The sequence below is a fragment of the Phalacrocorax aristotelis genome, chromosome 1 (assembly GCF_949628215.1).
Source record: "Phalacrocorax aristotelis chromosome 1, bGulAri2.1, whole genome shotgun sequence".
NCBI classification, from domain to species: domain Eukaryota; kingdom Metazoa; phylum Chordata; class Aves; order Suliformes; family Phalacrocoracidae; genus Phalacrocorax; species Phalacrocorax aristotelis.
The window spans coordinates 75,187,143-75,309,038 of NC_134276.1; the positions used below are offsets into that span (position 1 = coordinate 75,187,143).

Genomic DNA, 121,896 nt, shown 5'->3' on the forward strand with positions numbered 1-121,896 from the left:
TAGAAAACATGAAAATGAGCTTTTAGAAAGAGGTAGTATTTTGTTTCTTCTTCTTGACTTCTGTGTCTTAGAGGTGATGTTTTCAAGGTCTTCTCCATAACGAAGAGGATTAAAAACCTGCTTTAAACAAGACACCCTTCAGATTTTGTCACAAGGATATGATCTCAAGAGCTTTAAGAGACACGCACACAGAATACAATGAATCTCGTTAAGAAGAATGTTGTGAAAGCCTGTCTGTGTGCATTTTGGCAATCTTCCAGCAGTATGGAGCCGACCTGATTCTGCCCGGTCTTAGGGGAAGTGCAGATGTGCACACAGTGAGCTCTCGCTTCCTTACGCTACCTGTTCAAGACCCGGGCAGATTTCCAGGTCCTGATGTTTACTGAGAACAGCTCCCTCCCCGTGCCTTTGGGGCGATGCACAAGCATCAAAAAAGAGAAGGAGGAAAGGGTGTTAGGATCCTCTGACCTGTAGGTAAGCAGGCACCACAGAGCTTTGTGGGGATAAAAGCCAGCCCGTACAGAGGCACAGCCCATGAATGTGCTTTGCCCATCTGCCCAAGAGGGACTTCTCTCTCACTGGAACAGAATCACTGCCCTCCTGGGAAGGACAGTGGAGGTCTGAAAGGCTCCTTGCAAGCTGCATGTGCCCAGAAGGTATGGATATGGCAAGTCGCTTTCACCAAATCCTTTATAATATAACCTTTACAATGAAAAAATTTTATTTTTCTGGTACCTGGAAGCTACTATCTGGGGATCACACAGCTCTGTATTAGACTGTAATTAGATATATTTCACAACATCCCCACAAGGGAAATCACTAATTACAGCAGTTTGTTGAAATTAAAGTAAGGATAATAATGGTTGGTAATGACTATGATATTATTGCAATCTTGTATTACTACACTTCTGGCTATGATTGTATCAAATCTCAGAAGCCAAGAGGGTTGGGTCTGGCTGGCATATGAATAGACAATGAAGAACTGAACAAGGCATTTGCAATTTCTTAAGAAGTCATGTGCTCATAAATCACAAGTTATATTAATTTGGTCTGGAATAAATATTCTGCTGCTTTGGTGTTGGGAAACACCCTGGAGCTTGGGAGGTTGTCTCGTGACAGAGAGATAAAACCTATGGCCTGTCCTGATCAGCTATAACCATACAAAAATCCTGTATTTTAATGGGACTGATGATTTTGCAAGACAAGAATATTGGCCATGGCAGCACGGAAATATCCCAGCTCAGAAACTTGCATTTGCCTTGCATGTGATCATTAGAAATGTAAAACTTACTTTCTTCTCTTGCATTTAAATACTTTTGTGAAGCATTATGGACATCAGTGATGAGGTATTTCCATTGTAGAGTTGGCTGCATCTTAGTAGGGGGAAAGAAGTCTCTTTACCCACACGGACGATGAAGTCATCTCTTACAACAGATAATCCATTCACCTGAGGTAACAATGTCCTGGTAATGTAGTTTTAGATTTTGCATAGACTAATTAGATGGTATTTGAGCTTTTTACAAAAATGTATCAAAGGCTATTTTTATTCCCTCTGTAAAAAATGATTATAATTTTTTAAATGGATGTACAGAAGAAGTTGCCAAAAGACTGCAGAACTTTGTTAATCTCCATAAATTACACAGTGGACTGGAGGGCTGTTAGACTTCAAGAGAGTGAGGTAGAAGAGGTGAGGGAGTATCAGCGTCCCTGCAGTTGCAAACTGTCTCCAGCTGGCCTAGCTGGACACACTGTGGAAAGAGCAGATGCACGGGAGACTCAGGGAAAGACCAGGATCCATGCAGCCAGTGCCCAAGAAACCCAGACGGGTGGCTCATAGAGTAAATCTGTGTTGTAGCTGAGATGTAAAACTGTACTTTGTGTTGGCATTGGTAGTGCTGGCTGAGCTGCTGACTTGGGCTGCAGCATCAAAAGCTCAGAGCACGCTTCACACCTGCCCAGGCATAAGATTTCACAGTACAGCTGATGCCAAAAAGGGTGTCAGTCACTCCCTTCCTTAGCAACCATTTCTGGCCAATTGGTCTTGCTTCCTCCTTTCTGCTGTCCCCAGGGGCTTGATCTGGGAGGGCCTTTCAGCTTGCTCAGGTGGCAGAGCACTTCTCTGCTGCCTTTCCAGGGCTTCTCCTCACTTCTTCCTCTTCTGCTCCTACAGCAGGAATGCCATCCTTTATTTTACATAAAATGGCTCTAAAGTTTTGTAAGTGGGTATGTACTGGTTGTAGGTGGCCAGGTTTTGGTAGCAGAGTCTGCAGGGGTGGCCCCTGTGAGGAGAGGCCAGGCGCTGCCCCGTGCCGGACACAGCCACTTCTAGACATCTCCACTGGATCCACCACAGGGCATGGCTGAGCCCTCAGCAGCACCGGTGCCAACTCTGGGAAAACACATTTAAGAAAGGGCAAGGACACTGTGTAGCAGTGTGAGAGAGAGGAAAGAGAAACAGCAGTGTGAACGCCAAGGTGAGAGAAGAAAAAAAGGGATGGAGGTACTACAGGTGCTAGAGCTGGGATTTCCCTGCAGCCCACAGAAGGGTCCCTGCAGGAGCAGACAGCCACACTGCAACCCATGGAAGACCCCACAATGGATGGACATTCCCTGGAAGAACTGTGACCTGTGGAGAGCCTGTGCCAGAGTAGTTCTTGAAGGACTGCAGCCCATGGAAGGACCACACCAGAGCAAAGCGTGAGGAGGAACAAGCAGCAAAGAGGAGCTCTCATGGCCTGACTGCAACACCCATTCCCCAACTCCTTTGCGCTGCTTGGGATGTGGTGGTGGAGGTAGAGGATCTGGGAATGGAGGGGTGAAGTTGATCCAGGGAAGGGGCGGAGGAGGTGTTGTTTTCATTTTGTCTTTGTTTCACACCATTCAACTCTATTTTTAATTAGCAAAAATTTAATTTTCCCCAAGTTGAGCCTGTTTAACCTGTGACAGTAATAGGTAAGTGATCTCCCTGGCTTTATCTTGACCCACAAGCTTCTCCATCTTTTCTCCCCGTCCTGTTGAGGAGGGGCAGTGGGCGAGCAGCTGGGTGGGCAGCTGGCAGCTGGCCATGGTCAACCCACCGCTGGGTAACAAAGCGTCAGAGACAATTCTGAAGTCTTCCCCCTCTACCCCCAGGAATCAAATCCGTGAAATCTTGGGGGGAAATGACTTTGAATGGTTGGGCAGTCTGATAAAAATTGTTATATTTTTGTCCTCTGGGGAACAGAAAACCCCAAACAGCAAACCACAACCCACAAGAAAAAGCCACGCTGTTTGCAAAGGAAGGCACAGGGCGGCAGGACAGCGCGGGTTCTCATGCTGCCGCTTGCTGCTGGTGCTCTGGGACACTCGCGGGAAGCCAGGGGAGCCGCCTGGGTGTTCGGCTGCGGTCCTCCCGGGGGTGCGAGCGCGAGGGGCTGCTCAGCAGGCGCGTGCCTACAGCGCGGGCTGCATCGACAGACACCCCTCCCTCAACCCCGGGGGTGCGGGGCCTCCCCCACCCGCCGCCGGTGGGGCCTCTTCGCCAGTCAGGCGCGGCCCGGTGACCGCCGGGGCGGGGCGGGAAGTGTCGCCGTCGCTACGGGAGACCGGGGGAAACCGGAAGCGCGAGGCGGGGCGGGGCGGGGCGGGGCGGAGCGGAGCAGTGAGGCGCTGCGCTGGCGCCCGCTCCCAGCCTCTTCCCGCGGGCCGGCCGGGTGGCGGCGGCAACGGCGCAATGGGCTGCTTCTTCTCCCGCCGCAGGAAGCCGGCCCAGGGCGGCCAGCAGCAGCAGCAGCAGCAGGAGGAGGAGGCGGGGGCCGGGCAAGATGCGGCGGCCGGTGAGGAGAAGGCGCCGCAGTACAGCTGGGACCAGCGAGCCAAGGTACCCCCGTCCCGTCCCGGCGGCGGGTCTCGCGGCTGCCGCCGGCGCCAGCAGCGGTCCCCGGTGAGGCCGCTCCGGGAGGCGCCTGCGGCCGCCCCACGGCGGGACAGCGAGCCGTGGGCGGGTCACGCCGCGCGCCCAGGCCGGCGGTGGTGGCGGCGGCCGTCCGCTTGGCCGTGACGACCCCCGCGGGTGAGGAGTGTCCGTCTGTCCGCAGCCGGGGTGGCCGCTGGAGCCGGGAGTCCCGCGGGTGAGGGTTCAGCGGGGCAGACCCGCGTGGGGGCGGCCGGTGGGCTGACGGGCGACTCCTCGTGCCGGCGGGAGCCCGGGTCCCCGCGCCCGGGATTTCCGTGGAGGCATGCAACTTGTGTCCTCTTCGGGTTGTTGGGGGTTTTTTGCTTAGGTTATGGCTTTTGGGTGGTGTGGGTTTTTTTTGTTTGGTTTTGGTTTTTTTTTTTTAAGCTAGAGAAACTAGAACCAGCCTACCAGTCCCTGAAGTGACAGCTGAAGACAGGTCCTTCCCAGCGCTGTTTCCCGACCTGTTGAAGGCAATCACAGAGTCTCAAGCAGGGAAGCACTTAAGCTCTGGATTAAATATATTTCTTCCCACCCTTGTTTAAAGTTTCACTTCCAAAATACATCGTGACATCACAGCCTCGCTAGGTCTCCCCTCTTCTCCAGCCGCCTTTGGGTGGGGGAAGGAGAAAATGGGGCAGGCTGTAAACTTAATTGGTGTTGTTTTAACAAACAAAATTCCCAAACCTTTAGGCCATATTTTACAAGTATAGAAAAGAAAACGCATGAATTTATTTGAATGCTTAGCTTGCTTGTTTTCTAAACTTGGCCAGGTGCTTTATGGTGTCCTTTAAGTCTTCCAAGCAGCTTAAGTCAAGCTCAGATGGAAATGAGCTAGAGATCGTGCGCATGGCCTGGAGCAATCGGTTCCTTGAGGATAGAGGCGACTTGCTAGTGGATATTTGCTTTCCAGCGTTGGAGAGAAAAGGGAGGGTGGCAGCCTGTTACTTGTACGGAGACTATTTGTACGGGGAGAGGGCCGTACCGGAACCTCATTTTAGAGTAGCTGAACAAATCTTAGCTCTGTGCAAAAGTATGTTACTGAAAGAGCATTTGAAACCATATGACTTAATTTTAGAGAAAATTAATCAGCTACAGCTCAACTATGTGAGACTTTTTACTCCATCTGCTTATATGGTACTAACTCCTAAAACTAACAGGAGGAAAGTCAGGATGTAGAAACACTCGATGCAGGGAGCAGCCAGCCTTGTTGCTAAGGAGATGGCTGTTGTTAACATGCTGGAAGTAGGCTCAAGCTAACGGACAAGGCTATTACAGCACCAACAGTCTACCTCTGTAGAGAAGAAAAAGCATGTAATGTATTGCATGTGCAACAACTTCCTCCTTTTCTATAAAAGCCTCTTAGAAACCAGAAGAATCAGTAAGTTTGGGCTGTGCTACTGAGCTGCGGAAGCTATCAAATTAGCTGCTTAATTTTGTACTGTACAGCTTAAGAACAGCTGTTTAATGTTTAAACCCATTTCTCTTGCTTTTTGCAGCCTTATCTTTCATTGGGCTGTTGGGCGTACGGTTGGCACATTAAAGCAGAAAAGCAGTACTGAGACACCTGGTCTTAGGTAGAGGTCAGTGCACTGAGCCCTTAGTGTACTCAACTTGTTGATCCCAGTTTGCATTAAGTGATACTAAGTCAGCATTAATGTAGTAGCTTTAAGCATTGCCTCTGATACATGATCCTGTTGCCTATTGCTTTATCATTTCTGATGTATCACATGTATTATACATCCTCATTTCACAGTTTGTGTTTGTACACAAAGTTAGGCTGGAGTCAGTCAGAAAACTTGTGGCATCAAGACTCCGTTTTGTTTTCTGAACCCAGAAAACCTCAACTTTGTTGGCAAATGCGCTAGTGGTCTTTTATGTTCATTTCCTGTTACTTTTAATAATGCGTCAATGCACTATTTGGGTGTTTCTGATTTTAGCTCACCTACTCGGTGATGCAGTTTTGGTTATATAGTGCAGTTCTGCAAACAGGTTTGGCAATTGTCTGCAGTTCTTGTGAGCCATCCTCTGTATGCTCTTACAGGTGGGTAAGTCTTGCTGCTCAAAGACTCCAGCTGTCTTCCTGTAAACCAGTGCCATGCTGACACTCTTACTGCAGGCAGAAAAATGTTGCTTATGTGCATGCTCGTCTGATAAGGGATGTGAGGAGGTGACTGCTATCTGGCAGCTGTGCTGGAAGAAGCTCTGAGCCTGAGGAGTTCCTCCAGCGAAACTATTTCTTCTGCTTCTGAAGGACAGCATTGCTAGTGTAGTTTATTTTAATTGTATTCTGGCAGCAAAAGATGATTGGTATCAGTACAGTCTGCTAGTGTAGACCTCGTTAAAGAGTAATATGACAGTATCTTAGTGACCATGAAACTCTTGTATAATAGTCCTGAAAATGGACTGTGTGGTGGAAAACTCCAAACACAAAATATTTTAAGATGCTGATAGTTGAATTGAAATTAAGAGAAGTATATGAATTTGAGGGGCCTTTTCAGATTTCTGTGTCACCTCATTTAAGTGAGGATAGAAGTCTCTGTTTTTAAGGTATGCAAAAATTAATGAAATTTAGATTGTGTCATAAGTCTGCTGGGATCTCTGTAACGCTTGCTGACCCGTGGGTTCGGAGAACTATGTGAAGATTACTTAGGGTGCAACAGAAGAATCAAAGGATCAGCTTATCTTGAAAACAGAAGGGAAAAGGATGAGTGTTCAGTTTCTTGCTGCTGTGCGATTCTGAGTCCAGGAGAATAAGTTTATTACAGAGTCTCTTATTGCTGCACCGCATCCTGCAGATTTGTCATGTGTTGCTGTCATCAGAGTCCCTTTCTGACCAAGTGTGAGAGAAAAATTTGGTAGTGCTCAGCCCTCCTTGCCCCTTCTTCAGCTAGGTTTCTGCCTGGGATGAGAGATTGTATTTCTGCTCCTGGTGTCCCTTTTCCTTTCCTACCTTACTGCCATCTGTGTGACTAATGTTTGCATGCATGACCATAACTACAGCAGTAACTGAATATCGGTACATATAGACAGAAGCTGGGTTTTTGTGTATTGTGACGGCAGATATACCCACCTGCTGTGGCCACCTCTGCAGGAGAAGAAACGCAAAAATCTGCATTATCTTTTTTTGCTGTTGTCTCATGTTTAGAGAAGTAGAATTAGATTAATTATGATCGCAATAGCATTTAAAGCTTAGAGGGACTTCCCTTCCCAGCTGATTTTTCCTTTTAGAAGGAACAAGTAAGGTTTTGTTTTATGTCAGTTGACTTGCAGTTTAACTGCTTTAGTTGATAGGAAACACGTGGCCTTCACTGCTCTATTGGGCTGTGATGGCTGCATTCAAACAGTTTAAAAAAAGCTCAGAGGTGTAAGTTTCTACATAAATCATAGATAGTCCTTTTTTAGTTACCTTACATTTGAGGATTCTGGTAGAATGGTCTAAGCTGACATAGACATCTTTAACTATCTAGATCGTGTTTAGGTAGCCACTTCATATTTTATTTTGGAATATAAATAAAATCACTGTCATATTTTTCCTTTTTTTTCCTAACTAGACAGTGAAATATTTTGTCCTTAAATGCAGTGCATCTCCTTTATGCTTCCCAGTGCACCAGAAGAACTACTGCTGTATCTCAAAATGTAGTCTATCAACTGAGAAAATCAGCAGGTTCATATTAAACAATATTTCCAGTTAAGTCAGATATAGGCACATAGTAACTTCCTTTCTTCTTCCTCTTCTATCTGCAGTATTTGGCAATGGTTTGTTGCTCAGAAAAGTATGAGAATGATGTTATTATGGGTACTCTGGAAGAGGGGGAATATTGCAAAGAATAGAATGAAAAGCGCATTCAGACTGTTGTATTGGCCATGTTTAAATTTGAGGTGCACAGGAGAGGTTCCAAGATGAAAAGTTGTATGCTAGTGACTGGAACCTGTACATGTTGTCCTTCTTTCCACCTTCTCTTGTTGCCTAAGAATCTAGATATCTGCCAGAGGTAAGTAACTTCAACAAATAGTCTCCAGAGGATGTTGCAACTCAGTGCTTAAGGGCACCAATCCCATGCAAGTATGAATATGCAGAAGTGTGTAGGCCTGGCAATGCACTTTTCTCGCTTATTTCCTTTCTGTTAATTCCCCTGCTGACACAAATAGCATGTAAAGCCTCTTAAGTTTTTGTGCCTACCCTGTATCTGCAGGTTTTAGTGTCACTGGGTCAGCAGCCAACTTTTGTATGTCATCGACTGTATGTAAGTCCGTAGCTGAACCACCATATGTTGTGATTTAGAGGTATAGGGAATGATTTTCTGAAAATGATATTTAAAAGAGAAGACCTTAGTGTAAGTGGTTTAGAAAGACTTTATGAATCATTGTTTGCTCAGCAGGCTAGATCCAGGTTAACTAGGGGGGACCCATAATCAATTAAGAACAGTACCTGCTCATATTTCTGGTGGCATAGCATTGCTGACTAAAACTCCTTTCCTGATGGACCTGGTGAAGAAGTCTTGTTAAGACATGAACTCATGCCAGAAAGAAAAGCTGTTGGGATCCTTGGTGATCCTAGGCACAGTTACTACTAAAAACTGTGAAGTCTAGTACTTCTAAGTCTTCTTCCAAATGGGAGCTGCTTAGCCTTGGTGCCAGTGAACTGGATAATGGTGGCTGAAGAGATGTACCTCACCTGCAGCCTTCATGTCTGGCCTCTGACCTTCTTGCAAGACAAGCTTTTGCAGGAAGGAAAGCTGCTTACTACACCTTGCATTTGTTGCAGCAGAACTTCCTAGATTTCAAAGCAACCATGGCAAACTCCTGTTTCCCTTTGCTTCTCTTCTTTCCTTGTTCTGTAAAATCTCTGCTCCATGCAATTTGTCCTCCAATCCTTTGTAACAGGCTTATCACCAATGTGATTGCTGATAACTGAAGAGGAGACTTCTGCACCTCTGTTGAGGGGGAAGAATATTGTGTAAGCAGGGATTACTTTTTCATCATATTTGGTTATTTTAGGTCACTCTATGGAGTAATTACTGAACCTGTGCCTAGCGCTTCTGTTAGGTTTCAGCTCTTGAGCTGTGCCCATATCTATTAATGCATGACTCATATCTATTCCAAAAACACTTTAAATCCAGCTGAAAGCATTAAAAGTTGCTCCTACAAATATTGTCATCATTTGGACTTCTACCAGCCTGGGGAAGAAAAGACATTTAAAAATGCGTTAAGGGTTGAAGAGTAAAGCATCTGTCTGGGTGAGATGGGTGGATTTGGACAAAGTTCTTTGAAGCTTTATCCAAATACAAAGGATAAATAGATGAGTTATCAAACAGTTGGCTTTTGCTGACCTGCCGCATACTTAAGATTTTACAGCAAAAGTTGCACCAGATGAACAGGCAGAGAAATCTACATAGCCCTGGCTATGGTGGTACAAGGCTGCAGATATTACCTTCTTTGGTTGCTTTTGGTTTTCCTAGCCTGCTTTTTTGCTATGTTGCTGAGATAGAGCTCAAGAAGCAGTCAGTGCTGACTGTCAGGGGAAGGAAGGTGGACGTGGTGATTTAATATTAACCTGTTGATGACAGCTGTAGACTCCAGAGCTGGTAAGCATGAAACACCCCAATAAGCATATTAGCAGCTGTTGGATGCATCCTCAAAATCATAGTTCTGTCTTCATGCTCCTTTGGCATGTTTCATTTACCCAGGCAAAGTGAAACAATCAGGTCTGCTACAGTTTTTTGGGTTACCCCTTCCTTGCTGGGCAATAGCCCTGTGTGTGGGGAGAGTGTTAAATCTGTTTCATTCGGTCCCTCCAGTCTGTATGGCAGTGTTAGTCAATAAATATTCTTGGTCTTGAAAAGGAAAACTGCAAAGCAAAATTAATTGACTCCCTAGTGTGGTGAACAAACTGAGAAGTAAGAGTTGTGTCAGTGCAGAACTCTTAAGTCACATCAGGGAAATAAAATTGAGCTCCTGGATCTGGCAATAAACTGACTTTGAACTCAACCGCTGCTCTTTCCCAAGTGCTCTTATTTGAAACTGTCTATAAGCTGTGGGTTGGCTGACTAACCAATGTTTTTCACCTAGGCCTAAATAAAATTGCAAGGTGGCATTGAAATTTCACATGTCTCTGTAAAGGCTTCTGTGTAGGAAGAGCTAGTGCTACTTCACAGCAGAGCAATTTAGGAGGACATGCTTAGGTGCCAACTTTCAAAAAAGCTGTAAGTTCTGGAAACCTTGAACTTCTCCTTCCTGAAAGAAGTAACTGTTCCTCTGTCCTCTATTTTGAAGGCAGTAAGCCTGTCTCCCAAGGTTATCAAAAAAACCCCCAATACATACATATTCACATAAATATTCTTGGAGATGCCTGGGAAGGTTGCGTCCAAAAGCAATTTCGATACTTATATTCTCAAGTATGAGAGAATATTAGTATAAATATGAGTGTAATATATGACTATAAATATGAGTATATATTCTATCTGGATCAAATACGTAACATTACACAAGACTTAAGACCTTAGAGGGTTTCAATCCTAATCACACTGTGTGGCTGAGTCTCCATTCTGTGTCCCTTATCATTTGAGCCTCCCAATTTTATTTGTAACTCTTCTAGCTAACTTTCCTGGATAGGTACTAGTGGTATTAAATATGATCAAGGGTAGATTTCTGGGAAGCCATCTTCATTGTCCCAACTTGCATTTTATTTGGAAGATTCACCAGCTGCAAACCTCCTTTCTGGTCCAGAGGTCAGATATGTTGTCTATAAAAGAGTACAGTGCATCAGTTGGTAGAGACTTTTAGCCTCCATTAGCTATTCTGGACAAAAGCTACCTGGACTTGTTATCCTGAAAAGCGAGTTCATTCACCTGGTATGCAAAAAGCCAAACAACACACAGAGCAGAGGTACTTTATTCAAGTAATTTTTGTGCAAAGGTTGTGCTAGGTGGTAACCCACAAAGCTAGCACACTGCACTGAGAAACTACAAGGCATTTATACAGTTAAATGTGTCATTCACAGCTAATATTCACATGCCTCAGCTAATAATTGGTTAATTTTCTTCTCACTTGAATATAACAGTACAGCTCACTTGAATTTACCATGCATGCTTATAGATTAAGGGATTTACTAGGGGGGTGGAGGTTCCTGGCCTATGGGCGTGATTTTTAGTATTATAACGAGGCTATTTTCCCTACTGGGCACTTTGTTTTAGTTCTTATCTACATCCCAAATAGTTGTTCTCCTTGACTATATGCTTTATCACCCTGTTCTCAGCGGCTTCTGGGCGGGATGTTTGCTTTGATCAGTCTCTCAGCTCTCCTCAAGGCTATAGTTGTAAAACAAGTGTTTCTCTATCTCTCAGTTTCTGTCTCTGGCCCTCAACTTCTGTTTTTCCAGGCTCGCATAGTTCATTGTTATGTCTTTAGCAGACTGTTCAAAAAATTCCATTTTCTTAGGGATATCAGGCTGAGCTGGTTTAGTGAACGCCTGGCTATAGCCCATCCTGGTTTATGCCTTTTTCTGGTCTCTAAATTTCATGGAAATGTTTGAAATGCTGAGGAGGAGGAGGAGTTTCTTACAAATTGGGCTATCCAGAAACTGTTGTAATGCGTTAGAACTGATTACAGCACAGCAAGCTTTAGGGTCCCTGGGCAGATAATCAAACAGCAGGTTTGTGAATTGGTCTTCTATTAGGCTAGTTCAGGTACTTGTATACTTCTGAGTGCTATTTTAATAAGCTTTCACAAGAGGGCAGAGTAGAATTTGCTCTGGGAAGCGTAGTTGTCTTGGCTCGTGTATATCTAGAAATGACTGAGCTCAGATTCCGTTGGTGTTACGAGAGCAGTGGCTGTATTATTCATGCTGTCCACCTGTATCACGTACTGTCCTGGGTGTTATGTGGCTCTTCAGTCTCTGCTCCCCAATGGAGAGTCCCAGGGAAAACCACAGCCGAACTCAAGTGTCCCTCCCCAGCAGGGGGGATGCTGGAGCGTGGAGGAGGAGAGGTCTGTAAACATGCCCGTTGCGCCAGCACTGCCAATGTTTGCCTGTTGGTCGTAGCTAAAACAATCACGCAGTTGCTGTTAGCACAAAAATCTTGCAGCTGTTAGTACAAGATAAGGCAGTGGTACAGATAAGCATACTCTTTGTAGTTTGCAAATGTAATAAAGGAGATACTGTTTGAAAGCAAGCAGCAAGGTTTCCTTGCAATGTGTTGAGGTGTAGTAAAATATGACCAAGAAAGCTACTTCAAAAGGAAATACTGGGCATCTCTAGCTTTATGAATCTTGAAGTATTGTTGCCCAACTAACTTATTACAGTTGTTATGGTAGTACCGAAGACTATAATCCTTGTTGAAAAAACTTAGAATCGAGAGAGAAAACTAGCTCCCCCTGCCCCCTTTCTTTATTAGAGAACAAACTGAGCTAGGTTTCTTTTCCTGGAGCATCTCAGAAGTGTAATTTTGGTTCACTGTTGTACCTCAGTACTGTGCATTCTAGTAGTTGAGCTAAAAGCTTCTTCTGATCTTTCATCACTCTTTGAAGAGTTTTCCGGCAGGTTATCCTGTACAGTGTAGTGCTACCTCAATTAATGTAAGTCACTTGGCATTTAGCATTATAATATTGTCTGTATGTGAAGACTTTAACTTTTTTTTTCCCCCTTCCTCCTTCAGGTTGACCCCAAAGATTACACTTTTTCCGGACTTAAAGATGAAACTGTGGGTCGACTGCCTGGAAAAGTAGCAGGGCAACAATTTGTCATCCAGGACTGTGAGAACTGTAGTATCTACATATTTGACCATTCTGCTACAATCACTATTGATGACTGTGTAAACTGCCAAATCTTTTTAGGACCAATAAAAGGCAGCGTGTTTTTCCGTGACTGCAAAGATTGTAAATGCATAGTGGCCTGCCAACAGTTTCGCACTCGGGACTGCAGAAGGCTGGAGGTGTTCTTGTGCTGTGCCACCCAGCCAATTATTGAGTCCTCCACAGGTATGAGGTTTGGATGTTTCCAGTACTATTATCCTGAGCTTGCTTTACAGTTTAAAGATGCTGGACTGAGTATCTTCAATAACACATGGAGCAACATCCATGACTTTACCCCTGTGTCAGGAGAAAATAATTGGGGCCTTTTGCCTGAGAATGCTGTAGTCCAAGATTATGTTCCTCTGCCCAGCTCTGAGGAGCTGAAAGCTGTCAGAATTTCTACCGATGCTATGAGGAGCATAATACCAATAACTCGAGGGCAGAGACAGAAAAGCAGCGATGAATCGTGTTTGGCCGTGTTTTTTGCCGGTGACTACACAACTGCGAATGCTAGGAAGTTAATTGATGAGGTAAGTGACCTTTGTCTGTATTCAGCTTTTTGAATTTCTAATTGTACTTTCTGCTGGATAGCCTCTGGTGCTCCCTGAAGGGGGAACGCAGAGGCTCTGCTTGGCTACTAACCATACCAAGCAACCGCACTGTTTAAAACCTTAAAGCAAGGTAAGAGACTGGAGCTCATCTGATCAGTGTTTTACAGCTGACCTCCTGTGACTGGCACATCTATCCTCTAATAGTTCCAGTGTACTTTTCCACCATGGCACACCAAAGCTACGTTCTGAAGAAAATGCGTAGTTGATTTGATGAACTTGGCCAAATGTAGAGTAAGTGATTGGCAATGCTTGTGAAAGGGATATAGCTAATTAACATGTTAGCTTATTGCCCCAAAAGTCACAGCTAACAAAACTGCCTGTCCTGAAAGTTTTTCCGGTACTAACAGAGACTTTAAAAAAATAACATATTAAATTGTATCCCCTCTGATACCTGGTATTGGAATTTTTTTTCTGGAAGAGGCAGTGAGTGTTTGTTGTGGCTTGTCAACTGTCTTCAATTACTGCAATAGCTGGTGCTGCCCCCCCTTCTTTTTCTCCCCCCCCCCCCCCCCCCCGCCGAGGCAGCAGCTCCCAGGCTTGGCTGAGTTTGGGTTTTCCTGGGGCTAAAATCTGGGAGTGGCTGGCTGCTTTTAGTACACTGGAGTGCCAGGGATGACAGAGCAGAGCCAGGAACTATGAGCTACAGCTTCTGGAAGAGATGTCTGCAAAAGCTGCTGATCCCAGTGTTGTATGATCAACAAAACCGATGGAGCTCCTTCCCTTGGGTTTTTAACTGCAAGGAAAGAAAGCTGTAGGGTGTTCCCATGCCTCTCCCTCCCCCTGCCCAGTTGAATTTTGATGAAACTGAGTTATTAACAGCTACTTGAGTGAAGGGACATAATGATACTTATGGGTTGGTTTTTTTCTGCAGAAGGAATAGCTATGGTAAAGAGGATAATAGGTGTGTTCTCCTGTGTTAGTAGCTCTTCAGAAATTAGAGTTAAGAAGGTGCTAAAAGACTAGTTAGTGAGATTCTGTGGAAATCCACATGCTTTTAGCTTCACGTTAGATTTGAAGTGAAAAGCCCTGTGTGTGTGTGTGTTCGAAAGTTTGTAACTTTTTTCCCCGAAATGGAGAACTTCAGCAGTGGATAGATGAGAGTTTGAGCTAATACTTGACTGAACTGTTGCAGACTAATGAGAACTAACTGCTTGACTCCAGATGCTGAATGCTTTTAAATCCCATTAGTTTCAGCTTGTGAGGAATTGTGGGGGAAAAAACACAACCCTGAGCCATAACATAAAACAAAAATGTTTGCGTTTACTCCTCTAGGTGTGCTAGGGCAGAGGAGAAAATCTGGATGAATTGGAATGAAAATAAACAGAAATGTAGAAAAAGCAAATGGTCTTTGAAAAGAGCAAAAAGGGTCCCTTTGCTTTGTGGCTTAATGTGTATGGGGAAAATGGGTCTATTCCAGCGTAATCTGGACACCTGAGCTGAACTCTCTGCCTTAGAAGCATTTTTAACATGAATTCTTTCTCTGTGAACAGATGACTGGCAAAGGCTTTCAGCTGGTACAGACCAAAGAAGTCTCAATGAAGGCAGAGGATGCTCACAGAGTTTTCCAGCAGTGTGCATCAGAATTCATTCCGCTGCTTGAAAAAGGTGAGTTTGTGTTGTTTTCTTTCTCTTCACTAGGGAGTTCTGGAGAAGGAGGAATAAAGGAGAAATTTGTGTTTCAAGGGCATAGTGTAAAGCCAGTTGAGGTGAGTTTTGGAAGCCTCAATCAGGCCCTAAACAAGCCAAAACTCCTGAAGGCATCAGAAATGAGCTATTCCACAATATTTTGTGGCTCTGCCACCCCTCTAGTGGTCCAACCGCATAGCTCGGGAGCAGTGGCAAATACAGATCTGTTTGGGGTGTTGAGAAACAGCTCATACTTTTAGACCATTTCCAACTTATCACCATTGCTGCTAAACCACCTAGATGTTCAGTGTTTCTATATACATATTTAAGCAAATCGGTATAGATGTGTATAAAGCAGGCAAGTGTTAAATTTCTGTTTATAACTGGTGTACTGTTGGAGTGTTTTAAAAGCGTTTTTTATTGATCTGACTGCAATTGGTTTTTGTCTCTTCCTGCAGAAGTACTGACATCTTGCCATCTGTTACATGTTAAAGCTCAATACACACTCCCAAACTTAGCAGCATGCAGTTTTTTCATAGTAACATTAAGAGGTCTGTGATGCTTATTGCAAGAATAGGACAAAAGTTATTGTACTTATCAGATGACAGTCTAGTTTAAGGGCTATTTTGCACCCATGTGGGAAGAAATAATGTGTTCAGAGTGAAACCAGAGAAAGGGGATCTGCAAATAGTGGGTGAGAACAAGTCTAAAAATCAGGCAGTTCGCTATCTTGGGACTGAGGCAAAAATGCCTGAATGACTCAGTCCTACTCCAGATGTCTGTGAAATGGCTCACTATTTGAGCAGTGTAGTCTGACTCACTTCCATGATGCCCTGTGCTCCTTAGCATTTTTGTGCCATTCCTGCCTTTCAAGAAGTAAAACTGGAATCCTGCCAGAGTCTCTGCAAAAATGAGCATGGAATGGCAGATATTTTCTTCTCAGATAACACTGTGCTTTGATGCTATGGTTAAGTGTTTGTAATACTTTATCCTGCATTACGGATGCTCAAGCAAAAACCATAAAATGCTTCTTGCAAGCTTTGCAATTCCCTATGGGTTGAGAAATCTAGTGTTTCAATGCCAGCCTTAAAAGTAGTATTGATTCTAGATGAAACTGTCTTCTAGGTCCAGTGGTTGCTTTGGAGTTCAATGGAGACGGTGCTGTGGAAGGATGCCGAAGCACTATAAATGATGTTTTTAGTGGAACCAAGGTGAGCTGGTGTATTGCTTTATCAGCAGAAAACATTACAGAATGTCTAGGATATTTCATGGTCAAGCTGTAGCGTTGACATACTGCACCATCTTTTTAGGTTTCTCAATAGTGAAACCTCAATATCCTATTTTCTGTTGTTGTCATGAGTTTTTGTACTCAAAACTCAAGTTGCTTGTTGGAGACAAGAAAAATTGCACTAGGAAAGAGAGTACTAAATCTCCATATCCATTGAAGAATAGAAGATTTCCACTTAAAACTGTTATTTCACATAATAGTAAAAACAGGTTCTATAAATACAATAGGGAAAAGCTCTGCTCCAAGTCTTATACTGAAGTCTGCTTTGTGATGTCCTAGTCTATTAAACCCTGACAAAGATAACATGATGGGATTTCAACTTTTTTCAAGGTTTACTTTTGCTGTGTAGGATATTGGATATTGCAGAAGGCCTTCTTGCTTCAAAGACATTTTTTTTTTTTTTGTTCTGCAGCTTGTTTTGCTGTAGCTTCTTTATAACCCACTTGCTCTTTGCTTGCTGTCCCTATTTCTGTGAATGGCAATAGTTTGGGGAAAGTTTCTGGAAACAATTAGAGCATCTCCTGATAATGAGAAAGTGACAAACCCTTTGCTTTCAAGCAGCTGTTCAAAGACTAGAATGTCTTTGCGATGTAGCGTCCATACAGCTCCTTGCTGTCTTTCAATTCCTTTCAAAAGAGTTACTTGGAACTAGACTGCCCAGTTTCTGGAATACAGTCGTCTTGTAATAAGTCATCTCAAATGCAGGTAATGTTTACCTTTTTTGTGTTTGCTATTACACCAGAAAAACCCTATGTAGTGGGTCTTAACTTGGCCCTCTGAGTCTTGAGAATACTTACTAGAACTACAGTCTGGGCACTGTTGTGATATTACTGATTCTTTCTTGTGACCCAAAAGTCATCACCGCAAATTTTACCATAAAAATGGCCTCTCTAAGCAGGTGCTTACAGTTGTGGTTAGCATATTGGTTTCTTTCATACAGAACAAAGCGGATAGTGGGTAGGTAAATCACTGGTGGCATTAGATTTCCCCACCCCCCATTTCAAAGGCTGAAGTGATATTAATTGTTAGAACAAATAAAACTTTATATTTTCCTCACTAAAATAACTGGTGTCTGTTGTTATAACATTGTGAATGCCCTGCTCTGAGATGCATCCAGAAACCTCAGATTATGTACTTCATGCTGTGAAGTAACCATTGTTCTTGAAGGTGATCTGTAGTATTTGGGTTCAGTTCCAAATGTGAAATGACTTACTGCATCTGGATTTAAAACTTCTATTTACAGTATGGTTCCATAGTAAAGTCTACCTCACTTATTAAATACTTGCTGCACTGAATTAAGAAGCAGAACTTTGGGCTTCCTGAGAAGTATATATCTTTATTTAGATAAAATGTAACTCCAAAGTTTCTGATAAACCCTGAGTTTGCATGGATCCCTAGCTAATTGAATATCATGGGTATATATTTTATAAAATGTATTTCTTTCTTGGGACATGATTTAGAAGTAATTTAGGGACTAACGAACTTCAGACTTATTACAAACAGAACATTCAGGAATGCTCTATAAAGTGGTTTCACCTCATTGTTGGCTGCCCTTATCGTGTTTGAGAGTTGTTATAGTGCTCAGAAAGAATTATAGGTATCCTTGATCAATAAACAATGACAAAAGCTCTTAGGAAAACATGTATCCTGTAAGACTTTGCAGGAGATTACTCTGCTTTTAAGCAGGTAGCTACATTTACATTTGAAAACCCCAGTTAAAAATTAAATTCATCTGTTAATAACCTTAACTTCTACCAGGTTTTTGGGGAAGTTAATCTGATAAATCTGATAAACAACTGTAGATACTCTAGTAAGGGTAGAAAAGTTCTTCAGCAATAGCACCACTAGTGTGTTTTGAGCTGTTTGGTAGAAACCGTGTGTTACAAGGAGAGCTCTATGCTATGCATTTAAGCGGACTTACTATTTGTGCGGACTGGGTACGTCTACACTCTTTATGTCTGACATTCTTTTTGGTGTGCTTTCTAGTATTGTTCCCCGTCTCATCACTTATTCATAAAATACTGTGCAAAATGTAGATTGTAATATCCTGGTAGGGAAGGATGCTGAAAGAATATATTCAACTGTCGTGACTGTGGTACCAATCACTGCTGCACCAAACTGCCAAATAATTAGTAGGTGTTCTGAAGTCCCTTCAAACAGAAGTCTACCAGGCATCCAAGCAACAGTCTAGGAAACCGCTTGCTTTGCGGTGATATAATTGTTGTTGTTTTTTTTTAAATCAGATATTTACTGGACAGCAGGATATTAATCTTAAAACATAGTTTAAGTAAATCAATTCAAAGAACTGTCATAGTTTACATTCACGTGATATTCTGAGCTGAAGCAGAGAAGTGGTGACTGTAGGAGCATAGTCATCTGGAATAACCCATTCCTGCAGTCCCCGGGCGCTTCAGAATAGCTTAGTTGGCTGTGCCAACACTGATGTGCTAAGACAGTGATGATTTCCTCTTGAGGTATAGAAAATATAAGATAGTAAGAACTGAATTTAAGTTTTTGATTGAGGTTATCACTTGCATGTTGAGATTGATGAACAGCCATAACACTGTCTGTTACACTGAACTATTTGGGCATTGCTGAAGGCATTTGTAGTTGATTTGCTGAAAGCTTTCCAAGGTGACTGTCCTAGAGCTTGGACTTTCACACACGTTGATCAGTTTTGCAAGATGCAAATGTAATTGAAGTTATTAAAAAAAAAAATCATGTGATGAAGAAGCAGCTAAGTTTTTTGAGGGGAATAGAGCACAAGGCAGTCTGTCTTGCAAACTCTGCATTTTTATTAAAGGAAAGCTTAATGGTAGTGTAAGGCTTTTATGTGTTTGGTTCCCCCCCCTCTTCTGGACAGAGTTTGACTTTTCCAAGCAAAGTACATCTAAATGGGCACTAGCTGAAGCTGTGATCCCTGAATAATCGAGCCCAAAATTTTAAATTCCCATCAGTGGAAGGTTAGGGTTACTGCAACTAGCATGTCTGCTAGGAACAGATGACAGTAACAAAGGGTGCAACAGGGCTGAGAGAATTTTAGCACTATTCTAAGACACGGTGGGAACAAGTAGAGTTGTGCTTCTCATGAAATGCAAAAATGAAAATAACCATTACTGGCTCTGAATGAGCAAAGACTACTTGAACTTCTTTATTAGTGATGCATAACTATTTTCTTATTTAATAAAACAGGTTTTTGTATCGGAGAGCAAGGCATCAGCATCTCAAGATGTAGACAATTTCTACAACTTTGTTGACATGCAGATGGGAATGTGAAGTTTAACATGAAGGTGTGCATATACGTTTTGTCTCGGCACTTGGATGTCACTTGGTTTGAATATTGCAGTAGTATCTGAGAAGTTTTGTCATTTGGTTTTGTATTTCTCATATGTCCCTTTTATAAAGCTATCAGTGGTTTTAATACCATATTACCTGGAGTAAATGGCGTAGCTCCCCACGTGCATTGTGTTTGAAACTTATGTTTTGACTCCAGAAACAGTGGAGGTTTTCTACTAACTTTTTACGGTGATTTCTAAACCTCTATGGACACTTGAATGTTTCTTGTCAACATCTAATGGTGAGAGTTATTTGAGAAGTGCAATGCTGATCCGAATTTGCTGCAGTAGTAATTATCTTTAACTCAGACACACTGTTTAGAAAGTGCATTTATGTGAAACTCACTGTTCAAAACCTTCCCACAATGCAAATTTGTCTTCACTGGGGGCCAGGGAGGAAGCTGAAGTCGTTGACTTTTTCTGAAAGCCTAGTCTGAAATGAATTCTCCTGATAGCATGCTTTCAGAAGCAGTGCATGACTTATAAAATGTACATCTGGTTTATTCTGCCTCAGCATCTTTTTTGAATAAAGTTGTTTGCAGCAGCGTTTATGCTGAGAGCTGTCATAACAGCGTTCTGGTAAGTGAGCATTTGCCAGGCTCTTCTGTTCTGAGGTGAATTCTGAGCACGAGTGCTCTGCTGAAGATGGTCCATGGTCCACTCAGGGTCTCTGGCAATAAAGCTGCCTCTGGTATTACCAAGTCATGTATTGGCATATGTGTGAGGTTCACTTGGACTCGGAGCAATGAGTCTCTGGCACTGTTTTTGTTTGCTAGGAGGGACGTACAGCAACCAGGAGTCAGAGAAGGGCTCTGGCGGCATTCAAAAAGCTCTTCCTCGCTAGACCCCAGGGGAGGGGTTTTACACTCGGTAGTAGTACTGAAAATTTGCCTGAAAAGTACTACACACTGCTGTAGGGTTTATTTTGGATTAATTCTAAAAACAGACTGAAGAAGTGCTACTAGCATTTTGGGAGATGCATTTGAATAGTGATCAGTAAGAATGCTTTTTGCTACATAGCGCATGTTAGAATGCAAATCTATACGGCTATTAAATGCAATTGATTTATTTTTTCATATTACATCCTTACTGATTTTTCTGTACAAACTTAAAGCTTATGTCCAGTTTTACAAGCCCTCTGTAATACTTGAGCAGATTTTTGCGTGCAGATGCTCAAAACCAAATTTCTTGATTAAAATTGTGGCTTGCCAAATTATGTAGGCTTTACAATCCATTGAATGCACTGGGGCTGTGTTGAGGTGCTAAAGCAATAATTTCTTCATTATGGTCAGCTGTCAAAAGGGAAGGTCTTGTGCATCTTAACGGAAAACAAGTCTCGTTTAATCAGATTCACAGCTCTTGAGCTCCAAAAGTGGGTGGCTAAAAACACATCTCTCTCTAATTCTTTAGAATTAGCATATGAAAGAATATGTTCTCCTGAAATTCATAATTATGTCATGCCCAAGAGATGTTCTGAGCTCTCACTATGTTGCTACTAGGCAAATGCTTGCCCTTAGTTTAAACTATTTATCAAGAATGTGTCCTTAGGACCTCTTAATAAAGTTACGCATAGATTAAATAAGGAAGAGCATCTCCTGAAGTCACTAAGCCGTTGATGTACTGAAGGTAATGCCACTTCTGTGAAATGTTGTGGGTTTTTTTTTTTATTTGACGAAGTGAAATGAAATCTAATTGCCACCAGAGTCTGACTGGTAGTAGAAATTGCCACTTATTTGCACTTAGCCAGCCAGGAGTGTGTTTATATAATGTGTGAGGAGAGGCTGTGAAAACAGCTAAAAATCTTAGATCTGTCTCCAAAGTACTAGCACAATTTGTCAATGAACATTTGCAGGAACTATTTTAGACACATGCAGTAAATGTATTTTTCTGGTATGGACATATGGACAGTACATTAGAACTGTGTACTGTACTTCAGAACTGTCATTGTGTAGTTTTTTGAAGCAGTGCATATATTGGACCATCTTGGTCTCTAAACTTTTACATATAACATTACAAAACTTACACGCTGACATATGATTATATGTATGTTTATAGTTTGTCTTTTGCATCATCAACCTGCTCTGGAAACAAAGTGCTAAATTGAGTCTTGTGACTACTTTTCCTGGAGGAGAGGATGATTAATTGAAAATTAATCTAGGCTTGAAAACAGTGGAAAAACATTTCTATGTGGAAAGAGCAGAGTATTGTGGTTTAGTTTTGGTTTTTTTTTTTTTTACATTGATAGCCTGCTTACCAACATACCTTACCAACATAAAAAAACCTACATAATGAAGGAGCTTCTCAATCCAATTATTTATCTTTTGACTTCAATTTCTTATTATTAGCTGTTAAGAACACTTCTAGCCTAAGCATCAGGTATTGTGTGTGATACAGAATGGTACGTGCTTCATGTAGTCTTTGTACGTTTGTTGTATAGCTTTTTATGTAATTTGTATTGCACTGTGAATGTCAGTCATAATAAACATTGAAAATCTAAACTCTGGATTCTGGAAGACTTCTTTAACTTATAAAATATTGCAAAATATAATTACATTTTATTAAGTATAAAAACTGAATTCCATGTTTAAACAGGGACTTTAAATAGATACAGCTAATTGAAAATAAGCATTAACTCTGCAGTCATCCATCCTCCAAAAAATGTGAATTTTTGACAGCAGGGACTTTTTCCCTGGAGTTAGTGAAGATATGATTAACTTTTACTGGGAAAACTGCAGTGTAAATATGGAAGAAGGTATTCTTATATCAAGCTGTAGAGATAAAGATACAGAGATTCCTGGATGGAGACTGTTAAAGCACTTCTCCCAGATCTGTCTGTGCATGTGGTTGTTCCTTTCTGCTTTGTTTTTTAACCTGTAAAAGTTTTGTGCTTTTTAACTGTGCTTACCTCTTTGGGTATTGGATGCATGCTAGTGATGTGCTCACAGCAAAACCAGGTTCTGGTGGTTATACTAATAGAATTGTTCCTGTAGACAGCAATTCCTTTGTATATCCAGTTTAACATCAAAAGATTCCTGAAAACAGGTAAATATCTAATAAATTTCCCAACTCAGCTTTAAACTGATCAGAAATGAGAGTCTTACCCTAGACCGTCTATAGTTGGAATTTTCATGAAGTGTAAATGTTTGCTGAGAACAGGAAGTACTGTATCAATAGAACTTTCTGTTGAATATCTTGAGTTAAATTGTGAAGCCTTAGAGAATCAAAGCTTCTGGTTTACACTTAGCTACTATTGTACGATTTTACAGTTTAAAAAAAATCTTGTACCCCAATTGGATCTGAGTTGCCTAGTAATCTTTTTTACGTAATATCTAAGTCATAGCAAAGCTGTCCTTAAGTATTTTCATGATTTTTACCAATTGCATCCTCAAATACTAACATGCAGAAGCTTTGCATCTGTGTCCTAGCTCCTAGGAAGTCACCACTTTCTTTTGTCATACCTAAATAGTCATGCATAAAATGCATGGATTTAAAAGTAATCCACATACCAGGCTGAACTTACATAACTGGGATGGATTTTTTTTTCTCCAATTCCAAAAAGCAGCCTGAAACTTTTTATTACAAAATATGTGCTTTAGTAATTCTGGCCAGTACAGGCAAAAATGAGTTTTATTGACTTAAGTGTGAGAGAGAACTCTCTAGCTGAATATCTTCTCTTAAATGCAGTTTTTTAAAAGTTTAGGCTTTATTCATACAGCATTCAGCTTTCTGTGCATATTTTAATTAGCGTTGCTGATAATATTTTCTACAAGGTGTCAGTCTTCCAGGCTTTTTTCCTAAAGATTTAGTAAAAGCCACTGTGAAATGAAGCTTTTAAGACCTAGAGCAGCCCAGGTGCCTCCTGATTTAGTTCCTAATCTCTAGGATTTTTGCTATCAAGTTCCTTGTTGACTCCATTGGACCTTTGTGCCATTTCTTTTTTAGAATTAATGAGTAAGCTTTCTGAATGCATAGGGTGACATAGGTCTTTGGAGATCTGCAGGAACAGGTCTTCCAAAGCAAGTTTAAACCTGATGTAAAGCATCTAAATTCTAGTCCAACAGTATTAAAAGCTATGAATAAGTGCCAATCCTAAGTATTGTCTCTAGCATGCATGGATTTGAGTGGGCTGATGCAAGCAGGCTCCATTAAGTTGTGTGGTGTAGGACTGCATTCTTGCTCTTGCTTCAGTGTATGTTGAAGGCAGCTCTGGGGTGGTCCACCCTGTTCCCTGGACATTGCAGAGCTCGCTGTATGAGCTATAGCAGTTTGCTGAGGATAACAATTTCTGAAAAATAACAACTTGCTGTATTGCCAGCCTGGAAGTGTTTCTTAAAGCCATCTAGTCTGGGCTCTGTCTCTCAACACAACCATCTACGTATGGGAAAACTTCACAAGTGGCAAACCTGGTAAAAGCAGGATGTACAGGAGGCTTCGCTGAACGATTGAGTCATGGTGTGTTAACAGGCCAGACATTAACATCTTGGTGGCCAGTTTGACGGAAGAATGCTTTCTACTGCTTTCATCTCTTCAGAATGCCTGATTGCCATAAGACTGTTGCGGGTAATGTTTGTGGTCATGCAGTCTTCCTGATGCACATGTAGTCATCACTGGTTCTGAGTAAGAGAGAAGAAAAGGAGGGGGAAGTGAGAGAAGCTTTTAAAAAAGCTCTGAAGTTTTCTGAATACACAAAGAAAAATGTGCAACCGCTCATTCCTTTATTTTTTTATACACCTAGTGGTAATCCCCAGCTATGTACAATTTCATGGCTAGATTATCTGGGTACCTTCCCAGAATGTATTAAGCAATGTGACCAGCATCTGTCAAGTAGGAGTCAGCCTCTCTCCAGTTGCACAAGGCTTTGAAATTGCCAGTGTTGCCAAGGGCCTGGTGAGATCTTCTAAATACACGTGGATTTCCCTCGCATCCTTTTGTTAAATCCGCTATAGAAAATTTGTCCTTAAAAGCATCAGGTAACGTTGATAGATAGGAAACTATGGTGAGGTTAAGAGGCTCTTCAGCAGTATTTACATGAGTATTTGTCTGATGTTCCCAAACTGCAAAGGCTAAAAGCAACGTGCTGTTACATATTCTACTCAAATGACGAGGCTAAATTTAAGGCTAGGCACCTCTGCAGTACTAGGAGCTCAAAGGACTCGGTACCTAGATGACAGTGGTATGTTTCTGTGCCTTTCCAACTTCATTTTATCACGGGTAAAGTCCCAGTTTATAGTCATGTGAGAATCTCCACTTTAATTTTTAGGTCATAGTGAAGAAAACTTTAAAAGTTTGGGTGGGTTTTTTTTTTCTTTTGTTTTGAGCCATTAAACTCGTGTGTCTCAAAAAAAAAAAAAAAAACACCAACAAGCCTTTGGGGGGCTGGGGAAGGGTGGAGTGACCGTTGACTTGTGATTTCTGAGCACTGAAGGGAGCAGCAGCCCTACTTCCTCCTCCTTACGTGGATGCTGACTGCTGCAGGGAGATTTCCCCAAACTGCACATACGGCACAGTAGGGGCAGGTAACTTTCCAACTCTTTTAGGCAAGACACGCAATTTGTTTCCTCACTAATACAAGCATAAGATGTATTCTTTGATTCTTTTTTGTTAGGTACTTACTTGCATGTGTTTAAGGTACATAGACATAATGCTGATAGGGTTTGAAAGCTGCTGGCAATCCTCTCCATTCTGTTTTACTGTCTTGTAAGGGGAAAGATAAATCAAAGATCTCCCCAAGCACAAAACTTTGAACGTGTCAGATCCTGGGAAGTGAAGCTGGCACATCTTGCTCTAAAGAGAGTAAACGCTTCATCATTGTGGAAGTACTTTTTTTTTTTTGTCTGAATGTGCTGATCTTTTTACGAAGGGAGATCTTCCCCCTGTTTCTGAAGTCCCTCCTTGAAAACCACTTCAGGGGCTTTGTTTTAAAGGGTTCTGGAGATTAAATGGAAGGGCTGTGCTATGACCTGAGGGCATCTTTTGATAGCTGCCCCAACAGGTGCTAAAGCTTTGGATTCAGTGTTAGAGGTAAAGGTAATCTTTTGAAGCTCTGAGGGCTCTTTGCTTCTATTTCTAATGGCGAGTATCAGAAACGTTTTCAGTCACAAGAGGGTTTGAAGACAGCTAGCCATCCTTAGATGAGATTCTGCTTTGCATTTTTTTCCACAGAAGAATGAAAGTTACTCCACAGTGATAATTAGCGCTCTCATTTGCAGGTGGGTGTTTGTGCTTTATGGTAACACTTCAACAATTTTGCTTATTGTGGAAAAAAAAAAATAAGAGAGTTCAGCTTTTCTGTGTCTCGCCAGTAGCTGCCAATGCTTGCTCTGGTTTCAAGGACGTTGTATCAAGGTTTCATCAATGGTATCTGATCTACCAAAGAAGTCTTATGCAGAGAAGTCTTATGCAGAGTTTTACGTAGTACCTACGCATTTCAAAGAAGGGTGGTATACCAGGCTTTGGTATGTGTATTTCTTTTCTTACCAGAATCAACTAGAATTGCTGCCCATGGAGGCTGCTACGTGCAGGCTGGGAATGCTGCAAGGACTTGGAGGTAAGGGGCTTCAATTAACTTTCCAGGCCTTTCCAATTCAGACTTCGCCCCACTGCTTTTCCCTGATACTATGGCGTGTTTGATGTCTCTTACTTCTCTGGCATCTGATCAGAGATAGCAGATTTTGTAGAAAAAATACTCTTTTGTTGAAATGCACTGAAAATACGTCTAGGTATTTCAATTAAAGATGCTTCTTTTGTGGCTCCAGTCCATGTTAAACTCTGCATGACCCTACTTCTCAGATGTTAAACATTACTTCAGTGTAACTTTCTTAATACCCTAATATACCACGGGCAGCCTTTGTATGGCTGAATAATGACTTGGTTCAAGTTGAGTATGGTATACATGTACACATTATTTTCTCTTGGCCATATCTCTTGTACTTCTAGTTTCCAGAGCATTCCTCTCTTGGGAAGACTTCATGTTTGTCCTATATTTTATCAACATGTTAACATCTGGCTTTGTAAATTCCTTATACTCTCTAGGTGCGTAAAGCATCTGTATTTCATCCTTTCTTGAGAGACTGTGGAAACTGTGGTGCGTATGTCTTCAAAAATAACAACAGTGTACAATCTGCCTCCTATTTATTCATCATGCTCGGTGTTCCTATTGAAATGTGTAGCGAATGTAAATGCGATTCTGTGTAAATTCTTATCAAATGGTAAATAGTTTGCTAGAAGTTGCACAGGATGAGATAATGAAAAATTTATTTGCACATAATACCATTTATTGAAATTAGTAGCCCCGCGGACTTTCTGCCACTAATTTTTCTGTGTTGCCTATCTTTTGCCCCTGAGCCCAGTGTGTACAGCTGTGGATTTACTGTAGAACTAGAGGTTTGGATGTGGTCTTCTGACGTGCAAAAGCCAGCGCCGAGGGGGGGGGTGTGTGTGATTCCAGGCATGGGAAATGAAGATGGCTGCGCAACACCTTTCCTGGGTTGGGCTGCATCTGTTCCTGATGAAGTCGTTCATGTATAAATCAATCTGGCAGGAATGCTTCCTTCCCTGGTGGGAATAGATGTTCTTCACTGTCCTTCAGAATGACAGATACTTTAAACACTATACATGTACACTCTACTAAGCAGGTTTCATGGGCGCACAAAAAATATAAATTGTTTTAAAAGCCAAATTAAGATATTGATACTTGAAAATGGTTTCTGCTTAGTTTAACTCAATTGGATTTTAAATTCCTTTTATGACTAGAAAACAGGTCTTTTTCTATGGCCCATGGACTTGGTTTTATCACGCTGATTTCTCTTCATTTTGGACTTAGAATCTTTTGTTTAAAAATCACTATTACCTGCCCTGCTGCCTAGACCATCTGGTTTGATACAGAGGATTCCACAAGTGGTGGTGGTGGGGAGGGGGGATCGTTCTTGGTATTTTACTTGATGTTGTGGTTTTCTGAAGCTGCTCGGAGTCTTTTCCTAGCAAGTATATATTAATGAACAGAAGGCAAATGAGGTGATTGCTGGTGCATGAAGGAAGTCATACGTGTCAGCATCACTGTTTCGTTACGGTCTAACTGCATTTGTAGAAAGCTACACTTCATATTATATGCAGGAATATTAACCAGCTATTCAAAAGAAAAAAGATTGGTTTTTGTGAGTTGGGTGTTTTGGGTTTTTTTTTGTGTTTTCTTGTTTTTTTTAGCAGGTAGTAGATCCATGGAAGTCCTTGCCAGCAGTGATTTAGTATCAGAAGCCTACATGGATTTGGTGAAAGCTGACTTGGACGAGTACTTGGACAAGTGATCTGTTGAGGGTTACTAGCAGATGTGCCACATCCTGCCTGGGAAATCTGAGTAAAAAGTAGTTGGAGGCTTGCAGAGTACTCAGGGGAAGTATCTTACTGTGCATGCCAACTTGGGCCAGGGGAAGCTGATGCAGGGGGGTGTGACTTGGTAGAGCAGGTGGGAGGCTGTTGAGCTAGGTGGAACCTTTGGCCTGAAACAGTCCCTCCTTTCTTACCATCCATTTTACCTCATCTTTTTGGCTGCTGTCTGAAAAGACTGTAGAAGTGCAGCTCAGGCATGCCAAACTATCCCTGCTGTGCTCACTGCTCACCTCTTCGTTCCTTTTCCTTTGTACTCCTTGTTATTATATTCTTGCTGTTTCTCCTCTGTGCCTGGCCTAGGGATAAGAGCTGTACCCCAGACAGAATCATAGAATCATTAAGGTTGGAAAAGACCTCTAGGATCATCAAGTCCAACTGTCAGCCCAGCACTACCATGACCATGTCTCCTAAACCATGCCCTGAAGTGCCATGTCTACACCTTTTCTGAACACCTCCAGGGATGATGACTCCTCCACCTCTCTGGGCAGCCTGTTCCAGTCCCAGATTTGAGACCCCAGGTTCAATTTCCTTCTCTGCTGACTTTCCGTAGCCTCCCCACCCCTCAGTTGCTATGTGCACAGAGAAGGGGACTGTGGCAGCCGAAGTGTTCTGCACATGAATCTCTTTGCAGCAGTACTTCTGGTAAGGAAGGCAAAAGGGGTTTGCAGTGCGTTTGATGCAAGTGATACTTTGTAACAGCACTATGGGTAATGTGTGTGGGTGTGGGGCCTCGTAATGGAGGATGCTTGATAAATTTTTGCCGATTTCCTTTATTCTAACTCTGCTGCCTACTGTGCTTTCTATCAAATGTTTTGCTGGGGAACTCTGTCACGGGCCGAATGATTTAACACCGATAGCTGGCTAAAGGCTGCCTGAAGGTAGGCTTTATGGTCATCATCTCACAAGTTGGGCCAAACGTTCTCAATTTGGTACTGAAGCAGGCGGGGATGGGCGCAATGCACCCCTGGAAGGTAGGAGGGATGCAGTGGGGCTTCCGGCCGCCTCTGCCCTCGCTGCCCAACCCCAGGTTGGGTCTCGGTAGCCCAAGTGGCTACCGGGCGGGTGGCTTCGGGCCGGTGGGCTGGGCGCTGCCGCTCGCTGTCCACCTCGTCTGGGCACCTCCGAGGCGGTAGAAGCCACCCCCGGCCTCCCACCCGGCTGCCCTCGGCCCTGAGGGGCGCGGGGCTGAGGCCTGCCTTCCTCTCCCCTCCGGCCCCTTCCCGCCCGCTCGCCGGGACGGGCCGGCGCTACCGCCGCAGCGGGCAGGAAGGCCCGGCCCGGCGCGGCGCGGGCAGGGAGCGAAGGGAAGGGGAAGAGGCGGGGCCTGGAGCCCAGCGGTGTCAATAATACAATAGGGCTCTTGTGCGGCTGCCGCCGCCGGAGGAGGAGCGGGGCGGGCGCGGGGCCGGGGCCTGGCTGCGGGCGCGCTGAGCAGCCGGCACGCAGGGCGGGAGCCGCCGCCGGCCACAGGCCCGGGCGGGCGGGTGGAGGCGATGCGCGCCGGCGCGGGACGGCACCTCCAGCAGCCGGAGCAGGAGCAGCAGCAGCAGCCGCCGCCGCGGCGGGAGCGCTAGCGCCAGCCCTGACGGCCGCGGCCGCCCACGCCGGCGAGCTAGGGAGGAGGAGGAGGAGGCGGAGGCGGCGGCGCGCCGGGCCGGGCCGTGCCGGCGGCGGGAGGTGAGCGCGGCCCGGGCTGCCCGCATGGAGGCGGGGCGGGGGGCGGGCGCCGGGCCGCCGGGGCCGCCGCGCCGGGCCTGTGCGCGGGGGAGGTGCCGGGCCTGCGGCGGGCGGGAGGCGGCGGCGTTTGGCGCCAAGGCCGGGCGGGAGGAGGAGGAAGCGGCGGCGGCAGCGAGCGAGGGGAGGCGGCGGGTCCTGCGGGTACGTGGGGCGCCGGGAAGGCGTGGGGGGAACTGGGCCGGGGGTGGCTGCCGTGCCGTCTGCTTGTCCGTCCGGCGTGGGCGCTGCGGACCCGGCCGCGTCCGGAGGGAAAAGTTGCGGCGGTTCCCCCGCCTCGCCTCACCCCGCCGCACCGCACCGGAGCCGCAGCCGGAGCCGGGCCGCCGCTCGGCTCCGGCGCTGGCCGTGCCGTGCCCGCGGGGGGCGGCGGCGTGAGGCGGCAGCGGCCCCCGGCCAAGCGCCCTTTTGTTCGCCGCAGCCCGGAGAGGCGGCGACCCGCCGGTCCCCGAGCCGGCGGGGCCCTGCGGAGCGCGGCTGGGCGTGGCGGGCGGGCGGACAGACAGCCCGCCCAGCAGACAGACAGACAGCCGGGCGCTTGTCCGCTGCCGAGCACCGCTCCGCCGATATGTCGAGGAACTTGCTAGAACTGAGTTTGACAATGAAGCGCTAGCGCAGCCCGCCCGGCCCGGCCCCCGAGGTAAGTTTTGTACCGGGCAGTGGGCGGGGGTGTCTCCCCGTCCCCCCTCTGCTCCGGGGGCGTCCGAGAGGAAGGGCCCGGCCCCGCTCCTCCGGCCGGACCGACCTCCCGCCCGCGGGGGCTGCTTTAGCCGCGCTCGTCTCTCCGCGGAGGCACGGCCGGTGCGACAGCGGCCGGGGGATGTAGCGAAAGTAGCGCTCGCGAGCAATTCTGTGGTGGTTAATGGGAGAGTTGGGTGCAGGGTGGCTTAAAATGCACCTTAGTGGGAAGAATAAAGGCTGTTTTTGAACTACAGTCCTCTTATGAAAAGCCTTCATAGTTATTTGAAGAGTTCAGCTATTGTTCACAAATTGTCTTAATGAGTGGCTATGTACTTTAATTAAAATATCGCTGAATTAGCACTTTAAAGTAAAGCCTATTTTTTTTTCAGGAGAAGGTGATGCTGGAGACGGCATCCAGTTGCAATTAGAAATCCGGTGATTAAAATACTCTAGAAACTTGAAGGCTATCCTGCCTCTCCGTTAATGTCGAAGAGCCTTTGCGCTACAACTGAAAGATTGAGAGAACTATATTTTGTCTTAGTGCACGTGAAATGTTTTATCTGCAGCCAACTTTTTACGTCACGTTGGTGCTTGTTGTGGGCTGCTCTGTAGAGCATCTCGAGCACACCTGCTCATCTCTACGAAACCAGGCTGTAGCTCAGTGATGGTTAGAGCTAACCTGAAAATGCGGAGCCGGATGGGTTTAGAGAGGAAAGGGCGACCTGGATGAAGGCATGTTAGCGTAACTGTCAAGCCTGCCCCAGAGCTCCTTAGCAGGACATCAGAAAACCTCCGCCTGCCCTTACTGAAGGGAGGAAATGCAATTTGAAGTTCCTTTAGTTAAGAAAGTGCCTTTTCAAATTAAAAGCAAGTTAGTGCTTTTAGGATCCAAAGTTTTGTGGTGGGTTTTTTGTTTTTTAAGTGAACTTCTGACCTCTTTCCAGACTAGACGTGACGTACCCTGTTTATAATGCCAAAGAGGAGCAGGAGAAACCCCTCTTCTGCAAAAGTTGGGCTTTGTATGCAGTAAACATCATCAAAATCATGAGAGCTGTTTCAAGTACCTGTCCTTCATTTGATATTTCCTCTTTCTAGGTTCCTTTTACAGAACAGGCCTCCTTCTCTCCCTGAGCGGGAAAAACTCCCCTGAGCTGGGGCAGTCAGTGCCACTGTGGGTTTTTGGTTTTTTGGGGGTTTGGGGTTGTTTTTGTTTTTTTTGTTTATCTGTGTTACGTACGTGTAGCCGGGACCCACAAAGGTCTGTAGAGAGCTGATGCAGGAACATACGCAGTGGCATTTATTGGCAAGGATGCACGTTCATTTGGGATCTCGTTAAAATCATGAAAATCAGCTGTGACTGTAAAAGCCTAGGCTAGGGGATCTCAGTGTAGTGGTGGAATAAACCCAGCTTTTTCCTTCTCTGCGGTTCTGTGGATTTCCTCTCTGTGGCAGAAAATCAGGAAGTTTGTGTCTGGGATTTATTGGGATACCTGAGATTGTTGTGGGCTTTTTGTTTTGGTTTTTTAAACACACGCAGTTTTCACAGAGCTGGGTGGTTTGATTATGGAGGAGAATCTACAAAGGCTGCGTGGCTACAATTGATTATTATTTTTCCCTGTACAGCTTCATATACCTACGCATAGACAGGCACGTGTGGGTACGGTTGCTGAAGTAGCTACCATGTGCTGAGTGGGGTCGAGCATTTATCCCAAAGAGCTTGCTGCAGCTGGCCTGTGGGGTGCCTTGACTGGTGACCTGAACTCTTGGCTGGTCTGACGACAGCAGGTGTCCGAGGCCATGGTGAAAACAGCTGGATTTGTAAGACCTGCTGGTGAGAAGTGAAGTTAAATCCTGTACAAGCTGCCCTGAGTTTGAGTTAAAAATTGATATCCTTCTGATGTTTCCCGTGGTCTCTTTAGGTAGCATATTTCAATCTTTGAAGTTAATTTCTGACCATTGTGCCCCGGAGGTAAGGAGCACGGCATGGTGTCGGTACGTTTTTGGTTAGCTCGGCGACACTGGGATGTATCTGGAGTAGGAATGTGTACCCATTTTTGTAGCGCCCCTTTTATGATCCATGGATGAAAACCTTATATGAACCTCTGTTTCTGTGTTGTGTCTTTCTCCTTTAGTCCCTGGGAGTCTTTTCTAGAAGTTGGTATGTATTTTTGGGGTCTCTTACCTGAACAGGTTTGCTAGTGTAGCATTACGCCTGCTCTTCAGAAAATACAGGGCAGTTTAATAACAAAGAATGTTGTATTCAACCGAAATTTAGAAGTTAGTATTTTGTTAAGCGTGGGTATCATTCTCTGGGTGCATTTTACAACTGAAAACTTGCCTGTTTGTCTCGATCAGTGGTGGTGTTGCTTTTTGGTTGGTGACTTCTTGCAATATAGACAGAAATGGACTTAGCTGAAACTCGCTGTTTGATTGTGCTGGCTTAATCTCTTCCCCGCTCCCATGCTTTTTGCGGGAGCTACAGCTAAGGGGACTCAGGGGCTTATGAATTTCTGGAGAGGGGAGCCCCTTCTCTGAAAGCGTGTGGCATTTCTCTTTTCTGAAGACTTGAAGTGCTTACAACGCTTGAGGCTTCATTTAATTGGAGACATAAATGCAATTTTGACATACTTTACTTAAAATGGAAACCAACAAGTTAATAATAGCTCTTATCGGGGATATTTATGTAATGGAAGCCAAGAGATGCTATTTGCTTCTTGAAGAACTGATGTACAAAATGTTATGTCAGGGCCCTGGCAGGTTTTGTGCTGGCGGAGGCTGGGTCAGGTGGGAGTGGGAGATGCCAGAGATCTGTAGGGCTGGATGGCAGCTCTGAAAAGTGAGATAACTAGATGAAATTCTGCATTTTAGCACACAGCTGATTTTAACTTAATGCTGCTAATTAAAACAAAAAGAGGGGGGGAGGTGATTTCTTTTATATTTATCCATGTTAAATGATCAATTACATTGTCACTTTTAAATTACTTTCCTTTATACTGTCTTACAGCTACAGCTGCACATCTGGTGTTCAGAACCCCTAAACAGTGTGTTTATAGGTAGTATTTTTATTGATACTTGAACTTATTTCAGCTATAAGACGGTATCTGGCAAAGAAGTTTTAGAAGTATAATGTGACAGCCTTGGTGTTGACTTCTGTGGAGAGATGTCAGACCCACATGTTGCTGGCTCTGCCTTTCCACGTCTGTGTAGTTACCGACCACCTCCCTGTTTCCCTGGGCTGTTTGTGCTTTCATATTTATTTACTTCTAAGTCACCCATCTCTAGACGGCATCTGAACTTTTCCAACATTTAAGATATTATTTCAGTGTTTAGGATACCAAGAACAGGGGGATTAGAGCAGTCTGGGATGTGTGATTTTTGGGCCTAGTGAAAGCTCCTGCATTTGTAGAGCTTTACTTGAATTTGAAGAAATGGGAGAGACCGTGAGCTGCCGGAACGGCTGCGGAGGCTCTGCTGGCAGTTGTTAAGTTGCCCTGTTTAGAGGAGCAGAAGAAGGTGGGAGGATAAGCTTATGACTGCTGATGCTATTTGTTATAACTTTCTCCTGGACTGAATACTGGGATGCTTGCCTTAGCTTGTTAAACTTTGTTTAAAAACTTTGGAGTTCTTTCCTTCTTTAAAGTACACCTGCTTCAGCATTAGATTACAGAGCTGTGTTTCTTGCTTACCGAATTGCATGCGGAACATAACATATCATGTTGTTAATGCCTCCTTGTGTTTTAATTAGAGCTGTAGGGAGATGTTAAAAAACAGGTTTATACACATGCCTGACTGGTTGCTAAAATGAATGTGCTTGTCACACGGTCTTGAGGGAATTGTGTATTATTTGGCTAATCTACTGTCCAGTGCTTCCCCCCCCCCCCCCCCTTTTCTTTTGCCTTCCCTGCCCACTCTAAAAACTTGCTTGAATGTTTTCTGAGGTTCTGTCATATCTGCTAAAAGCTCCTGGCTGTGTTAGCCTTTGCTGGTGAAAGGCTCAGGCTCTCGCTCACATCCTGGAGAGCAGTTTCGTGCCTGTGCAAGTGGTTTGATGCACAGCAAGTCCAACAGCTTCCAAGGGTTAGTGCTGTGCGGTGGGTGAGTAGGTGCTGGGGTGCCTGGGATCCTCCGAAGGGAGGGGTGGTGCCCCGCTTACCGGGCTGCGCAGAGCAAAAAAACTGACCAGGAGCCTTTACTGCAAATAGTTAGCTCTGCGCCACTGTATTACGAAGTGTTTTCTGAGCTGTGTTTTAAATTTAGAGGTAGGTAGCTCTTGTTTCAGAATATGCTGCTGGGTAGATGATCAATTAGTGGGAGGAAAACTTCTGTATGGGACATGCCTGCGTGCAAAGTAGCTTTTAATTGTGATCTATAGTTTATCATGTAATACCAGATGACTGAAATGCTTTAAATATGCAAATAAATGACGTATCTGCTACAAATGTTATACAAAAGTTTTCTGCTATAGATACGTTGGTTGTTAGGTTGATATGCTGCTAGGTTGATACCAAAACATGGGTGTTCACCAGCACTTGAAAATCATAACTAAGCTCTGAGCTTTCATTCATACCACTTAAAAAATGCGGGTATTGGTTTAACAGACCAGATAATTTTAAAATAATGCTTCCTTTAAAAAGCATAAAGATATTGAGAAAATTATTTTTAATGCACAAATATTTAAAATTACTTATGTATCACGTATAGCAGAATAAAATGGCAGTATTTTTTTCTGCAGCTGCATAGATGATCTTACATCTTGAACCGCTGGATACAAAAATGCACAGGAGAAATGTGCATCCTGACAAGGGAGGAAAAAAATGTCCCTAGTGGGATTACTTGCGGTTTTTAATTCTCCTTATTATTCTGCTTTTAACTGCTTGTATTTCTTTAATATTCTTCCAGTGTTCATTTGCAGGCTTTGATATCAAAGTGGCTGTAGAGGACTCATCGTTGAAATAGTGCCATGTCCCACCAAGTTTTGGCTTTACTGAAAAAAACCAACCCCAAAACCCACCCAAGAATCTCGTTGAGGTAAAATACACGGTATGCAATCAAGTTACGGAGACACACAAGAAAATGGTAGGCTCAGCAATTATCCGGTGAGGAGGAGCCTCAGCAGGAGGAGAGGTAGGAGCAATACCTCTCCCACTTTTATTAGTTCTTGCAAGGGAAAAGGAGTAACAAACTCACACTCTTGTTCCTGCTTTCATGCAAATAGGCTCTTTTCCCGGCAGGTAACTGGCTGAAATAGTGATAACAGGTGATTGCTCCGCAGTGCAATGTAAACCTTGTTAACTGTTGTTTGATAGGAAGGAGAAGAAATGCTCATTTCAAGCACAGAAAACAGATTTCTGTCTTTTTTTCAAGAATGCAGACTGCTGACTGCTGGTCTGACAAGGGGAAGGGGAAGGTTACTGGTTGGTTGTCAGCGTTGCTACGCTTTGATAGGGTTAACCTTGTTTGGGGGAGTTCTAGCAACTCTTCAACTTCAGCCTAATTTGAGAGCAGTTGTGTTCTTTTACAAAAATCAAATTGACTGTCATTTAAGCAACCGAAAGGCAGATACTTAAACCTGATAATGAAGTTGCAGTCTTCCTTATGTTAACAACATAATCATTTCCAGCGTAGCATGAAATGAGCAATCTTAAGAAGTAAGTGAAGCATTTTGCCTGACAAATTTGAACTTGCAGCTTTGCAACAGAATGCGCTAAGGGTGAGGGAGGAACTAAAAGGTTGATCTTAATACGAGGTGCTTGTTTATGAGCAACAATATTGGAATGGCTGTTGGCATACATAGGAGGTAAAACTCGCTCCTGCCTAATGGTGTTTTCTTCTATGGAAAACATTTTTGCAAAATATTTTGTCTATGTTACAGAAATTAATTTCTGAATTAATTTCAATTTCTTTGGTTAGTGTTTTTTCACTTTTGGGGGACCAAAAAAGAAAAGACTGTGGGATGAAATAATTCTAAATTTTTATATAAATAGAAATCGTGGGTTTGTGTGCTCTTTGCAACTAGTATCCATCAATTTAGTTGGTTTGGTTTTGGTTTTTGTTGTTGTATTTTTAAAGATTTCATACTGTAGTTTCCCAGTGACGTTTTTTGAAATTTTTGAAGTTTTTCTTTATTCAGGTATTTTTCAGTTGTATATGTATGTTGAAATTAGGAGCAAGCATATTTTTGATAAAAACACATTTTTATACAGCTAATGTACAAAGAGTTTACTTACAGTGGCAACTGAATGAGATTTTGCTAGTGGCTAGCAGGTTACATCTGTGTATGTTGCTGGAGTTTTGATAGAGATCTGACTGGTTCTAACGGGATCTACATGCCTATGCAGAGGAGAAATAGCTGTGGTACAACTGTTGTCAAATATAAAGACTCTGGCCTGAGCTCAGTGGAGGAGGAGGAGGTTAAAAATGACTGTATGTATCGGTACTTAGTGCATTCTGTCTTTCCTCTGTTGCTTAAAACTGAATGTATATGGTTCTTTGCTAGATCTGACGTGTGTGTTTTTGTTTTTCGTCCTCTGTAAATGCCATAAAACTTCAGAAGGTGGGACGTAAGTTATTAGGAAGCTTTCACTCCTGACAATCAGCTCAGTGTCAGTCAGAGCCCCGTGACTCCCATTACGTGGATTAATCTGCCTTCAGTGCTGTGTTAGATCCTTTGTTTGGCATTTTCTGTTTACTTGTAGATTTTCAGAAGCCTCTATATGTAAGAGCAAACAGGAATATGCATGAATTTAGGTTGCTGAAGTCTAACAGCTTTTGCAGGTGCCATTTCATTATCTTTTTAAGATTATTGAAATAAATTTGTTTTCTGCGTGTTTGCTTCTGCATGCTTGACTTCCACATTTCAAATGGTCCACTTCTGAGATATGAATGCGTTGAGAGTTGGAAAAAACATCTGAAGTAAAATGAAAAGGAAAAAAAAAACCTCAAGCGCACATGACAGCTTGAATGTGATTTATAGTTCCTACTTACCTTTCCCAGCCATGTCTTTGATGCCTTTGTAGCCTCCCGTTACCTGTCCCCTCTCCTCATTGCTTTGACTTTCCAACTTTTCCCTTATTGGAGAAAAAAGCGTTTCTAGGAAGTGTCTCACAGCCTTCTCAGGACCCTATAAACCAGCTAGGTCAAATTAAATTTGTCTCTGGTCCCAGACTCCAGACAGTATGGACTTCAAGATTATTTGCAATCAGCCTGAAAATATTTTGATAGACCTGTTGGGATTTTTTTTTTAATAAGGTTTGTGTAGGTTTGCAAGGTCTGATGAGGAGGGGCTTTTCCCTCATCAGTGTTTTTACGTGAGGTGCTATTTTTTTTGTCTAATACATTTGTGTGGGTATACATATGTGTATATATAAAAGCATCATCTACTGAAAAACCAGGTTGTATTTTTTAATATTCATAGGAAATAAAGCATTTGTGATATAACACCTTTTTTTTTCTTCAGTGAATGCTTGTATTGGTGTGATGAGTATTTTTGCTTGCATATTTAACAAAAAGTTCCGTGCTCTTATGCCTGTACATGTGTAAGTTGTACTTGGGTTAAGCAAGTGGAATCTGTGTGTTTGACTTAGTGTAAATACAACTGCTGATGCATGTTTTGTACAGATAATAAGTATGTTTCAAAAGCAAACTTACTTTTATGTATCAAGAGGAACCACTGGAAAAACAAGACAGTGGCAAAGCATTGGTTTGGTGGAGTAACTTTTAAAACACCTAAAAGTAACAGGATATAATTGTTCTCAAATAATTTTCTAACCATTTTCTGCCCTATGATAATTTTTTTTTTCAAAATGCTTTTCTAATTTCCTGCGTGAAATCATTTAGGGAATCTATATTAAGGTCATTCTAGCAAATAAACCTGCTTTTCTAAAAATTTGAAGGTGTTGCACTGCTGTAACTACATTATTGTGATCAGATTGGTCATACACATTTACTTCTGAAGAAAGGGCTTTACTGTCAGCCCTTGCATGAGGACTGTGGAAGTTGAGCCTGCTTCTCTCCTGTACCAGACTTATTTGGCCTTAATGAAGCATCTTTAGGTCTATCTTTAAGAGGTTTTAATGCCAAGTGAGGGTACTCTGTAGCACCTCTACCTCTTCATGAGAGCTTTAATCAGTCAGAATTGTGTGTTTAACTGCATGATGGCAGTTCTCAAAGGAGAAAAAGCTCAACTCCTGTGTTTAATTTCTCTGTTGAGCTTTCCAGGACTGACAGGATTATAGAAGCTTTTATGCTTCAGGTAAGCAGTGGTGATGTAAAACTCTTGGGGAGCAAACATCTTAAAGCAAGCTGTCTTCTTTTTCTTTCCTCTTTTTTTTTTTTTTTTCTTTTCTCCACCCTCCCCCCCCCCCCCCCATTGGGTCATTGAGGGGATTTGGCAAGTGTAGCACAGGGGACCTTGGAGCACAGAAATACCAGCCTGTTGCGAGGGGCAGTGTTACCTGCTTTCCTCCTCAGAACTGGTGGAAGTCTTTCGGTATGTGAGTGACAGCCTCTGTATGTCTACTTTAACCCCTTGCTAAATAATGTCAAAAGCTTTGCCTCTGCAAAGGCGACAGCTATATATAGCTGAAGTCTTACTTTAATAAACTACAAGAAATTGTAAAGGCCTGTATATTTATAGACATTTTTATTAAAGGTCACATTTTTCCTTTTGACAGTAAGATCTTCTGTCAGCGGGTGCTTTAAAGGAATAGTTCTCTTGCATTACAACTTGATCTTGCAACTCCCTCCCCTTCCCTAGCATATCTGCATCAGAAAATTTTGAGAACAAAAAACTCAGTTTTGTCACTTAGGACTTCATCAAATTCATCAGATAAACACTTTGCTAATTTCTGGCTTTGTTTTGGTACTGACTTCAATTTCTGTTGAGTCCACCAGGGCCAAAATTTCCCTGCTTGTTTCTCAGAGCTTGTCAGGTGTTTTGTCTGATGATGGGTTTGGAAAAGGATGAGTTAGTTGACTCAGGTTTCTCTTTCATAGCAGTAAAAAAAAAAAAACCAAAAACAACAACCCAACCCTTTCTGACCATTTAAGATCATCTTCAAGGAAAAATTCTTTTTTGTTTGCTGCTATGGAATTTGCAGCGGCAAAGGATGAAGTTGATGAAGTCTTGTTCACTGTGTGTTCGTGCCTGCTGCTTTGTTAATTGTCACTCAATTGTGCTTCAAGCCTTGTGTTTCGCAGTCTTAAGTGCAAAGCTTGGGTGCTTTATTTATTTATGGGGTTTGTTTGCAGGGGGAGGTGACGGTTTGAGTGCTGGTGTGATGATCAGATGTCTGACTAAGCGAGAACAGGGGGCCTTTCCTTATGAAATCTCATAAATACCAATGTCCCAAGCTTGATTAAGGATGTCGAAAGTACTTTAAATCACTGTGGTGAGCAAGTGAAGTTAACACTCCCTTACTTTTTTCCTGCCCTTCTTTCTTTGGGAACTGGCTACCATTCAGTTAAATACTGACTAAATTTCTTGATATGAGGTGAGCTGTTTATGAGGGTGATTTTTCTGTGGGCACTGAGACCACCTTCGAGGTCAGGAATATTCAGTATATCCACACTATTTTAAGTACTGAAATTCCTCGTACCCAGAGCAGTTGAAGAAACTTGAAAGCAATGTTCTTTAGACTGTGTGAACGCCTGCATTGTAAACTGGTGAGCATTACAATTTAACGTATCCAGAAAAGGAGACGGGGCCTTTTCTTGACTACTGTCATCCTGCTGTGAGATATCTTTCCTCCTGTAATTCAGGTATAAATTGTTCTTAAGCTTTTCTTTAAACAAACTGATGTCAGTTGTAGGTGTTTTTTTTTTTTTCTCTTCCTTCTATTTGCATTGACCATCATAGGAACAGAGGCTCAGCAGGTTCCTTTGTTTTGTAAAAGCTGGTGGTGGTTTGAGGCAGGAGCACCTCCTGACACTGCCCAGCAATTGGTGGCCATCCTGCAAGTAAGAGGTCGAAGCTAAACAGCATGATATAGGTAAGAAAAGCTTGCACAGACTGTTCTCCCAGCAGAGCGCTGGGGATGGCTGCGGGTGCTTGCGTGCTCCAGGTAGGCAGCATCAGAGTCCTGCGAGGGAAAAGGGTTAAGGGAAAGGGACCGAGGTTTGGTAGCTGGGGTTGGGAGGGAGGAGGCGTCGGGGCTGAATCTCAGTGGACAGGGAGGAGGGCTGGGAAGGTGAGGTGCCAAATGAGGGACAGCCTTGGCAGGTGTGCAGCTTCGGCCTCAGGCGATGCTGGATGGGATGCCTGAAGAGTGCGTGTGAGGTAAGGAGAGGAGGAAGAAAGGTCCAAGCATGGGTCTGATTTCCAGAGGTATCTGTTTACAGGGCTGCAAATCAGCAGTTAAATCTGCGAGAGAGGAGAGATTTCTGGCGTCGTTCCCTTTTTGGTGTGTGAGCTGGTTGTCCTGAACGTGCTGGGTACTTTGAGTTCCACTGTAAAAGCATTAAAACTTGCTGCATGGGGACTTAAAGCCTTACGGGGTTTGTTTCTTCTTTTTTCAGAGCCAGAGATCTAACTTGAAGGCATTGAAGTGCGCGGTTTGGTATTACTTCAGTCTGAAATCTAATTTTGGCCCTTCATCTTTTATATTGTCAGTGTGTGGAGGATTCTGCAAGAAACAGTGATGCTGCTTTTAGCACTTGTGACTCTCGTGTGTGTGTGGTGGGGTCGTGGGACTTGCTGCAGAGTCTATGAGAACAGCATGGCTGTGCCATCAGAAACATAACATCTGTTACTGTACTTAAGAAGTTCTCACACTTGGTGAACTGCTTTATTTTTAATTTTAAGATCTCCACTAAAGATATCTATCACTGTGCACAAATGTAGTTGCATTAAATAATGGAAATTAACTATGGGAAAAGGTGCTTCTAGGTCACATAGATTATTGCTTCCGAAATGTCCACTTGAGCTTCCCTTCAGAACATAGGATGAAATAGTACTGCTATCACGCAGCTTTAGGAAATGCACGCAAGTGCATCTGTTTAGTACAGCATGTACAAGTCGAATGAGGTGGGTTGACAGTTCAAATCTGACTGGCTGATGTGTGGCTGTGGCTAATGGCAAGGCATGTAGTGTTCCCTTTCCTCAAGAACTGAATTTATTTTTTTGGCTCCAAATCTGTGTAAATATCCTGGTTTTGGTGGCCTGTGGCTCACAGCCCCATTCTCTAGGTCCTGGTAGTAGGTAGCACCAAAATGCATTTGTTACTTCTGCCTGTACTCCATTCCAGGCTTTGTGGCTCCGGGAAGCATCCTACCAGTTCCCAATACTTTTATCCCGATTTAGCTCTTCTACTGCAGGCTTCTGTCATGGGCACTTGTGGTCTCTTTCTGCTACACAACTCTGCATTGCAGTGTGAGCTGCCGTGGGGAATACCCACTCTTTGGAGAGAGGAGCATCCTGCACCCAGCTGAAGTAATACGTTTCCTTAACACTTCATCCTGAAAAAGAGGAGCACGTACCTGAGCTGGTGTGCGGTAACTGTCCTTGCATGCAGCTGTATGCTCTAGCATCCCTTGGTGTGTATGTATCCCTCAGTCTCCGATGTAAGGAAGAGAGAGGTAAGAGTGGAATAGCTACTTGGGATTGCTTTGCTGTCACCAACATGCAGCAGTACGCACGTGTGCTATAGAGCAGCAGAGGCAGTGTCCGCCGCTCCACAGCAACTTGTCTCTGTGGCTATGTGCGGTCCTCAGTGCAGACAGGCTCAACAAACCGCTTTGTGCAGTCCTCCTCTTTATACTCGGGTCCCATGTGTTGTTGCCTTGCCCTCAGGCCAGTTTGAGAAATGCTGAGCTGGAGCATGTTGTCTTGGCAGCGCAGCTACCAGGACTCTTGTCCAATCTTTGTTTAAACGTCAAGAGCTGTGGGCTCAGATCCTTCCCCTGGGGACATGGACCAGCAGTTCTGACTGTTGGGATGGTTCCTTAATGCTAAGCCTAAACTTTTTTTTCTCTTAAATTTATCCCATTACATCTGATCTCTTACAGACCCATGCTTTTGTTTCACTAATGCTAATATCCTACCAGTTTATGAAGAATATGAACTACTTTGCGTGCACTTGGTTAGGTGTTTAAGTTAAATCTGGCACGTATGTTGGTCTCGGTAGCTTTTCCCTGTAAGGGTAGTTGTTTCAGCCCCTGCCTCGCATTTTTGCATATATATGTTAATGATATTGTGTAACAAGTAATGTCAAGCAACGAATAAGAAGTTTTGAGTATTTTGCAGAGTGGCTGGTGCTACACATGCACTAAATAACTGCTGCATTGGGTCACCATCCGAGTGCCTAGGGGCTCAGGACTTCAGAGCGTTTCATAAAACGGCTTGATGTTACTTGTTAGTTGCCTTATGAAACCTATCCTTCTAGACATCCTGCTGCATTGTTTGTCTGAAAATGGGGTAAGCCGCTGTGGGAAATTGTTTTCCCAGCAAATTTTAATTGGTTGCTGGGAATTACTAAGTCACTGGTTATTAAGAATAGGCTTGTTGCTGCGTAAAGGTGTAATGAAATATTTTTGTGATGGTGGAGGGAAGTGAAGATGCAAGAGAGTTGCAGGCTTTGCTGATGCTCTCCGTGTCTTACCTTAAGGTGAGATGGACTATCTTTAGGTTTTTACAATGAGATTGTGAATTTATTCTGGATTACTTTTTTGGCTAAGCTAATGTGGAAGGGAAGTGGAAATCGAGAAGCTGCTGAATACTCTCTGTAGTTAGTACTATTAGAAGCTTGTGAAGAAGCAGCATCAGATCACGGTTTATTACAAGCAAAAATCCAACCCTGATTTTATGAATACTTAGTAAGGATTTTAGAAGACTTTTCTTAATGCTTAGTGACTTTTTCTTTTCTACATCTAGTCCTCATAGGATAAGTATTGCCTGGAAGTATCTCTTCAGTTAAATATAGTGGATACTGTTTTGTTATTTGGATACTTGCCCCTGTTATGATTTTTCCAGAACTGTAAGGGGAAGAGTACCATTACCTTCCTGCTTCAAACAGTAATTTATTTATAATCTTGAAAACTATTGGCTTTATTTCCTATACTGTCTTGGTAGTATTAAAATCTTGATCTGCCTTTTGTAAGAGATCTGTGTAATGTTACTGGTAGTCCATGGGGAGATGGCTACATGTGTTAGATATCTGAAACAGTCTGTAAAAAATGTGAAATAAAAAAATGATTTTCTAATACCTTTCCCACATAAGCAGTTGTTATATCTGTGGGATTGTTTATTGTGAAGATGTGAAGCGTCACAAGACCAGCTTTCTAATTCAGTCTTGAAAGTCATTTGTGAGGTGGGAATTGCACAGTAGATGATGCAAGTTATCAGAAAATGCGTGTTATCAGAAGCAAGCTAAGGAAACATGGATTAGGTGAAATGCTCACAGGAATGTTTGCAGCTGCTTAGGAAACTGAGAGGGTAGTTACTAATTAGTTTCAAACATGACAGGTGAATTTGGTGAGATTTAGGTGGTCTCTCTGAGGTCCAGTATTGATTGATATTTGCCATTAATGAAGTGGGTGAAGGAATGAGGACTCTGCTCATTAAATACCCGGATGAAACTGGGTGGAGCTGCATGTCTGTTTGAGAAGATGCTTTGAACTTGCAGTTATTTTGACAGATTGGAGAAGGAGTCGGGAAGGAGGGGTTGGAAGGGGCTGGGAGTGATGGGCCCAGCAGCAGTAACTGCTCACGGCCAGGACGTGAGGCAGCAGGGTTGTGCCATTGCAAAAGCAAGCGCACTGGAGTTTGTACACAGAATTATCTGTGACTCACGTGACAGTAAAGGACATTTTCCTGTAACAAGTAAAGAGTATTTTCTGTGTAGGGAAGCATTCAGCTGGAAGACTGCACGGATTTTGTCATCAAAACCTCATAGTGGTTTTGTGCACCAGCTCTAGAAAGGGTGGTGGAGAGCAGCAACTGGAAGGATCAGAAATATAGAAAACATGGCCTATGAGGAGAGGGTGAAAGAACTGGGTTTTATTTAGTCTGGAGAAAAGGCTAGGATGTAATAACAAAAGAGTTAAGCGTAGTGTTCAGACATGAACTTAACTCTGTAAAGAAGAAAAGGATGATCTCTTCAGGGTGCAGTGCAGAGAGAGACCTGGTAAAGGGCTTGAGCTGTGTTGAGGGAGATGTGCGCTGGGAGAAGCTTTTTGGCAGTAAGGGTCGTGCAGAGTGGAAGGGGCTTGCCTGGAGAGGCTGCGGAGCCTCGGTTATGCACAGTCTTGAGCTCTTGGTCCTATCTCAATGCCCTTTTCCAGGACCCTGGCAGATCTTTTTTTCTGCGACTGTCTTTTTTTGAAAATGGCAGTGCAGCGCGTGGGACAGTTAAGGAGAGAAGCACAAAGACCTGTTTTCAACCAGTGCAGTTCTTGTTTTGGAGGATTGGCTGTTGGTAAGTACTATGGTAAATTACAGAGGGAATGATAGTATAACATTAGTGATAACTGCAAAAATAGGTCTTTCTTCCAAATGGCTTTCTGTTGTTAAAAGTTGTATTTTAAGAAATAAATCTTCCTGATGCTTTTTCCCCTGGTGACGCTCAGTTTCCAGGCAGTATTTATTTATGAAAAGCTACTGTGCATTTCGAAGTTTTGGTTTTTTGTGTCTACATTTTCCTTTAGTTCCTATAAATTTTTTTTCCTATTTCACCATGCCAGGGTTTCTGTTGCTGCCCTGTTGTTTTTTGCAAATGCACCCAGGGAGTAGAAATACAGAGTCTGTTGGCACGGTGTGTGCAGAGAGGAGGGCGAGTGTCTCCTGTGCATTGGTTACCCTGCTCTTGAACTTGCTGCTGACGGGGGTGTGTGTGTGGGGGGGGTTGGCACCCTTCCAGGATCGGGAGCACTCTTCTAGTTTTTTTTTTTTTACCTACTAGCGAAGAGCCCCCTGCTCGTTAATTTGAGGTGAATTAGTTTAATGTTTCTGAATTAGTATGTTAAGACTGGATTTCTTTAACAAAAAAAAAAAAGAGGGGGGAGTGGTATTTTGTGGGGTCAGCTGTATCTTTCATGTTATTTTGTATATTAGTACGTGGCTGTGAAATAAGTAAAGTTAAGACTGAAGATTATGACTGTATAATGTAAGGATTAGAGAAAGAAAAGATTTTTAGTTGAACCGTGTGGTATTTCAGAGTTCATCTTGGCATTTAACTGAGCAAACAAATGTGTTTTTAATGAAGAGTTCAAAAATATATTAGCTTTGTGGTTCAGCTGGGAGGCAAAAGCTGTGGTTTTGTTCACACTTAAAAGTTGTAGGCTGTGTTGCATTTTAATGATGCCATTTGCGCTGCCACGACCAGGGCTTTGCTTGTGTTTCTATGGAAAACTTACGTTAAAGGTGTTCAATCGGGATGCTAAAGAATTATTCCATAATGAAACATCTCATAAGAAAAAATTTGAAGTCATGTTTGAAAAATTGATCCAGGCATTTATTAATTTTTCATTATGGGTTTTTTTTTTTACATTGCTTCCTCCCTTGCCCTACCTCCCCCAGTGCATTTTGTGGGTGAGGCTTTTGGCATTTCTTAGCTGGAGGGTAGAGGCAGTGTTAATACTGGGGTGTTGTGACAGAGCAGCAGTGGGCTTCTAAAGCGAGTCCCTCCGACCATCCCCGCTCACTGTGTGTCAGCTTGGCACACCGTGTTGCTGCTGCGCACGAGCTGGGTCCCTCTGGATGGAGGCTGGAGGCTCCCATCGGTGCTCGCACCAAGTGCATTTTGTCTCCTGCTCATGGACCCTGTGGATCGCTTCAGGCCATGTGTGTGGTGGCAGTGGAGCATATCTGCTTATCTCAAGTTAAAAACTCAACCCACGTAGTGTGATTCATGTTTCAGCAGCCTTGGCTCTGGTACTGCTTTGATCTACAGATCTTCTCCTGTTGCTCAAAATTAGTTGCTTAATGTGGGGTATAGCCAGAGACTGTCAAGGAGACGGGAAGAGGAAACTGGTACGATTAAAAAACCAAAAAAGAAGCCCCTAAAAAAAACAAAAGAAAACCCCAAATAACAACAACAACAAAAAAACCAAACCCGAAACACACAAACACAAAAACCCCAAAGACAAAACCTTAAATCAAAGAAAATTAACATGTACAAAACTTTAAAATTTTGTAAGGTGAATATACAGGAGCTATAATACATAGTGTTCCCCTTCTCCCCCTGTCCCCTCCCCGCCCCAATTGTAAGGAGACGTTTTCCTTTGATGCCACAGCCTAAGTTGAGCAACAATAGTTCTTAAGTAATAGGATCTGTGCCACTCCTCAGTGGATGGGTGGTGGTAGCCTTTTCTTGTGCTGCAGATGGGTGGAGAAGCAGAAATGTTACAGCATGGTGCTGACACTTTGGCCAGAAACCGCCTTATTTCAGTTAGACAGACTTTGCCATCCCCCCCCTCCCCCTTTTTATTCTTTTTTTTCTGGCAGGGTATGCAGTTATCGGTTCCTTGGTTTTTACTTGAATTTCTGCTCTCTAATACTTTGTTTCCCAGCTCGTAGCGATCCTGGTTTTGTTAGCTTTTTACTCTAAGGCACGGATAGGGTGGACTGCCTGCCAGCACAGAACCCTGGTCTAACTGCTGACATCTCCGAGGAGTGCTGCAACTAATCTGCTGGGTGTAATGACTTTAATGGTTTTGCCATGTCCATTACAATAGGGCACAAAACATACATGTGCGTGATCCTGTAGGAGGGGAGCGCGCGCAGCTGATGGAGGGAAAGATTCTTTCTATTCCCATACTTTATATTGCTCAAGGCTTGGGACTAGATTAAAAAGGGCAAGTAAGCGGAATCGCTGCCAGGGAACCTGAGCTACTCGGGATTGTCAAGGAGAGGTCCGAAGGAATGTCTTGAGGAATTAAGGCAGGAGCCACATGGAGCTTTCCCTCTCTACTTATCTTTTATTTGCCCTCCTATGAATTTATAAGCGTGCTCGGTTCATTGGAGACCCTTTATAAGGAAGAAAGCATGAGTGTATTTGGAGAAATCAGCCCCTTAAGTCAGCTGAATGATTGCACTCGCTACCTGAACATTTCATTTTATATTCACAAAACAAGATGGAGAATATACTAATTAAACTTTTGTTTTGTTGGTATTGGTAAAGTTGATTCCCATTCATGTTGAGAGGATGACAAAGTCAGCTTTGAGGTTATTCTTATGAATTTGCTTTTAATTGTAGTACTTCCTTTATTTATATTGTAGCATGTAGCATACAGCTGATGCATTTAATTTTTCCATATATTAAGTGAGGATTATGAAATTTAATGGCTTATGTTACAGAGGTATAATTTTCTTGGGAAAATTACAACAAAAAATATAATACAACCTTCACTTACTTGCCAAAAATTAAATTGCAGCTCACACATGAAATGCCTGATGTCACTCCTACTACCTAAATAGCACTCCTTTCATTTTTTTAGGAGCTTGTGATGTCATCAGCTGAAGCGAAAACATCTACCTCATGACCTGGCATGTAAGTGAAGGAGGAACTGATATTTAAAAAAGTGTGTGTTGGTGTTTACAATGTGTAAATTGAACCTATATACCTTCAGCATTCAGATATCACCTTTTAAATGAAAGCTTGGTGGATTTTAAAGGAATATAAAGTCTTTTAAAGGAGAGGAAGTCATAAAAGAAGTTGTTAACAATGAAGTTCCAGCCTGCAGAACTCCTTGTAATAATTTCAGTTAAAAATCTATCTTGAGGTAGCCCCTAATGCCTGGAAGGCTGGTAGGCATAGGTGGAATCATTTTATCTTGCCACAGTATTTACATGTGCTGCTTCTACTCCTTCTAAGTCTGTGCTGCTTTTCTGGATATAAATATTGATAGTTGTGATGAATACATACTGTACAAGGTGATACCCTTCCTAAAATTAAAAACTGTGGTTCTGCACAAGGTTTGGCTTCTTTTACGTACTCAGATACTTCACAGTAAACTTCCTGCAGTTTTGTGACACTTCTATTTTTTTCCCCCTTAAGTAAGTGAAAATATTTCAGTCCAGTGCAGAGGCGTTTTCAGAGATTTTTTTTTTGTCCACCCTCTCTCTGCTTCTCTTTTATGTGGCTTAAAGGATTAAAGTGCAGTCATTGCTTTGAGGGGCTGATGTCAGCAGTGAGCTGGGTATTCCTAATTAGCACTAACACCTGTACCTCATTATGAAGCCTTGTTGAAGCTGTCCAGTGAACCGAGGTAGCAGGTCTCTGTTGCATGTCTGTAATGTGATTATAAAGCCCTCTCCTGATGGAAGTTTTATTACTTATTCAACTTTTGGACTGATGTGGAAAGTGACGCTAAGCTGAGCCATTTGGCTGGCTACCAAAGATCATAAGGAGTGGCAAAGAGAAGGGATGCAGTCATCTCAATTTCAACGCTTCTGGTTCAAAGCTTGCTTCTGCTTTGATTGTTTAAATAAAAAAAAAAAGGGAGGTGTGGGGGGGTGTTTTTTGTAGTTTTCAGTGTCAGATACTCTGAATTTAGAGAACAGATCTACAGACTCCAGCTGGGCTCTGAACATCGGAGTGCAGTTGCTATTGTGCATTACCCATGGATTTTCTGCAAGTAGAGCTTTGGCCTTGAATGTTCTTGCACCCATCCCTTTGTCTTCGAGGGGGTCAGGGCTTAGCGATTCTTTTCTACACAAAACCAGCATTGGTCTCTCCTCCCACCTGATTCCGTACTGTTAGCAGGGCTGCAATGCGATGTGCTTTGCCGTTAACAGTTGGAAAATACAACCTCAGACAGATTTTACTAATAAAATTAATGGGTCAGATGAGGTGGATTGCTGTCATGTTTGGGCTTTACAGACAAAAGCTTAAGCACGGTTACTTTTTTCTAAGTAGTTTAAGTAGGTTTTTAAGAGTTGAGCTTAGAGAATTCAAGCATGCAGCAACACAATGCTGGCTGCAGTTTTTGGTTTTTTTCCCTGTGAGTGAGCAGAGTGACGGAATAACTTCAGATGTGTATCTTGGAAAGGTTTGAGATAATAAACCTGTAAGAATTCACATGAGAACACCATGCTAGTTATCCAGATTTGGAAAATGGAAGGAAATGGAAGAGTAGTGTATTCTTAAACTTCAGACATGGAACTGAAAGTCTAATTATTAAAGGATTGAATCTCTGCAGAGTAGAAGCCTTGGAGGAAAAAAAAAAAGAGGAGTAATTAAATAGGCATACACTTCTGTGTGTTTTTCTATATTAAATATCTGTCAGCTTACTAACATGTCACTTTTACAAGAATGTCTTACTGGTCAGCTTCAGGAAAGCTCTAATTCAAGTTATTCCTGCTCTGTAAAAGCGCCAACCATCAAGCTATTATATACCCTGATTTTGGATACTTTAAAAGGTGTTGGGTTTTGAGAAATTCTCACCACTTGTTTGGTTTTGTGGTGGCATTTTGGTTTTTCTGTTGTGTGGTTGTTTTTTTAAATTTATTTTGTAAATTTCTTTAGCTTAAAGTTGATCTAGCCATTTTTAAGTCCTCGAAGCACATTCTCTTTAGTGTTCTCTTAGCTTTGTGCAAGCTTGAATGAAATACCTAGAAATGGAATAAAGCATTTGTTTGTAACTATATATGTCGGTAAATATTCATGTTAGATTTAGACATGGCTTACAGGAGTTGGGAATAGATATAAATAGGTGTGTGTCTGCTACTTTGTGGCAGATAGTAAAAATGACAAGAAAAAAAAGACAGTAACAGATTCCAAAGCAGGTTTGTGGGGTTTTTTTTTGTTTTTGTAAAATAGTTCCTTAATAGCTATATGAAACTCAAGGAGGTTTCACCAGTGAATTTAACAATGCTTAATGGTGATTTATTTAAGGTATAAAAGGCATACCTTCCAGAGAAAATAAGGTTAGGCAGACACTGCTCTTTCCTTTGCACAGATTTCTGAAGTGGAGCAGTAGTTCTTGTGCTCCCACATGCATGTGCACATGTATGCGTATGTTTCAGGTTGTTCCAGGATGCCTTTTGTCTCTCCTTTCATTCTTCTGGGCTCTCCAAAAGAAAAACCCTGAATGGATAGTGCCTTAAGGTGCACGTAGTCTATATTTGCACAGCATGTTTATTTAATTTGTTGGTTTTAGGTTGGTGTTTTTTTTGTTGCTTTTTTTTTAAATAAAAAGCAACAACTCTAACACACTGGGAACGATCTAATCTTTTACTTAATCATTTTGACCAAAACAGCTCTCTACAGTGAACAGCAATTAACAAACTCTTCAGGGCAACAGTATGTCAACTGTCAGAACCTCTGGTTGTTGTGCTTGTCATAATCAGAATCTTATCTGATAAACATACTTGTTTCAGTATTTACTGTGGCCCTATAGACCACCTATCTGATCTCTAGTCCATGGAGGTCAGATTGGGAACGGATATATTTAAAGAAAAAAAAAAAAGAAAAAAAATCACACAGCGGTGAATTCTTATGAGTAAGTCTGGCTTCAGATGAGCTCCCTTAGTGAAATTGGCCAATTACTGTCTCTGATAATGGTCAACAGTGGTCACCTAGGGAAAGAAAGCATTATAAAACTCACATAGACTCTGTTTCTTGTAAAAATTTTGACTTTGGGATTTCCGGCAGATTGACATGACATATTATGTTTAATAGCCCTTGTCCTCCATTTGCCTAACTCTCTTCAGTCTGTTACTTTTCAACCCCTGCAACATCCTGTGGCACTGAGTTTCTCTAAGTAATTTTGTACAAAATGACTCCCCCCTGCCCCTTAATGACCTTCCTTTGAAGTTTGTTCCGTTGCTTTGTGTGTCCCTTTTCTGGGCCATGAGAAGCAGCAAGCAGTCACTTTATCCTGTCCACTTCTTTTTACCACTTGTGGCAGGTCTCTTCTATTCTGCATACTCCTTTCTCAGATGGGTAGTCTCAGTCTGTTTAATCTCTTACCCTAAAGGCATGGCATGCTTCCCTTACAGCTGTAGTTGGAGGTTTGTGTTCTGCAAATACTTTTTCTCCAGTGGTGCTGGAGGGATGGAGAAGATACTCCCTTGCTCTTAGCCCAATTGAGTGATCTGCTAGTGTTGCTCATCTGTAAAGCTTTCTCCGTGTGGCTCAGCGGGTGTAGCAAATGAAACCAGACAGGCTTGTATCAGTGCTTGTTGCCGCTGCTCTTGGGCCTTGCCAGAAGGGTGCCTCTCTTGTATCAACGTGCAGCTCTCCATGCTGTTCTCCTCCTACAATAGTTTCTGCTATGGCTGATTTGGGAATGCTCAAGGACCCATGGGAATGCCCATTTTTCAAGACATTCAATTAATGTATGTATTGTCATCTTCTTAAGACCTTTCAGAAGTGTCCGCAGGTGGTGTGGCATGGCTCTGTGTGTATTAACTGAGAGCCATAGCTGGTATTGGGGTAGGCAGCAGTGCCCAGCCTCCCTGGCAGGGACGTCCAAGGGGGTGGATAGACTGTGCCTGAGGTGCTCCTGGGTCACAGCTTCAGTGTGAATAACTGGTCACTTTTGCTGTTGCAGAACTTAGGAGGTGAACGATGGAAGAGGAGTCTCAGGTGGCTTTATTCTGCTGTGCCGAAGTGCAGGTTCAGTTGTGCCGTGTCTCAGTTGCAGAGCCCCTGATAACCGATACATCTGCAGCCTGCCCCATGCCCTGCAGCTGTGCGGGGTAAGAGCCTGCAGAGCAGGAGACTTCTTTACAGCTTTATAAAAATCTCACTGACCAACTGGAGTTGCATGTACAAAGCATATTGACTATGCAGGTTTTCATTGCAAGACCTCTGCATCGCATCATGGGGTCTTAAGAGTGACTCTGCTGTAAAGGGTTTTTTTTTCTTCAATTTTATAGTTGCATTTTTAGTTGTAACCTTTTGCTTTTCTCTCCCTGTTTCTCAGCAGAGATTTTATTACTGCCCTTGACAGCATGGGATTCAGGTGCAGCAGCTGTAACATGTTGTAGGCTCTTACCTAGGAGTAGATGTGGTGAGACACCTCCCTGCTTCCATGGCTTGTAGGCATTCACATTCTTCCCAGTACCAGAGTGGACAGAGGGACCTGCTTTGGAGTCAGATTCATTGTCTTGCACACCCACAGCTTTGGAAGGTCAGCTGTGATAGTTCCTTATCCTCACAGGGTGGAAAGGACAGTATTTTCCTGTACTTTCTGACTCCACCTATTCAAGTACTGGTGCTGTTTGTGATCTACCCTGTGGGACGGCACCTTTTTTCCTGTGCCAAAAACAGCCACCTCCATTTACTTACCCTGCTTCAGCACAGTTCGAGTAGGATGTGCTTTCCACTAGGAACAGTAGAAGGGTGGTTATCTAGTCTTACTCATTTTAATCTTGTTTATTTAGTGAGTGTGGAGGAAGAGGACGGATGAATTTAGAGGAGTGTTAGTGGTCAGCCCTAATCAGTGTGTCCCCTCATTCAAAAAATAGAAAAGTACTTTGGTTTCACCTTGGCTGTTTGATGAGAAATTGAACCTTATGTGGTCTTTAGGACACATCTCTTGACTGCTTTCTCAAATGAGATGTGGCATTTTAGCGGCCTTGGGCAAGTACAATCATCCTTTGGTTCCCCTTTCCGGGGTGGCGCCAGCCCCCGTGGGTAAGTTTGCTATTTTTTTGCCATTGCTGCACCTTGCGTTATGACAGGAAAAAATAGTAATCTTTGTTTTTGTCTCTGCTCTGTACTTAAAAATGGGCAAACATCAGTTGGTCACAGTATCTCTTCAACAATGTCTTCTTCTACCTCAGTTTGGTGATTTAGATAAACCTGGAATGGCATTTGTTCTTACAAATCCATTTTAAATCTGTCTGACTAAAAGACCCCTCAATGTCTTTGTGTTGTATATTATAGATTGTAGCACATAATATTGACTCACCAGTAAAATTAATTTAAGTTCATTAGTTATTAAGACAAATTTTGTTGTCTTTTTAGAAAGTTTTTTAAACTAAGAAGTGCTTTAACAAACCTTATAGTAAATTTTTGCTCACATTTTGATGTTTTGACACGGAGAACTAAAATAATAGTGCAACCGCATATAAATGTCATGTGAAATGCTAGAAAATATAGTAGGATGTCAGTATTAAAGCAATGATTTGGAATAGTCCAAATATTATTTTGAGTTCTGGCTGTGACAGTACCTTCCCTTTAATTGTTCCTATCCAATGATCCCCTTAGTGCCCTTTTATTACTTGAGGAAAACTTCAGCATCCAGAATGTTTATTTTCAAATTGTAAATGAAAACCATTTCTTGTCAGACAAGGAAAGAAACTATCAACTTAATGTTTCCTGTAGGAAAATATTTGTGTTCTTGCTTTCTTTTATCCTTTGAGTAGAATATAAAGATGCAACTTGATGTTTTCTGTCTTTTGCAATCCTTTAGGTTTTGTTAGTGACGCAAAACTTAGCAGCAAAGCAGTTAGCCTCTTCAAAGCATTATAAGGAAGAAATAAATTAGTCAAAATAGGTAAAATACTTAACGCAGGCTACTGTTGTTGATTCTTCTACTATTTAAGATTTAGGAAAAAAAAACCAAAACAAGAACAGTGAAACTTGCTTTATTTTATTAGTATGTACCAAAAACTGAACTGATTATTTTAAGCAAGTATTTTGTAGAATATGAGAACTGTTGCCTATGCTATTAATAGAAAAGTTGTTTTTCTTAATCCCAAATAGTGCCTATGTTTCTAGATCCTTCCTTCCTTTGATAATATTTCCTGCCTGTGTTCCTACCTGTGATACTAGTTCCTTACCCGTGTTTTGTCATGAAAGCATGCATTAGTACAGCTGGAGAGCAGTGAAACAGATATAAGTGGGCAGCTGCTGGGAGCACCAGGCAGATAGGGCAAAGTGGCAACTTCACTTCAACTAGTGTAATACTAGTTATTGCCTAACTGAAAATTAAGTAGTGAGGCTTCTTGTTTTTCGTTTTTGTGTGGGTCCCTCCCCCCCCTTTTTCTTTTCCTATCCTCCCCCTCCATCCCCTTGTTGTGCAATTTCATCACTGTACAACAGCATGACAATACTTAGTGACTTAGTGCATCACAGGGATTTTTCTTCTGTTTGACTCCATGTGTGCATCAGCAGGAAGGGCAGCCAGCGGCGAGGCTGCTGGATACGCGCTTGGAAGACCTGGATGCAGCCTGCCTGCTTTGCCGGAGGCTCCTCGGGTGATGTATGGCTGCTCTGCGCTGCAGCTCTGAAATGTCAGGGCTTTCAGTGCTTGCTTAACATGAGCTTATCTTGAGAGTAGATACAGTAAAGACTGCAAAACACTTAGAGCCAAGGTAACGTGAATCATACCAGTTCTTAAAATAGAAAGCCCAGCTAAATGCTTTCTGAGGTTTTTCTGCTCAGTCATATTGGTGAAGCGTGTGCGTGCTGCTCCTGTTTCTCACCGGCACTTGGCACGCCTGTGACTGCAGTCTCCTTGCAGATACAGTGCACGTGGCCATCTTTGGGTGTTGAACCCCCTGGGGAAGCTCCCGGGCAGGCGGCTCCTTGTTTATTCAGCTTAGCACTGGGAGTGATGACCCGGTACTGGTCCATTTTTAGTAGCACTACGTCCATACCAGTCTTTCATCAAAGCGGACGTTGTCCTTAGCTTCGCATTTGTTGAGTAAGTACACATGGGCTTGTGGGGTTTTCTTTTTACTTTTGTCCCTTGGTTATTAGATGCTTCAGTATTAATGTTTGGTGTGAGTTTTCTTCTGAGGGAGCCCTGTAAAACAGACAACACACAATGGGTAACTGCGTCTCCCCTGCTGAGCACTCTTCAGAGCAGACGAACTCCCCGAGCATGCGTAGCCGGGGTAGGCGCTTTTTCTGCGATGCATGGTGCATGCATATAGTTAGAGGGCTGTATGCAAGCTAGCCCCTGCCTCCTGGGGGTTTCCTTCAGGGATCAGTTAGCTTCTGTGGAGTTTCCAACAGGCTGACAAGAACAAGAGGTGATTTGTTTGTGTGACTCTGGCCTGAGGAAGCGAGAGCTGTGATGGCTTCCCTCCGGCAACATGGTGCCCCTCCCTGCCCCATGGTCCTGCCTGCCATGCCGGCCACCTTGGACTCCAGCATCCACCTGCTGTGTGGCAGCCGTTCCCTTTCCTGAGTGCCGTGCCCTCATTTTAGCGTTTCCCCTGACTGGGTGTGATGCCGGGAGGTGGGTGAGGAGGAGCGCTCCTTGGGCTGCGGCCGGGCAGACTCGCCTCAGGCGTGCGAGCGTGGCAATGCCGGGCAGTGCCAGCCTGGTTGTGGTTTCAGGGGAGGAAGTGCTTTTTTTTCTTCTTTTCTATTATATTTTAAAAGCAGGCTTTTGCTCAAACTCAATATGGTGTTTTGAAGGAAATAATTTTTTCTGTGTTCAAATCTCTACTGCCGTTTTAGGAAAACAATAGTTGCTTTAATAAACAGCTGGTGTAAAAAAAACCAGAGTTGTGTTCAGGAGCAGAAAGTAATTATGTGGACTGAAATAGAGAGGAGCAGAACCACGTACACAGTGGTGTATTTGCTTGAATTAATGATGGTCTGATGTTTATTTTTTTTAAAATTGATTCTGCCCAGATCAGTATAGTCTTCAGGATGCTAAAGCTGCAGTGTTTAATGGGCAGAAATATTTCCGTGTCAGCCTGGCCCACCTGGCTGCTCTGTGTGCAGGCCAACACATGCGTCTTGCTTCAAAGATGAAAATAAGGCTGCTCGGTCACTGTCGGGTGTCGAGCAAGCATAGGGAAGAGCGTGATTTAATTTCTTTCTAGCCTTTTGGAGAGTTTCTGTTGAGGTAATGGTGGCGCTGCATGTGTTGAAGGTGACTTGCTCTTCTGAGTAGGATTTCTGATTTTTAACAAGCTGCTTGGTGTGAGGTGATCCAGCTGAAGGGCTCTGGTGGAAATCTGTCCCCCCTGCCCTCGTGGTGGGTCGGGGCACAGATGCAGCGCCAGAAGTTAAAAGCTGCACTTCTGTTTGCCGGGTAGGGAAGGCAGTTGTACTTGTGGTGTGCTGTATTTTATTGTATCGTCAAAACATGTTATAAATGTGAAATAGCATCGCTTACCTTTCTTTTATACTCACAAAGCAAAATGATGGGCATTAAGTGCTTTGCACTAGACCAAATGATGAATCATCGTTGTTGAAGGGCAAACAAAATGATGTCAGGGTTCCCTTCTGGCCCATAATCCACAAATGAATGCAGGGGGGGATTATATTTGGGGTTTCTTCATCCTAGTTTGATGATGACTTCAGCCCAGAATTTAACTATTTCAGGAAAGAAGTAATGCTGGAAGATATTTTGAACTTATACACACACACCCCCCCCACACCCCTTTCATTTTTAAACCCACGGTATCCTTGTGGCAGCTGCCAAATTGCCTTACGTATAAAGGTAATGTATAAGGAAAACAGAGCTGGAGACTGTCTGGTTGCTATTGTACTTCACACAGACCCTTGTTATTAGCCAGACTTCTGTTACATGCAGTTCCTTGCCTACTAAAATTATTTATTTACCTAATGATACAGGAATTGGCTGTCGCTGGTAGTGCCACTTCTGAAAATTGGTGCATTCCTCCTTTGTTGAATTACATATTATTATGTTAACCAAGGTTTAGTATGAAATAGTAATGAGAAAAGGGTTATTTTGTGGTAGGCCCCGTACAGTGTTCAGAGAATAATTCGAGAAGATTTTATTCTGGGAGTGAGGGGAGGGTACGATAGATGTAGTCGCTCTGTTATGGGGCTCTTACATAGAGTAGGGGTATATTACTTTTTTTAAAAAAAATTTCTGGTTAGACTGAAATAAAGAAAGAATGTTACTTTTTTTGGGCTGAACTTCCTTTTCTGTGAATTGTTTAACCTTTCAAACCTTTTCAGTGCAGCAAATATTGCTAACCCAAGTTCCGTCTGGGTGTTTTTTCCAGTTTGTATAGCCTTTTTGTGAGATTGGATAGCATATTAAAAAATAATAATAAAAAACCCAAACACAAGTGATCTCTCTTCCTCTAGTTATTTGAAAGGTTGTATTAACTGTACTCATATTTTGTAATTTCCCTGGCAGTTGACTATGAAATTTGACCTATTTAAATGGTTTTACTGTACTACGTTTCCTGGAGACCTTTCAAGATAATTTGCTTCCTAATCTAAATTTAACAGTTACATAAACCACATTATGGAGGCTTGGAAATTTCTACCTACTGCCTCTGCTTTTTTTTTTTGTAGACAAGCCATATTGTAAAAATTTAAGTACAGAATTTTAATCTGAGATTTGCAAGTAGCTTGTCATTTGGTTTTCATACATAGATGCTGTTTTTCTTTTTAATAAGATAAAGTAGGTTATTTTTTGTCCCACTTGAAAGTTTCCTTAGTGCTGTGGCCAATTCAATCTTTGTCAGTCTATTTTAAAATGTGAAGAAATAAAATCTCACAGGTCTAGGATATATTTGCATTACACTTCCTTGAATTTCTTGGTTGCCTTTTCCTTCCGTATAGGTCTTAACAGGTACTGAGTAGCATATGGATATGTTTAACCTTTCTCTGCAACAAACCGAAGCCAGAAAGGAAGGACTGCTACTCCCTGGAGATACTGTTGTGTTCAGAAATCTTGGCTGGATTTGAGGATTCATTTTGTACGCTTGTCACTGATGTCTTGCCTAATATGCTGTGCGAATTCAGACTCTGTGAGATACCTCATCCTTCTTTCTGCTAACTCTGTTACTGATGAACTGTGCTGAGGAATGTGTCAGAATAAGAGGATAAACTTCATAGTTTATTTGGTAAATTTGGTTCTTTACACTGATGCAAACTGAAAGGGAAAATATTTGTTGTTTCTGCAGGTATTTGAAATGGGTTTTTGCTTTGAATAAGATTAATAAGGCTCTGAAATTTTGTTAACTGTCTGCTGTTTACATAAGCTGCTTGACTGGTGGTTTTTTTTTTTTGGTAATGCATAGTAACTAGCTTTTCAGAAGTGGGAATTGCCTTAAGTCAGTGCAACACTGATTTTCCTTGGGAAGATTGGGAAGAGGAGAGAATGGTGGTAGAGGCAAGTAGCTGTTTCTTGCTCACTTCAGCAGTGCAGGTATTTGTGAATAAGCAAAAAGGAGCAAACATAATTTAGAAATTATAAATCATTAATTACAAAACATTTTCCCTAGATATTTGGAAATATCAGTGTTACCCTTTTAGTCAGATTCTTACACATGCTGGCTGATCTGTTGATTACTCTTGGCTTGGGATCCATGTTTAATTTCAGCTAGGTGAGTGCAGGGTGGCTCTTTCCAGGCTTTCCTTTAAAGTGCGGTGATGTGCTGGATCCAGCATCAGTTTTGGCTCCAGGGTGTTCCCAATATAGGCAGCAGCAGCATTCAGGAAGCTGTGGAAATGCTGGCAGCATGATGTTGCTGCCTGCGGCTGAGGAGAGTGTGTTTCCTGGGGTTATTTGTGGTTGAACACCCAAAGGGTTCAGGTCATCTTGACCTGTGTTTGGGTGTTTAGGTGACAGCAGGGAATGAGGCCCATTTCTCTTTTTAAGTTGCGGTTCTTGTCTTAAGCTTTTGTGAGCAGATCAGGGGTACGAACGCAGCCATGGCTTGACAAGTCAGAAATGCAGCAGGCGTGGAATATGGTTCAAGTTAGGAACTGCTCTGGTAACTGATATTAAAAATGGCACCAGAAAATGTTCCATTGCAGTGATTGCCTGGAGGGTTGAGTGTGTTTTTGCTTGTGACATAGTGATTTCTTAACGTCACTCCTGTATTTTAATTTTCCTTTAAAAGATCCCTGAAGGTGGATAAAAAAAAAAAAAGCCTTGATCTAAAGTTCTGTTCTTATTTTTAATGGTTGTTTTTGAGGTAATCTGTGCTTGAGCGTAAGACTTGAGTACATTTTGAATCCACAGGCAAAGCATCCCTTCTTACCTTTTACAGTAGTGACTGGGAAGAAAGGCTCCTCTTTTTGTGGAGGTGGAGCCATTTACCTCTTTGGCTCTGCAACAACATTTAAGTGTTGAGTCGCTTTACACTCCTTGCTTTTCTTAGCTTTTACATTGGAACTGCTAGCAAGTTTAAACTTTCTAAACTGCTAAAACTAAGTTCTCAAAATTCAAACAAAAAGTTCAACGTGCACATTTGCAAAATGCCTGAATGAAGATAAAGGAAGTGGAAGGAGGCTGATAGTTTTAGCTGCTTGCTGTATGGTGTTCCCATCACACTCCTACTGATGGCTCATCCTTTCTTACCTCTCTTTTTCTTTATCAGTAGTGTCTATTTGAGTCTATTTTTTAAATTTCTTTTAAAGCTATTTTGTGGAAAAATATTTCTTTTATAAAATTTACTAACTTTTTCATTTTGTGTGTAAAAATAGTACTATTTACTTGATTCTCTTTTGGTGTTGCCACACGCCATTCATTATAATTGAGACCCTGAGGTAGGAAAAGGGCGCTGGCAATCTCATTAATTTTTCTCACCTTTTCATTAAGTCCTGATGCACATGTGGAAAAAAATTAATTGTGCTCCTTTATTCTAGGCTTTATTGTCACCGTAGTTTTCAGGGGTGAAGTTAGAAAAGGGGCAAAGCTAGACCATTTCTGTGGGTCTTTTGGTTCTTGTTCGGTTTGGGTCTTTGATATGCTTGTATTGCCCTTTCTACATTTAGCCTTTTTAGGGATATATACATGTGTGTAAATTTTTATTTGATTTTATTTTAATTTCTTCACAGCGTTTCGAGTGATAAAACATAAATGCGATGGAAGAACCAGAAATTGAGGCAACAGGGTTGCTTGCAGCCTTGCTCTGGACCATATCGCCTGGCCAGTAGTATCATTGTCTGGACCTGAGGGACAAACTGGAGGGTGCCAGACTGCTTTGGGGGGAATTGGTCTGAAGCTGGGAAAGGCTGGGATGGGTTTCCCTGTTGCAGGGTCTGGCTTTGCATCTCCAGACTTTCTGAACTGAGCGGCTGCTGATTCTGCAAAGGTGGGTGAAGGAGTGAGACGGGAGCTTCAGCACAAAATGGGTGTTACTTTGGGATCCCTCTGTAGTGGCTAGGGAGCAGAAACATTGTTAGTGACCCTTTCTGATGAGCCCTCACGCTTTGGGGTGGAAGTAAGCTGGAAGTTGTGGCAGTCCCAGTGTATGTGAGGATACAGCAAAGGAGTCTTCTATTAAAAACAAAAGCGAAGCCTCCTGCGGAAGAGGTCCTGTGGAGTGATGCTGAGGCTGTTACTCCTGCATCATGTGGGGGCACGTGGCGAAAACATAATGTGTTGGTCACTTTTTCAATAACCTGTCATGCTGAACGCAGCACACCTGTGATTTGTTGTAGCTCTGTGGGCTGTTATTCACTGTTGTGGTTAATATTGCTGCAGAAAGTCAGGCAGGAATCCAGTGTTGTTACTATTTGGGGCTTTTACCCTGAGTGACACTTTTTTCTGTTTCTGTCTGCTGTAATGGAGGTATAAATCTCTTGCCTGAGCTGCTACAAATCCACTTCTCAATTACAACTTTTAGTTTTATTTTTTTTTAGGTTTGGTTTGTTTGTGTTTTTCTCCTACAGAGTTGTTGGCAGAGGTGTGCTTTCTGTTCTGAAGTTTTTGTTACACTTGCTGTCCTGTGTAAGCTGTCTTTGAAGTAGCCATCTCCTCTCTGCTTTCCCAGTTGCCCAGGCAGAAGTCCAGGCTTCCTGGGTGTTCCCTCAACCTTGTGTTTGACCCTACTTTAATTGAATGTTCATGTTGTGCTCTGCAGATAGCTGTCTTTTTAGTATGGAGTGAAGAGGTTTTATTGCTGCATGTTTATGTGGACTATAAGAGATGAGAATTGCCTGCCGTAAGCTTTCAGCACCTTTTAGCAACTGCTTAAAAATTCATCTGAACATAAAAACAAAGCAAGCAGCAAGCACTTGCATTTCTTGCTAAGAAACAGAAGCGAGGAATACTGCTTAGCACACCTAGACGCGTCTTCTCATTGTCTCTCAAGGTCTTGTAACATGCCTGTAAGCCAGGGCTGTTTGGAACTGAAGACTGCCAGCAGAGAAGGTGTTGCCACAGGCAGAACCTGCTCCTTTGTAGGGAGACTTGTATGCTCTGGGGGGCTGGGTTAGGCTGCTGGAATACAAGCTCTCAAATAGGCAGTGCCATTTTATTTGCTCTTGATTAAAGTCCATGCCTTTAAACGTCACGAATTTGCAAGATGAAAGTAGTTTTCTAGTCCTCCCCTCCCTATCCAACAGTTAACTTCAAGTCTGGTGTCCCCAAAACATGCACAAAGACAAACTCTCCTGGCCTAAGTGTCTTCTACCTGTCAAACAGCTTTTGCCTAATAGATTCATGGAAGTTTCTTCCTCTGAGTGGTGCCCGCACAAGCCACCATACATTGCTAGCTGGAAGTGAAGCCCTGTGGTGTTTGGGTAGTTTGGTTTTGATGTCGGTCTTCTGTTGGACATTGGTCTTTGTGTGCAACGCAGCCACCTTGTGTCCCCCAAGGTTGCTTGAGCTGTGAGAAGGTGAATTAATGTGAAATTGTTATGTAATGGGATTTTATAGCTTGCTTCGGTGATACAAGTGACACCTTTTGATGTCCCATCCTGTTGACCACGGTGTCTGTCTGTCTACCCCTCAGGTTAAATATCTGGCTCAAAAGTTCTGTATCTACCTGCTTGAAAACTGCATGCATCACTTCCTTTTTCAAACTCCAGAAGAGTGGGCAATGTCTTTTTATAATAGATAGGTCTAAAGGATTGTTTTAAACTTTGAGTGATCATTGTATTTAGATTCAGTAAACTCACATTCTTAAATATAAAGGCTGCTGAAAATTTCCACTAAATTAAACACTTGTGCTGCAAACAATTCAATTGCAATCTCTTCAAAGCCTATAGACAGGCTTCTCTTATCTGGAAATCTTGTTTATCCCATGGTCTTTGGATAATCTCAAGACCTGTTGTACAGTAATGTGGAGTGTTTATCAAATAGGATATTTGGCTTTGTTGCTTTTTTTAATGGCATGTAGTTTTGTTTAAGAAATGAAGCTGCTTATGTTTCAGGTGTGGCCAGGCTGGCACTTCTAACACTGCAGGCATTTCAAGTTCAGCTGTCTGCAACCTACTCGTGCCTGTCTTTTTGTTGCTTAACAAAAAAAAAAAAAGGTGGTTGTTTATTCTTGCAGAATCTTTTTTTACTACTTTTCTCTAACAATTTGCTTATTCAATCCATTATAAATATAGGCTTGATTTCAACTTGCTATTATTAATTGTAAACTGTTATTGGTTCTTATTTAACAAATGTAACTGAATATTACAGAATGGCAGGACTTACAAGAATGCATATGGATTTCTGCTGGCACTTGTTGAGAGTATGTAGCTGATGACTATTTTGATCTTTCTTTTAATAATCAGTCATGCAGAATTTTCTTCTTCCCCGTTCTCTGTATGTGTTACATGTTCAAAAATCAATTTCAAAAAGCTCAGTGCCTTTTGAATGGAACTGGTGCAGAGCTACAGAAGTATTTCTCAGTGATACCGTTGATCACTTCTCATAAACTTCTGAAAGCCACATTTCTCGTAGTCAGATGATTTAAATTAAATGGCGTCAGTCACTGTTTTGTGATTGTCCCTATTTAAAATCTGCTTTTTGTTTTGCATGGATGCCTTTGGGGTTTTTCCCTCTGGTTTGTTGGTTTTTGGTGTTTGGGTTTGTTTTGTTTTTTTTTTTAAGGTGAGTTATATTTCTAAATCCTTGCCTTGCTGTGCATCCACCTTATTTCCTGGCCTCCACCCATCTCTCAGCTAGCGACTGCCACCATGGCAACTCTTCCTCTGGCTGAACAGATGGGACATTGAGTCTCCTCCGAGAGCAGAGTGTCGCTCACGCCTTGCTGGGAATCAGCTGGCGGGTTGCACTCCTTCCTGCAAAAACTAAAGCAAGCTCTGCCCAGCAGAGGCATGCTGCTTTTGAGGGTGCTCGGTTTCACAAATAATACTGTGGTCTAATAGTTGCTTCCAGAAATAAAGCGTATTTCTGGACTGGGATCGAACTGGGATCGCTTCAGAGGAGCTTTGCCTTTAGTGCAGAGGGTTTGGCGTCAGCCAGCAGCTGGTGATTTTCTGGTAAAATGGTTGCCATCAACTTTTTTTTTCTCTTTAGGATGCGTCAGGATGAAACGCCACAGGCATCTAAGCACCAGTGACAGTTCAGACAATGAGAGTAAGTAATACCTAGTAGTTTTTCTTTGGTCTATCACCCCCTTGTGGTTTCCTTCTGTGGTTTGAGGGCAAACTCACCTCTTATAATAAAAAAAAAAAAAAAAATGTTTGTTTCTTGATTTCTTTTTGCGTGCTGTGGTCTTTGGTGTTCTGAATCCTGTTACGGGAGGAAAACAAAGCGAAGGTTCCTGTAAATCTGAGAGGAGTTTTGAGTCTACTTAGAATTTGAACAGAAAGTTATATCTTTCCCTTTCAGAGTTGGAAAGAGAGATCTGTAAATCAAGAGGAATTTTACTGTCCAGGATCCTATTTTGTAACTACTTGTAATTAATTAAATTATTATTTGTAATTATCTTGCACAGAGCCTCAACTTTAAAATTACAGGGGGTGGCAAATTCTTTGAGCATTGATAGGTTAGAATTCTATATAAGATAGAGATATAACCAGTATATTGATTGTTATGGTATCTTGTACTGGTTCTTGATCTATTCCACTTTGGTCTGTTATACAATTTAGTACGGTTATATTTTAAGCGTTCTTTGGCACACATCTGCCTGAGGCTGCATCTTCCCATTTTATCTGGGGAAAACAAACAAACAAAAAACCCCAAATAAAAAAAACCCCAACCCTGTATGGCAGGGTCTTGTTTGTTTCTTGTAAGTTGGCGCCTATCTAATGACTCTGTACATAATGATGATTCATTGTCATATACGTTGCAAGTCATCAAACTATCCTGTACTGAAATAACATTTTGTCTAGAAATGTTTAGACATCACACTATGATTTTTTTGCATTTCTCATCGGCACACTTTAGCGTAATTGTTTTTTTGGGGATTTTGTTTTGTTGTTTTTAATTTTTTTTAAACACTTGCAAAGTCTGTCCTTGGTTTTGCTCCTCCTACTTTGTTAGGAAATTAAGGAAAGTGGTTTGCCTGCTTGTTTCTGTTTACTTATACTTGTATTGGGCAGAGCAGAATGTACCCATAAACTCAATGTGCTGTGGTTTTACAAAGAACAAGTGGAACAGGAGGAGCTGTAACAAGTCTACAGACTGCCTAGGAGTTTTTTGCCCACGTCTTGTCAAAAAATTATGATAATTCAAGAGATTGGAGTGCCTTGTGTTTTACTGAAAAATCAAATGAATTGATATGAGGTACAATGGTCCTTTTCTTTTTCTTTCTTTTTTTCTTTTTTTTTTTGACAGGTCCTTCCACTTCCTTTTCTTCTTGTTCTAAATACAGGAGCAAATCAAAAACACCAGCAAATGAACAAAAGAAACCTGCTGAGGTAAGAACCAGGGTTAAAGAATGGTTTGCTGGTAGTTTTTTGTCATGTAGTTTTCATGTTTTGAAGCCTTGAAATCGTGAGCTTTGAACTAGTGCCAGTAAGTCCTTTTGTCACCTGTCAAGTTCTCCGTGAAACTGTTTTCCCTGCTGCGTGAGTATTGTAGAAGCTCTGGTGTTTGATGTCCCAAAATGACTTATGGCATTTGCAGACAGTAATATGTAGTTCTTTCTTCCACTGAAATTTAGTCTCATTTTGATACTGAAAAAGCTGGGATGGTCTTACGATTTGAGAGCATGCCACAGAAAGAAGGGGTTTGTGTGTATGTGTATGGGAGGGATGCTGTCCTATCCTAAAGGATGCCACAGTGGGACACTTAAGTGGGCAGGATCTGTACAAACAGTGCTTACTCATCTTCTGTCACCTTCTCATTCTGGGCTTTTTACCTTCAGTAAAGCTTTTTTACTCTGCCATGCCCACCTGTTAGGACCTCTGCACCTATCACCACTGTCACTGGATCTGTATTCATCAATTGAATATATTGTCATTTATGCACGATTCAGTGCTTAAATCCATCGTATCAACCATTCCACTGGTAGCCCTTTTTGTGGAGGATTTGTTGGCTGCTTTCTCTCCAGATTTGATGCTTGCTTTCTTAAGGGCTGAAGTCAGATGATAACTGCAAATGGGAGAACTGTTTCTTGTAGCTAATTCCCCTTACTTGCTATCACATGCCCTCTGAATGATCCCTTCAACATGCTAGTATGATTGTTGATGCCTGAGGTTACTGAAAAAAGACTGACAAAATCCACTTTGCTTCTCTAGAATTTAAGCCTGAGAGTTATGTCCCAGAAGTAATTTTTTGTACTGTACCAGCAGCTTTTTACCTGCTTAAATACTGCTGTGAGAGGTTGCATAAACTGTATAGACTGTGCTCCTACAGCAAAAGCTCTTCAGCAAACGTACTTCATGCTTTTCTCGAAATGCTGCTAACTAGAGGAGTTTGGTTTGGTAAGAACAAGGTAAATGTTACAGAACATGTCCTTTCTTTGGAAGATTGATTTTTGTCACAAGTTAATTGAAGAAAACTCACTGATTCATTTCTTAGAGATTCTTGCATGAATGTTTCAATAAAAGCAAAATGGGCCAGAACTAGTTACACAGTGTTTTATTTACAGCCACCAAGAAGGATAAGAAAAGCCTACTATGCTTTTTACCTTTAAAATGTTGTTCTGAGGATTATGGTTCTGTAAGAATTTTAATCTTAAAACAGCTTGTGGCTACTGAGGTCTTGTAATTGATGCTTATGTTTGCCTAGGCAGTAGCTTTTTTACTAGACGAGCTGGGCAAATGGGATCTGAAACACATACGCTGCCAGAGTTGTTGCTGTTTCAAATGTACCTCAGTGCTCGTCCCTTACCAATCCCTTCATTCTGCCCAGACACCCAGCTTTCTTCTTGTATCTATTCTTCTTGGGGATTGTCATATTACTGTTTTCTCTGCCTTTGCTCCGTGATGTCTTTACGTGCATTTGTACATTATAAACAATAATTATGAAGATGTGATCCATGTATATAGCATCCAAGTGTTCTGTTTACATAAATTCTAGGAATTGAAATGAGCAGTATTTTCAGTTCCTCCTCTTAAGATCTTTGCTGCTTTCTACCTCTTCCAAGACAAAATCTTGAGCCCTTCAATGCTTGAATATATGAAACTTTGAAGAATGAGATCGGGAATATACACTGGGAATTAAAAAAGTTTATTTCATAACATCATCCTTCCAGTAATACTGGCATCTTTTTGTCATCTTTAATTTAAGATACCCTTTCCAGAAAGAAAAGGGGGGGAAAAAAAAACCTCCAAAAGGAAAGAAAGAAAGAAATTTCAAACCTTAGAATACGTACTCTTCTGGCGGAGTGTCCCAAGTACAATGTTGAAAAGAACCTTGAAAAAATTAAAGCATAAAGTCCTCTGGGAAAGGGAATGGAAGGGAAGGTGACAGTAATAATCTCTACCACTTGTATGTAAGACTCTTGGCAACTCTTCTGGTTGTTCCTTTCCTTCTGCTAGAAGCAAGCATTCCTTTCAACCCCTTGAAAAGCATATGCTGGAGAGTGTATTACATGAAATGCTGTTGTCAGCAGAGCATTGAAATTGATTCTTTATGCACCAAGTGGTGACAAGGGTGTAAAGCAAAGACTGAGAACCACCACACACCCTTCCAAAAAGCATGTTATAATTCCACAAGGTTTTTTTGTAGTAATAGTTGTCTAATATCTATTAGATAGAAATTTAACATTTCACGCTGACAGCATCTCTTTAGCAAGGGCTCTCTTTAACAAGTTGGCATTGCTCTCCTTCCATTCACCTCTGCTTGCCAGGCAGCAGGCTGTTTCTTGAGTTAGTGATGCAGAAAATCTGAAAGGTCAAAGCTATAAATAGCTGTTTAGGAATATTTTTGCTCGTGGTCTTCATACATTAATTCTTCTTTCATGCCAGTAAGCCTGGGATCAATTAAATTGCATGCGCGAGTACATAGGCTTTTTTCCACTTCCTCAGCCATCTGCAGCCCAACCCGAGTACCTGGGTTCTCTCTCCAAATAAAAAGCTTGGTTTTGGTACTGTGACCAACAAGAAAGGTAGTGTATCTGTCAGTTACTTCACAGGACTTGTCTGTATGTGCCATGGACCTCTGTGGTCGCTTATAAAAAATGACAAGTGGCTGAAGTTGAGGACTGCTCTGCCTTGAATTGCCTCCCAGGTGCTTCAGAGTCCGGGCAGGTGCAGGGATGGCCTCAGTGGACTGAGGTCGTCTGGTGTTACTGTGGGGCAAAGGGTTGCAGTGTTAGAGTGCAAATGTCAAAGCCTCTTCCCAGAGCCTGACTTACCCCAGGGCTTTACATCAGTGCAAAAGGGATGTTACTGGGTCGGACTTGGGGTCCGCTTACACCATTCTCCTCCTTGGAGAAGAATGTGAGAACAAGGCAAGCCTGTAGCACCTTTTCAGATGATGGTGTTTCTCTGTGTAATTTTAAAAGCAAGACTGTGGCTCTTTCTTGGTGCTCCACTTCTGGAGATAAAATCTATCACAAACTACTGAAATGGTGATGTAAAAAATTCTGCTACCCTATTAGCTTTAGCATTTACTTTGAATAAATAAATTGTGCTAAGGTTACAGGCACACCAGTAGTATAAGCCATAACAGTTTTTCAGACCCTTATGATGATGTTGGCCACGAGCCATTCATGGTGTTGTCCCTCACGGATTTAAGTATAGACAGGAGAGGGGCTTGCAGGCCTAAGCAGTGGGCTGTGTGGGAGTAGCAGGATAGGCATTTGGATGTCTGGCTCAGTGTGAAGCCTGTACTTTGCAGTTTCCTGTCTCTGTGGAAGCTGCAACAGAAAATGATGGCAGAGTAGTTGGAATCACTTTTGCAGGGAAAACCTATTAGCTGGACCATCCTGAATGACTGACCATTTCTTTTCCCTTGGGCTAGTGGGGTCACAAAAGAGCTTAAGAGATCTTTATGACACCCAAGCTTGTATTTTCTTTTCAGTCCCCTCTCCCTCTTGAAACTGTAAAGGAGTTAAGTTAGCATTGTGCTTTTTTTTTTTTAACCCTTCCCATATAAGATGTCAGTATTGTAGCTCTCTTTGCAAGTAGGGTTTTGAATCTCACAGCAATAGTAGTTTTAATCCCTCATTGCTGATAGTGACAGCTGCGTTATCATGTGAAATGTCGCTTGTCTTCCACAAGTAAATGGTCTGCTTTCATTACTTGGGTATGTGAAACTTTTTTTAGTGGCGTTAAACTGCCACATAAATTGTAGGTCTTGATCCTGAGGAGCACCCTGTAAGACTAGACTCTTGGCAGAGAATTGATTCTTTTTGCAGTTTGAAAGTGGTCTGTTTTGTTCTATGAATGAATGGACAACATGGTTAAATGCTCTTGCTTTGCATGTACCATGCATAACAGAATAGAAGACAGACTGTTACCTTTATGTGCGTGCTTACCTTAGAAAATTCTGAATTAACTTGGACACCTGTACAGGCTTCTCAAGACCTCTGGTGAACGTGTCTTGCGTGTTTCAATGAGCTGCTTTTTAGCAGTAAGTTAGAGGTGAAACCTCACTGGTTATTTTTACGATCTTTTTTTGCTTTGAGATACCGTCTCAAGCTATTTGAACTCCTTAGCAAGAGGTTACCTGAATGCATAATGGCATGGAAGAGCTTGCTTGTGAAAAGACTGAGCTGTTCTACCTTTTGGAAGTGAATGAGCCTGTGTAACAGTAAAGTATGAATGGTCTGGAAACAGCAGAGCTAGAGCTTTGGTCCTGCCTGTCCTTGTGATGGAGGAGTTGGGGAGGAAATGCTGCGGGGGGTGGGGGAGGAATGAATGAAGGCAAAAGTTAGGAAATCTGTAGCAATTAAAAGGATATCCTTTCCATGCATCATGTAATTAGGCTGTGAAGCTCATCTGCTACAGGAAGTTGTTGAGACTGAGAATTAGACAAGATTAAAAAAGGAATTGGACAGACGATAACGAGTACAGATTTTTCTAAATATCTGTATAAATTAATACCATTTTAAAAATTGATTGTTAGGATTAATCCCAAAATCCAGAGCTTATGTCTGATCAGCAACCAGAAGGAAACTTGACATGTTCTTGCACATTCTTCTGGCTCATGAGATACTGTCGGAGACATGATGTTAGGTAGGGTTGATTTAGTATCTGGTTTCCTGGCTTTTCCTATACATGCTTCTAAAGGAGGCTAGGAAGATTCATGGCTACTTAAAAGAAAAGTACAGTATTTCATTTGCTTGGATAATCCATAAAAATAGTTTTAGGGGTAGGGATTTGAACATTAGGATTTACTGTAGTGCATGTCCAAATTGAGCGGATGTTGGAGAACTACAAATCTAATGCTACACTTATTCCTTTCTGTCCAAGATTTTTTAACATCTTAAGTTTTTTAGCCCAGTCAGCATACATACCTGCCTGAAACTATAGCTTCATTTTAATTTTAAAATTATGTTGTCTTTTATTTACTTTGTTATGAAAAAACCCCCAGCCAAACAATAAAACCACCCTGAGTCTCCAGGCTCCTCTGTTATAAAATGCCTTAATACAGAAACTTCATACCCAGATTACAGTGTATTAATGAGAAAAATTCTGCCTTTCTGGGACGAGCCCACCAAATTTTGTCCTGAGATCTTCGTCCTCTGTAAATAGGCAGTCTTTTGCACATACTGTGAAACATCTATACAAAGATTAAACTATCTATGCTCAGATACTGTGTGTCTATATTACAGTTGTAGTAGGTCATATTACAATTTGGCTTTTGTTTTATTTATGAGGTGATTTCAGGTGTAAACTGCTTTATAAGCGTGTTAAAAAATTTACTTGATCCTTATAGAGGTGAATTAAAAAACATTATTTGACCCCCCCAAATGATGAAAAACTCTTGTGTAATTTGCTTCACGCATTACAGAAAGTGTCTGCTGTACTTTGAGTGTTTGGCACCTGGAATTTCAAAGTTGGCCTTCAAAATGGGTTGTAAAGGAGACCAAAAATCCAGGAAAATGCTAGCTGTTTCAGCTTTCTGTGGTTAGAGAGGATATTGGCCCTCATTCCACGCTGTTTTCTGTAAAAGATTTCTGAGAGCGTGCTCTTGGAGGGGACAGGATGGGACATAGTAGTTCCCTCATGACTTTTAAAAATCATGGCTCTTGTGTTTCCTGGGCAGTGGGTCTTCAAACTCCCAAAGTGGTGGGCATGAGGAACAGAGATGCATGTTGCTGACTTGCTCTGGGATCTGCCGGGCGCAGAGGAAGCCTTAGGACTGAAGCAGTTAGATGCAATCCAGCAGAAATCCTGCTTTGATTGTAACAACAGAGCAGTTAACCCATAATTTATTTAGACCTTTGAGGCATGGTTCCCAGTTGTGGCCTAGGCACCTGTGACAAGCAGATTACCCTTGTTGGGGGTTTGCAAGTAGGTGGTCAAAGTACCTGAAAGCTCAGAGTGTGTCACAAGAAGAAATATTGGTGTTTCTTTCCATTTTTAAGAGATGACACAATCAATTTGTTTTCCCTCACACGTACATCTGGGCAAGACAAGGTGAATGAGCAATGGCATCGGTCAGCTTCAGTGGTAGCTAGCAGAGGGGTATTGGAAAAGGTATTTGACTCTTTTTTCTTTTTTTTTTTTCTTTTAAATGTGGTTTAGGTTTGCAGTGGTCATGAACAAAAGGTGCCTGACAGTCTGTGCAGATCTGATGTTTGAACTGCTCAGCGAAGATGGGATTTGTAGAAGGCTGTTTTATTGTCGAGACCTACCCTGTCTTTGCTAATATTTTGCTGTAATTCTCTACAGCATCACTTGTATCCCCCCTGATATTTTTAGTGGCTAAGGATACGTCACACAAAATAGTGTTCTTTGTTTCACAGGTGCGATTTATTCACAGCATAAGCACAGGAGGATCCTGTGAGGAGGATTATATATTGAATTTTCATAGAGAGCTTCCAGATGGAGTCTGGGTTAAAGCCATAGGCAGCTTTTGGTAAAGCATTTATAAACGGATTCTTAGAAGTTAATTTTCCTTGGACATGCTTTTCTAAGATAATTTCCAAATAGGACTCAGAAGTCTGAAAAACAAATAAAACATATGAACCATATCTTTCCTTCTACAGCTCCATGATATTGTTATTGCTTGGTGTGTTCCTGCCATGGGGGAGCGGGGTGGCCTTATTTCTGGAGAACTTTTGTAGAATTTAGCTTTTAAAGGCTTTAGAGAAGGCAGTGTGTCTCTGCAGAGGTGACAAGGAAATTCTCATTGCCTCAGCAAATCCAGGCACTTTTACTGCAGAGCAAAAAGCTAATCTTGACCGAAGAACAAGGTCTCTTCTTCTAGATCTGAGCCTCAGCTCTAAAGCATGAAATAATTATTAGAGTTTCTCAACAAAATGCTTAGGATGGTGATGATTATGATGATGATGATGACATAAGCAAACACATTTTTCATTGACGTCATTCACTCAAATTGCTGCACCGTTTTCAGCTGAAACTAAAAAATTCCTGGCAGCAAAATGAAATGGCACATTCAGACAAAGGAGTCTTGCATGGTAATCAGGGCTAAAACTCATCTCTTCTTTCACGCTTTTAATTGCTACAAGTATTATTTTGAAAATCCCACTGTCACAGTAACTTCTGCAAACGCATACAGCGGTGTCCATTTCTGTGTGTATGGACCTGACTCCAGTAGCTGAGGTCAGTCAGTCAATTGTAGCTCAGCTCTGCCAAGACCCTTCTCTAGTCTGGTCAAGACGTGCAGCGCTAGCTGAGTCTATTCTTGAGGAGTGATGTGTCCAGATGGGAATGCCTTGTTAGCCTAGGCCGGGCATGCTTATTTTTCCTATCTTCTCAATATTGATGATGATATAATAAAATTGAAGAGTTGTGTTTTATGCATGGTAAGAAATAGATCTGCTTTTGGGTGACTGAAAGATGACCACTGAACTCCATGGGCTAACTGTGGAAGTGAAGGTGGTCCTTGCCAAGAGGAGGGTATGTGCTGTGGAGTGGACTAGCTGTTGCTTTATGGATACAGTTAGTAAGGGAGCTGCACTGTTTTTCAAATAAGTGTCCAAAAATAAACAACCACGAGGAAAAGCTGGCTATCTAAATCCTGAAGGCTTGTGTCTGCTCTTTGTTGAGCTGGCTTAGTTAATAGCCTTGAGGCTGACTACTGAAATGATATTTACTTGATTCGTCGGAAAACTCTCTTTGGGTCCTCTGGGTGTTCTGGTTTATTTCCACAACAAAGGAAATACAGAGTGAGTGATCAAGACACGTGTTCTCATATGTTGTCCTTTGAGAGTATTTTACTTTTGTAAAACCCTGCTTGGCCACATGTGAAGAAATGAAGAATGATGAGAGCTAGAGATTGTAATGATTTCAAGTGTCTGCAGGAAATACTTAATTGCACTGTTATCACAGGTAAAAATAGGCAATTCTTAGGAAGTCTTGGTCAAGTTCTGGGCTTCCTTAAGGTTTCAGTCATTGTGTTTACGTTGGTTAAATCTTTGACCTTCAGTGGTACCTCTGTTGTAAATTTTAGAGATCTGAAGCAGTGAACTTAATATTGCGGCGTGGTGATAGTGTGGTCAGTACTATACAACAGTAAAAAGAAACAACAAAGTCCATGCTCCAAGGGGATTTGTGCTCTAAAAATAGAGATGATACAGTTCACATACATAATGGATGATCAGAAAATGAATGTGCTGCTAAGCAATGTAGTTAGAATACTGATGCCTGTAATAGCATTTTTCTTCAAGTGTTTAAAAAATAGTGGGCTTGATATGAAGTACTCCTATGTTCTGTCAGTGGCTTAAAAGGCAGTTTGTAAAGCACTTACCTCAGATAAGGTTTGAAGAATATCTTTTCTGATAATTAAACCAGTCATTGCCCTTCTCATTTATTGGATTATTTTTTCCTTCTGGAGTTCTTTGGAATTGTGCCATGTTAGTGTTTCTCATAATCCTGGTTCTGTACCTGTAACACAGAAAATGAAAAAGCCTTTAAAGTGGCATAAATAATTTTACATTTTATTTTTGGTGTGTGCGCATACTGCTTGGAAAAAAAACGGATGCTTGCCAGTCTTAATGCTTTCACTCTTGTCATTCAGATTTTAATACAGGCCTGTTAGGTACCTGAGGAGTTTTACACAGAAGACAACAGTGTACAGTCTGCTCTGAACCAAAGCAGATAACACATCAGTAGCAAATAAGAGCACCTTGAGTCTGTGCTTTTGAGTTCCCTGGTCAGCCTTCTCTCCTGGCAGCCCATGAGAGATGCAGTTGCAGGACATAATGAAGTAACACTGATGTTCCAGGTCACTGGCAGCCTATTTCAATACCTGTTTTTAGCATAGAGCCTTTTTAAAGAATGGTTTACTTGGTGATTTCCAAGAACAGCTGAAAATTTTTGCAGTAAGCATAACCGGTCTGGTGCTGTCAAACTGAAAAGGGTACATGAAGATATTTGGCTCTGAGATATTTTATTATTCTTCTGGCTATAAAACTGAATTAGTAAGAAGAGAGTTCAGCCTGCCACAGCTTATTGCAGGGATATTTTCTGTTTCATTTTATTGCCCTTTGAGGATTTGATTTCTCGTTATGATAATACAGTTAATTAGTTGTAATGTCTTAGTGTCTTCAGTGGAGAAAAAAACCACAAAGGATGCATATTCCCTTTATTTAAATTGTATGCACCTGTATTTGACGGACACTGACATTAAGTAAGCTTTGAGATGACTGATAATCATGTTTGCATGCTCGTAAAAACTTAATTCCCTTTAGCCAAGGGTTGAATATTATGGCTGGAGGTTTGTCACTGATGGGTTTGCTTTTTTCCACGATGGCACATTTCATTGTATAGATTTGCTAAAGGATACTGAGGTTGGATTGGGTCACCGTGCCGGCATTGCTGGGGTTCAGGCACAGAGCTACACAGGTCTCATGTTTCAGCAAAGGCAGCTGTTCATCTTTGATCCTGGAGATCCTGACTGGTAAAACTTCAGGTGGTTTTAATAAATGAATAAGTGCCTATACATCAATTTCGCCATGGCAACTGTTCGTAGCCAATGATGAATATGACAGTTTGAAGTAGCTAAACTGAGTGAAAGAAAAGGATATGCTGCCTTGTATCTAAGTTGGGGTAAAGCCTACAGACTGGCAAGTAAAATAAGCTGTTCGGAAGTGATGTGGTGGGGAGTCTTAAATCAGACACAGGCCTCCTTTCCTCTGTCACCTGTAACAGCCTTCTTCCTTCTGATTAGCTTTCAGGCAGCAGTGTGGTTTTGAGTTAGTGTAAACTTCTTGTCATACTGCACCCGATGCACTGAGAGTTAGTAATCCAGGTAATTTCAAATTGACTTTTGTTGGTACTCTTTTAAAAAAATTATCAAGGTATATGTATTGTTTCAGTGTAGATTAAGAAAAATACCTACCGCTTCCTTCAGCGTAACACTGTCTCAAGCCACGCTTTCACCTGGTGTTTTTTACAGGTGTTCCGCAAGGATCTCATTAGTGCCATGAAACTACCAGATTCTCACCATGTCAACCCTGATGAATATTATGTCTTTGCGGACACATGGAAACAAGAATGGGAGAAAGGGGTTCAAGTTCCAGCCAGTCCAGAAACTATTCCACAGCCTTCTCTCAGGTAATGGCGATCAGACGCAGATCACGTGCGCAAAACATCAACTTAGAGAAGATGGTCTCCCAAATGTAGGTTGTCTAAAGGCAGTCAGCTCTTCTGTTTTGTTATATTTAAATCTCCAATGTAGCAGCCTTCAGGCATGTTCTTAAACCAAACAAGTACCAATTTGGAAAACATTTCTGTGGCACTTCAGTCCAGATCTGGTTCTCTCTGTACACTGTTATAGTATCTATACTGTGAGATTAAAGAGAGGTTCTTTTTTCCTGAGTCACACGGTGCAATGGATTAAAAACTGTTTTCTCATTTGATTAAAAGCTCATTTCTTATTTATTAAAAATAAACCCAAATCTTAAACGTGTTACTTAAAAGGCTTCCTTAAAAAGCATGATGACGATGATGGAGCAGTAGGCATGCAGTAGTTCCTGATACCTGATAAAGTTACTCACTTGTTCATATTTAATTTTGGTTATTGTTGCCAAAGCTTTAACCCTTTCTGCCTTCTCTTGCCACAAATAGCTGCTTAACACTATAGAGGTTCAGTGATCTCAGTTTCAGGAGATAAATTTACCTTTTGTTCTCTCACACTGTGCTTAGACTAGGAAAACATAACACTGTAGTCCTGCAACCCTTCCTGGTTGGAACAGTGTGTGTTTCAACATAGAAATGTTATTGCCAGCATGGTCTTTGAGACAAAGATAAATGAATTGTCCAATGAAAGTGCTGATGCCAGCATAATTTAATTTCCACTGGGGCTATTGTCAGTACCAAGTTATTAAAAATAAATATATTGTATCTCATACTAGCAGTATTACATTAAAAGAAAAAATTGCTATAGATTTGGCTGGACCAGAGAAAAGAAAAGCTCACAAGGGAACGAAAGGAAAAAATGAGCAAGGTGAAGGGGGAGGAAGAACGGCAGAACAACATCGTTTGTGCTAACATTGACAACACACATTGTCCAGTAAGAATTATGTGGAATACTGCTTGACTGCTGCCTGCTCCTTCTTTACTCCTCTTGCCTTATTTCCCACAGCTTTTCTTTTCTCCTTGTCCTGTGAGCACGCAGAGCTGCTCACGCATGGCACCGTTCCATTCAGTCTCTCTCTGGCTTCCTTTCACATGCAGGGCCTCTTGCATTGAATTCAGAGAAAGATTGACTTTATCTAGCAAAGGTCAGTCTTTCCGTTCCCATAGGCTAGTTCAGTAATCAAGTGCCGAGTTTTATCTCTTAGAATAATTGAAAGATTGAAAACATCAATATTTTTCTCCCTAGCTTCCTAGATGATTTTCAGCTGTTTTTTCCCCCCTTACATTTTTGCTTGGCATCAGAATGGTTCTTACATAACAAAAACAATACATTTGTAACATGGATAAAGTGTCGTTTACAAAATAAGGGTAGACTGTTTATCCCAAATGAAGAGCAAGGATTTCTCCGCGCGCACACACACACACGCTGCAGTAGAATAAATTAAGCTTTCGCAAAAAAGCTGGTATTTTCAAGAAATCAGTTGGCAAGATTTCCTTCTATCATTTAAGAAGAATATAGAACAAAGATTGTAGGGAGTTTTGTGCAGAATACTTTCTGTGGGTTTCAAAAACACTTGCATCATCACACTAGTAGCATTTGTAAAATTGAAAATCATATGCACAGGCTTACATTTTAGAAAGGATTCTGCATACGTAGCAAACCTTAGCACATTTTGTGTGAAGAAGTGACATTTACAGAATCCTGTCTCCCTAGCCTCGCTACACTTACCAGCTAGTTTAAAATCTGTGAAACACTAGGTTTCTCTGCACTTACAGCAAATATTTCATGTCTTTCAAGGATGGGTCTTAAAATGCTGTAACTTTTTCTTTTTTTACTTTCACTCTTAGGGTTGTAGCAGAAAAGGTGAAAGAAGTACTGTATACACGACCCAGGAAATACATCCACTGTTCCAGCCAAGAGCCCACAGAACCAGGTTACATCAACATTTTGGAACTGGCAGAATCTGTATGTCGCTATGACTTGGATGACATGGACATCTTTTGGCTTCAGGAGCTAAATGAAGAGCTTACAGAAATGGGTAACTTTACAATATGTTCTAATTTTAAAAGCAGCAGTTAATTTCTGCCGTTTGGGTTGTAGTCTGCTGTGTGAGATCTCTTAAAAGATCACCGAATGATAATTGAATGGAAATGCTAAGAAAAACGGGAGGTAAAGATACTTAAAATAATTACTTGCTCGATCTGTTTGTGTTTTATGGTTTACCTGATATGCCTAAAAACTTCTTCACGTCCAAAATCATGTGCAACTTCTGCAGACTGAGGCAGGAGAGAAAAAGCCCACACCAGGTGGAATTAATTTTAGGACTTCAAAAGTTAAAATTTGGTGTAGGAAAAGCAGATGTTTCCATTTCTTAAACTTGAACGTATTATTGCCACAAATTCAGAGTTCTGAGGAGCTTGCATGCTGGGTTCTTAACAGACTAATTAAGTTTCACACATGTTATCCCATTTAAAATCAGCTAAGTAAATTTTTTTTTCCACGTGAGTTGTGGGTGTAGAGGGCTATCGGGGGAGTGAGCTATGGAGAATAATCCTGGAATTATCACTGGAACAACTGAGTTGTAGTGGAATAGCCTGTGTGGCTGGCATTCTTCCATGGATGATTGCAGTTCCTTTAGGAAGGACAGGTGGGCAAAAGAGGGAGATACTTGGTATCTCCTGGATTTGTTGTTCACAAACAAAGAACCACCTGTAGGGATGTGATAATTGATGGCATTGTCTGTAGTAGCTATGAATCAGTGGTGATCAAGATCCTAAGGGGACTGAGGGATGGAAGTAGCCTTCTGGTCCTGGACTTCAGGAGAGCAGGTTTATACTTCTTTGGGTAACTGGTAGGTGAGATCTGGGAGGCAGCTCTGAAGAGTGGAACTGCTGAAGAGCGTTAGAGGACTTTAAGGGAAGTCTTGTCCAAGCACAAGAAAGATCCATCCAGACATTCAGGAAAACATGTAGATGTGTCAGGAGACCCTCCTTAGTGAAGGAGGGAACTCATAACTGAGCTCCAGTGCTAGAGGACGTATGTAAGAGGTAGAAGCAAGGACAAGCTTCCCAGGACTATAGGGATGCTGTTAGTAAAACCAAAGCTTTTTGGTAGGTCGGGAGGCAGGTCTCCATCCATAGACATTTTCAAGGTCTGACTAACCATAATCTCCTGAGCAACAACCTTGTCTGGACTCTACTGGGAGCCAGGGATTAGGCTAGAGCCCTCTGAAGGTCCCTTCCCACCTGAATGATTCTGTAACTCTCTTAATTCAGGGAGTGAGAAAATATCCAGGCATCAGATGGAAGAGTTTAATAGCAGAAGACACTTTGTATCAGCAGTCATTTATCTTTTCCATCTCCCTGTTTATTGGTTGCAACAAGGAGTCCAAATTAATAGCCATATTCTTGAGCATAGTCCAGCAGTTAAAATGTTAGCTTCTGACATTAGGTGAACATCCCAACCTTTGAAGGTCTCAGTAAATAGTAAAGTATTGAAGTATGGGCAGCAGCAGCATTTTGACTGAGGGTTTTGAGAGGATGCAGTTTGGAGATTTCTTGTAGCTGTGAACGTCATAGGGTTTCTTACACAGTGTATGTCCTGAAGCTGTGAGCTGAGGACCAGTCTCATAGCAAATCCTTTTTAAGTGGTTCTGCTTATGCTAAGTTTGATTGGTGGTAAGAATATATAGCATGTGTAGTGCTCAAGTGAACAGGCAGTATGGATTGCCAACAGTATATTTATCTACTACTTCATTAAAAAAAACAACAACCCCAAAACAATAAAAGCACTTCTCATCTATTGTGCTGATCACTCTAGTAGTGTACTGGATGGTACTGGGTGGTGGCAACTTCTGTATCTTTACAAGATCTAAAGTGTTCTTGGTAAGTTTTATTTCTTAAGGAGTTGGTGTTCAGAAGAACCTTGTGTATAATTTTGAAAGAACATTTTGTGTGATTTTGGATGTCATTAGTATTTCTTAAAATGATGGAGGTGGAGGGAGGATTGTATGGGAGCAGCTAGCAGTTACAGAAACTGCTGTCTGTCTTTTTATGCTGTTGTATTCTCTTCAAGGTGTAGTCTTGTGTTTTACTCCAGTAGTAGTTCTATTTGTATTTATAAGATAATGCTACAATTAGCCAGAGAGTGGAAAAGGTTTTACTTTTTTTATTTTTTTATTTTTAGTATGTGTGATGGGAGAGAAGGCACTGTGTCTACTGCTTTAATTGACGGAAGTTGTTCTTCTCTCTTCCTGTATCTCGGACTCGGTCAGAGGTACCTGACTGTCCTCTGATTGTCCTTCTCTATTCTTTGTTGCAGGATGTGGGCCCCTGGATGAAAACACGATGGAGAAGACAATCGAAGTGCTGGAACGGCACTGTCATGAGAACATGAATCATGCTATTGAGACTGAAGAAGGATTGGGTATTGAATATGATGAAGACGTCATCTGTGATGTGTGCCGGTCCCCTGACAGTGAAGACGGGAATGACATGGTGTTTTGTGACAAGTGTAATATCTGTGTCCATCAGGTTAGTGTCTGCAGGAATGTTGACGCTGTCCTGTGGCCTTAGTTTACCTTGGCAAGTGTGCAATTTGAACTAGTATTAAATGTTAATTGGAGGGCGTTGTGATTTTTCTAGGTATGAAGGGTGGTACAATAGTAAGTTGAATTTTTGTACCCTGACAGTTACAGTAGATTTAGTGGCCGAGCATGGTAACTATGTGAACATCTACAGCCTAATAGGAACACAAAGTGTGTTCTTGGGACTTGCAAGTACTTCCTCTGTGACCATAAACAATTTCTCTCCTACTATTAAACCTTCTTTTGAAGATAAGCAGGGCAGGTAATACTGGCTTGCCCTATATGTGAAGAATCTAAAGATCATTTGTTTCAGAACTGGGGTTTTTCCTCCTTGACTGACTAGTTAATTGGCCAGACACGAGCTCTCCAAATTTAGCCATCTGAAACCACATGTAGGCACTTCAACAGACTGATCATTTTTAGAAGGCATAAGCACCTGCAATAACCGTGCTCTCAGTCTGAATGTTGCTCACATTTATAGCATTTCAGATGTGGCCAAGACTTCACACTGAGCTCAGCGTAGTCAGGCAGAGGCATCCTTATAATCAAAAAAGGGATATGAATCCTGTGGTTTCTGTACGTCCTGTTCTGGAAGGGGTTTTTGCTAAAAATTGAAGAGACTAGAAGTTGTTTTTTTTTTTTTAAATGTGGTTTTGTACTAACTGCAAGTAATACTCAGAAAACGTATCTGGCTGAAAAAGGACCTGTCATCTCCCTGCTCGCAGTGGGTTGGCTTCCAGCCCGGCCGCTTTCCTGATCTGGTGCACCGCGTGAAGCAGCCACGTGAGCCTGAGTGCCAGTAACGCAGCCAGTGAGAGGAATACAGCCGGCAGCTGGACCGCCTGCTTCAGCCCCTGCTTGTGCCTGTTCAAAAGTAATGATGAATTTGCAGTCAGAGGCTCGTGGTTGCCTGCTGACAGCTGAGCTTGAGCTGATGGCCTGCTGCCTCCTTCCTCTTGACCCTTCCCCATGCTGGACCTGCCTGAAACAAACTGGGGAGCATGTCTGGGCCAGAGCTGATCCCAACAACAGCAACAAATCATCCTGTTTTTAATCTGGATCGGCCCTGGTTCACTACATAGCAGCAGGTCTGTTTGTCATCACACAGTGTGGAGGTGGGGAGTAGGAGCAGTGTGAGAGATTTCTTCCTTCAAGGTGCCCTCTCATGCCAGCTCAAACACATTGTGAAATTACTGGTTTAGTAGTCTAGGCCTCCTCCACTAATTAGCTGGATTATATTAGAAAATAGTTTCAGTCCGTTTCCAATCACCTACATGTGATCTTAGGTGTAATGCCTCTTCTGCATTAATAGTAGAAAGAATGCTAGTGGGAATGTGCCACAGACAAGAAAAAACACTTGTAAAATTTAGATTACAGCTCCCCCTGTTGGGTTTTTACAAGTCATCACATCAAAATAGTGTTTGTTAGTCAGTCTTGGCATTTCCATAATGCAGGATTTAATTCCGAAAAGTCCCCATCTCTACAGGCCTGACATCAATATGCAATGTTTTATGGTATTGCTTTGTATTAAATACTGAGATCTTATAAGAAGAATGCTGGGAAGGCAAATGTGGGAATTTTATACTAGATTTGAATCTGAAAGACTGGTTACAGGTAACGATCCTGTGCTGTTGAGGCTTGCAATGTTACTGTTCCCAGAGCCAGTGTTAATTCACATGTAGTTAGCCATGAAGAACTGCTTGGAATTTGAATCAGAAAGCAGACTGATTTTTTCTATTCTTTGTCCTTTCTTTTTTTTTTAAATTCTCAAACCTAGCAAAATTTAAGAAATTCTTCATTTTCTGAGGGTTTAAGTGCAATACTCGGGAAATATGCATAAAACCCAGCACCCTGTAATTTCAGTATATGCTATAATTTTTGTTGCAATATCACATTAATATTTAAAGTAACAAACGATTCACAGAACTGTAACCACAAGGGTAATTTTTAATATTGCAGGAAATGGTCTTCAGTCAAACAGCTCGTATCCCTTCACATTTAAGTAGAATTATGTTAAATTGTAACGTTATTAGCGGTAGGAAATCGTGATTTTAAAAAGGATTAGATGCAGAAGCTAATTTAAAGAAATGTCTACGGTGGTTGCTTCAGAAATTTAAAAGTCACTAAAAGGAAAGATGAAGGTTCTTAACACCAGTGGTGGTGTTACAGTCACAATGGGTATGTTTTACACTATAAACAAATAATACCAGCAGACATTTTAAAAAGAAACCAGCATAAAAAGACTTTGCTTTAAAGGCTGGTTATCTCTTTGATCACTTGACTCACTTTAAGGTAAAGAAATTAGAGAAGGATTAAATAAAGGCCAAACTGTGCTTTTAGTATTTGAAAACTTTGGTCCATATGAGAACTAATGCTTGCGTGTGAAATCATATCGGTGCAATGATCTCAATACCTGTTTTCCTCTAAGGCATGCTATGGAATCTTAAAAGTACCTGAAGGGAGCTGGCTCTGTCGCACCTGCGTCCTGGGAATACATCCTCAGTGCCTCCTGTGTCCCAAAAGAGGAGGTGCCATGAAAGCTACTAGGACAGGGACCAAGTGGGCACATGTGAGCTGTGCTCTCTGGATTCCAGAGGTAAAACTTAATTTCTGCCTCTTTCTTCTGTATCTTAGACTCCTCTCTGCCCTCCTTCCTTTTCATTCCCTCCTCTGCCATTTTATGTTCTCATGGTTTAAGGTGTTTGTCTGGCTTAATACCTGACTTTATTCTGATGAGTCTGAACAGTCTGTGAGGACTGGGAGAGGGTCCAGCTTGTGTTCTATTAATTGATCACGTGGTCCCTTCCATTTAGTCAGCAGTCACTTCTTGGCGTTGTTATGGTATCTGAGTGGCCTGCTAGATGTAAGCTAGTGTTCACTGTACAACTGCAGCTTCATTGTCTCTCTTGTTTTCTGATGAATTTGTCTGCTCGGTTAGGTGTGTAATTTGCATGCATACATCCACTCTCTTTTTAAAGAACAACCCACAATGCCCCCACCATTGCCTTATTGGTGTAGGATGGACTTTAAGATTTGGTGTTAATGTTCTTCTTGAACTAAAATTTTTCTGAATGGTGGGGAGATTAGGCTTTTTATCTTCTATGTCATATTTTATAAATAAAGACTTTTTAAATGTATCAGTGCATACATATATGGAGAGTTTAATAATGAAGCTTTACACTTTTTCCTCTATTTTGAATCAAGTTCATATCACATTGTCATTCTGTAAATTGGAATGTTCATTCATTTATAGGTGGGGTTTGTACTTAGTTTTGTACTTGGAATATTTCTGTTTTCTTTCTGGTAAGATACACAGATCTATTACAGTGGGGGTTTAATGCAGGGCGGTAGCCAGATCTTTCGGCACCATGACATCGGGGAATGGATGCCTTATTTTCTGAACCTTCTGCTCCCAAGCACACAGGCAGGCCTCACGTTTGCAAAACTTTGAGGAAGATGTTAAGATCCTCAGTATTGTTTTTAACATAGCAGCCAGATGTAATGTGTAATGCCTAGCTCTGTCTCAGGCATATATCTGCTTTTCAAGGAGGTTACCTTTGCAGTTGCATTTTCCTTTCAGGCCTGTATTTCCTGGCATCTCTCCCACCTTTAAAGAGAGAAGAGTTGAGGAAAAAAATCCCCAACTATTTATTTTAAATAAAATTAAAAAATAATCTCCTGACTTTTCCTCCTGTTCTTATGAAGTGTCTTGGTTGGAAGCTCTCCTGGCTCTGAGCAAACTGCTTTTCCTAAGAAATCCTTTCTGCACGTGGTTGTCTTGATGCTGTCAACAGCAGAAGAGGAACCGGCAGGTTTGGGAAGCATGTGACGGCGGGGCAGGGAGTACACACTGCCTTCCCACCTGCCCACCTCCTTCTGGCTGAGGAAGAGAAGCTGCCAGGGGAGCACCCAGGTGGGGGAGCTCGAATCAGCAGCTCCCACAGTCCATTCAGTGGTTCCAGGCCTCTCCAGGCCTTGGGCACCTCCTCCCCTCCACACCAATGCCAAGCGTGTCAGGCATGGTGAGGAGGTGACACCTGCCAGTAGGGGCAGGAAATGCCTCTTGGATCCATTTTGTCTCTGTCTTCTGCGTTGCCACTTGTAAAACAATTCAGTTGCCAGAGAAGCCTTTGGGAATCTTTGCTAAAATGGCAGGTCAGTTCCTGTCTGGATAGTCACTGTGGCCTTACATGCTGCAGGGGACAAGAAAGACCCCGAGTTTGAAGACCTGGGGATGGATACTTTAGGGGAGCATACGTATTCTCATATACCTATTTTTCTTCTCCCCAGGCTAGTAGCACACTGGAACTCCCCCAAAAGAAACAGATGAATTATAAAGTCATTGCCATTTCCTCTTGTGGCCCTAATAAAATTGAGCAAAGCAGAATGCAGAGAGGGATGGGCCATAAACATGTCTGTGCCTTTCGGTAAAAGGTTCAGAGAGGGACCTCACCAACTATAGGCTAGCATTATTGCAGGCAATTGCACCAGGTATTTTCCTTCATCAGCTCATTCAGCACTGTCTTAAAATGTTTTTTCTTCCCTCCCTTCCTTGTAAGATACTCAGGAAAAAAAGGACAGTCTACTGCTTGTGGAAGAAGAGGCAGGTAACAGAAGAAGAGTACAGAGACCTCGTGAGGTCATACAGGGAGAAAATTAGGCAAGCAAAAGCCCAGCTAGAACTCAACCAGGCCACTGCTGTAAGGGATAACAAAAAATGTTTTTACAGATATATTAACAACAAAAAGAATCAAAGAGAATCTCTGTCCTCTGTTGGACATGGAGGGGAACATTGCAACTGAGGATGAGGAAGAGGCTGAGGTATTAAATGCTTCTTTGCCTCAGTCTTTAACAGTCAGACCCCAGTTATCCCCAGGGTATTCAGCCCCCTGAGCTGGAAGGCAGGGACGGATCGCAGAACAAACCCCCCATAATCCAGGAGGAAGCTGTTTACGACAAGCTGCTCCAGCTTGTCACTCACAAGTTTATGGGGCAGATGAGATCTACCCGAGCGTACAGAGGGACCTGGCAGAGGAGCTTGCCAAGCTGCTCTCCATCGTTTACCAGCAGTCCCAGTTATCAGGGGAGGTCCCAGATGACTGGAGGCTTGCTGATGTGACGCCCATCAGCAAGAAGGGCCAGAAGGAGGATCTGGGGAACTACAGGCCAGTCAGCCTGCCCTTGGTACTGGGGAAGGTTATGGAGCGGTTCATCTTGAGTGAGCTTACCAAGCATGTGCAGCATAACCAAGGGATCAAGCCCAGCCAGCATAGGTTCATGAAAGGCAGGTCCTCCCTGACCAACATGATCTCCTCCTATGACCAGGTGACACACCTCGTGGATGAGGGAAAGGCTGGGATTGTTGTCTACCCGGACTTTAGTAAAGCCTTTGATACTGTCTCCCACAGCATCTTCCTAGAGAAGCTGGCAGCTCATGGCTTGGGTGGGTGTACTCTTTGATGGGTAAAAAACTGGCTGGGTGGCCAAGCCCAGAGAGTTTTGGTGAACGGAGATAAATCCAGTTGGCGGCCGGTCATTGGTGGGGTTCCCCAGGGCTCAGTGTTGGGGCCAGTCTTGTTTAATATCTTAATCAACGATCTGGATGAGGGGATCGAGTGCACCTTCAGAGAGTTTGCAGATGACACCAAATAGGGTGGGAGTGTTGATCTGCTCGAGGGTAGGAAGGCTCTGCAGAGGGACCTGGACAGGTTGGATCGATGGGCCGAGGCCAACTGTATGAAGTTTAGCAAGGCCAAGTGCTGGGTCCTGCGCTTGGGTCACAACCACCCCATACAACGCTACAGGCTTGGGGAAGAGTGGATGGAGAGCTGCCTGGCAGAGAAGGACCTGGGAGTGTTGGTCGACAGGTGGCTGACCATGAGCCAGCAGTGTGCCCAGGTGGCCAAGAAGGCCAACAGCATCCTGGCTTGTATCAGAACTAGCGTGGCCAGCAGGAGTAGGGAAGGGATCGTGCCCCTGTTCTCGGCACTGGTGAGGCCGCACCTTGAATATTGTGTTCAGTTTTGGGCCCCTCAGTACAAGAAGGACATTGAGTTGCTGGAGCGTGTCCAGAGAAGGGCAACGAAGCTGGTGAAGGGTCTGGAGAGCAGGTCTTATGAGGAGAGGTTGAGGGAACTGGGGCTGTTTAGCCAGGAGAAGAGGAGGCTGAGGGGGGGAGATCTTATGGCTCTCTACAACTACCTGGAAGGAGGTTGTAGCGAGGTGGGTGTTCATCTCTTCTCCCAGGTCACTAGTGGTAGAACAAGAGGAAACTGCTTCAGGGTGCATCAGGGGAGGTTTAAATTGGATATTAGGCAAAATTTTTTTACTGAAAGAGTGGTCAAGCACTGGAACAGGCTGCCCAGGGAAGTGGTGGAGTCGCCATTCCTGGAGGTATTTAAAAGCCGTGTAGATGTGGTACTTCAGGTCATGGTTTAGGAGACACGCTAGTGTTGGGTTGATGGTTGGACTTTATGATCTTAAGGGTCTTTTCCAACCTAAATGATTTTATGATTCTAATGCTTTCGAAAGGCTTTCTTGGCCCTTGCTTGACTGACTGGGATGTTGGAAGGTTTTTGCTTTCCAAAGTGTACTTGTTGGTTTACATCCTTTTGTTCTTCTGCCTTTATTGTCTTTTAGTGCAAATGTGTAATCTATTTCACGTTTTCTTAAAAGGCTTTCTTTTAAAAAATATTTAAAGAACAGAAACACTGAGACAGAAAACTTACACTGAGCGTTTTGAAATTCAAGGTCTTTCTCTACCTTAGATAACCCTTTACAGTTACGTCCTCCCTCAGTCAATGCGGTATTAGCTGAAGCAGAAAATTATTCTTCTTTGCTACAACTGGAAGGGTATCAAACTGGCTATCCTTAGCTGCTGTTGTGAGCGGCTGCGCTCCAGCCACTGGCCATCCATTCCCAGCCACCGACGCAGATCACTCTGCACTCGTGCAGCTTCTGGTGGAAGGTTAGCAGGGGAGCAGAGGACAGCAGGGTGACTATCGAGATGGCAGCTTGTGTGCATAACAATTGCAGGGAAGAGGCTTCAACAGCCCATATTTTTCACTTGCTCCCACTCTTAAAATTTTGCTTCAGAGTACAGCAGTAAAAATGTAACCTGATACAAGGTGAAGAAATAACAGAGAAAACAGTTACACGTTACAGCAGATGGATCATTTCTGCCTTGGGATGGGAGATTTTGGGGATTGAAAATGTTGGCCCCTCTACTCTCTGGATCCCTTGTGAGCAAAGAAGTTCAAACAGACTTTGCTTTGACTCCTCTCTTTGAATATCAGAAGCATGCAGGTGGCATGAGGCCAGTATAAATAAATCGCACCTGACTCTGTAAGTGCCTCTTTGTGCTTTTATAAAGTGGGGTAGTATAAACAGGCAGCATTACAAGCTGAACGGACAGTATTTCCAACATAAATGTTTCCTGACCTTATGAGTCCCCTCTGGGGAAGGAGCAAGGAGAGCTTTAAAAGGGGCAGAGAGGGACAGGCAGAAGGTCTGTGTCAATTCCCAGCTCCTGCTGGGAAGCACGGTGGAAAGTGGTATTACTCAGTCTCCAGAAAAATTCACTAAGATTCTGCTTTCTTTTTGAGAGGAATATAGACAGCCCAACAAGTTGCTATAAGCCCTTAATTCCCAAAGGAAGTCTTGCCTTTTAGTGTAGTGGTAACTGGGACGAGAATTGCAGTCAATCTTTGTACAATATTGTTTCAGAAATACCTGTGCAACTTGTAACCAGCTCTATTTTGAGCAAGGTCAAATTAGGTTGATGAAAGGCTCTTTCATCCTGGATGCAAAACCCTTCATTTGGTGATGTTTAAGAGTGCTGGACATGATTTTGTGGAACCATTCAAGTGTTTCAGGGACAGCTTGTCAATTTCCTGCCAAATTAGAGGAAGGTCCCAACAGATTAAGTTGTCATCTCTACCTGATGAGGACATCATATATTGCCTGCCTGTTCTCCTTCTTGTCTGGTAAAACCTGGACCTTCTCTGAAGCATGTCACAATCTTCCTAATGAAGACTTCTGGAAATGCCATGCAGCAGGTTGACCTCAGTATATTCCAGAAGATGTGGCTTGTAGTTGGGGAATGGAGGGTGAAGTACTAAAACAAATATAAATCTTATTAGAGTCAATTAATTATTTCATTAACTACTGATCAACTTTTTTTAAATGTGGAAATTATGCACCAAGTAATCTCTTGCAAAGCTGCCTTTTCCACCTACTTAAATGATCTTTAGAGCAATGCAATGATAAGGAGAGAGTAGCCAAAAATAGTCTGAGCACAGCAGCTCTGACTCTCAGATTTGATTTAGCACTGCTGTCTTTGGATAAATCTACCTCATAGAGGTCTGCTGAAGCAAAGCCTTTCCTCCTCAGGGATTAAGCAGGTTTTAAAATGAATACGTGTATCAAGTTGTTGTTGATGTACCCCAAAAGGGAAGCTAGGAAACTCAGCTCTGGCTACTGGCTCTTGTAAAGTCAGCAGTTCAAACTAAGTCATGTTAAACTAATTCATATAACCTGGATTTCCCTAGGAAAGTCTTATTATGGAGGTAATCTATGAAAACTACTGCAGTATAATGCTCTCCAAATTTTCTAGGAAAGAAAAATTGCTGTTCAATCTCAGTCTTAACTGATTTCTTAAGGAATCAGCTTTATTCTGGCCTCACAGTGCCACAGATCACTATCTAGGAACCTCCTTTGAATTCTTAGATCTGACTCCCTTGGAGGCCTCGATTCTACCACTGGAAATACAGGTCTGTTCTGTTCAGGTGAATTGTTCATAGAAAGAGTGGAGATCTTCCTAGCTAGAATTGGCATTGTATTTCTGCTTCAGGCAGGTAGCCCTCCAAAGCACACAGTTACTAAATTCAAGAAGTGCTGTGTCAGCATCCAAATCCAAGCCTTTGGAAACTCTGCCATGTGCCATTCTCATATGGGCCCGGTTCCGCGTGTTGGTCATTCAGAGCTGGCCAATGTATTGTTTCTGCCCTTGGATGAATCCTATCTGTCCGGATTTGCTCAGGGATGCCTATGGAGATAATTTATGTCTGTTTTGGTGTCCCAGGTTAGGGAGGATGGTCCTTGTTTCCCAGTATGGACAACAGGCAGCTGAGACGTTTCAGTCACAGTGGGTATGTGGATGTTGGTATAACAAAGAATAGGAAAAGGTATCCTATGCTTATCTGAATTTTTTTCTTTCTTGTAGTAATAATATCCATAAACTGGTCATCCAGACTAAGTATGTGAAAACTGGCACAAGAGAATATACTGTACTTTGCAGTACGAGAATTTTGTTGTATGGTTTCTCAAATTACACTTGATAGAGTCTGTAGTTAGGAGAGTGTATTAGTATCACCTCTTGCATTTGGGAGTGCTTAAGGGAGAGGCAGAGCTGGGAAGTGAGGCTTTCCGTGGCTGCTGACTGATAGATCTGTTTCTGCCCCAAATTGTGAGCTGGCAGAAGTAGCTGTTGTAGGAGATCTGTGGATTTTAAAAAAGGAACTTTTCAGATAAGTATGAGTAAGTGTTCTTATTTCGTTCCGAGTAGCCTGTATTTTGGTACTTTTTAAGTTAGACCTCTTAAAGCAGCACAGGAAAAAAAAACCAAACCAGAACAGAAAGGAAGTAAACTTTGGCATCACTTACTGCAGTCTCTCAGCTGGTTCATAACAAGGCATGCTGTAGATCACGCAAATGTTTTGAAGAATTGCAACTTCTAGCCACCAGATTAAAGTAGTATTGTTCCACAATATTGTTTTCATGTGGGATCTTTTAGGGTCTCTTGCTAAGACGTATGAGCACATGGAGATCTCACAGTGAGATAAATGTGTGGTCGTATTTCTTCTTCTGGTATTAACGGAGAGCTTGTTTTTATTGCCTTGATAACTGCTTTCCATGCTGTTCTTTTTGTTTACAGGTTAGTATTGCTTGCCCAGAAAGGATGGAGCCAATCACAAAGGTGTCTCACATTCCACCAAGTCGATGGGCTCTAGTGTGTAGTTTATGCAAACTGAAAACCGGTGCTTGCATTCAGGTATGTGCTTCTCCTGTGGTAACTCTTTGAGTCTTTGTGAGAAGGAAAATTTTTGGTTTTGCATTTTGTTCTTCCTGTGTTTACAATGCAGATGACTGTTGGACAGATGCCTACTACTTCATAGCTGTTTGCTATCAAATTAGTTCACTAGCACAGAGATTTAGGGGTTAGTCTGCATTGACTTCTTTTGAATAAGGCTGAGATGTGTAAGGACTTGCTACTATGTGGGTCAGAGATTAATAGAAAGGCCCTTCTGTTGAACAGTGCTCACAAATGAGAAAATACTGAATTGGGTGATAGCAATTTCAAAGGGATCAACAGATATTTGTAAGAGTGCTTAGGAAATGTGTTTTTGTAGGGATGGACCTTCATGTAATTAAGGTAATTCTGTCCTTTGTTTCTGGTTTGTTGCTTCTGCTAGTGTTTGAGGGTTTTTGTTTTATTTTGTCTGTAGTGCTCTGTGAAAAGCTGTATCACTGCCTTTCATGTCACCTGTGCCTTTGAGCATAGCTTAGAGATGAAGACTATCCTGGATGACGGGGATGAAGTCAAGTTCAAGTCATATTGTCTAAAGCACAGCAAGAACAAGCAGAATTCACTGCCTGATGTTGATGAGCACCCCAAGAGTGTGTCAGACCAGAAGCAAACAGAGAGCGAGAAAACCAGTTTGCGAGCCCAGAAACTCCGAGAGCTGGAAGAAGAGTTTTACTCCCTAGTTAAAGTGGAGGATGTTGCAGCAGAACTGGGCCTTCCTAAACTTGCTGTAGACTTCATCTACAATTACTGGAAATTAAAGCGAAAAAGTAACTTTAACAAACCATTGTTTCCTCCCAAGGAGGATGAAGAAAATGGCTTGGTGCAGCCAAAAGAAGATAGCATTCATACTCGCATGAGGATGTTCATGCATTTGAGGCAGGACCTAGAGAGGGTAAGAGTTTAACTGGTAAAGTTTTGAAAAACTGTTGGCAGGTAGCAAGGTCTTTGTTCATGGACAAAAGTGGGAATGGGGGAAGCACAGGGAGGTGATTTTTAAAATAAATAAATAAAAAAAATAAAAAGTAAGGCCTTCAACTGCAGTCTTTTGGTATGCTGCAGAGACTTTCAGGGACCATCCCTGCTCAGTCCAGTGAGAGATCCAAAGTGAAAGGAGTGCTTCCTGACTTGCTTAGAGGTTATTCCTTTATGTATGTTAAGATGCATGTTTCGATGCACAATGGACATATTTGCTAATTGACTCTTTGATTTCAACTTCAACTGAGTAAATGTTTTTTAAAAATTAGATTTATTTGACCCAGCTATTGCTAGTGATACAGATTCAATAACAAAGAAAAAGTTACTTTTATTAAATGAAAGTAAGTGCAAACAGCAAAGGAATGGGGCAGGCGTAACAAATTTGTATCTTCCACCTTCTGTCTTGGGGTGGAAGGACTCTTGATTTGTACTTAAAAAGGTGTTTTGTAATGGTTATAATAGGATGGTAAATATTAGCCAATTCTGACTTTGGAAAAATAAGTTTGCTTAGGTAAAGCAGTAACTGTTCTTCGGTTGAGTGTGCATTAAGCTTTTGGAGAATCCCAGAAATATATTAAAGCAGGGCTTCTCATCCTCATAGTTTGAAGGCGGGTAGGTGAAGTCCTAGATAGTTAACATCCACAGTGACTTTTTGGCTCCACACACAGAGAAGAATAATGCTGGCCTGCACTCGTACCGCTTCCTGTGACATCTGATTCAGGAATCTTACATACCTCTTTTCCTTGCCAGCATGCTGGTGTCAGCTAGTCCCAGGGAGCAGGCAGGCTGAATCGCTCGTCGCTGTCTTGACCCAGATGCTTTCACTGCAAGTAGCTGCCTTAGGCACTACAGTTAGTTAGCGGTCTGAAAATAACCCACTGAGCCTACCACTGCTTGTGGCTTTACTGAGAAAGAGGAAAAGGAAGTTATCTTTCCATTAGTAGCTAGCTGGGCTGTTACTAGATTGCCAGCTAGCTGGTAGTTTGAGAAGATGGAGCCCTTCAGCAAAATGCAGAGCAGGAATTTATTAGGAAGGCATATGTAGTGCCTTTTTCCAGCAGCTGATGGGGGAGGAAGACAGGCTTGTTACTACTCGGAGGCTGCCCATTAGGTTGGCCTGTTAGCTAGTGATCACCTGCAGTTTTCAAGGGCTTAGAGATAGTTAGTGAATGTAAAAAAAATAAAGTAGGTGTGCTAAAAGTGATGTGGAGATGAGACACTGGAGAGCAAGGGAAGGAAAAACAGGAGAGAGAAAATATTGTTTAAGAAAAGGAAAAACAGTTTTGGGGAGAGCAGAGCAGGAAAATACAGGGAGATGAGTGTTGGAACTGAGATTTGCACTTTTTCAATCTAACTGTTGTCTTGAATCTAGTTATAATCAAGCTCAGATCTCCTTTTCCAGGAGCAATTTGGATATGGATCTTTATTAAAAAAAAAAAAAATTACAAAATCCATAACATGGCTCGAATGGAGGGTTGGGATGTTAGTGGGGTTTTTTGTCTCTTAAACAAGAAACCATTTAAAGTTTTTTTCTTTTTGCTTGACACTTGGTTGATTTGCATCAAATTTTGTTAAAATTGATTTACTTATTTTGAGTGGAGGTACATAACAACACCATGCAACACTACAAGCTTGGGGAGGAGTGGCTGGAAAGCTGCCTGGCAGAGAAGGACCTGGGAGTGTTGGTTGACAGCCGGCTGACCATGAGCCAGCTGTGTGCCCAGGTGGCCAAGAAGGCCAACAGCATCCTGGCTTGTATCAGGACTAGCGTGGCCAGCAGGAGTAGGGAAGGGATCGTGCCCCTGTTCTCGGCACTGGTGAGGCCGCACCTTGAATATTGTGTTCAGTTTTGGGCCCCTCAGTACAAGAAGGACATTGAGTTGCTGGAGCGTGCCCAGAGAAGGGCAGCAAAGCTGGTGAAGGATTGAGAGCACAAGTCTTAAGAGGAGCAGCTGAGGGAACTGGAACTGGGGCTGTTTAGCCAGGAGAAGAGGAGGCTGAGGGGGGGAGATCTTATGGCTCTCTACAACTACCTGAAAGGAGGTTGTAGTGAGGTGGGTGTTGGTTTCTTCTCCCAGGAAACAAGTGATAGGACAAGAGGAAATAGCCTCAAGTTGTGCCAGGGGAGGCTTAGATTGGATATTAGGCAAAATTTTTTTACTGAAAGAGTGGTCAAGCACTGGAACAGGCTGCCCAGAGAAGTGGTAGAGTCACCATCCCTGGAGGTATTTAAGAGAGGTATAGATGTGGTGCTTAGGGACACGGTTTAGTGGTAGACTTGGCAGTGCTGGGTTAACCTTTGGACCTGAAGATCTTAAGGGTCTTTTCCAACCTAAATAATTCTATGATTCCATACTTCATACTTTGAAACAGTTGTCTCAAAGTTTCTGAACTTCCTGTGCCATGAGATTTTTCTGCTCATTTATGTCTTGTGGTAAAAATAAACTTGGGAATCTTGGGATTCCCTTTCTAGGGAGAGAGGTTCCAGTTCTGAACAGATGGAGCTGAGTGCTGGGGGAAGTACATTTGGCAAATATCTTTCAGCTAGCCCCTGTGCTATTTCTGTGTCTGAAAGCTCTTTTAAGTGTCTATCAAGAACTTTCAGTACCTCTTTCTGTTCTCTTTATATTAGGTGGAAATATTGCTGTTAACTCAAACAAATAGTGAAAGTAGAATTATGTGGAACTGAATCATAGAACCATAGAATCACAGAACAGTTTGGGTTGGAAGGGACCTTCAAAGACCTTCTAGTTGCAACTCCCCTGCCATGGGCAGGGACACCTTCCGCTAGACCAGGTTGGTCAGAGCCCCATCCAACCTGGCCTCGAACACTGCCAGGCATGGGGCATCCACAGCTTCTCTGGGCAACCTGTTCCAATGCCTCACCACCCTCATTGTCAAAAATGTCTTCCTTGTGCCCAATCTAAACCTACCCTCTTTAAGTTTAAAGCCATTACCCCTTGTCCTGTCACTGAAGGCCCTGGTCTCTCTGCCTGTCTTATATTCCCCTTCCATAAAATGAAAGGCTACAGTAAGGTACCCCAGCAGCCTTCCCTCCTCCAGGCTGAACAACCCCAGCTCTCTCAGCCTGTCCTCGTAGGAGAGGTGCTCCATCCCTCCAACCATTTTTGTGGCCCTCCTCTGGACCCACCCTAACACTTCCATGTCCTTCTTGTGCTGAGGGCTCCAGAGCTGAATGCAGCACTCCAGGTTGGGTCTCATGAGAGCGGAGCAGAGGGGCAGAATCACCTCCCTCGACCTGCTGGCCGCGCTGCTTTTGATGCAGCCCAGGATGCAGTTGGCTTTCTGGGCTGTGAGCGTACATTGCCGGCTCACATCTAATTTTTCACCCACCAGTACCCCCGAGCCCTTCTCCGCAGGGCTGCTCTCATTCCCTTCATCCCCCAGCCTGTCCTGACACTGGGGGTTGCCCCAACCCAGGTGCGGGACCCTGCATTTGGCCTCGTTGAACTTAGTGAGTCAATGCAATGGAGTCAGAAAATAAACTGCTAAATGGGTCAGCCAAAACGTGTACACTGCACAAGAAGCCAGGGTGTTCTTTTAGAGGTGGTTTACATGTTAGTTTTGGTCCAAACAGGCCAGCTTTCTCGAGTGGCTTTTAAAAAAGGTATTGCTTTATAACATTGCAATAATTTTAGGGGAAACAAACATAGTTTAGCTGTTAAAAATCATTCTAAGAAGCACTTTGCAGGGAAATTCTGGGAGAGTCCAGTACTGCCTGCAGTAACATCCCCAGCATCGTACATAGTGGAAGCAGGCTTACAGTCAAGCAAGTCTTAGAAATCACTTTTCTTTTGACTAGAATCTTGTGTTCACTCACTGTTCCTATAGATTAAAATATATTCTGCTGTCTTGCAGAATATATTAAAGGTATTTATTAAATTGGCAACTAAAAAAATTCCAGGTTATTTTTAATTCATAGTTACATATGTTCAGTAACATTCACAAGAACTTTGCCAAGGGATTTTGCACATAATGTTGTTCTAGTTCTGTTGCTGGTGCACTTTTTTTAACTACGTCAGGATTTATTTTCTTATTGCCTGTTAAATCTCCCGTTACTCCTCCATAGGTAAGAAATCTCTGCTACATGGTAAGCAGGAGAGAGAAACTGAAGTTGTCTCACAGTAAAGTACATGAACAGGTCTTCAACTTGCAAGTCCAGCTTATTAATCAGGAAATTGCTGCAGGTAATCGTATAGATGTAAAGTATTTACAAATTCTGTCTGTTTAAACTAAAAAAATGTGTTGTCCTTATGTTTCTTGGATAGTATTTTTAACACTGTAAATCTGCCTTTAAAAACTTTCAAGTACACTGTCGACAAAAGTAGCAACGTACACAAAACGCTTTAATCTCTTAAAAGATTTACTTGGATATTTCTTTACTTTATGGCCACTTCTGGTATATGCCTATTACGTATCCATTGCTGTGGCTTCCAGATAGCAGAAACGAGCTGGTGGTGATCTCTAGGTTTTCACTTCCTTGGCTGCTGTTTTGTGGTACTGTTTCCCCGCAGCAAGCTCTGTGCCGCTGCCTCGTTCTCCAGCTGAGAAGGTTTTTTGCCTGCTGTCAGTAGTTGGTTCCTTCAGGCGAAAGGGAAGAGTGACTGATAGGAATTGCTGTTCTCATGTTGCCTTGCATGCTTGATGAACAGCGCAGAGAGGCATTTCTTAGCCTGCTATCTGCAGTTACTCTCCTTCCTTTGAAAAAGCGTTTAAGTACTCTGGTTTTCAAGAGTGAATAGTAACCGCTTAGGAATGCTGACGTACCAAAACCCACTCTGCCCTTCATTTTTATAGCGACCGTCTTGAAATAAGGAACACAACATTTGGAAAGAGGAAGAGTATATTACATATATATTACAGTGCAATTACTTTTTTTTTTTTAAATAGGGAAAGCAGCTATTTCCTCAATGTGAAATTAAGATCTCTCTGTTCTTTCAAGACACACATTATGTTTTTAATGACCAATTTAGAGTGAAGTCTGTGCTTTCTTTCTCTACCCTTGAAACGTGGATAGGTTCCATTTGTACTGACAAGGTGGTTTTTTTTTTAAACTGTTTTAGATCAGACGAGTACTTTGTGGAAGTAGCAGTACTCTAAAGCACTTCGGTTTTGTGTAAATGCATTTTATTAGAAATGTCTACTAAATTTATTTTATGTCTTTACAAATACAAGTGCTTTTTTAACGCTTATTAGAAAGGCTTGATAGCTACTTTGCAATGGGGCTGTGTGCATATAAATATACATATATATCATAAAGACTAATATACTGGGGTGAAAAGACTTCTAAAGCGTAGAGAATTTTATAATACAAAGCAGAGTGTTGAACTAAGTCCAAATTGAAACTCAGTTTGAAGCATTGTTTTTTCTTTATCCAGAACTGAATATGAACCTTTTTTATAGCTTTTTTGGAACTACTTCAGTCGTATCTCAAAACTGGTTCGATTTGCTGGCTTAAGGCCCTGTAAAAAGGGCACATTGTTGTTTTTAATGGAAACGCTAAAATGCTTACCTAAATTTTGAAACGGTGGATAATTTAGAACAGTTTTCCTTATCCCCACTTCTTTTTAATGTCCAAAAACAATTTCACGCAAATTGTTTGCAAATGCTTCTCACTGTTGAATGACCTTCTAATGGACTATGAAACTTGTTACAGATAGCAAAAGGATTACCCTTTTTTAAAAAAGCCTTTTTTTTTTTTTTCTTCTGCCCCCTTTTCTCTTTCTCCTGTAGGCCATACCTTGACAAGTGCACTAGAGAACACGCTGTTCTACCCACCTCCCAGGATCACCCTGAAGTTAAAAATGCCCAAATCAGCACTAGGAGACTGCAAAAATAACTCGCTGAAGCCTGGCAACAGGCCACTTTCTCCTGACAACAACAGCACTGTTTACAGCAAACGGAGCGTGCCGATGTCAAAGGAATCATTTGAAATTAAAGCAAAATCTTACTCCAGGTATCAGCATGACAGCAGAAGTAACGGGTTGCTGGCAGGGATTGGCAAGCCTCGGAGCGAGGTGAAGGATTCTGGCCCCACGCAGATGCCGGAGTTTCACCGGGGCCAGCCGTCCGGGAAGCCCTTAGCGCTCCAGGCTGCTTTGCATGGACAGTCTTCCATTGGGAACGGGCGGGTGCAGCAGGACAACTTGAGGCTGGCGGCCAAGTCCAACGGTCTGATGGGCAGGGCTGGCGACGTGAGCCAGAGAGACAGCTCCAGCCAGACGCCCTACGAGCAAGAGTCCATGCTCACAGCTCACTTGGCCAGCCAGAGTGGTTTCAGAAAATCCACGATAGAACATTTTAGCCGGTCCTTTAAAGAGGCTACCAACAGCCTGGTGAGGACGACGGAAGATCTCCGGTGCTGTGAAAAGCCAACAAGACGACTTGCAACAAAAGATCGCTTGTGGAGCAAGCAGACGCTTGAAGGCGCTCCGTACCAGGACAACGACGGGTACTGTCCTGACTTAGAGCTGAGTGACTCTGAAGCAGAAAGTGATGAAAACAAAGAGCAAGTGAGGTTAAGACGAAGTAGCTCAGAGAGAGAAAGCCCAAGTAAGGACTTTGGAAGAGATTGTCACAATAGAAGCAAAAAGAATATGGTTTCTCACAGTTCGGTACAAAGGTGATTAGAAGCCCCTGCGGGGTAACTCAGCCTTTATATATTCCAGTGTACCAGTGCAAAGCTCAGCATCAAAAGGTTCCAGAAAATAGTCCAGGACCTACGTTAGGAAGAGTTGCAGTAGGGGATGGGGGGAGGGGAGAGAAATCAGAGTAGTTTTGTTCAACTGTGAATTGGCTTGCAGTCTTCGCAAGGTTAACTGCGTCGTTGCAAAGTCATGTGGAAGTTGATGTGCGTTATTAGAGGGTGACATCTGGGAGAGCACGAAGCGGTTGATCTTTGCGTAAATTCAGGAAACTGCTTCCCCCTTGCCAGGTTACGTGTGAGGCAACATATTCATGTTATGTCAATCTTGCGGTGGTGGACAGGTATTCGAGAAGACCTTGCATTGCTCTAACGTGTTGCAGGAGGCTGCAAACGGAGACACTGAAACTGCGTTCGTACGGCACCTGCAGTATGGCTTTGATCCAGCAACGCACTTGCGGATGTGTTAGGAAGTGAAGCGTGTGAAAAGTCCTGCTGGTTTCCCCTGGGAACGCTTGTGCTCAGATCTCCGAGCGCATGCCGGTGTGCTCTGCTGGATCAGGCCCAAAGCGACTACTAAGTGACGATCCTCTTCTGCAGGAGGCTTTGAACTGCAGTGGCGTTTGCAGGCTCCTTGCGGAGGGTGGAAGCAGGCGTCAGTGGCGCTGCCAAACTCGCTGACCTCTAGATGTGCCCCTGTTCCTTGCTCTTGCTGAAGGTTGTGTTTCTCTTCACAATAACTTGCTTATTTTGTAAATATACGACTTCTAGTACTTTGGGGTTTTTTTTATCTCTGTACATAGTTGCTTGTTGTGGGATGCACTTGTAAATATTTTACCCAGCTAACAAGTACAGATGGCTAATTTTGTGGATAGTGTTTACAAAAGTAGATGTACTACTTCAAAGAAAAATGCTATTTGACACTTAAATTTAGGCAATCACCGGTGATGCCAGGTTCCTCTTGAAACTGAAATTTCACGTCCAGAGGTGTTTGCACCTGGTATTTTTAAAATAAGCTGAATTAGAAATAATTTTGTCTGAACTTGTTATGCAGGCACAAATTTTCAACCCTATTTGCCTGAAGACAGGCGTGAGAGCCTTATTTCTGGCATCTAGGTCTGTAAAATTTTAGCCAGTCATCGTTTGGATGAGGGGTTGGGTTTTTTTTAAATGCTGAAAAATTATTATTTTAATTAAGCTGCTTTTCAACCTCTGGATCGGTTGCTGTTTCCCAAACTAACACTTTTTTGTATGTCCTTTAAAATTAGCTGTTGTTACGTAGCGGTTAAATTTCAGCCAGTACTGAGGAAGCGAGAAGGGAGGGGAATCCTTTTCTGTTCATTCCAATGACTGGGCATTTTTGTTTGAACGCAGACAAAATCCTTGTTTCCCGGATGGTGTTGTGTTGATCAGCAAAGCAACTGCACTGTTTTCCTCTGAAATGCTGCACGTTTCATAAATACGCAACATCCCCTGTCCCCACACTGCCTGCTGAAACGGGCCGTAGGTGGTGTAGGGCACGTCATACGCCTCCTTTCTGTTGAGGGTTCCTTTTGTCTAGAAACAAAAGGTGTTCCCCACCCAGCGTGAAGATGACTATGCAGAATCCAGCCAACCACCTGTTTTTCTTCATAGCCTTACTTTATTGCTTTTAGCTTGGGAAATGGCGACGACATTTTTAGATTTGTTTTAAACTTTGAAATCTCCCTAGTTGCAATAGGACTAACAGGTCAGGGGCTGGAGGACTTCTCAGTAGTGAAATTTTAAAAAAAAAAAAAGTATACTTGGCAATTCTACTCTGTTTGCTTCATGCATCTTAATTTTTTTTTCCACTTCTTGTTTTTATGTATATTTGTGTAATTGATCTTTCTAGAGCTGTATCTTCAAAATTATTTCTTTTGGTGTAAATATGCAGTAGCATTTTAGGTTTCCACATATTTTATTTTAACGGGAAATGCTTTGTGTTCTAAGCCATGGGTCATTCAGACTAAGTAAACCAATGTCTGTTCATTTGTATTCCAGTTCTGACTCTCTTAGTTCTCCTTCGATATTTATTAGTAATCCTCTCTCGCTGGTCATGAAATTTTATGAAGCTTGTATTGGGAACGCTTATCTGGGAGGTCGGCAAAGCGTTCGTGTTATTTTGTGGCCGGAAGCCTATGACAGAAGGGAGGGAAAATGGTGCTTCAGCAAAACTCAGCATTTCTGCTCTTCTGGGGTTATTAATTCAGTTGTTTCCAGTCTGGGCAACGGTTTTGCTAATTTTTACATGATTTTAATAGATATATGAAGGAGCCCTTGGTTATGTAGTTCTCAAGTATTGTCCCCAAAGTGCATTTGCTAGTTTTTATTGTGTGTTCGGTGGCTAACTGTTTGAAGTATTACCTCTTAACCTTATTTGTCAAATTTTTTTTGTGTTTTTGCATTTTGTTTTATATATATAAATATATATATATATTCAATTTTCCAAGATGGACTCGGTCTTTTTCAGATGTCCCCTTTTTACAAGTACTTTTTCATTAAATTATGAAACTGCTAACAGTATTTTCATTCGTTGTGATTTATTCAGGGCTTTACCCTCTGTGTCTGGCAGGTTGTTAAAACTCTTCAGTCTAACAGCACCATTGTGTCCACCAGGAGTAAATTTTTTCTGCTGAGTTGGCAATACTTTAACAAGTTGAAGCGTCGAGGAAAACCTTTCCCCTTCAGCCTCCCAAAAAAGAGTCGCTGAACACTAATTTGCTGTGCATAGCAAATAGTCCAAGCCTGGCTTTCTTTTCTGCCTAGCTGAGCAAATGTGACAGACCATTTGCTGCCCTGGCCTCACTTTTTAATATATTTGCTTATGCCTTAGTATGACTGTTTTTCCCTGGTTGGACAAATTAAGTTATAGAGGCACAGCTGTAGCCAGGCCTTCTGTCTCATCCTTCTCCTCGTACGCTTGCACGCACGCACAAACGAATACTTAACAGCCAGCGACTGCCGCGTCTGTGCAAAGGACAAATCGGCACAAGCAAGTTCCCACGTTGATGTTTTATGTCGGTTTTACGTGGCCTGATGCTGTAGTTCCCCCTGCTCCCACAGGCCGGTGCTGTGATACACCTTGCTGGCAGAGAGGAGCTGCTCCCTGTGCCAGGGCAGGGGAGAAGCCAAAAAAAGAGGAGAAAGAGGGAGAGTAAAGGAGCAGGTGTAGCTGCGCAACTGGTCCGACAGCATCCCTCCTGCTCCAATCGGCTCAGTAGCTGGCAGCGTTCGAGAGGGACGGGGGATGCACAGTCCGCACATTGGAGGCAGGAGAGTGTCCTTCCTGCCTGCAGCAGGTCAGGCAGCAGCAGAGTGAGCCACGAGCCGAGCGGCCGACATGCTTGTGGCCTGGTGTGTGGCGGGGCTGGCTGAGCAGGTGGCCCCGGGCAGGCTGGGAGCGGAGCCGGAGGTGCGTCGGGTGGAATGGAACAAGAAGTCCCTCGTCTGAAAAGAAAACAGAGAGAGGGAAAAAGGCAATAAAGGTGCACACAGAAGAGAGGAAAAATCAGTACTAGGAAGAGGCAGTAAGTGTTGGCTTTTCAGCTGTTCTCTCAGGACGAGGATTTCTCCTTCCCTAAAGGCACTCTTGCAATGGATTCCAGCAACGGCCTTCCTTTTTGTGACTTTCTGACTGGCAGCCTCCCATTCCCGTTCCGATTACACCCGACTTGTGGCTGGGATGTGGGAAAGACAGGACCAAGGAAGGAAATTGGTATCTCTGTTATTTTAGGGAGCAGCTGCTATTGGTTTGTAGAGTCTTTACAAACAAGTAAGCGCGGTTACTTGTTGATGGTAACTGGGGCCAAGCTCTCACAAGCACTAACAGGGGCTGTGCCGTGATTCCCAGCACCATCATTTTTGCATTTATGCCTTTGTCCAAAGGAAATAGTTTCTCAGCTGTAACTCGAATATGTCATTTGTAGAATGTGTGTTTGCACCATGAATCCCAAACCGCAGGAGGAATCACAAATGTTCAACTATTAAAAATAAGCCTGAAACCTTCACTTGATTTTGATGTGGTACCTCACCGATGACTAGGACTTGGCACGCTGGCTGTCCTGTAGACACGTGACATGTATCTGATATCTGGGAGGGACGGAGCATTACGAAGTGTTCAAAGCCTGCCTCTGGGAGCTGCAAAGATAATCCAGCGAAACCCGTCATTTTGATCGTGGGGAGTTTTGATGATCCCAGTACTCGTGAAGGTTTAGCACTGCAGGGAATTGACGCATCTATTGGGAAAACATGCTTTTGATGTGAATTAATGAGCAAAAGGAAGTTGCTTGCACAACCTGGGAGCTTGGCATGCAAGGGAAAAAATACTGGAGAAGGGCAGAGATGGAAAACAATGGAGTGCCTCACAGACTTTTGGTTTCATGAGAGATGCCCTGCTACTGCTGCTTCTGAATCTTCCTTTACATCCCCTTCATGGCTGAACAGGCTTTTGTCCCTCCTGAGGTACAATTCTCCAACATACCCCTCTTGCAGATACCACCCTGGGATAACCGCTCCTGGGCTCTGCTCCTAACCAAGTCAGCGCATCTGTCAACCGCGGGACTCGTCTGGAGCAATTGTGGCAGAAGTGGATTAAAGCAACTGCGAGCACAGCTTTCTGAAACAAAACGTTACGTAGCAGTTGGATAAGTTGTTTGAAAACAGCAGATGTGCGTGCCTATTTCTGTTCCTCAAGTTAACCTCTCTGCAAATAGCTTGGATAGTTTTGCGTGACTACATTGTTGTGTAAGGAGAAGCAGCCTTGGATATTTGCCCATTAGTTTCCCCGCCTCTGTGAGTACAGCTTCCAGATAATCTTTCTCCTGTAGGCTTCTTTTGGCTGCGACAACCTCGTAGATCCACCTTGCCCTGCCCTTTCTCTGGGACTCTTCTTTTGTTTCAGGCTGGGCAGACCCTCCCTGCCTTCCCATGGCTTTCTCAGCAGCCCTGAAGATGGGTATCTGCCTCACCTAGCCTGTCTTATCTGAGACGTTGTTTTATATCTCCAGATAGGCTCTGTAATGACACCTCTATAGAATCGTAGAATCATTAAGGTTGGAAAAGACCTCTAGGATCACAAACCCAACCATCAACCCAACACTTCATGTCTCCTAAACCATATCCCAAAGTGACATGTCTACACATTTTCTGAACACCTCTAGGGATGGTGACTCCACCACCTCTCTGGGCAGCCTGTTCCAATGCCTGACCACTCTCAGTAAAGGAATTTTTCCTAATATCCAATCTAAACCTCCCCTGGTGCAACTTGAGATCATTTCCTCTCATCCTATCTCTTGTTACTTGGGAGAAGAGACCAACACCCAACTCACTACAACCTCCTTTCAGGTAGTCTTTTGACTTAACCGTCCTCAAGACATTTTATCTGGTTTCTGTTGTTTTTTCCCAGGTGCTGCCCCACCCACCTTCATCCTGGGGAAGAGCACTAGGCAAGGCAGGGACACAAGGTGTGTTTTGACAGAGTTCTGTAACAGCTCCAGAGGTGTTCTGCTGCCTAAATTGGTGGGTCAGCGTCCTGAGGAAGAACTTAAAACCTAGCACAACCGCAACATGTAAAAGGTGCCTTCAAGAAATCTCCTGGTCATCTGAAAGCCTTTGAGCTTGTGACTGACATCAAGATGTGCCACGCTTCATGTTTTCTGTGGACTAAGCAACCACAAGGAGTCCACTGGAGTAGTACCTATGAAAAGAAAATGTGTTACATGCCATTTGGGAAAACGGCTCTGGTTATACCTTTGGAAGTGCAGGCCCTAGTGAGGGAATGAGATATCTGAGGCAGGGAGGGGGGTGGAAATGGCTAAACTAGCCCACCCACTTCACCTGAAAGCCTGAAGTTGTCTGGCTGCATTCCTTTGTAGCTCCATTTCTCTTATCTCGGAAGGGTGGTGCTGAGTAGTCTGGGAACCCCTGCCATGGCATCACTGGCATTTTAGGCTCTATTTGCATCTGGTGGAATGGAGCCTGACCAAAGTACTTCCCCTCCTCAAAACTGATTGCTGAGCCATTGTTCTGTTATCTCCTCTAAAATGGATTAGCGGCATTCTCTTACCCTCTTCCTTCTGATTATTCCTTCTACAACAAGCCACCAGTCTCTCCTGGCTTAAGGAAGCGCAGAGGACAAAAGCTGGGTGAGCCAGGTGATGCCGATAGCCATAAGCAAGTTGCAGTTTACACTTGTCACAAATGGCTAATACAGAAAACAGACTTCTCTCAAATTGTCTGGATGAGCGTGCTAAATTAAGCTCAGAGCAGTCACGCCAAACCTGCAGTTAATTTGAAGTTTGCTTCTGATCTGGGTCTGAAGAAGGGCCTGCGTGCCTGAAAGCTGCAAACACTGAAAGCACTGTTGCTAAATCAGCTACTGAATGAAAGATGCTGCCTTTCCTTGAAGTCCTGGTTCCCTTGCATGGCCTCCACTGTGGCTACAATTTTGCAGCTGCCGTGGCACGTATCAATGCTCTTCTTTTTACCCTGAGGCAAGCAAAATGCAAATCTGGGTCATGTGGGGTACAAAGAGCAGAAAAGTAATGCATTAATGAAAAATGTCTTGGCCGTGCTCTGCTGAAGTACGCTTTCTGAAGCGCCCTATTCCCCAGCTGCTCCGAGCACAGAGCAGAGGGCTGGAAGGGCAAAGGCTGGGCACTCGAGCTTTGTGAGACAGCTTAGGGTGGCAGGAACTAGCACTTACAGGTGCTCCCGTGAAAAGGAAGTTGGAGATGCACGTGTGATGGGTGTTTGTGAAACACTCGAGACACTGGCTGCACTGGGAAGGGTCACACATTTGCTTATAGCACTATGTTCTTAGGTGTGAGATGCTTTTTCATGAGGCCATGCCCAGTGTGTAAGAAATGCTGAAAGAAGCCTGTGTAATAAACTGTAATAAGTAGAGGGTTCCATTGCCGGTTCTGTGAGAGAAACTGGAGTTAAAAGCCTTAAAAGGCTAAATGCTTCAATATGACTTCATGGTAATTTGGTGCAGTCCTTTTTAAAACAGATTCCCCGTTTGAGATTCTTAATGCATTCTGCGTTAACTTCTGTGACAGTGTGACAGCAATGGGTGTTAGACTTGATGTAACACATAAATTAATCCATGGGCACAAGCCTGCTGTTTAAGAGCCTCGTGCCACCTTCTCCCAAGGAGACGTTTGCAAAGCAGGAAAATGGTGTTCTTTGGCAAATGTTAGAACTGTGTGAGTATTCAAATACATGCCTGTGATCATCCAGATTAGTAAACAGTTGAGACTTCTCAGCAGTTTGGTCTCTCCTGAACCTACTTGTTGCTTACTAACAAAAAAAAAAAGCTTCATCTGGACATGCAAGTCAATTCCAAGAATTATACCTGGCTGAAAAGAAGTGTGTGGCAGTGCCAACTCTTGCTTTTCAGCCAACTGATTACAGTGACGGATCTTATATTTCTACCTCTGCTTTTGCTTGGTGTTGGGTTTTTTGGTTTGGTTTGGGTCCTGCCCACCCCCCCCCCCACCACCAAAATGCATTATGTATTATCTGCTAGTGGTAAGTTCCCACGTGCTCACTATGGTTGCCCTAAGGGTTGTAACAGCAGGGCAGGCCTACACTGAGGTAGTGCTCTTTGGGCTCTGTGCCCTTGATATCCCTAAGAAAATGGAATTTTTGGAACTGTCTGCTAAAGACATAACAATGAACTATGCGAGCCTGGCAAAACAGAAGTTGAGGGCCAGAGACACAAACTAAGAGATAGAGAAGCACTTGTTTTACAACTATATCCTTGAGGACAGCTGAGAGACTGATCAAAGCAAACATCCTGCCTCAGAAGCCGTAGTCAAGGCGAACAACTATTTGGGATGTAGATAAGAATTTAAACAAAGTGCCCAGTAGGGGAAATAGCCTCGTTATAATACTAAAAATCAGGCCCATAGGCCAGGAACCTCCACCCCCCAGTAAATCCCTTAATCTATGAGCATGCACGGTAAACTCAAGTGAGCTGTACTGTTACATTCAAGGGAGGAAAAAAAAATAACCAATTATTAGCTGAGGCATGTGAATATTAGCTGTGACTGACATATTTAACTGTATAAATGCCTTGTAGTTTCTCGGTGCAGTGTGCTAGCTTTGGTGGTTACCACCTAGCACAATCTTTGCACAAAAATTACTTGAATAAAATACCTCCGCTCTGTGTGTTGTTTGGCATTTTGCACACCGGGTGAATGAACCCACTTTTTGGGCTAACACCCTTGTTGCAGTCCCTGCTCTCCGCTGCACCTTGCCCAGCTGCAGAGGAAGCCTGACAGACTCCCTTCATGCAGTGTGGTGCTTGGGGGCAGCGGTAAGATGCGGACATCTCATAACACGGCATTTGCTCTTTGTACCACGCATGGATAAGGCCTACAGCCCTTCGACCTTCAAGCAGGGAGGAGGACTAAGAGAGAAGTAAAACAAGAAGACTAAAGGTGACAGGAAAAATATGAAGATGGCTCTAAATATGAAGAAATGACAGGATCAGGCTCCTAAAAGGAGAGAACAACAACCGTGACCTTCCAGGAACCAGCATAAGCAAAAACCAGTTTCTTTTCATAACCCCATAATTCATCCAGGACCCCTTCCTGCCTGCAGTCCTTGGGGGTGGGGTGGTGGGTTTTCAGCTCTGTGGCACACTGGGCCATTCTCCAGAACCGCAGGGCATTTCCTGACTGGTGAGAAGGGTAATGGCTTGTGGCAGGCTCAGGGAACCCACAGGCTGGGTGACGGCTGTGACTTCACCTTATAGGACCTGCCATGTCACAGATCTACTCCTTATGTTCTTCTTGGTTGTGATAATAAGATTCCCCTTCCCCTGCTCCCTGCAAAGCAGGAGTAAGCGCGCAGTGTGCCCTGCCGTGTGGAATAAACACTGAGCCACCAGTCACTTCCTTTGGAAGCCACGGAGGTGCTGCGTATGCTCCCCATCACTCCAATTCAGAGGCCGCAGAGCGGACATTGTGGCTGTGATGCAACGGCAGGAAGCCACATGGCAGCACCACCTTCGGCAGCCATCTCTTCCGTGCTCTCCTCTCCCGTGGTGAACTTGTACGGGCAGAAGATCTCAGCTAATGCTCTCTGTGAAGGCACACCCCACCACCACCACCCCCCCCCCGACGAATTCCTTCCCCCTCTACCTTTCAGCAAGCCTGGATTAGCCATTACAGAAAAGACAAAGCAGGAGTACTGTCCCATGTAACTAGAGATTGAAGTTCAAACTATTTGGCACTTTGGAAGAAGACCAGAGTTTGTGTTGTAATCCAGTGCTCGTAGCAGCTGTTAATTTTCTCCCAAGGTGTGTGCCAACACACAGCTTATTTTGATGCCTCCAAACCATGCCGGCAAATGCCTAAGTCAGCAAGGAGCAGAGAGACTGGCCAGGTGGGTTGAGCATGTGAGTATCTCCTGCTGCTGAATTCGGTAAGCTGTTGCATTGGCCACATATCCCAAACGGCCTCATAGCGTGCAAGGACAAGGGGAGAGCAGCAAACGTGGCTGAGCTTTGTGAAAAACAATAATTGTACCTCATTGTACTTACTTAATGAATTCTTTGCATACATTCTTTTTTAAAAACCTCTGGATCTTTTTTCCTGGTCATAAAACATATGAAAGAAAGAGCTGTGGCACGTTTTTTCTGGATGTTTGTTTTCTGTGTTGGCAGTCACAAAAATTTGCTTGCCTCAGGTCTGAGATGAAATCCTGCTGTTTGTTGTACAACACCGCTGTGGGGACAGAAAGAGAAAAGTCAGTGCTAAGCAGTGAAGTAAACCTGCAAAATAAAACCCTAACTGCTCAGGTAAGATGACAATAAGTTAATAAATACCACATTAGCAGTCCATCGAGGGAAGCCTGCATGAAACACCTGTTGCTGGTGTGGTCACATATCCCATGAACTTGCCAAATATACCACTAAAACAAAAACCAAATGGAGCAAATGAGGTCTGGGGCTTGAGCACCTGCTGTATGAAGAAAAGGTAACCCATTAAAAATGCTTGACAGGAAATAACTGCCAATAGGAAGGTGTACAATAAGGAACAGATAAAATCTGTAACAGGAACTGTGCCCCGTAAAAAAGCCTGGTGGGTACTGTGCCGTGCCCCTTGAATAAAGGGGCAGCTACAAGTGCCAGCTGGGAGCAAGGGCCTAGCTGGGGGAGAGGCTGGATTTGGAGCAGCCAAGTTAATGCTGGTTGGTGGTGAGATGGTGGGGAGCCAGCCTGCACCTGCCTGGTGCACCACGAGTTGCCAGGAGAAGACACGTGAGATACTGGGCAGTGAGACCGCAGTAATTTTTACATTGCGGATCCCTATGGGGATGACTGAATCTAAGTCAAAAGGCAATTTGCCATGGGGTGCTGGAGAGGAGAGCCAGCGTTTACAAAAGCGCCTTTTGCTTTACAACTTGAGGCCTGGGTGCCGCAGCAGCTGTAGCGTGGGGACAAGCAGGTGCAACAGAGAACCGCATGTGGACAGCTGGGTGCTAGCCGCTTGCCTTGCGCCTTTGGAAGCTTTTGAAGCGAAGGGAGGCAGGGCGGGCTGAAGGCTCTACGTTTCTGGATATCCAGGGAATTGCTGCAGGACCTGTGGAGAAAGATCCCCGGCGCTGGAAGGCAGGGTGAAGGCCCAGCAGGTGCCTAAACCGCAGCGAGGAGAAGGCGCGCCAAAACCCGGCTTTTGGGAAACCAACCTCTCGAGGGAACGGAGAGACTTGGCCACGGCGGGGAGAAGTCTCCCTTCTCCCTCTTCCTCCTCCCTGCAGCTCTCGGAGCGGGGAGCCGAGCCGAGCCCTGCCCGCTCCCCGGGGCTCCAGCACCCCCGCTGCTGCCCGCTCCCTGCGCCATCTTCACCCCGCCGCTCGGCGAGGACCTTAGCCGGGGAGGGCGACATGGCCGCCCCCGCCTCCCCCGCGGGGCAGGACGGGCCCGGGCGGGGCGGGGGCCCTGCCCCGACCCACCGCCCGCCCCAGCCGAGGGCACCCGAGGCCCGGCCGCCCCCTCCGGCTGGCGGAGCGTGGCCGCCTCCCCTCTGCCCGCTATAAGAGTGGCGGCGGGCCGGGGCCTCGGGCTGCGCCGCTGCAAACAGGTAGGGCCGCCGGGATGTTTTATTGTTGTTACTCTTGTCTCCTTTATATGCATTTGAATTACCGCGTCCCACGCGCAGCAGCGGTGTCGCCGCCGCGGCGGGAGGTGCGCCGGAGCAGCCGGGCGTGCGGGGGCGGCCCCGCCGGGTCTTTCCCTCCCGGGCCCGCCGCCCACCCGGGTTTACTTATTTCCCTTTCTTTTATTATTCCTACCCAACCCACCGCGGTTTTTTTTTTTTTAGTGTTGTGGGGTTTTTTTTTCTTTTTTTCAAATGCGGGGGCAGGCCGGGCTGCGCACCGCCCGGTGGGGCCCAGGCGCCCTCCCGCCTCCGCGCCGCGCTCCCCGCAGGCTTCGGCCAGGCCAGGCCGGGCCGGGGCGGACAGGAGTTGTGGGAGTCGTTCACTAGCACGGAGCGTGCGGTGGGCACAGACAAGTTCCGTCGCTTTGTACTGGTCAAAACCCCCCCCCCCCAAGATGGAAAACGCGGCTCTGCACCGGCCGCGGGCGCGAATGCGGGTTTTTATGGGCGCTTGCTCTTGGCGGGCGTAGGTAAAACCGGCACGCTCTCCCCCGCAGGCATGTCGTCCGTAAAGATCGAGTGCGTGGTCAAGGAGGGCTGCAGGCTCGGGGAGTCGCCCGTCTGGGACGAGAAGGAAAGCGCGCTCCTGTGCGTGGACATCACGGGTAGAAAGGTGTGCCGCTGGAGCGCGGTCACGCAGCAAGTGCAGGCCGTCTCTGTGGGTAAGGGGCGCCTCGGAGAACGCGCTGCCCGACGCGGGAGCGGAGCGCCCTCGCCGGGCGCGGGCGGGACCCGTGCGGGGGATGCAGCCCCCCGCCGCTGCGTGGTGCGCGGCTTCTGGAGGCCTCGCCCGAAAGCCCGGCTCCCCTGGGCCGAGGGCGCACAGGCGCTAGGTACTGGCCAGACTTGGTCCTGAGGGCTTTTCCTACGATTTTGTGCCGTTGGGCTGTGTTTTTACCTACTTCTCTGCCCTGTAAGTTGTTCACAGCTCGCTCTCTTTTGCTCCCTCGTTTCCCCAGAGGTGGAGGTCTGCTGTTGGTATCTGTGGGAACTTTGTTACTGGTTTGAATGAGCAATGCTTATAACACTTTCTTTATTGGAAGAAAATTTCCCATAAGAATTTTTTTTTAAAAATTTTTAATGTAACAGTGCCACCAGCTAGAGTCTCAATAGTTTAAGTATTTATTCCAGAAAGGAAGAGTTATGCTAACACTCATAAACAAAGAGTTGCAGGCTTACTTCTGGGTGTGATAGCGTAAATATTTGTCTGTCTGAAGACAACTCCTTAAATGGTTTAAGTATTTGGATTTATTACTTTCTCACGTTCAGTAACACTTGGTGAAAGCCATGTGCATTTCCCCACCCATAAGTTCTTCCTGTTATTCACAAAAAATTGATCTGGGCTTGTCTGCCCCCCAAGTTACTGTAGTCACCAGTTTTACGATAAGAGAAGGTCTGATTCTAATTTTGGAAACATTGCTTCCCAAACTTATTTCCTCTTCCCTTAGCTGAGGGAGCATGCTTCTCCCTGCACCCCCCCTAATTCAGTCCTACTCTCAAAGGTGTAATCTTCTACTTGTGGCCCCTCTGGAGATGTCAAAGGAACAATAGCTGAAGTAGCTACTCTTTTTTTTTTTTTTGTGTGGGTTTTTTTGCTTGTTTATTTGTTGGGTTTTTGTGGTTGGTTTTTCAAATTTTTTTTTTAAAACTTCCCTCCGTTTGGTAATGAAATAGTTGTAATTAATAGCTGTGCCTTTGGGAATACCATGATTTGAAAGTCCAAAAAAACCCCAACCACCCAAAGAGTGCCATGTGATTAAAATAGTGGGTTGATGTCCAAAGTGGAAACCGAGAGAAAAATTACTCATTACTGAAGCTTGGAGAGAATTACAACATTCCCACGCTTAGCAACAACTTCAAATGCCCTTTTCAACTCCACAGGGAAAACACCACTACATACATAACTGTGCCCGGGGGGAGACCTTTGGTCAGTTTTCTGTTTAGCATAAAATGGTGCTGCAGATAAATCAGTCCTGTGGGTGCTGCTTAACAGAGCTCTCTCTGGGGCGGCTGCGGACTGGGCTGGCCGTAAGGGCTCATAGAGCCCGAGCTGTGTTTGTGCAGTGAACAGTGGGGTGGCTGTGTCCGTCCCACTAGCCTGATACACCCCTTTCCCCTGAGGTGCTTTACTGGGAAGGTATGGGGCCATTCTTGTGGCTGTCGGGGCACCGACACCTCCAGGGACAGGCAGGCAGGGGTATACAGGCTGCTGTGCTTGGGGGGCTGCTCCCCACAGAGTGGGAGGAAGGCCCTGGGGGCTGCTGGGGTGGAAGGGCTCCTGCGGGACACGGCCCCAGGCGTTCTGCTGGGAGAGCTAATGGAGAGTGGCGTTCCCATGCTCTGCCGGCAAAGCCCCCGCTGCCAGTGCAGGCAGAAAAGCGCTTTTAGTGGTGTGGTTACTGGCAATCGGGAGAGCAGCGAAACGACCTCCTTTGAGGGGTGCCACGCAGGGCTGAGGGGGCTCTGCCGGCCTCTCTGCTGCCACGGGAAGGGGAAGCGGCACCCGCACGCCCAGCGTAGGTGAGCCCAGACCACCAGCCGCAGCGCAGTCGCACGCCTCTAGGTGAAGGAGTTGCTCAAGTTGAGCTTGCAGTCAGCGGTGCCTCTCAGGTGCTGGGGGCAAACAGCATTTGCATTTCTAGCGTGGTGGTACCATTGGGGCGCCCAGAGCCAAGCAGCCAGAAAGGAGCAGCTCCTCTTGGCAGCAGCAGCGGTGGCTGGTGGCGATTTTGAGTGTCTGTGAATCTGTTACCTAATTATACCTCTGCAAAGCTATAAACACAAGAAATGTTTTATTTTTAAATTAGAAAGTTGGTGATTAGTTCTATGTATATTAAATATTGTCCCAGACTTTATTGCTCTGTTGAAAGTTATTATTCCTTACATTGCATCTGGCTGTAGGCTTTTATAGAAATGTCGTCTTCACACTCATTTCTCTGGGTTTTTTTTTCTACTTTTTTTATAATAACCTGCAACTGAAGTTTTACTGCATAATAGCTCAAACAAGTGTAAACTAACCGTGGAGCATTTACTAATTTTCTGTTTTGCTTTAACTCTTGGAAAGCTCTGCCACTCCTGGGTGTGTTTTTGGTGCTGCTGGAGGCATGGCTGAACTGTCGGGCAGAGCGTGGCGCAGGGGGGCGGCTCTCCTGCCCAGCGTCACCTGTGCCAGTGCAGAGATACTCTCTGTCTCCATGACTTAAAATGGATCGGCCAGGCAGGGCTGATTTACCCAGGAGCTATGCTAAACAAACACAGTTGCTCCAGAGCTCTTGTAGCAATTGAGTTTTCCCTTGGGGAGAGGGGAACTGATGCAGTAACTTGTCATAAAGAGCATAGATGCCTATATCTGTCCCCCTTCTAAAGTACCTAGCAGAACCAGGTGCTTGTAGTGGTTATCGCTCCTGGGAGCAGTGGTAATAGCACTCAAGTTCCCTGAGTTTATATGTCCCAAACTGGTGATTCTTGTTGTAGCAACTTTCTGTATGTATTAAGTATGTCCTTTTTGTGTGAAAGAGTCTATGTATTTAAACACCAGTTTTGTTGGTTAAAAAGTAGGTTATTTTTCTAGCCTGTGGTCACACTGGGTTCGGTGTGACTGCTTGCATGTCTAAAGTGGGCAGAAGAGAAATGTCTCTCCATAGCACCTCTCTTTTCCATTTCACTCTGTTCCTAGATGCTCCCGTGAGCTCTGTGGCTCTCCGGAAGTCTGGAGATTATGTCATCACCCTGGGAACCAGGTTTGCTGCTTTGAAATGGAAAGAGCAGCTGGTAACCACCATTACTCAGGTGGACAAGGATAAACCAAACAATCGATTCAACGATGGGAAAGTGGATCCTGCAGGGAGGTATTTTGCAGGTATGCTGCAGGCCGTTCCTTCCTTCTGCTGCTCTGTTAGGTTTTGGTGGCGATGCAGTGATCACCTGTAGATGCAGCAAGTGTTTGGTCATAGTTAAATGGTGGGGTTTTTTTCGTCGTCTACAAGCAGAGTTTAGTCCCATTCACAAATCTATTTGTATCACGTGGAGTATTTTTTTTACGGAGAGGCCCACTATTCAGAGCCTGCCTAGTTTAAGATACTGGCCTTGTCTCCTCCCTGTTGGCCTGCTTGTTTTGACTGCTGGTAGAGTGCCAGTAGAAAATACTTTTCCAGTGAGAAATTTATGATATTGTGGGGTTTGTTCTTTATAAATCGGAATTTATAGATGGTGTTTCTAAAAACTATGTGACTGTTCAGCCTGGAGAAGAGAAGGCTCAGGGGGATCTTACCCATGTGTGTAACTACCTGATTGGGGTGGGGAGTAAAGAAGAGGGAGTCAGGCTTTGCTCAGTGGTGCCCAGTGACAGGACCAGAGGCCACAGGTGCAAACAAATTCAGGAAATTCTGTTTAAACATAAGGAAACTCTTTTACTGAGGGTGATCAAACAGTGGAACAGATTGCCTAGAGAGGCTGTGGAGTCGCTCCATCCATGGAGATACACAAGACACAACAGTGCCCTGAGCAACTTGCAGTTGCTCCCCTGAGCAGGGGGTGGGCCCAGATGATCTCCAGAAGTGCCCTCCAACCTCAGCCGTCCTGTGATCCTGTCCTCCTAGTTTTTAAAACACCATTCTGTGCATCTGCCCTGTAGCTGGGTCCCTAGGCTTACTTAACTTGCTTTTACACAGCCTCTCAAAAGCCAGAGTCAGCTGCCAGCTTTGACCTGCAATGATGAGATTTGTTTTTGAAAAGGCTTTACTAAGACTCGCTCTGAGGGAGGAGGAAGTTTTTTCCCAGTCTCTCTGCTGCACAAGATGTTAAGATTTGTGGGAAGTTAATTGCTGACCACACCTTTCATAGTATTTGAATGGCTGAATAAAATGTTTAGCAGAAGTCACGCTGCACACCGTTTCTGCCACAGTTCAGCAAAAGTCCCAAAGGCTGTGCTTTATCATCTTACGTAAAAGCAAGCACTTTTGAAATCTACCTTTCTCTTTTGCTTTTAATTCACTTTCTTCCCAAATTTCTGAAGCACCTACACTGCTCCCTTCCATGTCCACAGTGTGATCATTGTAGCGAGGGGCTGCCACCAAACCTGGAGGAGAGCCCATTCACTCTGAAACTGCTTTCTCCCCTTTGGCTCCACACAGGCACGATGGCTGAGGAGATTCGACCTGCCGTGCTGGAAAGACACCAGGGCTCTCTGTATACGCTCTTCTCCGACCTCTCAGTAGTGAAGCACTTTGATCAGGTGGACATTTCTAATGGGCTGGACTGGTCACTGGATCACAAAACCTTCTTTTATATTGACAGCTTGTCCTACTCGGTGGATGCCTTTGATTATGACCTCCAAACTGGAAAAATTGGTATGACTTGTTGTATTCTAAAATAGTCGTTTGTGCCTAAAGATTGTGAAGTTTGCTTCCACTCTGGTTATTAGGCAGAGCCGGTCAGAGCTTTAGGAGCGCTTCTTCAGAAACCTCTTTGGAACAAAACAGTAGAAGCTGTATTAACATTAACCTGCATTAGCGTAGCCTCCTAGTCAGAGGCTGTTGTAATATATAGTAATATATTATAAATACAATAATACTAATATATAGTAATATACTGTAAATATAAAGTATTTAAATTGCGTGGCAGAGTTTGAGGAGTCATCTGGACTACTGTTACCAAGCGCAATGCGTATCTGATCTTTCTGTGTAAAAAGGGCAAAGTGTTTCTTGTATGGCTGGATTTCTGTGGCTGCCTGTTTCTTATTCCTGACAGCGTAGGCAAAGTAATAGAAAAGCTTGTAGTCTTGTGCAAAACCTCTCAGCTAGCTTCTCTAGATTTTTTTTTTCACCTTGTTTTGTTTTTTAAAATATAAGCTCTTAGATGAAGATTCTGCAGACAGAGCTAAGCAACAACTGGAAAACAATAACTCAAAGCTCTTCTTCCTTCATTTATTTAAAGCAAAACAAAATAACCCCTTAAGGGCTTCTACAAGCTTGGGCAAAAGAAAAAATCCAGTGACTTGGAATAATCTGCTTTTGAGTACATGGGCCGCCATGTTTTGCTTTAGAAGAACCCAGTCAATTTTGATATTTAGTTTTAAAACTGTGAATCCAAACTCTTTAGGTGTAGCATCTTGTCCCAATGTCCCTCTGCTATGGCTTACAATAGAATTTTTCTTTAGGAAGTAGGGTGGTTTTCTCTCTCTTTTTCTCACCCGTGGTCGCACGCTGTCTTTCTGTGGGCAATCTGGCGATCCCCAGGAGCACAAAGGAAAGCCATTAAAAATATTGCTACATATGAGAAACATTGAAGTTGTCAGAGCATAAAATAAACAGTGTTGGAAAGTTGGTTTTAATTTTCTTTAATAACAGCGGATAAAAGTTCAGATAGAGTTGTTTGTTTTTAGGTTGACAGTATGCCTTTGAAGTTGATGCCTTTCCTAACTCTGTGTTTATATGAACTCTCAGTTTGTATATCTAAAGGTCAGTTTTGTGTTGGAACCGCGATTATTGGCACGTTCCAGCAATCTGTTTGAAAAGTCTCCAGTTCTCTGACTGAAAGCAACCTGCACTTGAAATGATCCAAACTGCTTTTAGAGCAAGTAATTAATTTTCTGAATATAAATAACATTAATTTTTTTTCAGGTATTCATTTAATAGTGTAAGAAGGGAGCGTGAGTGGTGTACTGGAAAAGAACACCAGAAAAAAGGATTATACTTTCAATGGATAGAAACTGATGTATGGGCTTTCACGCTGAGAAACAACCGTCTCAGGGAACAAACAGGACAGCAGACGTGATCTATTTCTTTCAACCAAAGAACTCGGGACTTCAGCACAGCTTTTGAAAATAATAGTACGAATAACAACTCTCTCAACTTAATTTTATTGTGGTTTTTCTATGCTGCAGACAACCGTAGGAGTATATACAGACTGGAAAAAGAGGAGAGCATTCCTGACGGGATGTGCATTGATACAGAAGGCAAACTTTGGGTAGCTTGTTATGATGGTGGGAGAGTGATTCGTCTTGACCCTGAGACAGGTAAGTCCTTGGAAAGGGTGGACTGGAAAAAAACCAAACAACAAAAAAAGAAGAAACAAAAGCAAAGAATGAGAGGTGTTTTTTACTCTTCACAAAAATGGTATATCTGCTCTTTTTAAAACATTACTTTTTTCCTTAAAGCAATTGTACATACCTGCTCTCAAAAGTTAGTTCCGTATACGAGTCGTCTTTATTCCCAGCCTCTGTTGTTTTGGAGAAGGTAACGTTGCTGAGGGCATTACCGTTACACTTGCGAATTGTTTGAGTTAGCATCCTCTTGCATCCTCCAAACTGAAGGTCAGCATTTACCTTATTGATAAATGATATTGAAGAAAATGAATAAGCCATGAAGTGGCAAAGATGAATTAAGCCATTTTTTTGTCTTGTTTCTTCAGCATAGTGTATTCTTTTGGGCAGCCTACTGAGGTTACTACAAGTCCCACATGACACTGATGCCAACAACTTTTATTTATATGATGAATTTTGCAATTGAAATAATTAAAAATATTTCATGAATTCCACAGCATTTTATCATTCCTGCAGTAACCTCTTGGGTGTGCCCATTGTCTGAGCCTGTTGTTCATTGCTACTCTCATTTGGGCTTTGGTGGTCTGCCAGGCGTGGTTTAGTCTGGGTAAAAAACACTTGTGAAGCGTTTCAGGGAGACTGAACCACAGTGTCTGGAAGGGGCCAGTGGGTGAGAATGGGAGTGTGATTTGACAGATCCCAGACAGCACAGGTTTGCATAATGCAACCCAAGAGCAACTGCACTGGGTTGCATCTGGGGTCTTTTGAACCCAGGTCCAGCCCTAACAGAAGTCTTGGGGTTTTGTGGGGCTGCGGATTCAGGGATGCCGGCGTCCCTTGACGCACGCATCTTCTGCAGTGCACAGCAGACCCTGGGACACAAGTGCACCGCGCGGGTCAGGCAGCAGCCTCTCTTCTGACTCCGCTGGAACATCTTACTTGAGGCTCAGGTTGTGCTTTTCCCTCACCTTTTGATTTATACCCACCCAAGGTCTTGCCAACCTGTGGGAGTTCCTCCTGTCCTGCAGAGTCGCACCCCCAACCCTAGGAGGAGAAAGCTCTAGCTGGGAGATCCCAGGAGCTCTGGGACATGTTTCTGGTCCCACATCCTGCCCTTTTGGTGGGCAGAGCACTCCTTGGTGACCTCCGCCAGCCCTTTGAATACCCTCCCTGAGCAGTGGACTCTACCATTTTTCCTCTCTGATTCACTGTTTCTACCTTTTTCCTCCCTGCCCTTCACCTTCTTCCTTTTTTCACTTGTTTTCACTTTCCTTGTCCCTTTTGGAGGTGTTTTCTTAAGGGAAAGCTAATGGGAGTAGTGTCCATAAGCAGATGCACGGGGAGACTGTAAGAATAGGGAAAGCAGAGTACATATCCCTAATGCATTCCCAGCTTTCAGCTTTGCTCAGTTCAGGGTCTTTCAGATCTGGGTGTGATTTCGATGTATTGGTATCTGCCAGTGGATTTTCAAGTTTCTGTGAACTTGTTTTGTCTCCCCTCACCCATGTAAAGCTCCCAGCACCCACAGTGAGCAGTAGGAGGAATTTTCACAGGCTAAGTGTCTGTGTCAAAAAGAGCTACCTTCTTTGTGAATATCTCATGCTTATCTGCCTTCTCTGCACTATCATTTTAAAGTAAAATCTAGAATCTGCCATTTGCTGGAGTCTGAGTGAATTGTAACTATTTAGAGATAACCCAGAGAGGTTTGAGGAGAACTCCATGAAAGCCTCTTTTAATGCACAATAGCTATTAAGTGTGGCTTGAATGACTGTTAGCCAGTTGCAGATACATCCGCTGATAAAGAGCTCATCTAAAGCATGTGAGGGATTTTCAGGTTTCACTGATGGCAAAGTTTTTAGGGGAATGGACGAGGAAACTTGTTTGTTTGGCATCTTTTTGAAGTGAAGGCTTTGAGGTTCAGGGTGAAGCGGCTTTTCAGGTCTAGGCTTCTTTAGCCTAGGTAGCTCCTGCTTTTAGATTCAGGATGTGCTACAGGGAAAGGCTGTGATGACTGATCCCACTGGGTTTGCAAAGGGCTTGAAAACGATGTGACTTGTACATTGCTAAGTCTTGTCTTACCTTCCAGTCACTTAGTGACCTGCTAGTTTATGCAATAGTGTCTTTTAATTAGGAATTAAAAATTTTCCAGTTCTCCCTAATTAATGTATTTCATATCCTTTGATTGTACAGGGTCTAAAAGATTTGCTCAGTTTCTCTCTTCTACAGATACCAAGCACAGATGAATACTTCAGGTGGATTTCAGAGCATCAGGGTGCAAATTTTCGTGCATCTTCAGGAAGACATTGCTTATCTTGGAGCCTTGTAAACGATATCTTCTGGGACATTATCTGCTGAGTCTACTCTGCAAGTACAGTCAGGGTCTCTTCCTGTCTCTGGAGCTCATGCCTCTCCTATAGTGCATGTTTTCTCCCTTTGAATGCCCTCCCCACTCACTTTCTCCAGGGCTTGGCATCAGCCAATTTCTAGGGTGGGTTTCTGGAGCATTTTCTAAGCCTCTGTGTAGCCATGTAATCCTTCCACTGCCAGCTGACTGGATAACCACGAAGTGCTGCTTGAGCCAGTTGGCAGGAGCATCGTCTTGGGACTCATATTGGTCCTTGTCACTCTAATGCAACAGACAGGACTTACTCTTTCCCAATTTTCTAGATATTTTGAAAAATCTGCTCTTCTCAGGGAAGTAACAGGTAACCAGACATGCAAATAATCTCTCACAATCTAAATGCCATTACACTGGCTTTGATTTTTTTGTTTGCTTTACTTTGATTTTGATTTTTACTTTGGCCATGGTGGGTCAAAGTGTGTGCCACATAAGCTTATTATACAGCATCAGGAATCCCAGAGTGCTGAAACTTCCCTGGCTATTACATACAAGAGGCTCTTTCACCACTGCTCGCTTGCCGTTTTCTTTATTTATTTTAGGATTAAAAGACAGTTTAAAAGTATCTAGCCCTCAAGTCAGGGTTCTCGGTGAAACAAAGGCAATTCCCTCTCTGTCCTGTATTCTGGATGTACTGGTTTCATCCATACTACCAAGTAAAATGGATCAGCAAATGTCCTTTAGTCCTGCACCATATGGCATACCGTAGCTTATTTTACGCAGCCAGGCTGCCTTCCCACACCAAAACAGAGCCCAAACTGTGTCTGGGGAGCAGCATAACCAGCTAGGTGGGCCAAAATTGTGCCAGGACTGCACCGATGGCTTAATAACGTGGCTCTGCTTTTGCCTGTGCCCGACTTAGTGTTGCAGTACAAATGGAGCTGTTCGGTCTGTGCTTTTGTCCGTTCATTGCAGTGCCGCAAGGGACCAAGGCACAGCGTGTTGGGTGAGGGAAAGGTTTTAGAGCACATAAAGAGGAAGACAGGTGCTTGCTTTGATAAGCACCTCCTGAGAAATGGTGCCCCACTCTGAAGCCGACCAGATACTTCTCATAGGTGTTTAGTGAGCGAAAATTTCCACTTTTTTCTCCTTGTAGAGTTCCCAACATCAAAGTTACTCCCCTGCTATTTCAACACATCGCTAGAGAGTTAGCTGCTGTAAGGGGACCAAGCCCTTTACACACGCAGATGAGGGGCCAGGGAGGTTACATGGTTTGTAAAGACATTCATGTGCTTTAGCATATTTCTAGAAAGAGTAGTCCAACTGTAGGTAGATAAAATAGGCGTGATGGGTATAAGCACCTACTGCCCAGAATTAGGAGGAGTTTTAGAAAAACCTGCTGTAAGGTGGCTGGAAGCAGTCTGTACTACTCATTAGGTTGATAGCTATTTGTCGGTATAATAAATGTGTAATATTATTTATGGGAGCGCTACTTTCTTGTAAATTTCAGTGATGTCCCATGATCCCTATTTTATGCAAGCTTGATTTGAAAGGCTATTGAAATTTCAGGAAAGACTTCTAGGAATTAATCTTCCTTAACTGCAGGCAGTAGAGGTGTAGCACGAGTTACGCCTCAGTAGAGCTGCACGAGGTCTGCTCGCTCCAGGCTTCCTTTGTAGTTAAAAGTAGAAAAGTCAGCAGGTCTAGGGCATGATTCATGTGACCTGTTTTAGGGAGGAATTATAGCCCATTTCCATTGACGGCATGGGCAGCCTAGATGATGAGTTCAGATACAGATGTCTCTGCTGTGGATGTTAGCATTTAATTAGAGGTCAGGCTGGGATTGGGGGGTGGGTGGGACTTGTTTGTGATAACTGAGACTGAAACTTGTTAAATGATGCATTGGCAACAACAGGGTTTACAGAAGTCTGGTTTCTCCCTGTCACGGTGCTCATCGGTATGCTGAAACTCAGCATGAGGCCTCTCCACCGGCTTTTGCGGAACACCTGGCTCCGCGCCAGTTATTTGCAATCATTTGTTTAAATTTCTTGTTGTAAGTAGACGAACAGGAAACAGCGTGCATGTTTTTCTCCAGGAAAAAGACTCCAGACTGTGAAACTTCCTGTTGACAAGACAACTTCCTGCTGTTTTGGAGGAAAGGATTATTCTGAAATGTATGTGACTTCTGCCAGTGACGGGATGGATAAAGAGTGGCTTTCACGGCAACCACAGGCTGGCGGGGTTTTCAAGGTGAATGATACTTTTTCCTGTCATTCTAGAAGGCCATTCTCCTCCTCTTGCATTTTTCAGGCAGCAAACCAGTTGGAGTGGTGGGAAGGAGAAAAAGGATGGTGGTTAGAAAATCAGCCATATATGTTAAGCTGTTGTTAGCATTTTTGGTTCCTGCGGCAGGGTGAGAAAGTTAAATGTATTTAGAGATTTGAAAATACTTTAGGGTTTAAAATTTGTAAAAACGCTGATACTGCAAATTTTCTATGCTGTCACGTCTACTTCCCCCCCCTTCCAACACAGTTTGAGGTTTCTATTTGTTACGGAAAGAACGTGCAAATACTTCTGTGTCTTAATCAATGGCAGACAAAAGCATCTGCTCTCATGTACTTTCTAGTTAGCTATAACTAAACCATCTCTAAAAATTTGTCACCTTGGGATTTGTTTTAAAGCCCTGCTCTGCCATGTGTGCACGTACTGACGGTTACATTGTGAACTGCAGAATTAAGGCTCAGTAGTATCTGAGAAGAGGCTTTTGGGGAATGGACTCTGGCCTGCGATTACTGAGCTTTAGAGGGAGAGCAGAGCGTAGGTTGAAATTCCTGGCTGTGATGAGCTGCTGTGTGCAAAATATAGTAGGATGTCAAGTTGGGGGACACAATCCTTTCCTAAATTAAAGCATGTCTAGCTGTGAAAGAAAAGTAAGTGTCCGATAGAGGTGAATTATTGCACTAATCTTTTTTTTCTCTCTGTTTTAATAGATCACAGGGCTAGGGGTGAAAGGAGTCCCACCGTATCCATTTGCAGGTTAAATATACGCTCTTCAGAATGGATTAGAGAGGACTGACGTAAGCAAGACAAGTCAGAAGGTCTTATTCTGGTGTTCAGCATCTTTTGCTTTGAAACCATGACACAATTATAATATCTCATCAGGGAAGGGTGAAAAACTACTGAAGTACATGGAATATTTTAAAACTGATTTTCCCTCCCCTTTAAACTCTATTACTTTAAATATCTGATGGTGCTTTTTCTGTTGTGCTAGAAAGATTCTCAACCTAATAAAATACAGAATATTGTAACTTTCTTTTATGATTAAATAATGTTGCAATATATTTTCTTATTGTTTATTCTCCCATCTCATTTGCAACTTAGGCTGTATTGATGTATTGATTAAACTACTTGTACTGTCTTTTTTTACATATTTTCAAAGTTTCTCATAAAATATCCATTTGTGGTCTTACCGCTGCTTTAACTGGAACTTCATTTGTCCCGTGGTGTTCTCAAGAACTGCAATATTAATAGAGATTACTGTACATCTGCAGCTTCTTTTTTACATTACATTTTTAAGGCCTCAGCTGTCGTTGTGCTTAAATTAACTGTCATCAGCTGGAGCCAGTCATCATCTCCCCCAACGCATGTCATTGTGTTGCTCATTTCATTAAATATAAAACCAAACTTTTGGGATCAAGAACCGTATCTTTGTCCATCCTCTGAAGACCTCAGGAAAGCATCAGGTGTTCTTGGCCATTTGCATTTAAAAGAAACCACCACCTGCATGTACCTCCCGTGGGACCGAATTCCCCCAGAGCAGCCAGAGAGGCAGGAGGGCCTCACATGCCCAAGTGGCCACTGCTTCTACGGATGTGCAGGAAAGGGTAATTTCTTCATAGCACCTGTTGTAAATGGCAAGCTTATTCACTGGGTTG

General features: G+C 43.1%; 3 protein-coding genes and 1 long non-coding RNA gene across 13 annotated transcripts; 3 read left to right on the plus strand and 1 right to left on the minus strand.

Annotated features, from left to right (window-relative positions):
- The first annotated feature begins 3,614 nt into the window (after nt 1-3,614).
- Nucleotides 3,615-22,070, plus strand: RP2 (RP2 activator of ARL3 GTPase). The gene is made up of 5 exons (XM_075094141.1): nt 3,615-3,859; nt 12,592-13,257; nt 14,829-14,943; nt 16,090-16,175; nt 19,445-22,070. Exons 1-5 carry the CDS (start codon nt 3,713-3,715, stop codon nt 19,526-19,528), a joined length of 1,098 nt encoding a protein of 365 aa, XP_074950242.1. The 5' UTR covers nt 3,615-3,712; the 3' UTR covers nt 19,529-22,070.
- A 7,257-nt stretch (nt 22,071-29,327) lies between these two features.
- JADE3 (jade family PHD finger 3) lies at nt 29,328-99,933 on the plus strand. Of its 7 annotated transcripts, none has more exons than XM_075094019.1 (12): nt 29,328-29,649; nt 47,818-47,870; nt 63,487-63,546; nt 64,750-64,832; nt 74,896-75,053; nt 76,926-77,116; nt 79,399-79,610; nt 82,092-82,259; nt 89,598-89,714; nt 90,169-90,642; nt 94,816-94,933; nt 96,480-99,933. In XM_075094019.1, the coding sequence occupies exons 3-12, from the start codon at nt 63,498-63,500 to the stop codon at nt 97,370-97,372; spliced, it is 2,463 nt and encodes an 820-aa protein (XP_074950120.1). In that variant the 5' UTR covers nt 29,328-29,649; nt 47,818-47,870; nt 63,487-63,497; the 3' UTR covers nt 97,373-99,933. The 7 variants fall into 7 exon arrangements, with proteins under 7 accessions (XP_074950120.1, XP_074950157.1, XP_074950167.1 ...); XM_075094029.1 differs by lacking the exon at nt 29,328-29,649 and adding an exon at nt 29,809-29,850; XM_075094048.1 differs by lacking the exon at nt 29,328-29,649 and adding an exon at nt 30,249-30,346.
- A 6,781-nt stretch (nt 99,934-106,714) lies between these two features.
- On the plus strand, nt 106,715-121,430 carry RGN (regucalcin). 4 transcript variants are annotated; one of them, XM_075094084.1, is made up of 8 exons: nt 106,715-106,803; nt 107,107-107,218; nt 109,079-109,243; nt 112,258-112,440; nt 113,714-113,929; nt 115,465-115,596; nt 120,057-120,211; nt 120,952-121,430. In XM_075094084.1, the coding sequence occupies exons 3-8, from the start codon at nt 109,081-109,083 to the stop codon at nt 121,000-121,002; spliced, it is 900 nt and encodes a 299-aa protein (XP_074950185.1). In that variant the 5' UTR covers nt 106,715-106,803; nt 107,107-107,218; nt 109,079-109,080; the 3' UTR covers nt 121,003-121,430. The 4 variants fall into 4 exon arrangements, with proteins under 4 accessions (XP_074950185.1, XP_074950195.1, XP_074950206.1 ...); XM_075094094.1 differs by lacking the exons at nt 106,715-106,803; nt 107,107-107,218 and adding an exon at nt 107,924-108,051; XM_075094105.1 differs by lacking the exons at nt 106,715-106,803; nt 107,107-107,218 and adding an exon at nt 108,395-108,503.
- Nucleotides 106,744-108,351, minus strand: LOC142057669 (uncharacterized). The gene is made up of 3 exons (XR_012660711.1): nt 108,109-108,351; nt 107,246-107,331; nt 106,744-107,144 (listed from the first exon to the last, which is right to left on the minus strand). It is a non-coding gene; the product is annotated as an uncharacterized LOC142057669 (long non-coding RNA).
- Nucleotides 121,431-121,896: the final 466 nt, after the last annotated feature.

Coding starts and splice junctions, on each gene's coding strand:
- JADE3 (XM_075094008.1), top strand. CDS start 44,651: ATGCCCTTTTCCAGGACCCTGGCAGATCTTTTTTTCTGCGACTGTCTT. Junction 63,547..64,749: donor TGACAGTTCAGACAATGAGA/GTAAGTAATACC, acceptor TTTTTTTGACAG/GTCCTTCCACTTCCTTTTCT. Junction 82,260..89,597: donor GTGCTCTCTGGATTCCAGAG/GTAAAACTTAAT, acceptor TTTTGTTTACAG/GTTAGTATTGCTTGCCCAGA.
- RP2 (XM_075094141.1), top strand. CDS start 3,713: ATGGGCTGCTTCTTCTCCCGCCGCAGGAAGCCGGCCCAGGGCGGCCAG. Junction 3,860..12,591: donor GCTGGGACCAGCGAGCCAAG/GTACCCCCGTCC, acceptor TTCCTCCTTCAG/GTTGACCCCAAAGATTACAC. Junction 13,258..14,828: donor CTAGGAAGTTAATTGATGAG/GTAAGTGACCTT, acceptor CTCTGTGAACAG/ATGACTGGCAAAGGCTTTCA.
- RGN (XM_075094084.1), top strand. CDS start 109,081: ATGTCGTCCGTAAAGATCGAGTGCGTGGTCAAGGAGGGCTGCAGGCTC. Junction 112,441..113,713: donor TGCAGGGAGGTATTTTGCAG/GTATGCTGCAGG, acceptor GGCTCCACACAG/GCACGATGGCTGAGGAGATT. Junction 120,212..120,951: donor AGGCTGGCGGGGTTTTCAAG/GTGAATGATACT, acceptor CTGTTTTAATAG/ATCACAGGGCTAGGGGTGAA.